The sequence below is a fragment of the Alosa alosa genome, chromosome 5, assembly GCF_017589495.1.
Source record: "Alosa alosa isolate M-15738 ecotype Scorff River chromosome 5, AALO_Geno_1.1, whole genome shotgun sequence".
Classification (NCBI taxonomy): Eukaryota; Metazoa; Chordata; class Actinopteri; order Clupeiformes; family Clupeidae; genus Alosa; species Alosa alosa.
In genome coordinates, this window is record NC_063193.1 from 13,423,379 (window position 1) to 13,563,099 (window position 139,721).

At 41.6% G+C, this 139,721-nt stretch overlaps 15 protein-coding genes across 20 annotated transcripts in view; 4 read left to right on the forward strand and 11 right to left on the reverse strand.

Annotated features, from left to right (window-relative positions):
• bcl2l16 (BCL2 like 16) overlaps nt 1–1,521 on the reverse strand; it is a 3,929-nt gene extending 2,408 nt beyond the window's left edge. The window contains exon 1 of the mRNA XM_048243215.1: nt 1,121–1,521. The gene's annotated coding sequence lies outside the window, so the exon portion shown is untranslated. The remainder of the gene's footprint in view (nt 1–1,120) is intronic.
• Nucleotides 1,522–28,931: 27,410 nt separating this feature from the next.
• si:dkey-90l8.3 (LIM domain transcription factor LMO4.1) lies at nt 28,932–33,418 on the reverse strand. Its single transcript, XM_048243712.1, has 5 exons — nt 32,990–33,418; nt 31,266–31,487; nt 30,284–30,380; nt 29,967–30,125; nt 28,932–29,555 (listed from the first exon to the last, which is right to left on the reverse strand). The coding sequence occupies exons 2-5, from the start codon at nt 31,478–31,480 to the stop codon at nt 29,547–29,549; spliced, it is 480 nt and encodes a 159-aa protein (XP_048099669.1). The 5' UTR covers nt 31,481–31,487; nt 32,990–33,418; the 3' UTR covers nt 28,932–29,546.
• Nucleotides 33,419–37,013: 3,595 nt separating this feature from the next.
• ccn1l2 (cellular communication network factor 1, like 2) lies at nt 37,014–40,923 on the reverse strand. The gene is made up of 5 exons (XM_048242621.1): nt 40,496–40,923; nt 39,772–39,988; nt 39,309–39,641; nt 38,908–39,107; nt 37,014–38,612 (listed from the first exon to the last, which is right to left on the reverse strand). The coding sequence occupies exons 1-5, from the start codon at nt 40,568–40,570 to the stop codon at nt 38,286–38,288; spliced, it is 1,152 nt and encodes a 383-aa protein (XP_048098578.1). The 5' UTR covers nt 40,571–40,923; the 3' UTR covers nt 37,014–38,285.
• Nucleotides 40,924–49,244: 8,321 nt separating this feature from the next.
• On the reverse strand, nt 49,245–53,937 carry LOC125294186 (uncharacterized protein C9orf43 homolog). 2 transcript variants are annotated; one of them, XM_048242622.1, is made up of 11 exons: nt 53,754–53,937; nt 53,242–53,407; nt 52,922–53,102; nt 52,726–52,789; nt 52,198–52,316; nt 51,953–52,061; nt 51,460–51,792; nt 51,131–51,335; nt 50,816–50,931; nt 50,636–50,738; nt 49,245–49,587 (listed from the first exon to the last, which is right to left on the reverse strand). In XM_048242622.1, exons 2-11 carry the CDS (start codon nt 53,393–53,395, stop codon nt 49,352–49,354), a joined length of 1,620 nt encoding a protein of 539 aa, XP_048098579.1. In that variant the 5' UTR covers nt 53,396–53,407; nt 53,754–53,937; the 3' UTR covers nt 49,245–49,351. The 2 variants fall into 2 exon arrangements, with proteins under 2 accessions (XP_048098579.1, XP_048098580.1); XM_048242623.1 differs by having other exon boundaries at nt 51,953–52,034; nt 53,754–53,936.
• A 375-nt stretch (nt 53,938–54,312) lies between these two features.
• fkbp15b (FKBP prolyl isomerase family member 15b) lies at nt 54,313–69,595 on the forward strand. The gene is given in 31 exon segments (XM_048242627.1): nt 54,313–54,549; nt 56,526–56,632; nt 56,734–56,812; nt 56,955–57,024; nt 57,358–57,432; nt 57,532–57,630; nt 57,870–58,019; nt 58,142–58,210; nt 58,319–58,462; nt 58,761–58,909; nt 59,086–59,134; nt 59,376–59,498; nt 59,618–59,708; nt 59,845–59,948; nt 60,211–60,247; nt 60,406–60,515; nt 60,815–60,913; nt 61,023–61,117; nt 62,338–62,440; nt 63,070–63,102; nt 63,619–63,790; nt 64,053–64,193; nt 64,390–64,544; nt 64,876–65,028; nt 65,241–65,333; nt 65,647–65,784; nt 66,020–66,127; nt 66,954–67,031; nt 67,033–67,760; nt 68,275–68,383; nt 68,699–69,595. Coding segments are annotated over 31 exon segments (3,792 nt in total). The 5' UTR covers nt 54,313–54,499; the 3' UTR covers nt 68,780–69,595.
• A 107-nt stretch (nt 69,596–69,702) lies between these two features.
• stambpb (STAM binding protein b) lies at nt 69,703–74,502 on the reverse strand. Of its 2 annotated transcripts, XM_048242624.1 has the most exons (10): nt 74,256–74,502; nt 73,092–73,330; nt 72,914–72,989; nt 72,643–72,738; nt 71,909–72,290; nt 71,621–71,745; nt 71,273–71,410; nt 70,684–70,796; nt 70,346–70,445; nt 69,703–70,179 (listed from the first exon to the last, which is right to left on the reverse strand). In XM_048242624.1, exons 2-10 carry the CDS (start codon nt 73,292–73,294, stop codon nt 70,123–70,125), a joined length of 1,290 nt encoding a protein of 429 aa, XP_048098581.1. In that variant the 5' UTR covers nt 73,295–73,330; nt 74,256–74,502; the 3' UTR covers nt 69,703–70,122. The 2 variants fall into 2 exon arrangements, with proteins under 2 accessions (XP_048098581.1, XP_048098582.1); XM_048242625.1 differs by lacking the exon at nt 74,256–74,502 and having other exon boundaries at nt 73,092–74,241.
• A 341-nt stretch (nt 74,503–74,843) lies between these two features.
• On the reverse strand, nt 74,844–80,617 carry LOC125295055 (deoxyribonuclease-2-alpha-like). Its single transcript, XM_048244191.1, has 7 exons — nt 80,317–80,617; nt 79,975–80,084; nt 79,743–79,896; nt 79,486–79,588; nt 77,381–77,545; nt 76,834–77,061; nt 74,844–76,009 (listed from the first exon to the last, which is right to left on the reverse strand). The coding sequence occupies exons 2-7, from the start codon at nt 80,076–80,078 to the stop codon at nt 75,624–75,626; spliced, it is 1,140 nt and encodes a 379-aa protein (XP_048100148.1). The 5' UTR covers nt 80,079–80,084; nt 80,317–80,617; the 3' UTR covers nt 74,844–75,623.
• Nucleotides 80,618–80,696: 79 nt separating this feature from the next.
• Nucleotides 80,697–83,775, reverse strand: nfu1 (NFU1 iron-sulfur cluster scaffold homolog (S. cerevisiae)). Its single transcript, XM_048244192.1, has 8 exons — nt 83,665–83,775; nt 83,175–83,272; nt 82,947–83,082; nt 82,743–82,809; nt 82,517–82,634; nt 82,326–82,389; nt 81,906–82,080; nt 80,697–81,496 (listed from the first exon to the last, which is right to left on the reverse strand). The coding sequence occupies exons 1-8, from the start codon at nt 83,724–83,726 to the stop codon at nt 81,452–81,454; spliced, it is 765 nt and encodes a 254-aa protein (XP_048100149.1). The 5' UTR covers nt 83,727–83,775; the 3' UTR covers nt 80,697–81,451.
• A 253-nt stretch (nt 83,776–84,028) lies between these two features.
• On the forward strand, nt 84,029–96,030 carry rabl6b (RAB, member RAS oncogene family-like 6b). 2 transcript variants are annotated; one of them, XM_048243564.1, is made up of 17 exons: nt 84,029–84,175; nt 84,704–85,097; nt 85,257–85,391; nt 87,036–87,083; nt 87,460–87,489; nt 88,308–88,360; nt 88,470–88,564; nt 88,652–88,792; nt 88,886–88,991; nt 89,474–89,577; nt 89,773–90,182; nt 91,448–91,595; nt 92,008–92,211; nt 92,325–92,637; nt 93,220–93,403; nt 93,522–93,580; nt 93,757–96,030. In XM_048243564.1, exons 2-17 carry the CDS (start codon nt 84,968–84,970, stop codon nt 93,952–93,954), a joined length of 2,358 nt encoding a protein of 785 aa, XP_048099521.1. In that variant the 5' UTR covers nt 84,029–84,175; nt 84,704–84,967; the 3' UTR covers nt 93,955–96,030. The 2 variants fall into 2 exon arrangements, with proteins under 2 accessions (XP_048099521.1, XP_048099522.1); XM_048243565.1 differs by lacking the exon at nt 87,460–87,489.
• Nucleotides 96,031–96,205: 175 nt separating this feature from the next.
• si:ch211-102c2.4 (uncharacterized protein LOC568178 homolog) lies at nt 96,206–97,644 on the reverse strand. Its single transcript, XM_048243567.1, is given in 4 exon segments — nt 96,206–96,399; nt 96,955–97,048; nt 97,050–97,252; nt 97,589–97,644. Coding segments are annotated over 4 exon segments (375 nt in total). The 5' UTR covers nt 97,644; the 3' UTR covers nt 96,206–96,376.
• A 6,386-nt stretch (nt 97,645–104,030) lies between these two features.
• Nucleotides 104,031–108,644, forward strand: imp4 (IMP U3 small nucleolar ribonucleoprotein 4). The gene is made up of 9 exons (XM_048243457.1): nt 104,031–104,265; nt 105,497–105,605; nt 105,828–105,911; nt 105,995–106,104; nt 106,187–106,319; nt 106,416–106,570; nt 107,657–107,751; nt 107,855–107,928; nt 108,044–108,644. Exons 1-9 carry the CDS (start codon nt 104,263–104,265, stop codon nt 108,154–108,156), a joined length of 876 nt encoding a protein of 291 aa, XP_048099414.1. The 5' UTR covers nt 104,031–104,262; the 3' UTR covers nt 108,157–108,644.
• Nucleotides 108,645–109,100: 456 nt separating this feature from the next.
• araf (A-Raf proto-oncogene, serine/threonine kinase) lies at nt 109,101–117,926 on the forward strand. 2 transcript variants are annotated; one of them, XM_048243318.1, is made up of 16 exons: nt 109,101–109,190; nt 110,755–110,958; nt 111,278–111,381; nt 111,723–111,825; nt 111,923–112,077; nt 112,207–112,329; nt 112,420–112,564; nt 112,788–112,812; nt 113,227–113,354; nt 113,484–113,686; nt 114,170–114,346; nt 115,298–115,344; nt 115,644–115,762; nt 115,946–116,077; nt 117,111–117,245; nt 117,642–117,926. In XM_048243318.1, exons 2-16 carry the CDS (start codon nt 110,851–110,853, stop codon nt 117,780–117,782), a joined length of 1,845 nt encoding a protein of 614 aa, XP_048099275.1. In that variant the 5' UTR covers nt 109,101–109,190; nt 110,755–110,850; the 3' UTR covers nt 117,783–117,926. The 2 variants fall into 2 exon arrangements, with proteins under 2 accessions (XP_048099275.1, XP_048099274.1); XM_048243317.1 differs by lacking the exon at nt 109,101–109,190 and adding an exon at nt 109,256–109,571.
• A 5,145-nt stretch (nt 117,927–123,071) lies between these two features.
• On the reverse strand, nt 123,072–126,243 carry LOC125294697 (leukocyte surface antigen CD53-like). The gene is made up of 7 exons (XM_048243640.1): nt 126,175–126,243; nt 125,686–125,874; nt 125,333–125,413; nt 124,988–125,110; nt 124,585–124,692; nt 124,242–124,325; nt 123,072–123,934 (listed from the first exon to the last, which is right to left on the reverse strand). Exons 1-7 carry the CDS (start codon nt 126,229–126,231, stop codon nt 123,863–123,865), a joined length of 714 nt encoding a protein of 237 aa, XP_048099597.1. The 5' UTR covers nt 126,232–126,243; the 3' UTR covers nt 123,072–123,862.
• A 753-nt stretch (nt 126,244–126,996) lies between these two features.
• On the reverse strand, nt 126,997–131,462 carry LOC125294696 (leukocyte surface antigen CD53-like). 2 transcript variants are annotated; one of them, XM_048243637.1, is made up of 8 exons: nt 131,354–131,462; nt 130,437–130,526; nt 129,904–130,092; nt 129,070–129,144; nt 128,828–128,938; nt 128,563–128,670; nt 127,974–128,057; nt 126,997–127,881 (listed from the first exon to the last, which is right to left on the reverse strand). In XM_048243637.1, the coding sequence occupies exons 2-8, from the start codon at nt 130,497–130,499 to the stop codon at nt 127,813–127,815; spliced, it is 699 nt and encodes a 232-aa protein (XP_048099594.1). In that variant the 5' UTR covers nt 130,500–130,526; nt 131,354–131,462; the 3' UTR covers nt 126,997–127,812. The 2 variants fall into 2 exon arrangements, with proteins under 2 accessions (XP_048099594.1, XP_048099595.1); XM_048243638.1 differs by lacking the exon at nt 131,354–131,462 and having other exon boundaries at nt 130,437–130,666.
• A 329-nt stretch (nt 131,463–131,791) lies between these two features.
• lman2lb (lectin, mannose-binding 2-like b) overlaps nt 131,792–139,721 on the reverse strand; it is a 9,038-nt gene continuing 1,108 nt past the window's right edge. Inside the window, exons 3-8 of the mRNA XM_048243636.1 lie at nt 138,765–138,882; nt 138,426–138,508; nt 135,616–135,777; nt 135,181–135,295; nt 133,891–134,013; nt 131,792–133,718 (exon numbers count right to left, since the gene is read on the reverse strand). Of these exons, the coding sequence (XP_048099593.1) occupies nt 133,573–133,718; nt 133,891–134,013; nt 135,181–135,295; nt 135,616–135,777; nt 138,426–138,508; nt 138,765–138,882 (747 nt within the window). The 3' untranslated portion in view covers nt 131,792–133,572. The remainder of the gene's footprint in view (nt 133,719–133,890; nt 134,014–135,180; nt 135,296–135,615; nt 135,778–138,425; nt 138,509–138,764; nt 138,883–139,721) is intronic.

Here is a 139,721-nt window from a genome sequence, read left to right on the forward strand (position 1 = left end):
GTAACAGGGGTGGCCAGATGAGGCCACTGTAAAATATCACATATAAGCCCTTTGAAGCCTAGGCTATTTTCAGTGTAATTTTACAATTAAGCTCTTATCTTGAAGTGCACTGAAAGACCGGGGTGCACGAAACTTGTTGGGCACGTAGCCCCACAAGGATGACACAGAACCATTGTTTTTGTTTTGATCCGTCGCCCTCCCGACGGACTGGAGCCCCAGAAAGGAGGGTAGGGTGGGCACAGTTTTCTGTGAGTATCTTGAGAACCGTAGGGCCTAGGAGGACCACATTTTTAGTATGTTGGTCTCAAGGGGCCATGTCAACCAATCCCATAACTACTCATTTGATGTATACCCCCACCTAGTTAAAAATGAAAAAGCAAAAATGAGGTGTTGTAATTGCAGGTATCTCTGGATGACAGGGTCAAAACTGCACAAAATTGGAGGAGTAGGATCATTCTGACACCTCTAAATGCATGCCACGTTTCGTGGAATTCTGTTCATGGGGGGCTTTACAATAAATTAACTTATGTGTAAATTTAGTAACTGTACACCAACTGGCCTGTAGATGGCCGGATCCAGTTTTCTGTGAGTATCTCAAGCACCGTAGGGCCTAGGATGATGACTTGTTTTGTATGTTGGCCTCCAGGGGCCATGTCAACCCATCCCATAACTACTCATTTGATGTATAGCCCCACCTAGTTAAAAATGAAAAAGCAAAAATTAGGTGTTGTAATTGCAGGTATCTCTGGATGACAGGGTCAAAACTGCACAAAATTGGAGGTATAGGATCATTATGACACCCTTTGAATGCATGCCAAGTTTCGTAGAATTCTGTTCATGGGGGACCATACAATAAATGAATATGCACACACATACACACTCATGAACACATGCAAACACACACAAAGATACATGCACACAATTGCAGGCACACACACACACACACAGAGCACGGCCCCCCACCAAAAAAAATCCTGGGTGAACACATTTGTTTAACTTAGTTCAGGTACTGTCACTACAAGCAGCAAGCGAAAGTAAATACTAGGTCATACTACGTTTTGCAGGAAACTACATGTCACCACGACCGCCATCTAAAAGCTTATCAAACTAGCCGACTCACCATAGTCCAAGGCCAGTGCCTTCATGCCAAAAAGGAAACAAAGAGGATTAGAGAGCAGGTGACAAAGCTTCAGTCGTTTTCCTCCCAAAAGGAGCCGTGGTCGCCGGCTGATCTGTGGGTCACCGCGCGTGTGTGTTCATGAGAACTCGTTCGCACAAACATGCTAAATTTAGCGCGGGAGTTGCAAACTGACACTAACCCCCTAACTCTTAGGCTTGTAGTGGTTACTGCTACCACTCACATATTCTCTGTTAGCTCGGTCAAGCTAAATATAAACGCCAATAAATCATATGCCTGACGACCTGTGCGTCCTGTTAATTAACAACCAGCTTATAATGCTTTTGACAGAGCAAAGGTAATGCGCAAAGATCAACAACAGAGCTCTACACACAATAGCTGTCATCACTAGGCTAATGTTTCTTTCACTTTCACTTTCCTTCCCATTTTTACCCCAACTGAGAATTTGAAGACAGGCTCTGCTGGTCCTACTAAGCAATTGCTTCCTGAAACCTGAAACTTTTATTTAGCCTCTTCTAAAAAATAAATCCTTCTAAAAGGGTCTGTAATTTATTATCAGATAATAACCGACTGTAATGACAGCAGGATAAGGGCTAAGGATGCCATGTCAACTTGTATGATGTGTGTATGGTTTGTTTGCTGTACACACATAGTCTATTATCAGAGATCTATATAAGTAGACAAAAGTGTGATTGACATTCAACTCTAATACTGTAGTTCATTTTAGAAAAGTTGTAAAATACCAAGGCACTCATCTTCTTTGTAGTTAAAATGCCTTTATTTTAAAGGGCACAACATAATTAAAACACTTCGACGCGTTTCGGCATGAAGCCTTCATCAGGAAGTGAGCAGTCTCTTGTGTGGCATACTGAAATAAAGGACATCAATTCCATGAGTGTTCTCAGGTGTGTGGGTGGGACCAATTAGCTAATGGCAAACCCCTCATTTACAAAGGTAAACCCACAGAGAAACAGAAAAACAAACAGGTATTGATGGTGGTCAGCAGGGGGCGTCATTCCATAGTCTCTACAGACATAAAAGAGTATTTAGAGAACAAAAAAGAACATACATGCAATACATTTATACAACAATAGAGCATTTGTGTTTACAGGAAATGGAAATATTCCAACTCATCATTTAAACCTGGATATAAAGTAGCTCTTAATTTAAAAATCCAGTAGCTCTCTCGTTGGTTTAATTGTTTCAATCTATCACCCCCTCTCATTGTTTGTGGTATATGATCTATACCTATAGCTCTTAAAATAGCAGGGTCACTATTGTGCTTGTCTTTGAAATGACGGGCCATTGGATAGTTCTCATTTTTTGTTCTTATCGCATATTTGTGCTCTGAGACTCTATCTTGTAACCTTCGTTTGGTTCTGCCGATGTAAAAAACATTACAGAGGGGACATTCCAGTTTGTAAATCACAAATGTGGTTTTACAATTAATAAAATGCTGTATCTCATGTGTTCTTTGACTATGTATATCTTCAAATGTTTTACCTTGAACTACAGTAGGGCAGTGATTACAATGACTACATTTGAAGCTACCTTGTGGTTTCTTTGACAACCAAGTGTTTTTAGAGGGTGGTGGTAGATAGCTGTGGACAAGTTTGTCATTTAAGGTAGGAGCTCTTTTAAAACTGAAAACTGGAGGCTCTTGAAAAACATTTCTCAGAGAAGCATCACACTGTAATAAATTCCAGTTTTTTCTGATTATGTTTTTAATGTGATTTGCTTCAGTGCTGAACCTTGTGGAAAATAAAATTCTCCCAGAACTTTGTCTGGACTTCCCACTTCTTAACAGGGATTTTCGGTCTAGGTTCTCAGATCTGTGCTTAGCACTCTCGATGGTTTTCTTTTTGTAACCTCTTTGAATAAATCTATTTATAGATAGAATATTGTATAATAAAACAAGATCAAGCGACATTCACACACACAAGAGTCTTCTTTGTCCCCACAAAATGTATTAGTATAAAATATGAGCTTACAGTTTGGCTGTAAACGAAACGAAACGAAAACGTAATTTCGATCTCTTTGTATGTCTGGAACATGTGAAGAAATTGACAATAAAGCTGACTTTGACTCTTGGGTATAAATCCAAGCAGATTCATTCCATTATCTGCAGTAATAAGTCTACACCACAAGGTGGCAGCCACACACTACTGAAATGGGCAAAAGTCATTCAACTCACACCTACCCGCCCACCCACACACACACCCACACACACATCACACACACACACACACACACACACACACACACACACAAGCATGGGATGCTCTGACACTGCTCCAGAACATGAAATGTGATGGCAATTATGATACATATTAAGGAAATGAAGAATACAATACTTCAGATGTGGGCAACATCAGTGATGGCAATGAGTTCATCTTTAATATTCTGAATTAGTTAATCAAATGCCAGATTTATTAGATCTCTCCATGCAAATGTAATCAGAGTTGATAAATGATTGGCTTCAGGAGATGAGAGAACTTGTAACAAAGGGGGAGATTTTTCAGAGAAAGCAGTTGTTTGTCCATGATTCTTCACACAGTAATTCTTTGGTTAGTCTTATGAGCAGAAATTGAAAGCACCGAGAGGCAAGTATGTGTCTGTTTTGACTGCTTAAGGGATGAATGATTTTAATTTTCTCTCTTATTGGGTTTGTGAATCTGTTTGAAATCCACACCCTGACTCACAAATGGGAACCTATGTTTAACATGTTATTCCATTTTTTTATGGCCCACTGAAGACCAGGTATAATTAAGATCTTTCCTTTATGACTTGAAGTGTTTACTCAGTATCATGATACTCAGTTCGCTCTGAGGAGGCCCAGACACAACTAATGCAGTCAAAAAATCAGCAGGGATGATATTGGCCGCTCAAGCCTACTTTTGCCAATTTCGCTGAGATTCTCTAGAGACGGGCGATATTTAACAAAACAAAGATAACACACAAAGTGTTTTCAGGAGAGCAGGAGAGTGTGAGGAGGAGAAGGAGGAGGAGACCGAGTGAGAGCATGAGCTAAATTCTTCCATGGTCCCCTTTAAACCCTGTGAATAATCACTGATTATTTTCTCATTTTGAAGCCCCTGTGGTTTATGGATAATTTTAAAGGGTTTTTAATTTCCTGTCCTAAGCAGAAACTCTTCAGATGCCGTGAGTGTGCATATGGCTGTGTGTGTGTGTGTGTGTGTGTGTGTGTGTGTGTGTGTGTGTGTGTGTATCTGTGCATGGTCATGTCTACGTATGGCTGCATGTGTGTGTGTGTGTGTGTGTGTGTGTGTGTGTGTGTGTGTGTGTGTGTGTGTGTGTGTGTGTGTGTGTGTGAGGGAAAAGAGGGATTTGTGTTTTTGTTTTTTCAGCAGAGTGTTCTCAGTTTATGGGGTCGTGTGTCATGCGGGATTTTAATACGCAGCTCATTTCCGGCCTGCACACAGATAGGGATCAAAGCCACTGCGCCGGTGTCTGCCCCGCCACCCTCCCGCTTGCTCTTCCCTCCTCCAGGTGTAGAGCCACACCAGGGCCCGTGGGCCTCCAGCCACCGCCGGCCGCGCTCATTTCATATCAATTTTCCACTCGGCTCTCGAGCTCTGCGCGCTTCCTAATTCTATTCAGGGCTTTGTGATTTAACTGTGTTGGCATGTCTGCCCCCCCCCTCTCTCTTTTGTATTGCATTTGGTCTGGTCCAGCTTCATCCTGGTTTGCATTAAAAGGCAGAGGTGAGCTTTTGGAGGTGTCCTCTGTAGCCCACCTTCAGCAGTCCCAGCCCCCAGTTTCAAAACAGGAAAAATAAGGGGGAAGCTTTTATCTCTATGTGAGAGTGTGAAAGGGTCAGAGAGAGAGAGAGAGAGAGAGAGGGAGAAAGTGAGAGAGAGAGAGAGAGAGAGAGAGAGAGAGAGAGAGAGAGAGAGAGGTAGGTAGGTAGGGGGAGAGAATGGCCAAAAAAAGTTGTGTTGTAATTCCAAACACCCCCCCAAAAAAGATGCCGTTGCCAGCATACAACAGTGTGAGTGGAAGAATTAACACAGCGTATCCTTCTGTTAAGGATTGTGAAATGGGATACTGTGTTTGGGTCAGAGTTGGATGATTTATTTGTTTAATCTTTCTAGGCTCTCGTCTATAACTTGAGGAAGAAACAGACAGCATTCTCTGGTCTCCCCGCAGAGAGGAGCAGGACGAGAGAAAAGAGAGAAAGAAAGTGAGGAAAAAATAAAAGCGCAGCTTTCACAAAACACCGCTGACAAGAGCACCGAGCAATTTGATAACGGGAGAAGCAGGGGGGAGTGTGCGCAAATTACAGGATGTTTTTATTGTATTTCTCCTGAAGGGCGTTCAATTTCCCCTTCTCTTATCCAGCCACCACTTATCCCAGCCTCCTGGTGCCACAGCTACAATTCCCCCTCTCCTTTTGTCCCTCTCCAAGCACTCCACACTCCTCCTTCAGGTGCCCACGCACCAGAGGCTGGTATTGAGGGTAAAGGGAGGAAAATTGCTCTGGTGTTATTATCATGAGAATGGGATGGAGGGAGGGGGTGGGGTGTTACTCAGGGGGGGTGTCTATAGAATGTGGGTGGGTAGGAGGTCTCACTGGACTGTAATTTGGGAGCTTGACCATGTGCGGCCCATCTAATGGCTTCAGCATGTTGAGCATGTCCTCTTTTGCGGTGAGGAATCTGAAGGTTCTGACATTTTGTGGGGACAAAGAAGACTCTTGTGTGTGTGAATGTCGCTTGATCTTGTTTTATTATACAATATTCTATCTATAAAGAATCTGACTGAGTTGAGGTGAAGGGAGGATGGGCTTTTGAGTGTTGAGGGTACAGGAGGACAGGGCTACAGAGTTTTCCAGAAGAGTAATACAAATATGGAGGAGACCAGAGGAAGCTTAGGGAGCAGTTTCTTGCCTGTCAAATTTGTGTACATTGATATTGGATATATCTTTCCTTCCGGTTCCGGCGCAGACAAGAGTGGCAGCATGTCGAGGTAGCTCAATGTCTTTGTGTTTTTTTCTACGTCTTTTGTTTACTTTTTACTTCGCAACTTTTTGGATTCTTGAATTTCCCCTTGGGGATCAATAAAGTATCTATCTTTCTATCTATCTGGATATCAATGACTGAATCTGGTAATAAACATAAAAAAACTATCTAGTGTCACTGAAAGGCCTGCACCAGAGATGGTTCATTACCAGTGTTCTAAAACACCAAAAGACCGTGTTGAAGTAAAGATACTTTACTTGATGCTTAGTGATGCTTAATGTTGCCATACGATAGAGAGCCATACACATGCCCAAACAGCTCACCACTCCTCCACCCCCCCCCCCCCCCCCACCTCAGACAATTGGACAATTGATGCTGGTTGGCTTGGCTCTTTCTCCAGAGCTCCCATTACTCTCACAGTGTGGGGCCAGGCCAGTGAGTGGACAAAATTGCTCAAAATTCGCCAGTAATTGAAAATACCTATCCCACCCTTTGGTGAGATCTCCACCCAGCATGATACACACTCATAAACACACACACACACACACACACACACACACACACACACACACACACACACACACACACACACACACACACACACACATGCAGAGAGAGAGAAAATGCAGAGAAATATAGTTACTACACATTGAACAGTAAGACAGACACACTTGACATACATATATAATATATATATACAACCCCAAAACAGAAAAAGTTAGGATGTTGTGTAAAATGCGAATGAAACCAGAATGTACTGTAATAATCTGCAAATCTCGTAAACTCATATTTAGTTGCAGAAAGGACACAGACAACATATCAAATGATGAAAATGACAAATTTGACTATTTCATGGAAAATATATGTTCATTTTAAATTTGATACCAGCAACACGTTAAAAAAAAGGGAGCAATAAAATGCTGGAAAAGTTGTGTAATGATAAAGAAAACAAAAGGAGGAATGTTTCACAACTAATTAGGGTAACTGGCAACACTTCTTGGGTATGAAGTAAAGATGTAGAGGTATGCATCACTCTGTGCAAACCTGGCTGTGTGGACAAATGATGAAACAATGCCATTTTAATGCATGAAATTGTGAAGTATTTGGGGAGTTCATTATGTACAGCACATTATATCATTAAAATTCAGAGGAGAAATCTTTGAAAACAAGGGATAGCACTGAAAAACAATATAGGATGGTCGTAGTCTTCTGGACCTCAGATGGCACTGCATTAAAACCAGACCTGTTTCCGTAAAGAAAATCATTGTATGGACTCCTATGAAAACCTCTGATAACCATTGTCTATGAGCACAGTTTAATACTCAATTCAGAAATGCTAGTCTAAACTTTACCATGCAACAGCCAAAATTGTATTTAGACATGATACAGATATGCCACCATCTTATCTGGACCTGAGCTTGACTGGACTGGACTGGTTAGACCAATCAAAATTAATTAATATTAATTAATGGCAATTAATTTTGGAAATCATGGACTCATCATATGGGCTAAAGAGGAGTGGGGCTATCTAATCTATCCAATTTGTTTCAGTGCTCAGTTCGAAACCCATCTATGATGGTGTGGTGGTGCATTAGTACCTACAGCATGGCCATCTTGCACATCTGACAAGGCACAATCCATTGTATACAGGTTTTTTAGCAACTGTCACGCAGGCAATGTGTTTCCTAGGGAAGACCTTGAATATTTCAAGAAAACAATGCCAAAATGAATTCTGCACATATTTAAACAGTATTCCTCCATAGAGGAAGAGTCCAGGTCCTAAAATGGCCTGCCTGCAGTCCAGACTTGTCAAATTAGGTGCATCATGGAATGAAAAATATGACTAAGAATACCCCATACTGTTGAGCAACTGAAATCCTATATCGGGCAGGAATGGGACAACATTTCATTTTCAAAACTCTAGCAACTGGTCTCCTCAGTTCCTGAACATTTACAGAAATTTGTTAAATGAAGAGGTGAGGCAGCACAGTGGTAAATACTCCCTGTCCCAACTTTTTTCTAAAATTTGAAAACGATAGGCCTACAGATAAGATGCTGAGGGAGAACATTAGGACATGGACCCCAATGACCATGACCTTTGACCCCATGACCTTGAGTACCTAATAGCTGATTTTTATTCTAACTACAGAACAGTAAAACCACTTAATGAGGCAAAGACCCCCCCAATGCGAAACAGAGTGGAGTTTTCTCCACCAAGTTAATTAATTCTGTATATCGAGACACCTTACAGGTTTGCCCCCCATGTTGCATGTCAGTATGTAGGCAATAGGCATGCATTTATAACACAAAAAGGGAAATGCAGTTCAGTGCATGATGGTGGGTAGGTTGCTTTGTTATACAGTTGATTCCACTGTTGCGAAGCCTGCTTGTTGTCAGTTCAATCATCGTTTACATTGATATGGGACGGTGATTATTTATTTTTTTTACCAGATACTTCATAGGAGCCCCAATGTACAGAATGAATAGCCCCCTGTCAGCCAATCGGAAAATAGTATTTCTTGTCTCTTGTGGATACGTTTTCAATAATATGCCTTGTAGTTTCTTCTAAAAAAATTGGTTATTGTGTGGGTATTTTAGTGTTTTCAAATGACTAATTACTTATATTTTATTGAAATACATTTTTACATCAATATTTTGTATTTTATTTTGTTACATTTCATCAGCCAGTATTTGTAGTTAAATAGTTTTTGATATATTTGTGCCCACCTCAGATAGAGGCCAATTATGAGCAACCATCCATCTTATGTTCCAATGGCACATTCTGTTTGTTAGTCTGAGTTTATCATTTTGAAAGGCTAACTGATCATTAGGAACATCTTTTGTAATTGTGTACAGATAAAAGAAGCAATGCAAATGGCCCTGGAGCCATTGCTATTGTGGGTTTGAATAAAAGGCGCTTGATAGAAGCCAGCTTCCTCTAAAAAAGAGGACAGTGACCCGGAGCACAGATCCAAGGAATGCAAAAAACATGCAGAAGGGAAGCAGTCAGGTATTCTAACTGGAAATATCTATGTGGTCCCAAAGTTTTTAACGGCAGTATACATTATAGACTTACACACAGTTCACCAGAGTAAACACGAACACAGTCATACTGACATTCTCTACAGCACAAAGAAAATGGAGGCATCTTCGCATCACACTCATACAAACACCCTCACACACACCCTCTCACACACACACACACACACACACACACACACACACACACAACACACACACACACACACACATTCAATAATCCACCCACCGACCCATACATACACACACACACACACACACACACCGCCTTTTTAAACAAAGAGCTAACCACTCAGTCAAGGATGCTCCTAATGGTACCAATTTTTCCTCCCTTCTCCCCCCATTCTCGCCCTCCCACCAGAGTGAATTGATGCAAACTGATGGCGTTCCGATTACCACTAAGAGCCAGGCTGCTCATGGGCCGGGTGTGACCAGACCCTCCTTCACCCTATACCTCCGGCTGCCCTGATAGCAGGTATTGATGCCTGGCCATTGTGTCTGTGGACCACAGGAGTGGTAGTTTTTTTGGGGGGAAAGAGGAGCACGCCCCGGGGGACAACAGCTTTTATCGATTTATTCTCTTCTTTGGTTTGTCACGCTAGCATGACTGCCAGACCCCTGGAAGCAGCAGCAGCTCTTCCTCTCTGCCCTGGCTGCCACACACAGATATGAAAAGCCTGAGTACAAAACAATGGGGCGATGATGAGTAGGAGATGCCTGAAAAGGAAAGAAGAAGCTTGCGTGCCAAACCAGAGGTGGTTACTTTTGCACACTTGACTTTACAGAGATATGTGGTCGAACGGGGACATTATGGAGGACTTTGGAAAACTGTATGTCAGATATTCAGTACAATGTTAGTCAGTACAATGTTATAAGTCCACAAATGTCAAACATTTAGGATGGTTGGGATAACAGGATTGTAAGTCTGAACTGATGGAGAGGTTTCAGCAGTATGCTTTTACAACAGTTTCATAATTTGTGTTTAGATCTGGAGAGAAATGTTTAGCCATATTCAGCCTCATGGATTCTAGAATATTCTGAAGCTATTTCCAACAAATGCGTTTTATCACTCACTGACTAATTACCCGTCGTGACTGACAAGCAGTCTTTTTTAATTTCCCTGTTCTGATCCAACAGTGGGTGTAAGTGTGGACTGTAGATGCTGTCTTGGTAAGCCAATCATCCTTGTCTTCTTGCTTTGAACATGTACTCACACTTTTCAATGCCATATGCAATTTAACTTTCACTTGATTAAACACCAACACCACTTGAAACTGTGGATTGTTAAAATCTTAATTAGACTGACACATCATTGTTTTCTGTGGTGTTTTTCATAATGTATTCATACATCTACATAGTGTTCTGCCGTATGTCTTTCTTTACACTGGCACATGCAATCTTCATACATTTCTGATGCTCCAGCACATCCCTTCCTGATTGCCTATAAAAAAAGCATATTCCACATACCTTTATAATATAATGGCATTTTCCCTCATCGGTGGTTTACTGTGTAGGAGGGGGAGGTTAATTCTCTTGTGTAATGGAACTGCCTCTTATGACTTTTCCCATCACTCCCTCACACTCTCATATCATTCTGACACACTCAAACAGTGAGTGCTCTGTCCTTCATAATATTTAATTTTCAATAGAAAATGTGGCAGTTATTTATATAACAAGAGGCCCTTCTCAATTAGCCCAAGTAAATGCGTGTGCACAGGCACACATGCACACATGCACACACGCACACGCGCGCACACACACACACACACAGACACAGACACACACACACACACAGGCACCACACACCCAAGGGCATCTGATATCTCAGAATACACAGCCTTGGAACATGAGGTACAAATTGAATTGTGTAGCACTGAGATCTGAAGTGCGGTATCTGTAATGAAAGCAGGCAACACACTAATTAACGAATTAATTACTATGGAAAAATTGCTGTGCAGTTAGCACCCCTCCCACCCATTTTCTAAGACACTCCACATCCCACTCCACAGCTTGCGCCCCTCTATGCATCTAGAAAATGCATCTACAGAATATGTCTGCAATGTCCTTTGCATTTGTTTTGTCTGTCATCCTTATCTTCAGTGATGATATTTCAGACCCTGTCTAAAACGTCACATTTACATTCTGTCTGATGATATTTCAGACACTGCATTAAACATGTTATGTTGAGTTTCTTACATTTATACATTTACATTCTGTCTGATGATATTTTAGACAGTGTAAAACAAGTTATGTTGAGAATCTTACATTTGCATTGTTGATGATGAGCACATATTTAACTCAGGAAGGATTGATTTCTTTTGTTTGGCCATTTGATTGAAATTGAAATAGAAAAGTCTTTGTTTTTACTGTCCAGGTGACACAATACCCAGAACTTCGGTCCCATTCATCCTGATAGTAAGTGATCCGCAGAGTAGGCCCATTGCTGCCCAGGAATGCAAATGATGATAATGGCCAAAAGCATCCCTTTCAATTAATATTGTGTTACACGTTATAAGCTCAAATTATTTATGTGAAGACGTTTATCCACAGAGATATATGTCAATTTTTAAAAACAATCATTTTGTTATTAATGTTCATGGCAACAGAGACCGCACTTCTACACAGACAAGGACGATGTGAATGCTGCACATTCAGTCTGTTGTGCATGTGAAACATATAATATGTATGTGTGTGTATATATATATATATATATATGAAACATATGCATGTAACACAGTTTTAGTCTTTAATAATCCAAGACGGAGCAAGAGGAATGCCCGTTGAGCCTTGCATTCCTCTATAGTTTGAGGCACCATTGGTGTCAAGTGACAGGCACTTATGACCTATCAGCAGTATTACCTCTGAACTTGGCACTGTTGACCGTGCTGCCCCCTACGTGCCAAGAGGCCACCGGGCAGGCCAGCTCTCTGTCCTTACTGTGGCTTCACCTCACTGCTTTTGACAACAAGCTGCTCAAACACACCAAACCTGATAGCGCACACACTGTTATAGAACCACAGAATGGAAACATAGAGCCACCACAAGGTTAAAAACAACACTGACTAAAAGGCACGCAAATCTGAGTTCCGTCCGGTGGGGAAATATGTGGACATGCTGGCAAATACAAAATTCCTTGTGTGTTGGGAGTTCATTTTAATCATGTAGCAAATCATTCTGCTGGGGAATTGCTGACATGGTTCCAGTATGGAAAGCATTTGCACATTTACAGCTCAACATGTTCTGATGAATGGTTTCAGCTCAATAAATGAGGGTAGTTCAATTTCATTCACAGCTGTGTTTCATTTTGAAGGTCACCCCTTTGAGTCAATCTTTGGGGACAGATACTGACTTGATTGCTTTCATATTCTTTTACAGATAGTCACAAGAATGGACTACATATTAGATTGTCATATGGTCATTTTGTTATTCTCTGATCGGGTATTACAATTAGGAACAACTGTACCGTGTAGATGTTTTTTGCCTGTCCTGCTCCTTGCAGCATTCTGAGGAGACGTTATGACCCTGTTGTGATGGAACAGGCCCCCTACGGTCCCCCTGGGTCCTCCATGAGACGTGGCAGAGAAGCAGTTAAGGCAGAGCTGTTGTTCCTCCTTCCCCTCTCCTCAGCTCCAAATGAATCCAGATGGACTCGTTTACAGCCAATTAGCCGCGGCACTTTAAGTGCAGTCTCACCTATGCAATTAAAGCTTTTTATAAAAAACCTCCCAGCAGCTTCAAAACTGGGCAAGATAAAGCAGCTGCCCAGATTTGCTTGGCTCCCCCACACACCCACCCACCCACATATGCTCCCATTTGCCCCCAGATGGGAGTGAAGTAAAGAAGTGGTTGGGGGTACACCAACGATAAGAATGCAGGGCATGCAAAACAACACGAGCTCCCTTTAATGATGTGAATGAGCATCAACAACAACTGTGAATCTGTGACCTTATCAATGGACAGGAACCTCTGCAGTGAAACCACAAGCCTCTTTAATTTTTGTGCAGATTGTATCAACGCTATCCTCATGTCCTTTCTGTCTGAAATTGATTCAGTGAATTCTCTTCCAAAAAAGGAGGGGGGGGGGGTACCAACCTGGCATGGAGTGGATGATGATGCAGAAGTTCCTGTGCCCAACATGGTCAACACAGGGCATCACTTTACATGGCTCATTGGCACAGAGCTTAGTGGGCAGTCACTGATCGTTGTTATCTTGTCCTGTCAGGAGCCAACCTTCTCACTCTGGTAAACTAGGTGCTACAGATGTGCAATCATAGTAGCACCAAGTGATTGTTTGTCATTATGCTAAAGTGCTGTTTTGAGGGATTTATTCATTCTTTTGATACTGAGTACCTCCTTTTCTTAGAATTATAAGTTAACATTGGCCTGACCACACCTGAGTCCTTATGTAGTGCATACATTAGTCTCAATTTTAATAATCTGTACTCCCTCATTTTCTCTATATTGAGGGAGCATAACTCTAAAGTTCGTAAAGTAAAGGTGATCCGATGTGCATCCTAATTTTCAGGTTCTGTGGTGATGGTAATTTTGATACCATAGATTTAATAGAGACCCAGTCAGACCAATAGTATGAAAAATCAGGAATAGAGTTTATTTACAATGATGCGCATCAAGGGAGAGACAGCATGACTTCACCTAAAGATCCATCAGCTGCTCTACCTAGACAATAGGGTTTAAGTATCCTTCCAGGCTGACGGGAGATGGCGTTGGTCATCCCATCTCACGTGGACTACACTTAATCAGACTCTGATTAGTGGCAACCTGGCAATCCGGAGCAGATTGCTACTGACGCAGCCATGCAGAACAGTGAAACACTGCAAAGTCATAATATTCCCGCTTATCTCTAAATACAGTCACACACAGATATACACAGGGACAATACAGATATCATACAGTCATTACATAGAATCATACTTTTAGTATGACTCACTAATGAGAAATGCAGAAAATTAAACCACATATTGGACATAATGCAGAACATTAAACCATATATTGAAATATTGGACATAATGTTCTATTCCACTTTCTCTCAGTGGCTATAGCATCCCATAAGCAAGCAGAATTCAAAATGAGATCTCATCTATTTCTCCTAAATACCCTCGGAAGAAATAGACTGAGAAGAAAAACAGACTATTTCAAGGTGTTTTCCTTTGGGAAATTTCCACTGAATACTATCCATGTAGTTGTAGTATGGGAAACTGTGACTGCTAGCATTAACTCATGTTAGTTCGTAAAGAAGCTGATGTATGACAGTAACATATGCAGTATAAAGTATGGAATGTGAACTCACAGTAGAGTCTCTTGGTGGACCTGACTTCTACATTATCATGACATGTTTCAAGATAAGTGCATTAAGACCACATACTTTCGGTATTGTTTATTTTGTTGCATTGATATTGACTACAAATGCATGTTTCAGTGTATCCATTCTGACAATCATAACACCTTCATCTGACTTTGACAGGTGTGCTAGAATAATTAACAGCATGTGCAGTCCTTTCACACCTGATACCTAGTCTCAGTTGTTTACCTCACAATGATTACCACTTGATGGATTGAAAATCCCTGATGCCTACACTTAATTGGCTGAAAGCACTGATGTCACAAAACACATCTTTAGGCTTAAACAATCACTACATATTGGGTATTGGGTTTATGTGACCATTATCAAATATACAAAGTTTGCAAATGCTGCTTATTTCCAGACTCACAGTCACTTCCTGATTGATGCAAATTATTTGTGTTTGCTAGATAGCTAACTGATATGTATATATGATATATTTCTCATCAACTTCACCACATCCTCTGAAACAAACAACATTTTGATTTTGGAAATCGTATAAGTAGCCTATAATCTTGCCTTGCATTGTTTAATATATGTAAAGTGGAAAATATTAATCTAATATGTTCTGGCTGTGTTTAGGCTAGACTTCAAAGTTGTCTTTGAGTTTTTTAACATAGGCCTACTGCATAGAGTGCTCCTTCCAAATAGTTTTTGTCATTTAGCCTAAAGGTTAAAGGTGCTCTAAGCGATGTCATAGTTTTTTTGGGGGCTAAAACATTTTTGTCACTTACAGCAAACATCACCTCACCAGCCGCTAGCTGCCTGTGTCCTGAATACACTGTACAAAAAACGCAATCTCTGTGTACAACCCAGGCCACAAAACAACTTGGGCAAACCTTGCCCATAACAAACTGTTCCAGCAAATCACAGGCGAGATGCAAGTTTACGAGAGTTTCAATTGCACAGGAGGGAGGGGGAGGAAGTAGCGAGCTAGCTTTCTGTTTTGTTTGAAGAGAGTGGCCTACTGGTTAGCACTTCGGACTTGTAACCGCAGGGTTCAAACCCCGACCAGTAGGAACGGCTGAAGTGCCCTTGAGCGAGGCACCTAACCCCGAGCGCCGCTGTTGTAGCAGGCAGCTCACTGCGCCGGGATTAGTGTGTGCTTCACTTCACTGTGTTCACTGTGTGCTGAGTGTGTTTCACTAATTCACGGATTGGGATAAATGCAGAGACCAAATTTCCCTCACGGGATCAAAAGAGTATATATACTTATACTTACACTTATACTAATTGCACGGGAGGGAGGGGTAGTGAGTAGCTTGTTTTGTTTGAACATCAACAGAAGTGACCTATCCCACAACCTTTAATGCACTATTTTATACTAAGCGCTTTCAGATATAACCTCCGGAGTATATACGGAGGTTTGTCAAACGGAGGTCCTACCCTTCGGATGATTCAGATATGATGCTAACCTGCTGACCATATACTGACCTTATACGGACGTATGTGTGAACGACATGCACGCACATTACAGAATCTCCGTGTGGTTGTGGAGTGAGGGGTGGGGGCTTGTAGAGTTCACAAGATACGAGACATGACGCAGAATATATGCGACCGCTGCCTGTCACAGCTGCTTTTTGTTTACAAAGTGTAGCCTATGCATTATGTAGGCTAAAGAGAAATCTATTGTGCGTAGGCTAATACTTGGAGTAGGCTAGTCACGTAAGTGCGCACTTGAAATTGACCTACAGTATTTGTATGTGTGCTTCGAATAAACACATGTATCTGTTTTCAACGTTATGTAACAGAATTACTTGGCTATAGAACCCCAAATCTGGTTTGCGTTGGAGAGAGAGCATGCACAAACTTTATGGTAGGCTACCAGCCAATTCAGCAGGCTATCTCAAGACTTCAAGGCCATCATACAACGTTTTTAAGCAACAAACAAAATACTAACATAACTGTGAAGTTGTTTGTTTTTTCATGGTTTATTTTTCCCAAAAGCATCCTCTCCCCATGTGTCTATTGCATTTACGTAAGGAGCTTGGAACAAAGTTGGGTTTTCTTCGTTTTCATTTTCTCTAGGCATATATGCTCAACAAATATCTGCGAGCTCAGCAGGTCATGAGAAGGAAGTCTATCAATGAACAGAAAACCGTGTTGGCTAACAATTTATTAAATACTCCTATTATTGTCGTCAACGGCGTCGCTGTAGGCTACTGCCTTTTCAGCCCCTTCTGCTTATCTCGCACAGTCTTTTGAATTTGTTTGGCCTTGCCATGCATTTGTAGGCTACAACGTGCCGTTCCCTTCATGTGTTCTATCAAAATGTTGTATGCCCTCATGGACAGTAGCTCCGTGATGTCTGCATCTTTCCAGGTCGGAGATTTTCTGGATGCCACTCCATCATAACACTGGCATTTAAGTCAGATCTAACCACATGGACGCACGAAAGAAACATCACCAACACGCCCTCTCACTAGGTGTGAATTTTAACCGCATGTTCTACGCCTTGTTCAGACACAGCACATTTACATAATGTCCGGAGGAAATACTAGGGCGGGAGTAGTAGAAACACCGGCTAAATTCGGACTTCCATATGACCGGTTATGTCGTTCAGATATACGGCCCCACCGTTTAACATCGGCAGAACCTCCGGTCTTACACGTATGTCTGAAAGCGCTTACTGTCACTTGAGTATAACTTCTATTTTAGCCACATCTTGAGGAATGCTGGATAAGCAACATGCTACTGCAATAAAACTCTTTTAAATCTCAGATACACAGATACACATTTTGTTTGCTGCACATAGGTAAAGACACACATCAGAGAAAGAAATCACTTAATTTTAGATGATGAACTGAACCACGTGTGTGCGGACAGTCAAAAGGGAGAGAGTTAGTGAGTTATAAAGGCCAGATATCCCACCCTCAAGCGAGCAGAAACTGGGAAATGGGTAACCTCAGTCTGGAATGTTCCAGGAAATTAGGAGATTAGAGAGTCAAGTGAATATTGGGGTGGGCAGTTCAGTGTGTTTGGGTGGCCTCGTTTCATTTCTAGGTCTGAGTCTGACACATTTTTGCATAGCAGGATATGCTTGGTATTTCTATAGACTATAAGAGTGTATTATTTAGTAAGCATTATCTTTATTATCTTGAAGTTCGATAGAAAAAAGAGTTTTGTACTAAACACATATCTGTTATATGAGTTTGATGGAACACATACAAGCATGTTGCTAACACTGATGACATTTTTTTGAATTGAAAAAAGAATCTGCTAATGATGTGGCTAATTTTCGGCTTCACACTTGTCTACTGGTGGCATGTAAGGTGTGAATGTTTCATTGCCCATAGCGATTATGTGTGAACTGAAGAGCAAAATCATGTATGTCTTTCAGACATTTTGTTCTGTCTTTACAGATCATTTATTTAGTTCTATACCTCCCCCTTCTTTACACTCATACAGGTGAGATTGTTGCTATAGGATGTAGAAAAAAATCTCAGTATAAAGCTGTCTATGCTGTTCAGATTACATAATATTAGCTAAGAAGAGCTAAGAAGAGCTAAGAAATAACCCTATAGGACCACACCAGCTCATTCTCCTAGGCCTGCCTTCAACCAGAGGGGGAAAGCTAATTAACCAAACCAGCTGGTGTTTGGCTAAAATGAGAACCTGCACTTCTGAAGCCTTCAATGGCACATGGTTTGACACCAGAGTGTTAAGTTTTGATTGGCTGTCACAGAGCCTCCCTGTGTGCACAATTAAAGAAAAGTTACGAGGGATATGATCATGTCGTGTACTGTTGCCTGCTAAAATTCAGCACTATTTCGCATGGCACTCTAATGGCCCCCTTCTAAAAAAAAACTCATAGACACCCTCTGTAGCCACAATAGTCAAATAGAATTTGGTTTGTTGGTACATTTAGAATGCCCTGTCCTGTTTAGTTTCGTTTAAGTCTTTACACAGCATGAGGCTCTGAGGGTCTTCAAGGTGAACTCCAGTAACAGTGAATCACTGAGTGTGCGCGTGTTGTGAAAGGAGAAGCTGTGGGCCGTGTAGAGGAATGTAGTCATGGCGCCGCCTCCTCCATGCCCCCTCTCCCTCTCTCCTCTAATCACTCTCGCCATCACTCCGTCGGCCTCTGCTTGACTCCTTTTGTGATGGTCCACTTCACCTTTGTCGTAAACAATGCCCCTCAGCTCTCCTCTGCACACCTCCGCACCTCCTCTGCCTTTTTCTTTTACTCTCTCTCTTTCTCTCTCTCTCGCTCTCTCTCTTTCTCTCTCTCACTTTCTCTCTCTCGCTCTCTCTCTTTCTCTCTCTCGCTCTCTCTCTCCAGTTCAGCAACTCACTCCATCTCAGCAACAAATACATATATCATAAAATTAGAGACTCACTTATTTTATATCTGGTAGCACGATTAAAGAATGTAGGAATGCAAAAATGAGATAAAAGTTATAAGCCCCAAGGAATACTTTGAGATGGATTTTTGTTTTTTTGATACATTGATTGTTTTCATATTATGTAGGACTTACAGAATGTGTAAAAAATGTATGAAATACACACAAATGGGTCTACTTGATTTCAAGGCCTTTCATGGTTGTGAATGTCACACATGGAGTACACCTGTTAGACATAAAAAAACAGACCATATAATTCAGGGGGGAGGAGGGGTCAAAAAGAGTGGCTGACAGTAGTGCAAGAGTGCAAACCACCTTTGCATATTCAAGAATTCTTTTAGCTTAGGAGGCCCACCCAAGCTATACTGAGCTGTGTGCCATAAGCTGCGCTGCGAGTTCTCAGCCAAACTACCTCTAATTGTCCCTACCATGCTAATCAGCTCAGCCGGTCTGAAGCCGAGCGGAAAGATGGGGCAATTTTCACATTAGAACAGCGGCAGAAATAGAGAGGGAAGTCAAAGGGGACCGCAGATCTGAGTTCTCCCGAGGCAACTGCAGATGGCTTCATCTCTGAGCTCACAGAGAGAAACACACACACACACCCACCCACCCCACACACACACACACAAACACATACACTCACACACACACACACACATACACACATACACTCACACACACACACACAACAGAGAGGGAAGGATGGGCTGAGGAGGTGCGTGCACACAGGAAATGGCACACACACGCACTTACAAAATAATGCACTAATAGACACTAATATAGTCTTTACTTTTGCATTTATTTAGTTCATTTAAGCATGTATGCAGTGTGCTGCATATGTATGACAGTGGGCTGTCAATCGATTAAAAAAATTAATCTAATTAATGACATACTCTGTGATTAATTAATCTAAATTAATCGCATATATAATTTTTGCTGTGAAAGTATTTTAAATATTTAAATTCGAATGAATCATTGAATAATCAGCATTAGTGACATGAAAGTTCAAAAACTCTTTTATTATTATTTTCACTGTTCAAATAATGGCCATAATAATCTATGATATGACCTAATATGCTGAGGAAATAAATTCAAAAGTGCTTCGGGAATAAGTTTTTTTTTCACATACAAGGCATTTCAGGCCACAGATATAACCTAGGGGACACAATGAAAATAAATTAACACTCCCCTCAATGGCAACAATTATTTCTTTGCATTGATGTGACTATAGAGTTGATGAACTCCGGTGATATGCAAATTCCTTGCTGCAGACATTGCAGAGGACTTTATTTTCAACACTTTATTTTTATCAACACCATCAGGCTGTTTTTTAAAAGTAAATGTTCCAATCAATGATCTAGGCAGCACATTTTCTTCTCTCTCCTTCATTTTACAGTCTAATGGTTACAGACTAGAACGGCTCGGGGGTCAAAGGTCATATGGAATCGATTAATCAAAATTAATCAGTTATTTTGACAGCCCTAGTTGCACGTAAATGTTGATTCAACTTATGATGATAGGATCATAAATAAATATGGAGGGAGAGAGAGAGAAAGAGAGAAAAAAAGAGAGAGAAAGATGACAAGGGTAGTTCAAATCTTGAGGTTGGCTACCACCTTTTTTCAAGTGCTGTTTCCACTCCTGGCAATTCACTGTTTACATAAGGGACACTTTTGCAGCTACACATCCTGCAGTGATGTCCTGATTTGAATCTTTTCTATGACAATTTACAGTGTCATTGTCAAAAGACTTCATCTTCAAACAACTTCAGCAACACAGCAACGCTGTATCATCATATCAAGGAATGTAATATTGCCCATTGAGACAGGCTAGACTCAGTTCTTCTGCACACATATTTGTGTTTGATTCTGTAACATGAATACCAGAGCGTCAGCCTTGACTTGATAGCATGAAAATTAGTGAATGGTTATGGGAACAGGAAACCCCCTGCCTCCATATCCCCAACATGTGTGCAAGAGTGTGCGCATCCACACACACACACACACACACACACACACACACACACACACCCACACACACACACACACACACACACACACACACACACACACTATCAGTTCAGTCATCTGTAAGCGTACTGCATGGAGTCTGCCGTCTGGCTCCATAAGGCTTATCAGTGTTCCTCAATGACTAAAGCAGTTATACACAAGCACACACACACACACACACACACACACACACACACACACACACACACACACACACACACACGTGCACACACATGCATACTCAAACTATCAAACAAACAAAGCCATTAATTCTAGAGGGAAAACACAGACATTAACTGAGAGAGAGGAACACATAAAAGTGAAAATGACCACATACTTTCTGGTGGAAAACAGCATTGTGTATTTGTGAAAAATGTTTTGCACACAACACATTTGTGTATGTTATGTAAACTTCATAGCATGCTTATCCACGTGTCATGCCACTAAGTAGATTTATTTTACAGTAGTGTTGGATTAGATACAAAACCTCATGCATGTTACTTCCCTGTCAACTTTCTCCTGTGCTGTTCTAGAAGTTTCTCTTAAACGTCTGAAGTGTTTTCTGCTGTCTGTTTTGGCCTCCTAGATCATCACTGCTGTGAAATTCTGAACTAGTTCCTGCTGATCAGTATCACCCACAAACGGATGTGAAGGTAGCACATGTCCCCCAACAGTGACAGAGTGAGACAGAGATAGACAGGAATGTCTGCGTCAACTTAACCATGAAGAGATTTTATATTTCTTTGACTTAATGCCCCTAATTATGAGAACAAAACTGGCTGTGGCACAGCTTTTAAATCAGCTTTTCATTAGGAATAAAAATAGAATAAACTGAATAAGCTGCGGCGCTTTTGTATGAACACAAGTGTTGTAATTTTCTTATTAAAGTCAGTCATCTGATTGAACATGGGAATTTGGTTAATTGCTTCAAGACAAAGACACTGTTGTGAAAATTATTTACAGCAATTGAATTGCATTTCCATAATTTGGGTTTAATTGAGTCTAACTGAAATGTTTTGCCAAACAGAGCATGATATACTATTGTATTTCCTTTCTCCTTATGCACATATAAACGTCTAATTTGCATGCATACACACATGTGCTTATGGATTCTCTCTTCCATATGCACGCACTCACAAACACACACACACCCATGCATACACCCAACACACACACACACACACACACACACACACACACACACACACACATTTATACAAATATTTAATCATCAAATCATGATGTTTGTCTCAGCATCAGCACCTGATCTGTAATAGCAGTGCTATGGTCAAATCATTTGCTCCTCTGGATTACATTAGAGGCAGTTGTTCACTAGTGACAAGCGGGATTAACGGATTTAGTTTTTTTGTTTGTCTGCTTTTGCTGAAAATCTGACAAACAAGAGAATGGTGTGACCACTCCTCATCTGCTTGTTAACTTTGTTTATTTGCCTGTAGTGGTGATTTCTGCTCGATGACAGCTGTGTTGGAAAATCGTTTGACTTTATTTTCTGTGCAAGGCAGAGAGGGTCTCAGAGAGCCACACACCAGAACCACAAACCTAATGCCCAAACTGCTAATAAATAAATAAATAAATAAATAAATAAATGGAGTTCCTGTGCACTGTGCTCTATCTTTTATTCTCTCTTTCAATCTCTTTTCTTTCTTTCCTTTTCATCATTTTTCTTTTGTCTCATTCTTTGTCTAGCTACCTTAACACACACACACACACACACACACACACACACACACACACACACACACATACACACACACACACACACACACACACACACACACACACACACACACACACACACACACTGACTTTTACCCTCTTCATTGTGTGGCCGTGCAGGTGTGTGGGGGATGATAACAGAGAGAGGTGCTCTGTGGTTCACTGAGGTGGAGCGCTGAGAGAGAGAGAGAGAACGAGGGAGAGAGAGAGCACGTTCTGTCCTCACTGAGGCTCTGGCATTTTTTCCGAGGGCAGCTCTTCCACTCTTTATCACTCCGCCCGAGCGCCAAAGCTCACCCACAGACAGCCCCCTCCAGTCAGCTCCACCATCCAGGAGTGCGGTGGGGTGGGGTGGGTGCAGAGGTGGCAGTGGCATCTGTCTGAGAGAGATCCGGTCTGCGCTCCCCTTTGCCATCTCCCCTCGTCCCTCGCCCACTGAACCCAGCTCAACCTCGGGCTTTGGGCAGAGAGAGGGGATCCGAGCACCCCTCACCCTCCTCGCCCTTTCCCTTTGAAGTGATATCTGCATCTGAAATGCCGCACCACAAACTGACATTTCTGCAGTCAGTCAGATTCCATCAGCCATCTGAAACTCAGCCACCAATTTCAGCGGAAATGAGGGGGACAAAGCAAAAAAACACAGCTCGATTTAGTTGCGCAACTTCGCTGAAAGAAGTGGGCTTCTCTGATAAAGCCATATGCTGTGTGTATGCCCACAACAGTCCTGTGTTTTTAAGGTAACCAGCTATGCGTGGCTAAGCACGAGTGCAGGTCTGTGCCTCGGAGAGGTAAAATTAGGAACAGCTCAGCCTTAAAGGCACACATTTCCCTCCCAGTCAGTTCACACTAAACACAAGAGTCGCTTTGCACTTGTTGTTTTCATTCCTAAACACTTCACATGTGAACACTGAGTGTGTTTTTTTTTTTTTCATTTTGTTTTGTTTAGCAAAAAGCCTTGATGTCAGTACAGGCCTATGCCATTCTTGAACCAATCTGATTTACTTTTTGATTTGAAATTGAGATTTTAAAATGGTATTGAGACAGAGAAAAAATTAAGGATAAAAAACATGTATGTGTGTGTGTGTGTGTGTGTGTGTGTGTGTGTGTGTGTATGAGTATTAGAAATGTGAGACAGTCAGTAGTGGCTGGGTGGTAAGGGTGTTTCTTCTACATCTGGTCCTAACTATAAAGGGTGCTAATGAATGCACAAGGCCCACCTGGACTGTGAGAGAGAGAGACAGACACAGAGAGAGAGAGAGACAGAGACAGAGAGAGAGAGAGGCCAGACTGAGTGGCTTGTTGCAGCTCGGACAGGGAAAGCTGGTCCACCATTGTAGAAGAGAGTGACTAATTGAATGGATTTTCATGAAGAAAAGTACATGCTCATATAACTCAGGGAGAGGAGACATTAAAGATGGCTAAGATTTAGTTGCACTATGGATTTATGTTTTAAATTTAAATCGGTGTGATTTTATCTTCTTTCATTTCCCTTTCTTCTGACATGTACCACTATATAATGCACAGCTCTGTTGTGCTGATTATGTGCAATGCCATATGGCCTTCTTCTATGCCATGTGGTATATCAGGTTAGTGTCCTCTGAAACAGACTGCAACACCCTTTTCTTGTGCAAATGAACAGGATCGACACACATTTTTATTTGAGCAATTTCTATTTCCCCCATTTGTTCCCTGTTTTTCTCCAAGGATAGATGTGCAATGCCCTTTGAATCTAAATCTAAATAGATCTCCATAGAAGTCCATGCAAAACACCAGGTAGTGCAGGAATCTGGTAGAGCTGGATTGAAATATCTCTTACAATGTATTGTGTTTAATGACAAAATATAATAGGCATTAAGTTAACTAAATCCTGTAAAGTTTACAGTTTAGTTTAGAAAGTATTATCATGCTGAGAGAATCCAGGAAGCTTCACCGGCTTGTCATGTTGGAAAGTCATGCTGATGTTGGGCGGATTTCAATTAATTTTGCACTGGGGTGTACCTGCATGATGTCATGGCAGCAGCTTCAGTCGCTGGAAGGCAGGAGAGGATACAGAAACACATGTCTGTCTGTGGTTTCTCATCCATCTCCCTCTCCTTCCCTCCCTCTCTCTCTCTCCCTCCTCCTCTTTCTCTCTCCCTCCCCTCCCCGGGGCACGGCAGGGGCATCTGTGGAGCCTGAAAGGCCCTCAGGTCCCCCGGCAGAGGAACAGAGGAGCATCTGGCATCCCTCTGGGGTGTTATGGACGCAGCTCCTCGGAGGCCTCGGCCTCACTCTTGTTTTGCGGTGATACACGCCCGTCACGGACCCACCTTCACATGGGTCATAACTGCTGTGGCTGCAACAGCTCCAATGCCTATATATGAAGCATGTCAAATGTCTATATAGCCCCTGTTAGCCAACAGACAATATGGCCCACAGTATAAATCACCAAGCACCAGGAGCACTGGCAACAAACATATTGGAGATGTATGCGACATCAATGATCTGCCCAACTTATCCTGTGCAGTTTCTCTATATGAACCAGTGGTGTCACTTTGGATGATCTCTGCTTACGCTGCATTGAGCTGCTTGTGTTGCTGTGCTCGGAAACTTAAGGGGCTGCTAATTTAATATGCAAATGACTCAATTGTCAGTCTGAATGCATATTTTAATTAAAGCCATGCTACCAAAGTGGGAGAGAGATGGGAGACGGGGGAGGGGGGGGGGGCAGAAAGAGAGACAAGGGTCCATTGGGGGAAGGAAGGCTGTATTACAAGGTTGGAGGTGGGGGGTAGCATTAGCTCAGGGTAGAAAATCAAGCAAAGGTGAGAGTGAAAGGTTGACCATATAAATGCTCATTAGAGCCCAGTGAGAGACTGTGCTACCCACAATAGAGATAAATGTCAGTGGCGCAAGTACATATTATGGGGTTTTTTTGAGAGCGCCTTTACTGAGATTCCCTTTTACTGTAATCTGAGATTTGCTAAAAACAGGCTTAGGTCATTTTAAGGTCACAACCAAGGACTGACCGATGGATCAGTGTTTAAATGTCCATGTAAAAATTACTGATTCTATTTATGCATGAATATAAAGAAACACAAACATGGGTTTGGGGTAAGACAACAGGTCACAACAAAACAGCTCTGTTTACCTACACAAGTGAATGAGAGGGAGAGAGACAAGAGACAGAGCAAGAGCTTTCTCTCATTCCATATTTTTAAAGTGCTGGATAGCAAAACTTGAGAGTGTGTATGTGAGTGTGTGTGTGTGTGTGTCTCTGTGTGTGTGTGGTGAACACAGTTAGTAGAGGCAGAGCATGCTGAAGAGGTGAGCATGTCTGTTGAAGGGGGTGTTAAGTCAAGAAGGAGCCCTCCATGTAGCTAATTTATTTACAGATTTAATTAGATGGATCTCTCCTCACAGTTCTAAGAAAGAGAGGAGAAATGTTGCCAGCGTTACAGTACTTTAATTACGCTTCCCAGCTCCACATCCCTGCTCGCTGACGTCTGGGGAACCAGTTAATTAAAATGCTCATTATTTTACTTTTAATTAGATCCCCCCTCTTTTGTTTCCTTTTACCATATGGCCATGTTCCGTGGTCAAATTAACGTAATTGAGCTAATTAAGCCGATCAGTTTAATTATTCAAAGAATTCTGATTGGGCAGGGAACTTATTTCTCGCTCCCTTTTCTTGTCTCTGTCTCCTTCATCCCTCCCTGTTAAGTTTGCAGTTGTCAAGTTCTCTCTCTTTGTCATGGAGCTTCGAGCCTCGTTTCCAAAGCAGCACTTGATTATTGAGGGAGAGAGAGAGAGAGAGAGAGAGAGAGAGAGAGAGAGAGAGAGAGAGAGAGAGAGAGAGAGAGTAAAAGAAAAAGGCAGAGGAGGTGAGAGGAGAGAGAGAGAGAAAAAATAATGTTCCATTAAATTCATGTTTCATTTAACTCGGGCAAAAAAAAATCATGTGTTGGAGAAATTCCTTTTAATGCATACCTAAAGGCTGAGACATTTATTTGAATTTCAGTGATGAGGCGTGAACAGCAGGGCAAACGTGAGATAGGCGATGCTCAGGATGGAATTACAATGCAATCCTGTTCAGCAGCATCGCTGGAGTTCAATCATGCCAAAGGACGACCATGGTTCAGGGTCCTTATTAACATTCTTCTTCCTCGTATGAGGAAATATTTTTCGGTGTGCTGGTAACCTAAACCCATTTGCGGTTTCACAGTGAGCATCTTACCTTCCTGTGTATTGCAAGGGAGGGAAGCTACAGTTAGAATGTGCTTTGCTCACAATTAGGCCATTTGAATCCATTAGAGTGGTTATTGATGTTATTTGTCATGATGTGGACCAGGATGGCTAAACATGTGCCGGTAAGGACTAGAATCCTGGAAGTCACATGGGATGTAATGCAGAGAGCAGAGCTGCATTCTAAAGGTCTTTGCGTATTTTTCTCAATCATGTGACAAGTGATTGGGATCCAAGAGAATTAACATAAATCTTCTCAGAAGACATGAAGAAAGCACCGTCGAAGACTAGGCTACTTTTCAATACAACATGGTATTGAAGTCCATGAGAAAATATGAACCATATTGCATGCAATGTCAGTAATTACATTTATTCATTTTAGCAGGCAAGTAAGACGCTTTTCTCCAAAGCAACTTACAAAATGAGGAATAACTTCCAAGCTACATTGCAAAGGAGACCATCAGTAACAATAACATGTTCTTCCTCCCTCTACACATATGCAAATATAAACACATATGTAATACATACATATGGTCACATAACAACAGGCCCTCAGTCAGTGTCCGTAGCATAGCTCTCACCTACTTACTAACTACTCCCTAAACTTCCCAATACATGTCTTCATGTCTTCTTTCCTCTTCGCTTGCTCTTTTGGATACAAATCACGAGTATAGCAAAAAACATATTTCAGCTTTATCTTTCTTCCTCTGCAAGTGAAAAGATCTTTTCAGGACTTTCTCTTCTCTCCTACCCAGCAGGAGGCGTGAAAGCTGAACTAATTAGACTCATTTGCATGTGTTAATATGATTAATTAGAGAATATAAACACTTTTCCATGACAGACGCTGCATAGCAATCCATACACCTGCAAACTTTTGCGATAAAAGATAAAGCCTCCTGGCAAAGAGGCTTTCTCTCCGAGACCTGCTAATTGGCATTTGAATATGCTCGACTAATTAGTAATATGCAGATGAGGCTTGATTGGTTTGAATGCAAAGTGCAACTTGTGGCACAGTGGGATTCAAATTGTGCTGAGGTTTTTATTTCCTTACTTATCAAGATTTGAAGATAATTGTAATTGTGATCATTTGCATACGTTAATGAATTTGCCTGATGCTTTTCAATCAGACGTGCAATAAATAATTGATGCCGTATCAGCATCTAGGCTGACACTTGGGACTTTTTTAATAGCTAAGCACATTATGGTGCCATTTTGATAGCTGCAACGCTAAGGAAGAGCACACGTCAAGTTGCTTGATCAGAAACATTCAAAAGATAGTTCATCTTATTTTTAAAAAATGCTAACTGCTAAACATTGTCCACAACATGGTATTCCAGTGTCATATTTTTCTTCAAGATGTCAAGATCATGACAAATGCCTTTTGTTTAAAACATTAACAGACCCAGGTGACATTATGTTTAGGTTCAAAAAGGACAAAAAAGGCCCAGTAAGACCAAAAGAAGAAAAGTATTATTCAGTCAAATGTTACGTGTGACTGAGAGAATGTGAATAATCTTTTCATTCAATTTCAGACCCATAAAAACACAGAAGAGCAACAAAGCAAAATCCTAAAGACAAGCATCAAACTTGAAAGGCATGACAAAAAAATTCAAGGTCACTAAGTGTGTGTGTGTGTGTGTGTGTGTGTGAGTGAGAGAGAGAGAGAAAGAACATTTAGGTGGGGAGAATGTGAGGGACAGGGCTAGAGCTGGGTGGCATTTTTTAATTGCAACATGGTAAACAGTTAATGCATCTGATTGTTTTGAAGCACTGAATGGAAAAAAGAGCTGCTCCCCTTAATTAGCCAGGCTCCAGATTAGGCCTTATTAAATTCAGACATGGGATCAGACCAAAGTTCAGCATCCCATGTGCAAATGCAGAAGAGATACCGTGCTCACAATTAATTGCTTCAGTAATGGTCAGAGCTCGAGCCCTTTAATTCCATTCCTATGGGTAATCAGCCCTGCACCACTGAGGGCGAAACTAAGTAACCAAACGAGAAAGCTAGAACACCAACACCCGGTCACTATTTTTTTTTTTTAAATATCTAGTATGCTTTTATCCAGTGTGCTGTCAACATTTAGTACAAAACAGAGGGGCTATGGTTTCAAGTATTTATTTACCATTTGATAATTTCACATCATAAATAGACATCCATTTAAGAAAAGAGGATGTTACATTTTAGACAATAGAATTAGAATGTAGCACACAATACCATTATAAAAAAATATTTACAGGTCACCTCCAAAATCTGAAGATGTATGAAGTCAACTGACTTGATATATATAAAAAAATACCCTGAAAACAAAGAATGACTGAATGGCGGCTGAAAATGTTCAGATCTGCCTTGTATAAATTAAACTGACAGTTCTGACAGATAGATTACTGACAGTTCACCGACAGGGATGACTTACAGAAAACATGGCATTTGCAGTCCTGACAATGTATTTTAAGTGAAGCAATGTCGAAGAGAAAAAAAACCTTATATACTTGATGCACATCTGGTTAGTTGAGTCTGTAGTTTTGCTGGTCTGCCCATATCACATGTGTACCTTATCAAAATAAGTGCTCCAATCTGATGGTTAAGTGATCCACGGACACAGAAAGGATCCAGGAATTGCAGAAGCCAAAAACACCAGAAGCTGAGAAGAAGTTGCTCCAGAGAGAAGTGCGGTTTGGAGAGGAACATGTCGACCAGTCAGCAACTTCTACCCTTCAGCAAACCTGAGACGAGAAGGAGAAAACTTGATGTATATATCATTTGCAAAAGCCAGTGTATAGGACAGCAGATCACAGTGACATTGACCTACATGACTGTTTGAGACTGTTGAGAACTAGATCATTGCTATGAAATGGTACAGCAAAATAACAAAGCACAGTTCTGAAAAAAAGTCATGGTGAAGTCCGGACTATACTGTGCATAAACAACTCCCAAACACTTACTGACAAAGGAACAAAGCTGGAAAAAATAGTACTCTGGACATTCTCACAAACATGTCGTAGAGTCCTAATTTTCCCATGTTGTAGAGAACCTTAGGACTGCACACTTAGGACTCTCACAAACATGTTGTGGTCTGAGCTATTGCCGGATCTATGCATTGCTTCAGTCAGTGGGAGCTGGTCTCAAGGACACACCTTCTGATCGGGCAGCACAGGGTTGCTCTGGAGGGGCTGCAGGTGACTGCTCAGTAGGGACCCGCCAGGACGGTCGTGCTCACAGAAGATGGTGCCGTTCACGTAGTGGAAGCGATCGCCAGGCATCAGTCGATTTCGGCAAGTGGCACAGGTGAAACACTGGAACAGACAACAATTCTGTTGATCTCCTATTCATGCAAAGTCAGGCCAATATTAGTAAGCACAGGTATACTCTATAGCCTAGTAATTTTACTGTGACTTATGATAATAATGATGATGATGGTCATGAAGATAATGGTAAGTTCTAAAATCTTCACCTTGAGGTGGTAGACATTGCCCTGTGCCCTCATCACCATCTCACTGGCAGGAATGGATTGTCCACAAGCACCGCATGCCCCTGAGTGACCAAACAGTCTGTGTAGGACACACACACACACACACACACACACACACACACACAACAAAAGGGTTACTGCAGTGCATGGCAAAGACATGACAACTTTCTGACGATCACATGTAATGAACACTACACCCCTTGTAGCACTTTTCACCTGTGAGATGGTTGGCAACGCTAACAGCACAGACAAAAACCTGCTCTGACTAATGCACTCTGAAGAGCACAATCTCCTACTTATTCAAAAGGGGTTTTCATACAAGGCAGAGATATTTGCAATGACAAAACAGTTCATAACCCTTTGCTAACTAACTTGATCAGTTGGATTTCTCTCCATCTATAACTTCCTGCATGCTGCATCATCTGTAGCCCCTTTATCCTTTGAGCACTCTAAACAGCAGTATTCCATTATCTTCCAGTATCTGTATCTAATAACAAGCGGCAGTACAAAGATGAGTCAATTATACTAATACACCACAACCACACGGTGGGTTCGGGAATCAAACCCAGGACAACTGATTGTCAGGCCGTGGCTTTACCGCTGTGCCACCACGCCTACAGTGTGGCACGTTAGCATGCGTTAGCATGTATGGGCACCACGCCTGCAGTGTGGCACGTTAGCATGCGTTAGCATGTATGGGCACCACAGCCTGTTAGGTACGGTTACCACAGTTTCAAACACTACATGTTGCAAGGTAGACTCTGAAGGACTCTGAAGGAACAGTTCTAGACTCTCTAAGATGTTAGCCTCCACTAGAACCTTCAAGTCAGTGCTCAGGTACTTAAATGGTTACTTCTGAGTGGTGTCCTATAAGTAAGGAAAGGGGTTAATATTCACCCTCTACTTGGGGCTTACATAAAGTCGGAATAGAATCCCCATCATCACTGTGGAGCCGGATTCTCACCTGATGTAGTCGCTTCTGCATAGGATCATGCCGCCCTTGCTGTAGCAGGTGGTCCCGATCTCGCCCAGCTGGGCCTGACAGCAGGTGCACTTGAGGCAGCGCGTGTGCCAGTACCTCTCCATGGAGAAGAGCAGGAAGCGGTCGGCTATCCGGCCCCCGCAGCCCGCGCACGACCTGGGGGGAGACCCACTGCCAGGCACCTGACTGTTCACCATGGCAGAGCTGTGGAATCAATCACAGGGCTATTACAGCAAACACGGCAGTCCAACTCACACTGCTTTTCTATTTATAACCTCCAAGTAGCTTCTCTGCTGTGAGATCTGCTTCCATCCAGTCAGTCTGTTTTACTACAAAGGCACCGCTAGTTAATTAATGTAGCAAGCACACAGGCACATTTTGACAGAAAAAGCATGTAGTATATGCATAAACTATACACGTGGTAAATCACAGTGATCCAAAGAAACAGATATGTTTGGACAATTAACAAATCTAGGAAAGCTACAAATTCGTCCATCATAACTTTGACACACTGTCGAGATCATGATGGACAATGGTCTGTGCTAACAAACACATGTTACCTTGTGCATAATCAACACATGATGAGACCAAGTGAAAACAGAACCACCAGAGGTTACCCAGCCGTGCCTCTTTTGCCATTTTACATCCTGTTCTCACTTGAAAGCCACAGAACCTAGACAGAATCATCTGAATCTCTTCTGTAACTCTTTTACTAAAGACTGCAAATGTAGGCTGCCGTGGTTGTTAATGAAATGACACACAAACATGTACACTAGTGCCACATTAATCAAATCCAATCAAGCCTTTTCTACTGTGGTTGCAGATAATTTCATTCTAGTTCATTTACACATAAATAGACTGGAATTATTTCCTTTAAAACAAAAAACACAAATATGGCTACCAGCTAGACCAATAAATGCCACCTGCAATTAATTCATAAAACAGATCAAACTGGATATTTTTAAGAACTTGAAAACTTCACAGATTATAATTGCCATTATTTTCAGTGGTTCACCTTAGCTGATACTATTAACACAGTCAATACAATTTAAGATTGATCAGGACAAGAATGCCTCTTTGCATCACTTCTGTGAACGCCTGGGTAAAGTGGGTAGTGTAAACCATAAGGATCAATGCTAAACCTTACATCTCCAGATCAAACCCTGTGAAGCAGATGGACATTATCTAAAGCTGATCTCTAAGCTGACAGGGAGTTTATTACTAAGATTCTTAGATTTGTGTCAATTAGGAAAGACTTAAATGAATCCTTAACTGCATAAAGACCTGTCAAAAGAAAGACGGGACCATGCGTAATGAACGTGAACGTTTCCAGATAGGATGGAACACCTGAACAATTGAAACTTGCCTTAGAAAACTTGACCCATGATGAGTCATCAGTGACTGTATCAACCATATTATCAGTAGCTGTAACTGCATTAGCATTTATGAAACGTGATTTCTCCTACTTGAACTTGAGTTAACGTTGGCGCAATCACATTCTACGAGTCCACACGTATTCCTCCCTTGGTATGCGTAAACATAATAGCCACTTCCAACTTTGCATTTCTTTTAAACACAATTGTAGCATGCTGAATAGGCTTGGGTTTCAACATCGACATTCTATTTAACTGAGAACCTGAATAGAGTGTTCCGTTAAAACGAGCAACATTCAACAACAATCAACCAGGTAAGGAAATTCATCTCACCCTAAAGTTCCTTGTTTGGACACCGTGATGAACTTTTCGACGGGTTGTTGTCCGTAATCCGAGAGGTACCGCTCAAATATGAAGACAGGAGAACGTTGTAAAAACTTCTGTGTGTAAAACGAAAAGTCCGCGCTCCCTCGAACAAATTGAAAACAAACGAAAAGCCTCTAATTTAATTAGCCGCTCGGTAGCTACAGACTCCGCTTGAGATGCGCAAAGCAAACTAAGGATAATATGCGTAGAGGTAAACGCTCAAAGTAACCATTGTTCAAGCGCAAAATGGGTAGAGACATCAGAGCAACATGACATGGATTTACTGCACGGCTCACTCTCGGTGGCGGTGAAAGCGTAAATTATTTCAAAAAGGGTGTAGGAAGGATTTTAAATGGCTTCTCAGTGACGTTGTCGAGATTCATCCATTTCAGCCATTGAACGTTCAGGAGGAGGAGTGGCACTTGACAGGATGATCGATGTGCAAGGTTGGAATTATTGACTAGTCGCGCCCCCCTAATAATTTAGAAGGTATTACTTGCCGAAAGTCATCCACCGTCATGCCACTATTTTATAGTTAATTCTGCTGTTTGTGTCAGAATATTCTGCTGTTAAAGTCATCCACCGTCATGCCACTATTTTATAGTTAATTCTGCTGTTTGTGTCAGAATATTCTGCTGTAAAAAATTCTGCTGTTTGTGGTTAGCACTCTGGACTTGTAACCGGAGGGTTGCCGGTTCGAGCCCCGACCAGTGGGCCGCGGCTGAAGTGCCCTTGAGCAAGGCACCTAACCCCTCACTGCTCCCCGAGCGCCGCCATTGTAACAGGCAGCTCACTGCGCCAGGATTGGTGTGTGCTTCACCTCACTGTGTGTTCACTGTGTGCTGTATGTGTTTCACTAATTCACCGATTGGGTTAAATGCAGAGACCAAATTTCCCTCACGGGATCAAAAAAGGATATATACTTATACTTATACTTATACTGAATACTATAATCTCAGTTGGGCTGTAAAATAAATTTCATTTTCCAAATACAAATACACATTTGTGAGTGACATCCGGCTCAGAATGTTATCGTCTCCATATTAGCAAAGGCAGCAATAACAGTCCCATACTTTAGGCGAAATAAAATACTAGTTCTTCTTCTGAGGTCTTTGTGAAAGCTGCTGTGTATATGATTAAGCAAAGTGAGATTATTATTTCTCCCTATTATTTCACACTGTTAAATCACAGTAGCCCTACATCACTTTTCTAAATCTAGATAAGACTATGCCCCGTTTCATGATTATGCAAAAAGAAACGGTAAATATGTTGCAGAAGTACTAAAAACAAATGCCATTTGTATGAGGCGATGAGTAGCTGTTCATCTCCAAAAGTCATTTTGCAGTGAGTTGTGTGTGACCTCTGTCATCGTTGAGCTTCATTAACGTATATTCCAAAATAAATTCAATTCAATTACGACCAAACATTTTTCTATGGCATATATTCCATTCATTAAATGTTACTCCAAAATTCTAAGGACAGAATACAACATGACAGAGTCAATTACAAATCAGTAAACTCATCACTCATCATTGTTGTATCCTTTTCTCATATCTGTAGTAGGGTATACGGGTGCACTACAATATTTCACAATTCACACAAAGCTGTTCTGATTCTCTTCATGCCTGCATTGTTACTTTGCTACACTGATCAATGTAGGCCGGTACTTAATTTTACCAGCAGGGGGAAGCCAACTCTTGCTCTTTGTTTGGTGTCTCGTTTAAATGACCCTACTGTGTTTCACAGCCTTTCTCATCGTTGATTTTAAAAGAATCACTTTTTTTGCTAATTAATTTAGATTCATCTCTACCTCTATGCCCCAATATTGACAGTTTACATCTTAGATGTCTGCCTATTGTTTTTTGTAAAATGAAGATGCCTAAATATTTTTAAAAAAATCAGGAGTTTTAGAGCAACTGAAGAGTGGAACTGAAAACCAGTGAGTGATGGCCTGCGTTTTTATCATATATTCCCTTTCTCTACTTTTATGTTACGTGCATCCAGAGAGTTCGTTTTAATCGGTTACCATTTTGGTAATCAGTTATTCAGTATATGTAGGCCTATATTTTTTCAGGAAAATACCTCAACATTGTTTGATTTCAGTTCCTTTTAACATTGATTTAGCTTTGACAGCAAAATATCTTCACAGGTGCAAAACAAAGCACTCGAGAACATAATCTTGGACTTTGGGAAATACTGATAGACATTTATTTACCATTTCCTGATATTTTAACGCTCAAATAACTCATTGATTAATCAAGAAAATGACCAATAGCTGCAGCCATACATGGTACTCCCACTGAACTAGTACTAATGTGTTGAGAATAATCAGAATCTGTGTGTCAGTCTGTTTATACTGGATGATGTGTGTATCAAATTGGCTATGTATTCATGTTATGCTATTTATTGTGTTGTGATGCCATTACATTTTTTTCACCAACAGATTTGTCTGTGTTAGCTCTGTCACCTGTCATCTTGAATTATGGACATTTGTGTTTTGACTTGTGTTATGGGTGTTGGTGGACATAGTGGTCGTTTGTGTGAAACCTGAGTTCCTGTGGCCCCTTTATTCTATTCTCTTAGGCCTCGGTCAGTCTCTGACATATATCCTGTTTCTCTGTCAAGTTAATGCTGAAAGTCGCACTTTCATGTGAGATCAGGCAACACCTGGAGCTTCCTGTCTAGTTCACCAGGCACTGCACGCTCTAGCAACACATCTTGGAGATGAAAATGTCTCAAAACACAGGGCTGTATTCACACGGCCATAACCTGCCATATATCTTCATCAGGTCAGGCCGGTTGCTGTGATAGAGGGGAGTTTCACCTATTTTTTATCAAAGGGGGAAAGTAAAGGGAGCTTATTATATGATGGTCATGTATGTATCTTGACCACTTCAAAATTGGAAATACTAACACCACTGCAATAATATACAGCAGTATATAATTTTTGGCAAATTCATTCACAGTTATTATAACTATTGCCATGACTGTCCTCAGAAATGCAATGTGTACCTCTTTGTCAAAGACTTGTTGTCAAGGGACACCAGACAATGTGTACAATAACTCCGGGAAAGGCACCGACTGTCAGATTCAACCATTTAAATCCCTCTTTGCAAATACAGGAGGCCTCACATTTCAGGGAAATGAGGCACACTTTGAATACAACAGGAAGACCAGTTTATACCAGTGACGATGATGGCGCCCTTGGTGTAGGTGTAACCATGGGGATAGTGGAATGCCTGTGATTTATGGAAATAGAAGACAACAGTGTACATATCATTTTCGCTATTGTCAGTTTTTAAAAAATGAAATCAATGCACACATGAGAGGTTGTATATTTTAAAATTTAATACCCACTATGTGTGCTCATTTCAACTATGTTCCTCATTGTTGTTTTTAATAACTCTTGTGGTTGCTTTAGGAGACAGATGATTATGGATGTGATGTTCTGAAGTGTCATTGTACTGTGAGCATAGAATCACACTGTTTTGCATAGTGCCAATTTTAGGCCGTTGTCGTTGAGGATGCTCACTGTACTACCTGACCACAGAAGGTGATGGCACAGCACCGACACTGCCGCGCCCGGCTCTTGGGCAGGCATGGGTTTGGGGTGGGGAAGTGTGGGGGGTTGACCAAGACCAGGAGAGCAGGGCAGCGTGTGGAATTTGGGAGGTGTTTGCTATGTTTGTGCTGGAGAGCCCGGCTGTGTGTTCACAGGCTGAACTCTGGTCCACTGGTGTGTGACTGGGGCCAGGCCAGTGACTTAGCCTCCTCCTCATACCACTCTACATCCCCAGCCAGGAGACGAGTAACTGACGTGCTAGGACTTGTTGCCCTCTGTTACGCAAATGGCCATTGTAGATTGTGGCCTTTATAGCCCCATGAAGAGCCGAGTATGATATCTAGTATTAACACATATAAAGTTTTCTTTTGTGAATCATAATACATTATAGCAATATGATGGCCAAACAAATTGAAACGCAAAATCAAACTTTTGTATATGTTTTAATGTGATGTGCTTGTCACACATCAAAGACACAATTTATTACAAAACTAAATAGAAGTCATAAATACACAAATAAAATCCTCACTCCAGGATGAGAGCCTGTAAAGCATCAGAATTTAGAGTCAGATCCCAAGCACGCCCCGAAAAATGAAGCGATTTCCAAATATCGTCACTCCACTGAATGAAGTTTGTATATGTACATTGAAAGTTCTAATAAAACACACAGACTCTTTCTGTTATTTTTTTTACTTCTCTCATTCAACTTGTCTATCATCCCTTTTCATTGTCTTGACTTCACTCTGTCACCGACACAAAAAACACATACACATACACAAACACGCACGTATATGCCGGATTCACACACTCACATCAGAAGGCAGTGCAGTGCCAACAATGGTCGATAATTAGAGAACTGTATGCACTGAACAGACAGAAACAATTAACAAATGAGTCAGTATACTTATGGATCTCCAAATCTGTTGTGTATTCAAAGCAATCATCAGCCTTCCATTCAAATGCACATTCAAGACCAAAATCACCTGTCAACACCACAGTGGAGATCAACTAAGAAAGGGATGTTAGTGCACTTCAATATTTACCCATCCAAGCTGATGGGAAGTCTACAAATACCTAAGTATTCTGCTTTTCCTCCAGTGTTGGAGGTACTCAAAAATTAAGACCAATAAATTAGAAGAGAGTCGGACCAAAAGAAACAACAGTAATATGTAACAGACACATCTCATCTGATGTCGAGTTTGCCATTCATTGGTTCAACAGCAATGTGTTGCAACTCAGAACTGTCTCCATAGATAGCAGGTTATGTCTGTGAAGTGTCAGCACTTAGTTGTGCAGTGCAGAGTCCAGCTACAGATGGTAGAACTCCACATGGCAAACATTCCACAAAAGGCGAGGGAGGGAAGGGAAGAAGGGAGGGAGGGAGGGGGAAGAACGTCCAAATGGTAGGAAACGTAAAGTGCAAGCAGATCATCTAAACATATTATCGAAGGTTAGCTTAGTTGGGGGAGGAGGGGAGAGGGAGGGGAAGAGGGCTGATCCTGACACTTGATGAAGGCCAGTGCTCTCTCTTAAGTCTGTGGAGAAGTGATCGACCACACAAGAGGCAGCACCTCCACTGCGGGTGGTCTGGTGCGCAATGGTGGACCTTCTGGTCATACATCAGTCACAGAGGGAGGCAAGCCAGGCTCCCATCCTAATGCAGGGTTGGGTTGAGGGTTGGGTGGCTGGACGGATTGGCTTTCACTCCAGTGATGGCGATCCCTGGAAGGTGTGGATGTCGTTGTGGAGGCTGACCGAGGGCCCGGCCCCGTCATCGCCATCGTTGGAGGACGGGCAGCTCCGGCTGCAGCGGCAACGCTGGACCCACATGACGTTGCGGTTAACATTCTCGCCGTCGGGGCACTGGAAGCGCAGGCGCACTGTGCGACTCTGCGTGGGACGGCAGCAGCGGCCATCGACGCAGGAGCCGCAGGTGCGCGGCCGGTAGCGCCGGATTGTGGTGCAGCCGGCGAACGTGATGCTCACTGGTTCCCGAGGCCGCACGGTCCGCCGGCACTTCTTCCCTTTCTAGAACAACACCAATCGAAACCATGAAATATTGACATATATATATATATATATATATATATATATATATATATATATATATATATATATATATATATATATATATATATATATATATATATATATATATATATATTGATAAATATTGCATATTCTTAACAATCACCATTCTTTGTAAAACAATGTAGTTTTAAATGTAGTTTAACTGGTGCCTGAATTCCTAATGTGGGACGACAGGGAGAAAACAGGGAAACGTCTTAGTAAGCAGTTCACAGGGAGTTCACCATGTTATTACCTTGACACTAGCAGTCACACCACACTCCCGAATCTGGCAAAACCGTGTCTCTTTGACCAGGCGGCACTCTGGGTTCTCATTGGTGACTCGGCTGGAGACGCCAAAGCCACATGTGGCCGAGCACTCCGACCAATCAGTGGTCTGTGGGAAACAGGAGGTCTGGGACACTATCAGACGAGATGTGGGCAGAGACAGCCACTCTGTGTGAGAGGAAAGAAATATAAAGTGCATCAATAAAAGCAACATGCTGAATTATGTGAAATATACAACTATGAATTCAAAGCATTGGTTTCATATTCAGACTAAGGTCAGGCTAAAAAGCAATATGGTGACAATCCCCATGTTGTCTCATCCTTGCTACACCCAAGACATACGGGATGACGTATGTGTGTTTTCTCTACCCTGGAAGGAGAGGCTGGTGCTTGAGCGCTGCTGTGTCGGGAGGTGCTTGCTGATGTGGTTTGTAGGGAGAGACGTGTGCTCAGGCTCCCGCGGCTCCTCGCTGATGTGGTTGCTGTCGTTGCACACCCACTCCTGGCAGCAGCGACCGGCCGGCGTGGCCAGTCGAGGGCTGGCGCAGCGCCAGTCGGGCAGAGGCACCTGGTGCAGGCACAAGGGCATGCAGCCCACCACGCCGTCCATGCAGCTGCACTGGTGCTGGCAGCTGGGCTGGAAGTCCTCGCCGTGCTGGTAAACGCGTCCAGTGAACTCGCACGGCCGACCCTGGGCCTGGGCTAACGGGAAAAGGTCAGAGGTCAAAGGGGAAGGGTCAGGTAAATCCCCCCCACCACCTCCTCTAACACCTGGCACAAAGAGGCCATTCTAAACCCCCTCCCCCACCCCCCTGCCCTTTCCCTCTCTCACCTCGGCACAGGCCTCGCTCAGGGTCACCCCCGGCCCCCAGGTGGCAGTGCAGGCCCTTGATGTGGTCGCAGGGCAGGTCGGGGCCGCAGTCCTGGTTGAACTGCTGCGCGCACACCCGGCAGCCGCAGCCGCAAGCGTCCGTCACCCAGCTAACGCCCAGCGGGCAGGCCGGCGGGGAGGTGGAGCAGGAGCACTGGGCCGGGCAGGCGCCCTCCACCTACAAGAAGGACCACGCAGCACGTTATTTAACGGTCAGGACAGCCAACACAAAGCTACACTGTGCCTGGACCGGGGGTGACTGACTCATTCACTGATATCATTCCATCAGCAGCACTTCTGAGTGAGGTGACATCTGTATGAAAGCACTGAAACCCTCTGACCTGTATACAAATATGAATAGATTAACATTATTTTCTTTTACTATTTTATGTTCCGGGCTGGTACTTGGAATTAACACAATAATTGTGATTATGAACTATTCAGCCTGGTGTCTGGTTTTCAGTGTGAGTGGCAGTAAAAAGATTAAACTTCATAATAATAACTAAAAACACTCATCCATGAGATTGTATATTTGTGTCTTTATATGATGAGATAATTTAATTGACAGTAAGGTCCTAATGACTTTGTCATCCTTCCTCACTCACTGTGCTAAAACACATCCAGCTGCAACAAACTATCTTCATGGGAAAAAAACTGGTAGCCAAGCAGTTATTGCTAAACTCACCAGCAATGCTGAGCCACAATACATCAAGAAAGCAATGTTGAGCATCTTCCTTGTCAAATTCTCCATGAAAAACATCCCTCTGGTTGATTTTGTCAAAAATATACTAATTTTCCAGAAGTGATGTAGAGATCCAAACGATAGCTTTTAGTGATCCGGTGCTAAAGCATGAAAAATCCGTAGCAATTCTCAACAGCTTCACTGAAGATCTTATGTCCAAAAATGTATCAGAAAAAGTTAGTCTAGCTAAACAATAAGCTAACAGTGTCTCTTCACTGTGTGTCTGCACTCTCTCTGTCTGTCTCTCAGTATGTGTCTGAAGCCAGTCAGGGGTCTTAAGTGCGTGCACTGAGATGTGCACCAGTCAGCTTCTCTCTGTCTCTCTCTGGCTTCTCCCCTCTCCAAAGCTAAGCTCCCAGTGCCACCCAGCTCCTGTGAGATTGGCTGAGAGAATCTCCCAGCCAGCACCTCACCTTATAGAGGCTCTCAGACAGCCCCCCCCCCTACGCACACACACCTCTCCACCACACACACTCACGCACACACACACAGACACACACACGCCCCCCTCCGTGACATCACCACACCTCTCTGGAGGGAGGAGGGAAGGCAGAGTGCAGCTCTGGAGGAAATGGCTGATGAATTACAACCTGTCTGTGGACCATAGTGACAACAACATGAGCAAAGATTGCTTTTGGGTTTTGCTATTAGTTGCTATATTTGTGTGTATAAATATAGGGTGGCTAATGTAGTAGAATAGGCAGACAAGCATTTAGGCTGACACAGATTTATTATTGATAATAAGTATAAACAATTCTGATGGTAAAAAATGGTTGTAATACAAGGTGATGTGCCACATAACAATCAAAGGTTTCAGTTATGTAGCAAAGCTATGAGGGAAACCCCAGTCTGAGTAAAGAATATTTTTATGCTAGGAAATGGTGATGCAGACAATGAACTGAGGAAATCCCTGAAAACAACACATAAGCACAAATACAAGTACACACGAACGCACACACAAATACACACACACACACACACACACACACACTACCTCCTATCCTGAAACACCTTCTGCTTCAGACACTTCCTGGTGAGTACCAGCGTTGCCTGAAATCTTTCCTAACAGCGACATTCCAGGAAACCCAGGCTGTTCACACAGGTTCCCATGTTTTCATAGGAAAAACCAAACATTCTCTTTGTCATCCCATAAGAACATGAAAAGTGTTTTTGTTCCTGGTCAGGAAGCCCTCGCATTAGGCCTTGGGTAGCAGTTATGAAACACATAACAGGAAAAGGAATTTAGCACTTTTCATGAGGCCGGTGTTAACCTACACCCAGACCTAATATGTCTAGTTTTGCCTTTACTGTGTACTGTATCTGGACCACAGGTATTTTCCACAGCAAACCAAAACATGCTTGTTGAAAAGCACTATTATATTGTGTGTAAAAAATGTGTAAGGCAAAATAAAAGATATTTAATGAAATAAGGATTCGTTTTACTCCAAAACAGAAGAATGCAATTGATATTACAACCCATTGCATTGCTATGCTAAGTGTAGAACTACTGTTAATAAACTCCTACGTTTAAAGCACCATTTAATCAAAATGCCCTTTAAATGGGAACAACCAACAAAGATATCTCAAGACCATAAAAGTGTAATAATTATGAAGTGGAATAGTACATTAGAACCTTAGAAGGTTCTGCACACACACGTGCATACATACAGAAACACACACACACACACACACACAAATCGCTTTACATAAGCATACAGACAGAAAGCAGGATAAGATCGGGTGCAGTCTTGGAGATGTTTGGAAGCAGTCGGAGCACCTAGTCTTGGAAGGGGCGGAGGTAAAGAGAAGGAGGGCACACAGTCGGGATTCTTGGGATTCCTGGCCCACAAAGGCAGGATGTGTGCGCTGGCCATCTCACATCGAGCCCTGATGAGGAGGTGGGGGGCTGAGGGGGGGCTGCTATTGGCAAATGTCCGTCTGGCTCATTCCCAGCCATTGTTTGTCAGTCAGGCAAACATTTCCAAGAGAGAGTGTGTGTGTGTGTGTGTGTGGGGGTGGAGGTATCTATGAAGTAAGGCTGTAGCCTACGGTTTCCCACTCCAACCTGGACCTCTGTTGGAGACTAAAATTACCTTTATGAGATTCCCCGTCAGCTGAACCACACACAACACGACAGCTTTGCTTTAAAGACTCTTATTTCCCTACATCCCTACTGGATCTCCTATATGGACTACACTCCTATATGACTATGATCTGTGTAATCCTGACATCATTTTGGGGTGTGTGTAGTAAACAGTATATTACACTGGGTGTGATTTCCTTTAGACCTCAAACTATTTAAAGTGAGCTACCACTGCAGAGCTAAGTACGTCCTCACCTTGAGATTGTATGTGTGTGTGTGTGTGCGTGTGGAGAGAGAGAGATAGAGAGACAGAGAGAGAGAGAATGTGCATTGCTTGTAGTCCTCATGATTCATTAAATGCATTAAATTAATTCTCCAGACTTTCTCACAGTATGCATGACATTAATTCTCCAGACTTTCTCAAAGTATGCATGACATGCAGGTGCATGTCTGTTTAATGATTTGCTTGTGGAGATTGAGACAGTGCTGGGCTTTGACAGGAATGTTGTTTGTATTTTTGGCATGACAACTCTTAGGACAGCAACATGTTTTGCATCAAATAAAGAATTAGTTCAATGTCTGTGTTGAGGCATGAGTAGGGTAAGAGGTTTGACTGTTCACCAGGGCAAGAAAATAAACAGAGTAGGCCTATCCCTCAACTGATTTATAATGGCATATACAAAGAAAGTTTACATTCATTTCCTGTCAGGCTATCATTTTGTTGCCTGTTGCAGCTGTTGTCTCACACATGAATTAGTTCATTCTACAGCTGTATATCACCTTGTGCAGACCCAAGTTAGACTGTGTACAGTGCAAAACCGTACAAGTGTATCGTATATCATTCCAAGGCACGTCACCAACCCACAATCTAGGATACAATACGTCTGCGAACCATTGAAGATGCTTCCGTCATGACCACAATGACGACATTGCTCAGGTAAATATTTATGCTTTGTTCTTGTATCTTCAATCTTCAATCTCTTGTTTTGCATAGCAACGCATTTTAGTATAGTATACAGAAAGTGTGACATCTGCCTCGTATGCTCGTCCATGTAAACAGTGTTTGAGTGACATTGAGATCATTTGGCATAGACCTCTCCGGAATAAGTCCCGCCTCCGAAACATCCGGATCCACCCAACTTCCGGGTGTCGAATGTCTATGGGAAATAACATGGCGTTTCGAAATATCATACATGTCAAACATCTGTAGGTGGCGAAGTAGAAAAAAATGGTGGGCCGATTGGCCTTCACACTTCTGCCATCTAGTTTCCACTGGATTTTTTGATTGTCGATTGACCGTTGTACCGGAAATGCGACTGAACGAACGAACAAACGATTCAGAACGAATCATCTTGGCGAACTGAACGACACGAACTGTGTCATGAGAACGAACGATCAAATCCACCTCTACCCAGAATTGGTGCGTCATGTAGCCTAGGCCTACTTATTCTGTTGGAACATGATGGATGTAGGCTTGTGTTAGTTAGAACATGAATACATGTAGGAAAACTGTAGCCTACAATGTTGAAACTTCATTAAATGAACATTCATTAGCCTATTTTGTGTCATTATTAGTGACAAGCTATTGCTATTGTTGCTTAAAACTATTATGCATAATAACCATCTGCAAAACAGCCCTATAACCAATTATCTGCTAGATATCAGAAATGCCATAGGCTGGCCTTACCACATTTTCTCTTTTTTACATCAATATGTTATGGAAGCATATGAGCCCACTTCAAATCATCTCCAAATATGTGATTATGTATCCTAGCCTATAGACTATGTCTAACAACGTTTTCTGGACAAATGTATCCCTCAGACTGCAATTCGACTTTGCTGTGCTGTAGCTTACTGTGAAAGTAGGCCTACAGCCATTTCTTAGAGTGGCTTGAGATTAACATAGCCTAAATACTGTAATGTTGCCACTAATAAAGATACGTTTATTAAGTAGGCTGACGAATGAAAAGTGTTTTGAGCTGAAATGGCATGAGGGCTAGACCGCCTGGACCTTTGAGCAAAATATCAGCAGACAGAGAAGCCCTCAGTGTCTAGCAATGCAGACTGCTCTGGGGAACCTGCTTATCCAACTGTGGGTCGCCAGTCGAACTGACAGTCATTTGGCTATGATTAAAGTTCTATGGTTCAAAAACTACGCAATATGCTATTGACACTAATTAACCACAATTTGTAGCCCTATTGGTCATGTTAAGTGCTTATGAAACTAAAATAAATTAGAAAATTATTTATTTCAATTTGGCTATGATTAAAGTTCTATGGTTCAAAACTACTAGTGTGATGGCATGGAGACTGCGCACCATTGACTGAATCCATAAGAACTCGGCAATGAGCCAGCGCAGGTTGACGTGTGCGTAGGGATGTAACAATAATGGTAAACCGCGATGTTGACGATAACAATTAGCGTTTTCATTTCAAATATCATGATTATAACGGTTGATTACCGCGGTGTGGAAACCGTGTGTTTAATCCTTCCCAGATTCTGTTATCTACTTGATGGATTTAACTGTGACACAAAGCCAATTAAACAGGACCAAGGAAAAAGTGACAAAGGAATAAAGGAATCACATCTACTCAGTAAAAAAAAAAAAAATACCCTCCCTCAGCACCCCCTCTATGAACACCCCCAGGTGAAAATGAGTTCCAGCGTCCCTGGTTAAATGTTGCACTTTTGATAAGGTTTTGCCTATATTTTGTAATATAGTAAATGCTGTCATACTTTTTGAAACTATTTCAGCTTGTGTAGGCCTATTAGTGCTTTCTGGACATATTGAACACACTTTTAAAAATGCCACGATAATATCGAAAACCGTGATAATTTTGGTTAACTGTAAGGTTAAATTTTCATACCGTTACATCCCTACGTGTGCGATTAATTCATCTCCTTTGTGATATGGCACTGTGGTTTTAAAAGAGATCCCGCACACTGTCCATTCCGCATTACATTTTTTTTTGAATATGTATTCAATTTTAGTCATATTTATCACCGTTATGCATGGTCACCCACACACATTAATGATCCCTCCATTGTGACTGGACATGAGTCAATCTCCAATTATTTTGGTGGAGATGTCCGTGGTAGCTCAACCCAAGTCGCACTGGCGTGATGGGGCAGCCAGTGTGTGTGTGTATGTGAGGTGAGTGTGGAATCAGCTGCATCTCTCTCACGCAGGTCAGAGAGCAGACGCATTCCTCATACGGATGTCTCAGAGCACCTCCTCAGAACGTCAACATCAACAGAAACCCTGCGAAACGTGTGGGTCTCATGTACTATGTAAGTACACAGCCAGTTGTTTGAGGTGGTGGTGGTGGTGGTGGTGTATGTATGTGTATGTGTGTGTGTGTGTGTGTGTGTGTAAGGGGGAGGGGGGTGGGGGTCAGCCCACGTGTGCATGTGGCAGGCTGACAGACACCTCAGTGAAAGCAGCTTTCAGAGACCTCTGGTTTTGGTGGAATTCAAGTGAAGCACAGCTGGATCTTATTCATTCCTTCATTAAATATGCTTAAGTCATTTGATGCGTCAGCATGTTGAGTAGGTCTTCATGCTAATAAATGAATGTGGGTGTGTATATACTTTTCCCTTTTTTGTTTTACGTTGGACACCAACAGTCCAGCATAGGCCTCAGGCCTTTCAAAAAATCTTTCACCAGTCCTTAGCGATCCGCGATCAGCCACGTACTGATGCAGTACTGCAGGTGTATCTGTGACTCATGCGTAGCCACAACAGGGCTCATTTAAACAGCTCCGGCTCTCTGGTAACGGAGTGCAGCAGTGAGAAAGCGTGGCGGCTACATTCCAGCACTCGCCTTAATAGAAGTGATGAAAGCAACAAGAGAGACCCCCTCCACCGCGAGGCCAATAACCTGCCTATTGTGCGCGAGCTGTGGGCAGGTGTGCCGGCCGGGGGAGTTACAGTGTACATCGCACACCCTCTAATATGTCACGCTCCACATTCCCGGGGCTCATATTAAAACTGGTGCAGAGGGACAGGCATGTCGGTGAATACCTCAGCCATGATAGTGTGTGTGTGTGTGTGTGTGTGTGTGTGACGCATACACATGTTCATGACCATGGAACATCTGTCTCTCTGCTGGGTTATCTAAAACAATGCTGAGCCCAAAGAATGATGCCAAGAGAGGCAGCCATGAGAACAGCTTGATTGTACACACAAAACCAAGTAAAATGAAAACCTTAATCACCTAATATTTCGCAGCTATACTTTTGTGGTACAATGTCCACAGCAACAGTGCCAGTCGTCTACAACGAGAAATAAGCAATTTTACAGCGAGTCGACAAGAAGGAAAAAATACTGAGAACCTTGATTAGCTTGCTTATCAAAAGCCACACTGTGAAGCGTATGACTTAAAGAAAAAACATGAACGAGAGTGAAGAAAAATGGTCCTGTAAACAGACCATTGGCACCCTATCCACAGGTGAATTTGAGGTTGCTCCTCATCCAGCACACAGCAGCCCAGCAACATACACAAATAAGAGAAATAACATTTCTCTCAGAAAAAAAAAAGTGTTGGGGCTGCCTCTACAGAAGGTTTCACTCACACAGGCCGTTCTGTTAGCGGAGGAGCAAGGAGGCGGGTGTCTGTGTGGCTCCACTACAGAGCCCTGCCTGTGATTTCACAGGGAAAATGTTATCTCAGAAAGTTCCAGAATTATCCCATGGGGGAAAGTGACACAAACAAAATACAGTCCAACACACACTGGCGTGACTGTATGGGGGCAAACGCTGAAAAGCCTGCCTGTGAAGGCTACACTGGCTTGGGCATGGCCTCTATCAGAAATGTGGTGATTCAGAGATTTGTGGTACTGTGCTAAAAGTGATGGAGAATGAAATTACAGCATCCTAAAAAAGAAGAAGAAAAAAAGAATTGCAGGACCCATGTGAAACGGGAACTCCTGGCCAGGGAGATTCTTGTCGCAGCACTTTTTGAGATTCCTGGCACAAAGTGTTTGTTTAATCTATCTAATTACACTTGCATTGCCCGATCTTGCAGTCAGTTTCATTTGTTTGCTTTTGGGGGGGACTCAAAGCCCCTAACCTCCCACCCAAACCTCATGCCGCCTCAAATTAAGCAAGTCGGTCTGCACCGATGCTCACTTTTTCCCTGAGTCATTCCTGATCAAAAGGCCGCTTTATACTTGAGTGAGGTCTTACACTTGGGAAATCATACCTGTAATTAGGTCAAACCAGTTAAAAGGGTGCACTTCATCACACAGCAGCGTTTGAAGCATCGCGATCCGACTGTGAGTGCCATGGTCTTCAGTTGAGGGGTAGAGTAGACAACATGTCAAAGCTGTCACTCAACATTGTGCAACCCGGTTAACTGTCTGTAAATGTCACTGACGCTTTTTAACGTGCATCTTGACGTACAACTCCCAACAGATGACGAGGGCCTCTAACGCTGGTCAAACAAACAGGTCTCAGCTGTTTGGGGTTTATAGGGCCCGCGTTAATGTGAGGCCATCTGTTGCTATGGCAGAGCACATCCTTTGGGAGGCCACTATGGAAATCTGTACTCGTTGCGGAAGCTCCCTGCGCTTTTCCTACGACGATGACAGTTTACTCTCTGTTTAGGAAAAAGGGTGGGATGTTTTTTTCTTTTTCTTTTTTCCATTCGTGTTGCACACTGTGTGGGTCGCTTGGATGTCCTCTGGCATTCAGACAGGACCTGGGTGTGAGAACTGACTTTCCTCAGCTAACACAGCTGGCGGAGCAAAAAACTCCGGGCCAGAAAGGAAATAGCCGGCAACGGGAGGGAATCCTGCAAGCCAGAGGGCAGTCTCTCACAATGCCATCAGTGCTGGGCGAGGGTGAAGGCTGGGCGACCACTGTGTCATTTCAGATTAGGATGAGAAACACAGCCAGATCCATGTAATATGGGAGATTTCTACATCCTTGCCTTAAACATTGGATTAGGGGTTAACTAAAGTTGGTTATTGATCTGTCTTCAACATACATGGTGTGCTCAGTAAGCACATCTAACTTGCATATTACACAATTACTCAGTACGGCATTGTGTAATATGGTCCCTCGTACATGCAGGTAACATACATATTTAACATTGTAAGCTGCTATTTAATGGGTCTTACATTTAATAAACAAAAACCCCTTCACTACTACTAATAATATTAATAGATATATTGTTCTAATACATTTAGAAGTTTTCATTTAATATTTCTATTTAACTATAAAGTTGAGCTAACTCTGAGAATCTCATTATTGATATGACTGTCTGATTGCAAATAGGGAAAGTATTCTGATATTGTCTGGTACTTATTGGCAATCCCCACTCAGGACCCACTGAGAGTCAGAAATGCTTTTGAGTGTGAGGGTTCTGATTAATTAGAGCTCTTCTTTGCAATGTTCTTGCATGGAGCTAGCCCTCACCTCATGTTAAAAATTAAGTTCTGTTTCTAATAGTTTAGAATCTATGAATGTATGTATTTGATGTTGCAATGTCCTTACCAACATCATATTGCACTGCCTACTACCTAATTTACAGTTGTGCAAGTAATGTGACAACATACATACAAACATACATTTTGGATAAAGTCCAGACTGGAATGACTTAGAAGCATTTGAGATGTGCTTTTATGGACCTGTGTTAACATTTGTATTGCTGTTTGTCTAAAAACTTAAAATATCTGCGCGGAATGACCACCACCATATGACTGGCAGGTCCTCACTTGATCATTTTTACTGCTCGTTGCTCGTTGGGGACTTTCTGCTTCGGGCTGGGTGGTGGCGCGGTAAGCTCAGGGCAAGAGACCTCAGGCTCAGGTTCCAAACTCTCAAAGTCTGCCCACTGTAGCCTCTTCTTACTGGCGGGACTGTGGAAAGCCGGTGGCATTACCTGGCTATGCTGAGGCACCTCTGCTTCCGCACTCATCGTGGCTACAGAGGTGTTCAGAGTTGGCTCTAAGATGACAGCAGAGAGAAATTACATATAATATCTATGAAAACCACATTCACGACATGTAATGACATGGAATTTACATGAAAACCAATCTGTACAATCTTTGTACTCTTTGGAAGGAAATTGGATAGTTATAATCAGGATTGTAGACTGTGTAAGTGAAAAAACTAGAAGATCTACAAGATTTAGAATTTCAAAAGTCCTCAAAACTCATCTAAAACATGAGCCATACAACACTATGCCAGTTTGGTTGCAATGGCAATACACAGTAAGTCAATGGCAAAGTGATGCACCAATGTATTCACATCCGTCTTAATAAACATTTACTAGTCTGACTCTTTGGTTATTAGGCTGTTAGAACTAACACATGCAATTTATTGGATGATTGAATTTGTAGGGTGCTGTAATATAAATCATAGCAACACAGTTCTACTACATAGCAACACAGTTCTCAATATCCTTGCAAACAAATCGGTAAACCCAATATTCATCTCACATATCAGCACATAGGGAATGCACTGTAAATGAAAAGCCTTGTAAAAGGCTCAAATTAAGGCACAGTCAGGGATTGCGCAGGAAGTAGCATTTATTTGTGTTTATGTTTAAATGTATTAGCAGATGCTTTCATGCAAAAAAACAGTACATTATATTTTAACCAAACATCAAACAAAACATGCCGGAGAGGCAGCTCACCCCTACCTTATGATGTACAAACTGGACTACGAGGTATGGGGGGCATTTATTCAGGTGCCGGGGGTCCTCCTTAATCAGTTTTTGGTTTCTACCTTCTGCCTTCAGTATTCCCAGAGAAATTACTCAGGGTTTTGTTTTTGTTTGAAGGATAGGCTGCCCCCACCCCAGTTTTCAGAGCCTGGGCTGCCTTTCTTTTTTTTTTTTTTAAAGTGTACTCACGGAATAGCAGCTAGCGATCGTGAGGAGGTGATTGCTGAATGTGACAATAAGTTTTATGGGCTTTGAATCGCGTAAAATCCCTCACTGCACCTTTAAGCATTACTTCTTTTAAGAACAGCTGACTGATGGTAAGCTCACCTGTCTCATCTTCAGGGTGTTCCTCTGGCTGGAGTGGACCAGGTGTGAAGTGAACATCACTGCCTTGCATTATAGGTACTTTACCTGCATCTCCATCAAAGAGCTATTAGTGACACATATGTTAAGAATGCAGTACCCCAAAAGGAATCATATACATCATGTGTTGGACAGCACACTTACATGGAGTGGGATTTGAACACCTGGACTCGAACTGTGCTTGGATGGCTCCTTAAGAATACTCTTGCTCTGGGAGACTAACAGGCTGCTTTGCTGAGGGGAGGTCTTTCCTGTAGCACCTTTCATGCATTGACATATTGCAGGTCCCATACACACACATACACACATGCACACATGCACACACACACAGACACAGACACACACACACACACACATACACACACAGCTAATTTATTACTTTGTAATGCAGAATATATTTTAAAACATCTAATTTCATGACATCCTGGCTGTAGGCATTTACCTAGAGACTAAACCAACCTTTTAAGACTGGATTCCTTAGGTGGGGCACTGTAGCCTGAGGAATGACATTGAGACGGGGATGTGTATGCTGTGGTGACAGGGGTGCAGTAGCGCCCTCTGGAGGAACTGCTTTGTCCTTCATCCGGTTGTTTGAGAGGTTATATTTTTTCCACAAATAAGCCTGTGCTCTGAGACTTTTCCAGTCAATGCCCTCCTCGCTATTCTACATCAAATTAAAAATCATAAAATAATAATGAACAACAAAATCATTGAAAAACAATACAAAATGAAGAAACCAAAAACTGATTAAGGAGGACCCCCGGAACCTGAATAAATGCCCCCCATACCTTGTAGTCCAGTTTGTACATTATCTGGACATCACCGGGCACCTTCCTCTGCTTCTTCTCTCTGATGTCGTGGAAGACCACAGGCTTGTTCCTGAGCAAAAACGGGTCTTTGTTTGCAGAAGGTGCTGACTCGGGCCTCCACTTGGTTGTGTTTGGGGCCCGCGCGTCAGAGAGAGGGAAGGTTCCTGTGTCCTCTGTGGCCTTCCAGGAGCCAGCTGTGTGCCCAAGGACACTGCATTGCTCTGATAAATCCGAGGCCATCAGTGGTGAGATGGATGGAGAGAAAGACAGCTGGAACCGCACCCTTTTTTTCACACCTGTTTTCTTCCTGATCTATATTGACATGATACATTACAAGTGCATGTCCTTTTATGATGATCTATTATCTATTTTTTTATTGTTAAAAAAAGTGACCATGAAGGCCACACCTCTAATTGAGGTGGCTTTCAAACCTACTGGATATAAGTAATTTTGTAATAACATGTCTACTTACATTAGATTTGATCAAAGTTTCTGAGGATGGCAAACAGAAAATCTCTTTCACAGCCACATGAGGGGATTTAGCCCTTTCTTCACTAATGGGAGACAAAGCATGGATACAACTGACTTCTCTGTGTTACACAGTTTATATGCACTGCAGTCCCATTGTAATAAACTGCTATACATTATTATATTATAATATGATTAGTTGGATTTCCTCTATTCCTGGATCTCATCTAATGAGCTACCTGTATTTACCTGTTCTGGGAGAGAGCAACAGGGGCTTGGTCTGAATTAGGAACCCACACAACAAGCATGTTTGAACCTCGAGTTGGACTAGGACAACTGGCCAGTGGCTCAATCCAAGCTGTGTTAAGCTACAAAAATATTACAATGAGAAATAGACAAATTGGTTAGATAAAATAGGCCAAGGAGCATCTCTTTTACTAAAAAATGCCTGGTAGTCAGGCCTAGATATTAGAATAATGGAAAAAGGCCTTGTATATAATTGTCATGGTTTTTTTTACTGCCCTTCATTCTATTCTTACTGTTCTGTTTTTATTATTTTACTCTTTTTATGTTTTTTATTTTTATTCCTATTATGTTAAGTGTGTTATACTTTGAGAGCAAAGATTAACAGGAGTCAAATTCCTTGTTCGTTTATGCAAACCTGGCAAATAAAGCTGATTCTGATTCTGGTTTTGTCATGTCTGTTCTTAGCTATCTAGAATTGTAAACTTTTGTACAGCTTTAACCGCGTAAAGCATTGCATAAACAATTACACACCTTAACCTGCTGCTTGCTCTGATTAGAAGAATCCACACAGGTCACCGGTGGAAGTTGAAGTCGTCTGTGCAAAGCAGAGGTCAAAACTCTCAGACCCAAACAATGAGTTTGTAGGCTACTTCTACACTAAATCTGCACTGCTTCTTGTCAAGTGTCAGATATATGGAATCTATTATGAAAATCTTGTGACACTCACTTCTCTGACCTCCTGTTCTGTTCCATGAGAGGGCTCAAAGATGGGAAAAACTGGTTCTGATGAGAGGCCTCACACATCAAGCTATCTGTGCTGTTACTCACATACATGGGGTTAGACCTAGATTTGTCTTTGCCCCAGGTCCATTGTGAAACATCCACAACTGTCAATGTTGGGAACTCATCTATGAGAGAGACATGAAGAAAAAGAGTGGTCTATAGGCCAGTATGCTATTTGACCATAGGCTAGTAGGCTATACTGATATTGCAGCTATTGGGCACAACACACAGTTGATCTTTCGTTGTAATTTAAGCATAGAATACCGTTTGTACGGGCACATTCCTGAGAAGACAACTTCCCTTTTTGCGGTGAGATGCCTTTAGAAAGCCTGCGCTCAGCCTCCCAGCAGCAAGGATGCTGACATACAGCCCAATAACAGTGAGGTCCATGAGAGTTCCTCTCTGCGACGCTGCCCATATTTGGACACACCTGAGAGAAAAGACAATGAATGAGCTATTTTCAGCTGATTAGCATCTATACCTTTTCAGCTAGGCTTGTCATAGGCTGTGTAGTGATTCAACAGTAAAATAATGTTAAGATGATAATTGGGGAATGAAGCGACATCTTAAATGTTTCAATGAAGTTGACATACACATGACCATAGTTTAGCCAGTTAACTTAAGCTACATGTGGTTTCTTTCTAACATTTAACGTTAGCGCATTTCTAAAGACAAATTTCAATAACCTGACTCATGTCGCTAACGTTATGCTTTGGCAATGGATGTTAGATGTAAAGTGACACACTGTCAGTAAGCAGTGCACGCAACAACGTTACCTCAGAGTGTTACATCGACTCTCTCTCTCTCGGAAATAAGACGATAATTAATCTCGGCCTAACGTTAATTCATATAGGGAAGGAAAGGTCCATTTTCCAAACATGTAAGCTAGTTCTCTGGACAAACTCCCCCGATCTTTTTGGACTTTTCTGCTACAACACTGGAATAAACGGAGTGCTGCTTAGCAACGCAGTCGAAGTTCTATGTGGATTTTTGTCGCCACCATGTGGAGAAACTTCATTTAGGCGTGGAACAACTTAGTATATTCTAAACTGATTAAAGCTATTTTTAACACGTCTGGCAACTACCTTAGCGTGAAAGGCTCATGTTTCAAATAATAATATGCTAACGACAACACCCTCACCTAGGCTATATCCATCCACTTATATTAAAAATAACTTTAGGCCTATTTGATATTGTTCTGCTGATTAACAAATCTGACATATCGAGTATGAGCATGAGTCATGCTTAAATCATAGTAAGAAGTAGCAGATTAAAAAAAAAACTGCTATGTGCTTTCTTGTCTCTGTCAGTCCCAAACATCAGGTGGTGGGTCAGCTGATTCCAAGGGAAACAGGAAGCGATGTGGTTGTTAGCTAGCCTAGCTCTCTGGCTACATTAGCTATGACCTGTGCATATTCGAGTACGTTTTGTCCGAAGAGTAAACCACGACATTAGTCGTTTGGAGAGTGCAATAATCCGTATCTGTTTCGTCTGCACTGGAACAGGACATCTAAAAAGAATTATGTTCTCCACAGATGATGAGGATGGAGATTTTTTGTCTCCCACAGGAGGGTGAGTGTCTAGTTCCAGAGGCAAGCTATCAGCAGCTAGGTAGATTCAGTGTTTAGGTAGCTGTAGTCATAGCAGTATACAATAGACCCCACACAGTCCTAGTTTTGTTTCTGTCTTTTATTTTGATTACTTTAACATTAACATATTTGAGTACCATTCAACCACGCCAGTATTAACGTTAATCTAGTTTGACATTTTAGTGTTAGCATATTGTATTGGTGATTAATGATTTTAACTTCATCAAAAGATTGTTACTGTACAACAGAAAGTAACTTAAATAGTTGGGTTAGCGGTCTCGTCTTTTTCTGATCAAATATGTTGTTGGCAAATCATTAGAGAAGCATCGTCAACGTTCAATCCCCTTATACGATCAGATGATTGCACAAAAGTGTGAAAAATGACAGTACACAGACAGCACACAGGTCTCGAACTAGTTAATTAGCAGTCTGTCTGGATGGCTCAGGAGGAGGCAAGAAAACGGCCAGCTTGGTGAGACGAAAGCTTATGGCTACTTCAATTTACACGGATTTGTGGGTGAATGGCGTTGCTAACACCATGTTTTCCGATTTTCACAAGTTGACATTTATATACTCACATGATGATAAGTTTTAGTGGCTCAGTGGGTCATGTGAGTCAGAGGTTTTGATGTCCTGGCAGGAACAGTTCTTGCTCAAGGAAGGAAGTTGAAGTTTAAGATTAGCCCAAGTTAGTTGGACTAATGTGTCTTAAAATGTCAGGGCTGGTGCATGTTTAAGGTGATTCAAGATTAAATTTAGGCTGAAAGAAAACGGCAGAAAAGTTTCACAGGTTTAACTAAATTTGGGCTTTTTGTAAACACGTACACACACACACACATGCACACACACACACACACACACTACACCTGACCACTGCAGATTGTCTTTGTTTGCCTGTAGCTGCTACAGTCCTCATTGATATCAGGTGGATAATCTACTGCACAATAGATCTGTTTTGCTTTCTAATATTTTCTGGGCAGGGGTAGCTGGTGTGGCATGAAATGCAATTTGGAGCCAAATAAACTCTTTCTAGTTTGGCAGAAACATGGCCAAAAAAATCGGTATAGATGGGAGGGTGGAGTGGGGGCTGATATAATTCCTCTCACATGCTAGTGGTTATGGGAGGAGGTTAAAGGCAAGGAAAGGCAAGGCTGGCAGGCCAGCCCCTTCTCAACTGGCTGAAGCTGCTGATTTGAGAGCTGCACTGTGGCTGCCTCATGGAGGCTCATCAGGGCACTTGCCTGCGATTCCCTTCTAAATCTGCCACCAACGTGTGACTGCCACCGATGGATACCAACCGGGAGAGGAGAGACAGGGAGAGGGAAAGGGCTCGCATGATGAAGATCGTCCGTGCGGAAGCACGTTCAAGTAATGTTTTGTCTGGAGTAGTGTCCATCAACAGGTCTTGGGGACCAAGTCCTCAGACCGTCGGCCCTGACCTCACCAGCTTGTACTTACTACGGGACAATGACTACCAGTGGAGGGAGATCCATGGGTCAGCATGAGTTCATAGACATGTGATAGTCAGATATAGGCCAGTCAGTGTTGGCATGTCTCTTTCATTTGTTTGTTGCTTGGTTTATTAGTTTTGCATGATTAGCTTGCATTAATCTGCATTGATATAGTTTCTTGTAGCCTACATGATAATGTCACTACAGAAATGACTAACTAGTGCTGTGCGTCTTGATATGCTATGTCGCCTGACCTAGTATGGTGTAGGATGTTAAAGAAATGCATGAGTTTTAATACACTTATTTTTTGGCAGATATTTTACTTGGCTTGTCGAAGGAAAACTAGTTGTTTTATGAACTACTGGGTAGTAATTCCTTCTGAGAAGTCAATGTCAGTCTTTGCTGTGCAAGGAGAACAATGCATTGTGATTGTACTGTAAATTCTTTGGGCAGTGAAGGATTTGCGTGTGTGCGCGCATTTGTGTGTGTCTGCGTGTGTGATTTTTAGGGCAAAGTTGGCGTCTCTCTTTGGACTTGATCAGGCAACAAGTCAAGGCAATGAATCATTCCAGTACACGGCCCCAAAGCAACCAAGGAAGAGTTCTATGAACTCAGGTATGATTGCAGATATCTGAGAATATGTTACCAAAGGATTGGCATTTGCCATCCCTTACCTGGCCATCAACATATTCCTGGATTTTTTTGTTTTTTTGAAGGTCCACCTACTCAGAAGCCACCTCCACCAGCTGGAACGCCTGCAGTGCTTTTAGCAACAGCAGTTCATGCCTACAGATAGTAAGTTGTAATAACTGTTGAAAAAATATTAATATACAAGTAGTTACCAGAGAAATAATCAAGTTGTACAGAATGCCCTATTTCCCTGTGACTTGACTGTATATGTAGCCTAATATGTCGTAACTGTTCGTCCCTGCATCAGCGTTAATGGACAGTACATGAAGCAAGGCAAACTGGGAGCTGCTGTGCTGGGAAGTCACACTAGTAAAGAGGTGGGTATCAATGTATGGAGAAAGATAATCAAACAATATGTTATGATTTTGTGTGAATGACAGAATGACTGTTTAGTGAATGTCATAGTGAATGTAGGAAAGGAGTGCATCTTGTGTTTTTAACTTAGATTCAAGTTTGATCGGCACATTGATCAGTACTAGTTCTATTGTAGAGTCATCTGCCTGTTTGCAGTCTGAGTCAGTAAGAATGGTATTCGGCGGAATGGTGGAGCATTCAGTGCTCGAGTTATGGTCCAGCTAAATGGAGTGGTGTGTCACTGGGCGCGAGAGTCCTGCGTTGACAACATGTCGTCTGTCTGTGTTTTCTCATAGTACAAGCTGCTGCTGTATGCCAGTCAACAGAAGCCAGTCACGTCAGCCAAGATTCACACGGGCTTCATCTTCACTGTGAGTCTTGGGCAAACTTGAAATGGCTGGACAATGCATTGTCCCTGGTTTTTGTCTTATGCAGAGTTGAACATGCCATACACTGTCTTGCTTCCTCAGGTTCAGCCTAGCAATTACTGCACATTCTACGATGACCAGCGGCAGAACTGGTCAGTGATGTTTGAGTCTGAGAAAGCAGCGCTGGACTTCTGTAAGGAGGTAGGGAGACCACTCTACAGTGTGTTAGCGATTTCAGGTAACATTACTTGTCACTGCACACTGAGATTTCTGATTGTATTGAAAGCTCTTGCTGGTACCTATAACCATCTGAACTGATTGGTTATGTGGACACAATCAAATCCTGAATGTGCTTAATTGGTGGTAATAAAACCATCATGCTGCACCCTATGCATATGAGGAGAGCCTCTAATGAACCAACACTTCCTCTTGTATTGCAGGTGTGTTTGTCAAAGGTCAACAGTGCGGCTCAGCTGGATGCTGTGATCGTGCAGGACCTGACGCTCGGAGAGGGACAGGCAGTGGAGAATGGCGACTCTCTGGAGGTGGCCTACACGGGCTGGCTACTGCAGAACCACACCACTGGAGCGGTATGCACATTATATGAGAGTGAAGTGTAGCGGTAAAGCCCTTCAGTACAAGCAGCTTTACTGTTGAGGCACATCACAGTATTTCCTATATATATATATATATATACCTGTGCTCCTTGCAGGTGTTTGACTCCAATCTCAATAAAGACAAGCTCCTGCGGCTGAAGCTAGGCGCTGGGAAAGTCATTAAGGTAAGAGTACTCTTTCTTTGGCATCTCTCTACACTTTTTTTAATGTAATTGATCCAACCTTTGGGTTACCTCTCTCTCTCTTCTCTCTCTCTCTCTCTCCACCCTCAGGGCTGGGAAGAGGGGATGGCAGGCATGAAGAAGGGTGGACGGCGACTTCTTGTGGTTCCCCCCAACCAGGCGTACGGCGCGCAGGGCGTGCCTAACCGCGTGCCAGCGAACAGCACGCTGATCTTTGAAACAGAGATCAGAAGGGTGGGTGACTCATTCACTGAAATAACATATTTAACATATAACATATTATAACATATACATTTGGTTTAAATGTGTACTTGGATAAAACTAGATCCATTCAGTTTTTTTAATGGTTAGACAATCTTTTTTTCTGAGCTGATCCTTCTCACTGACTCCTGTGTCCATCTCACACCCTGACCTGGCATCTTAGCATGTTATTTGCCCATGACCTTCCTCACTTTTACCACTAAGCATGAATAATATGAGAGTGCAGTGTACTTTTTTTAAAGCTCTTAATTTGTGCCCCTGCTCTTCTCAGGTGAAGTTTGCCAAGGATGGAGGCTCTGAGCGGGTCAGTATCGGCTCTCGGGACTCGGCCGCACCCTCGCCTGCCCCCAGTGTGGAGAGTCTGGGCCCTGAGGTGACCGCACAGCCTCCACCTGCTGCCTCAGCTCCGGCTAAACAAGGGTAGGAGTCCCCCTTTTACACACACAGAGACACAGACAGACACACACAAACCTCCAGCAGTGTTATTGGATTACTTCTGCACATAAACATTTTTAATTTGTGTAGTTTAGACATACTGAACATGCTATGAGGAAACACTTACAGTTTGTCATTTTTTCCCCCATTGCTTTACCCAGAGATGCACCCCTGCGTGTGAAATCCAACTCTATCAGTGAACAGTTAACGGTGTGTAGCCGTTCATGGTACACTTTTATCATGAAGCACCATGCTTTCAGAAGATATTCTTGTTGTGGATGCATTTTAAAACTATTATATGTCAATAGTGCATGATGAGGTATTCCTGGACCTACGTGGATTGATATTTTGAAAAGTATTTCTAATTTGTATGTAGTATTTCAGTAATGCTGATCTGTTTTGTCACCACAGCACAGTCTTACCTGCCTCATTCTATTCCATTGTACCCCAGAATCCTGACGTGACCAAAGCCAAGCTCATCTCCCGCATGGCTAAGATGGGTCAGCCCATGCTGCCCTTCCTGGCCGGTCCAGCGACGTCCCCACATGCAGATTCCAGCGACTCTGAAATGGAGGTGAGACACTCTTCAGCTGGGGTGGGAAACTGGGGCACTTACGACACAGACACCAGGCCTGAGTTTGTTGCATGTCTTCTAGGATGACGGATTTAGTTTGTCCTGTCTGGTCTCTCTAGGACCCCAGTGTGTCACGTGCGAAGGAGCGTCCTGTGGCTCCCTCTCCTCAGCCTGTGCAGATCACAGCAGCCCCTCCAACCTCCGTGCATGGTAAAGCTCCTAACCCACATCACCTCATAGTCGTTCACTGTCATAACCCCCACTTACCTTACTAAGCCAGTGGAGACTAATGACTGCACTGATGTCTTCCACTGACCCCCATGTGTTTCCATATGCTCTCCTGTAGTGACCTCACATCCTCATGCGAACCCTGCTGCAGCACTGATGCCGGTCACCATGGCGACTGCCACCCCACAGCCCATGATGCCAGGTTCCCTCCATGCTTTTCAGGTAGAGCGACATTTTCTGTGTTCTGTGCTTGTTTGCGTCCTTGCTTGCTAGTGTGTTTGTTCACTTCAGACGATCAATTGCAAGTTTCATTTGTGTTTTGGTCTGTTTGATATCTTTTTTGTTGAATGGTTTTTGTTTTGTTTTGTTTCATTCTTGTATGCTTTTTGTTTGCTTTTGCCTTGCTTCTCTAAAAGCAAATCACTGCTTTTATTTTTCTCAGCCGTACACTTACACACAGTCTGTGGCTCCCTCTCACTTGCAGCCTGAGATGTATGCCGGTCAGACAGTAGCATACCAGGGTAAGTCCTCTCCAGCATCACTCCCATAGAGTTTCTCTGAGGTTCCCACCCTTACACTTTCCGCTGCTCTACATCATTGCCCATCGGCAACAATGCAGCTTGTCATCTCCTCAATATCTAGTAACCTCCGCATGTCTTTCTCATTGGGTTTCTTTAAGGACCTAGAGATGTCACGTCCTTCCTGATGACCGAGGCTCGTCAGCACAACACCGAGATCCGACTGGCCGTGGGCAAAGTTGGAGATAAAGTTGACCAGCTGGCTGCTAAGGTTTGTGTGTAAATTTGTGAAGATTTCACATCATTCATGCAGATGGCATGGAGTGGAGAGAGTTTACAGCCCACTGTAAATCTTTATCTCCCTCTCCTTCAATTATACTGTTAGTTGTTACAGTTTAGCAGATAGGTTGCTCCTGTAATCTGGTTAAAGAGATTTATAGATGGAGCCCACAAGGCAACGTCCACTGCAAACCTTCAGTCAATAGAGAGTTTGAGTTGGCCTCTCTGTTCACATTGATATTATGGCAGCTCTGCTGCTCGCTTTGGTGATGGCCATATGTCTCTGTCCAGGTGGATGACCTCCAGAGGCAGGGTGGACACTCACTGGGGTTCTCCAATGTCTCCATGGAAACATCAATGATCATGCACAACATTCAGAGAATAATACAGGTTAAACAAAACGCCACATTAAAAGCTTTTTATGTTGTGTTGGTGTGTTTCAATGATTCAGTATCCAGTATATCGTCACAATAAATGGTCTTGTCATGGTTTCACACAGGAAAATGAGTGCTTGAAGAAGGAGGTCTTTGACAAGAGCACACGCATTGAAGAGCAAAACCGCAAGATTGGAGAACTCATCAACCAAAACCAGAGGTCAGACTCACACAGAGCAGTAGGATTTGAGAACAGCATGTTGTGAAAAGCTTGCCTGTGTCCATGTTACACATCCTACTCCAGTCAAGAGTCTGTGGTAGAGATGCACCGATATGGAATTTTAGGGCCGATAACAATAACCGATATTTATTGGTTTGTTGTGGCCGATACCGATACGATAACCGATAATATTACTCTTGAAAAAAAAATGTGAAAAGTGATTTTGGGGAAAGCATTTAATAAGCATAATTTTATTGTAGTAATTTTACCTACCACCAAATGATGGACAGAACTCATAATAGTCCTCAATAGTACGGCAGTCAACAACATAACAGTAGCCTAGCCCTACAGTATGTGTGGCTCTTTTAAGTGAACCTGACGTCAGTAAATTGCGAGTGAATGGCTAGAGAGTTTGAATCGTTTTCATTTAGGACTAAACGCTCATAAACGGCTCAGCTTGGAATAAGCTTCAGTATAGCGACCAAATCAGTGTTTGTGAGGGAAACTTAGGTTTAGTTTCAACTGCGGGTAACTGAATAAAGCTGCAACTCCTCAGACTGTCTCTTATATCCGTCTACTCTGTTGCGCACAACCTGCTGCAGCAGAAATGAAAGGCGTTAGCCCCGAAGGTTTTAATAACTTATTATGATGACCTGTCTGGAACTGAAGCACGAATGGTTAGCATATTTCTAGGTAATAATACAAAACCCAAGCTAAAGTAATGCAAATATAATACTAAAAAACAACTTAGAACTAGGCCTACTTATGTACTCGTCCCATAACGAGTTTGTTTATTTGTTTCCCCGACCAGCGCGGTAAAGTGCAAACACACCAGCACAAGACGGCTCTAGATAGGGCTGAGCTCCGCTCTGGTAAGGTTAAATGGCGGATCATTCACGAGAGGATTTTGAGATGCACAGATTCCCAAATGAACGCATATCCACAGATTTTGTTAGAGTGGTGAAATACATTCACATCGCTGACATTATATTGAGGAAAAAGTATAGCCAACCAAGCTCAAGTAACTCAGTGTAGCCAGATGGACCTTACGTAGGCCTAAATTAGGACTTCAAAAAATATCGGCGCAAATTATCGGCCAGAATTCTGTTATCGGACCGATAACAATATTTTCATTTTTTCACTTATCGGCTAATAATATATCGGCCGCCGATATATCGTGCATCCCTAGTCTGTGGTGTCTTACCTGTCGCTCCCTGCAGGTACATGGAACAAAGTAACCTCCTGATGGAGCAGAGGAATGACTCTCTGAAGAGCACCAGTGAGCAGAGCCAGGCACGACTTCTTCAAGCAGAGCAAGATAAGGTAAGAGCATGGTGTCCACTGAGATATTCTTAGGTGCTCCAGAAGGTGCTTTACCAGTTCTATAATGTTATAGCAGCACTGTGTCCTAGCTTATCCACTCCTGACTAACCTTGGGTTACAATTAGCTTTTATGAGCAACATATCTTATGAACAGTAGAATTATGTGCAGCATGCTTTAATTCAGCATTGTTCAATATGTTGAGTTCTGTGAAAAAGAATACTTGTAATAATGTGTATCAACCCTTTAGTTCCCTTTAGTTCCCTGTTAAATGTCAGTAATGTGCTAATGCACATCTAATACATAATCATTAGAAACTGTGTGAAATGCAAAATGTCTCTAATAAACTATACAAAGTGTTTTGTGGGTCTTCTGATGCCGTGTTAAGCCATTGCCATCCTTGTGTTTCTGATGTGTACAGGAAACCCTCTCAATGTAATACATCCTCCCCTCTCCTCAAGGCTTCTTACTTACTGTTAGTCCTCTGGCTATTTGAAAAATGCCTAACACCCCTTTGTTGATCACAATGAACTCCTCTGTCTGATAACATGTGGGCCTTTTCTGCACAGCTGGTCTGTTCTCCTAGCTGTCTGACTTAGGGCCATTAGTAGTGACTGCTTTCTCTTCCCAGCATGCATTTCCACCAGACATGGGTTTGGATCAGGTGAGGTTCAGAGTGTTCTTTCTCAGTCTCTCCGTCTCACCATCATAATCTTCACTAGTCACCTCACTGTCTCTCTCCTTCCATGAGCAACATCTTTGTAAATTGCAACGGCCTCTTAACACTTTTACGTTTTTATTGTTTCTTTTCTTCACACCCCGTGCCATCATCTTCAGGCTGATTCCATTACAAGGAGTTACATTGCTGCCATGTAACAGTCCAGCATCCTAGCTCAGTTACAATTAGTGTAGTGATTTTCTTTTCAGTGTTTGCTTGTTTTATTCCTGCACCTTTTGTACACTGCATTTTCTGTTTTCATTTATCACCTATATAAATTCAGAGATCACTGAACTCTGTCTGTCTGTCTGTCTGTCTGTCTCTCTCTCTTTCTCTCTCTCTCTCTCTCTGTCTGTTTTTCTCTCTCTGTCTCTCTCTTTCTCTGTCTGTTTCTCTCTCTCTCTGTCTCTCTCTCTCCCTCCCTTTCTCTCGCTGTATCTGTCCCCCTCCACTGTGGCTTAGGCTCATTTGACGGAGGAGTTGGCGGGCTCCACTGCCCGTGTGTCGGAGCTGCAGCTGGAGGTGAGCTCCCAGCAGCAGAAGGCTGCCGCCCTGCAGGCCAAACTGAACACTGCGCTCCAGGAGCGAGACCAACACGCCAGCCAGCTCACCACCCTGCAGACCCAGCTGGAAGGTGTGTGTGTGGGTGTGGGGTGTGTGTGTGGGTGGTATCATCTGCCTGTCGTGTTATGAAAAAAAAAAAAAATCATAATAGTGGAAATCATGCAAATCCTTTTGGTGTTTGCCCTGCAGGGAAGGGAAGTAATTAGTTACTTACTACCAGGTTCCCATGGCCACCAACATTACAAATAGCTCCTTGTTACAACATTTGTGTACAAATGCGCTGACCAACTTCATGATCGGATGAATAATTTGTGTGTGTGTGTGATACACAGAGGTGAAGGAGACAGGGGAAAGAGTACACACACTGTACAAGGCCGAGAAACAGAAGCGCAAAGAGGTGGACCTGAAGCTGAGCAGTGTGGAGGAGGAGCTGCAGGACCTGACCACAGAGAAGGACAGCCTGGAGCGAGTGAGTAGCCCCACACTAGGGCTGCAACGATTAGTCAAATGACTGATTACTTATCAACTATTAGATTAATTGTCAACTATTCTGGTTATCGGTTAGTTATGTCAGACACGAGGAGGAGGTAGCAGGTGTTTGATGATCAGTGATGATGGTGATCTGATTGATTGAGTGTGTGTGTGTGTGTGTGTGTGTGTGTGTGTCAGACTGTTTGGACAGGAAGAGGAAGTGGCAAGCTGAGCGTGAGCGCTGTGACGAGGAGCTGGAGGAGGTGCGCAGGAGCAGCCAGCAGGAGCTGGACAACCTGAGGAGCCAACTGCGCAAGGCCAGGACGAGCACTGACCACGCTGCCCAAGAACAGGTGCGTGTGAGAATCTTATGTATGAGTCCCTGTGGAGGTTGGTGGCTGATGCGCCCTGTACTTCTGAATGCTTTTGTCACTCCAGAGATTGTCTGCTTTCTTTGGCCATTTATCACATGCACTGGTATAGATATTCAAGGCTGTCTTGTCTTAAGCTTGTGTGTGTGTGTGTGTGTGTGTGTGTGTGTGTGTGTGTGTGTGTGTGTGTGTGTGTGTGTGTGTGTGTGTGTGATCTTGCATGGATTGTCAGTAAAACATTGATGATCTCTCTATAATGGTCAGTCTATCAGTGTAAGTATTGGGGGAGTTGACCTGTGTGTGTGTTTTGCAGATGACCCAGCTGCAGGCTGAGCTGGAACAGGAGTGGCAGGCCAAGTGTGACCAAGCTCTGGCTTCAGCCAAGGAGCAGCAGACTCGAGCAATTGTAGAGCTCACCGAGCACAGAGACGGCCTGGAGGTCAAACTCACACAACTACAGGAGAAGGTACTGTTTACATATCCACACATAAACAAATAGCTCCTCAAGTAATATAACACCATGTGCAAACCAAAATCACCATTTGTAAACATAGCCCAAATGAAGCTATAAACATTGACCTCAGCTCTTATGAGTCCTGTCTAAACACCACCAGGCACCCTCCCAGCAGTTCAAGTCCAGTGCTGAACTGACCTGTGAGTCCTGTCTGCCTCCCACAGTTCTCAGTGCTGAAGCAATCCCGGGAATCAGAGGAGCAGAGACTCCTCCAGCAGCAGGATCAGAATGAGGAGCTGCAGGCTCTCAAAGACAAGGTGCTGCTGACACTTATTACCCACATTTATTAAACATTATTAGACATTTATTAAAAACCTGCACTATGATTTTAAAAAACAAAAAATACCCTGGAATTGATAAACAACCTACTGTAATTTTTGCACATTTGCGAATGTGGACTTAACTGTTTGCATCTGATGCTGACTATCTCTCTTTTGTTCCTTTACAAGACCTGATCAATTGTCAACAGTTATATGTCACCACACAAAGAGATTCTGTATTTTACTCATCCATGTTTCTCATTCTTTTTCCCCCATCCCTCTTTCTCTCCATTTCCCTTCTATCGGTCAGTACTCTGCTCTGGAGGGCCGGGCGGTGTCCATGAGGCAGCAGTATGAGACTCGCGTGGCGGAGCTGGAAAGGCGTCTGGAGGAGGAGCAGCAGCCGCAGGAGGAGGAGAAGCTGGAGCAGGCAGACACCGCAGTAGAGGTGGGGAGAGCAGGTCCTCCCTTATGTCCACAACAGCATACCTGTACACAGTAGAGATCGGAATTGAGAACTCAGGGAGAAATTGTCAAGGGAGTCCAGGGAAATTTACTTTAGGTTCCCCATCATAAGACCTCAAGAGAATATCTTATCCATATTGTTACCCATGTCTCTGTCTCTGTCTCTCCGTGGGGGTTGTTGTCTGATACAATCTCCTGGCCTTGTGTTGTGATTGCAGGTGAAGCGTGTGATGAATGGAGTGTTCCACTCACTACGGGGGGAGTTTGACCTCCATGAGTCCTACAAAGGCAGTGCCATTCTTGGAGTTCTGGTCAGCACCATTAAGGTATGTAACCCCCTCTATCCCTCACAGGACTACAACCTAATGATCTTCCAGCATTCACTTGTGAGGGAGTCAGAAATATATTCAGCCAGGGACGTCACTAGGATTGAAAGACAGGGAGGGGCTTAGCCCCCAGGTTTGTGGGTAATGAATAATCACACCTTCTTTAATTCAATTATTATTAGTTATAAGGCATCTTTCAGGACTTGTTTTCTGGCTGACTCTCTTTTGTTTCCCTGCCTTCTTTGGAAGACTGATATTGTATCTTGCTGGTTTTGTCGCTAGCAAGCGTTTTCTATAGCCTACCTATGTTGAACTTAGTCTAAATTACAGCAGTGTTAAAATTGGCAACTACAATATATCCCTTTCTTTCCCTTAAGTAGACGTAAAGGAATTACAAGTCACAACACCTACTTACAATTTCACTCTGTGTGTTCACTGCTAATCCTCCTTCTGCTTGCAACTCTGCCGACCGTTTAGGAAAATTAACGTTACAATGAACCCTAACTCACCCCTAGTGATAGCCCACCTAGCAACCAGAGCGATACTTTTAATTAAATAATGGCAACTTGTACTATTATTTATTTCAACTCATAGTCCTGCTTTTTACGTTAAGTGCATGCCTGCAACTATTTCCTTAAAAAAAAAAACATTTTTTTAATTACTATAATTGTTTAGGGGGGCTTTTGATCATCTTAGGGTGGCTTCATGTAAATGTGTCAAGTGCAGTAGTTTGTGGTAGATTCAATCACCTAATGAGGATTGCATGTCATTTCTTATGTATGACGTATTTTCTTACATTATGTACCATTCTGATATCCTCCTCTAGAATGTAACTCTACAACTCCTTGCAAAGAGTGAGAAGACTTCTGTAGAACAGAGTCAACAAGAGGAGGAAGAGGAAAGAGGAAGATGAGGAAGAGACTGAAGTGTCACCAACCACACAGATGAATGGGAAGAAAGAGGAGGTGGATGACAAAGAAAAAGAGATTGATGAGAAGGACGTGGAGAAGAATGTGCAGAAAGTGGTGGAGGAGAAGAGTGCACCTCCAGAGAGAGTGGAGGAGAAGAGTGCACCTCCAGAAAGAGAGGAGGAGAAGAGTGCACCTCCAGAAAGAGAGGAGGAGAAGAGTGCACCTCCAGAAAGAGAGGAGGAGAAGAGTGCACCTCCAGAAAGAGAGGAGGAGAAAGTGCCTGAAGCCATCAGAGATGAAGTGGCCACGGACAAGCATGCGGAACAGCCAGGGAAAGCGGAGGAGGAAGTCGTCCCAGAGAACAATGAAGTTCCCACTCGCACTGACCAGGAAGCACAGCACACAGAAGTCGTGACCAATCAGGTGACTGTTATGGACACTACTGTACAAGCTGTCTGCCAGGCAGACAGCCAGAGTGCCAAAGAGACTGTAGACCCAAGCAAGGCCAAACCCCAAGAGCACTTAGTTTCTGAGGAAGAGGTAAAGCCACACCCTCCTACCGACACCAGCCCTGACAAAGACACAGGGAAGCACAACGAGAACGTGGCCAACCCTCTAGGGGAAGCTGTTGTCACGGACACCAGATCTGGACCACCCACTCAGCCCCCACCACCACCACCAAACGTCACACACGAAAACACAAAGGCCACCACATCCAACAGGTACAGGAAGATTATCCAACTCCGATATCAATCTGCTAATTCGCAATTTCCAAAAGGCAGATAATAAGACAGGAAGAGCTTTGTAAATGAGCTTTTATCAGTTCTGACATACCATGGAGTATGGAGGTTGATGATCCCACATTGTATTTGCATGGTTATAGTAAGTCTTATTAAATGGGCACCACCTGGCTCATTATTTCATCAGACTGATCATACTCTAATCATCAATTTCATTGTGGCGTCTTTAAAATAATAATAATAATAATAATAATAGCTTTGAAATCAGCAAAACTAACCCATCCCAGTCTGGACTGCATGCTGTCTGTATTTCTTAACAATGTCAAAGTCCCACCCCACTTCTCTATACTCTGATACCCCCAGATTCTCTGTGTACTTACTGTGGACTTGTGTCCTCCATGTCCATCTATTTCTCTCCCTGTGTCTGTCTGTCTGTCTGTCTGTCTGTGTGTGTGTGTCCCTCCTGTGTCCTGTGCTCTCTGTGCTACTCTCTCAGTCTGACTGGGGGAGTAGAGGAGGAAAATGGAGAGGAGCCATTTTTCAAGAAGGCCGCCCCCCCGGTCAAACCCCCACCCACCCCGACAGAGGATGACGATGATGAGTTGGTGAGGAAGAGTCTGCCATGGCCCCCGACAGGCTCTCAGATTCCACACTAACATTCCACACTCCCTCTAACAACTATGTACTTACTCATTGGTAGTGGTAGTAGCAAAATCAATGCCAATCATCCCAAAGACTGATTGACCTGGTAGAGTTCTAAAACACTGTTGTGAATTGTCTTGTGACCTCACTATACAGAAATACCACAAAGAACTCCTCAGGACTTACACTTTCCTATCTGGGAGGTAAAATGCCAACTTATTGCATTGCTTGTGTGCATTTCCCCATTCACTAATGCATTTCTATCTGCCACGTTTCAGAGTATGAAGGGAAGACCTCCCCCTGCCCCACTGTTTGGAGATGACGACGATGACGACGATGATTTGGACTGGCTGAGCTGAGCAGTTACCAAAAGCTGCCTTTAAGGAGGCCAGGACAGTTCCATGGCAGAGCAGCCTGCTGGCAAACGAGATGAATTTCCATCTGATTGGTTGGATGGATGAAGGACTGGGTTGGACTGGAGCTGAACTGCCGCTGCTGAATGTCACCATGGATGTATACCAGAGCACCAGCCACAGGGGATGTCCTATGATTCTCTAGTACTCAGATCAGAGGGAAAGCAAACAATCTGTGGCTTAAAGGTCCTGACGGTTGAACTGAAGGTCATACAGAAACAGAAGAGACTGTGATTGACTGGTTTGCTGCTTCTTAAAAAAAAAAAAAAAAAAAATCATGATCTTTCACTTGGGGTAGCTTGTCTTAATTCTCAAACAGCTACCACTGTTAATGTTTCTTTCTTTCACAGGCACTTCATAAAACGGCTTTTTACTTGGAAGATCATGGTTCCTTTACAAGCTGCATTATTTGTGACCGCAAAGCCTTTTGATATAACAGACTACATATTGTAGGACGAACAATGACATTTCACAAGACCTGTATAAGAATGAGAAAGAAAAGAAAACGTTTTAAGTATGAAGCCTATGAAGTGTGGCTAAGCTGATTACTGGCCTCGCTTTTATTTGAAAGTCCAGATGTTCATTTAATGTGTTGATTCATGCATCGTTTCCTTACTTTTTGTAAAGAGGATTCTTGAGATTCAACAAATATTTTCAGCATTGTGCTATCTGTGCTAGCTGGCAAATGGTAGAATTTTACATCCTGTTTCTTTTTTGCTAACAGTAATTAATGTTGATTAATAAATAGAGTACTACCTTTCAGAAGCTAGTATTTCTCCCTTTCTCATTAATCTGCAGACTGCAGTGAACAATGGCAGTAAGGTGTGTTTGTGTCTGATCAGAATTAAAGAGGCACTTTGTGAGAATCATTCCTTGAAAAATATCACTCATCTCCTTTAATAGTTTAGCAACAATTAGTGTGGAACCATTATGGGATTATAAATAAAAGATAAACACAGGAGGGTCAAGAACAGAGTATACAGTGATACAATCCCTAATGAGAATGAGTATTCTGAGGTTAAGTGTCCATCCCTGAGCTCCCCGTAGACAACATTTAAAGGATTTTTATTCACTCTTGCCCCTTATACAAGTGCATCAGATAGGCTGATATGCCAAACGAAGTCCCGTCCCGTCCCCTAAAGACACTCCATAGCCCTCTGGTCTCGGCTTCAAATAATCTCCCATCCAGGTTCTTGGAGTGCTAGTTGCCATAGAATGTAAATTAATATAAAGTCAAAGAGGGGTTGTTCTCTACTTCATCGCACCGATACTCGGTATGTGATCAGACTTCATCGCAGGTCCAACATTGTGATCGTGGCGTCTGTGATAATGATATGGCTTCCTTCCTGTCATAGCAAAGACAAAAGGTGGAAGAAAGTACTTTTTAACTTCAACTCAATTGCACCATTTTAAATCACAAATACACCAATTTAACCTATTCTGTATTTAACACTGAAATGCATAGGGTTGTGGTTCATATTTTGAAGAGTATTTGAAAAGAGTGAAACTCACAGCAAAGAGAGGAGGGTGTTTGGAGTGTGGATGGAAGCCCTTTTGTTTACAGGTAGATATCTCCTCCATTCCATGGTCTGTCAGCCTGAAGTATCCCGTCCTGCCAGAAAAGCAAGTCATGCAGTGTCTTGGCCAAGAGGAATACGGTGACACTATTTTTTTTTTTTTTAAATTTGTTTTTAACTGTCAATCTAGAAAAAAACTCGCACATCATTATTTGCCATTGAAAAATAGACTAAGTGTTTAATCCATTTATTTTTTAACCTTATTTTTTAACCACAATGGCTTAGCTTGCTTTGGACTGTTCATAAATGCCCAGGGACTGTGTTAAGACTCACTCGTTGAACTTTGGGGAGCACACAATAGCGATGGCCTCTGGTAGCATTATTTGGTAGGAGCAGTGTGTGTGAAGATCAACGCTGGATAAGAACGCTGTCTGTGTAGGGTGTGTCTACAACACATGAAATTCAAAGTCATATTCAAAGCACAGTTCAATCTCAAACATAATCAGGTTCTCTCTTCACTGATATAGTAAATAGGTTAGTCACATAAGACATAATTATCTAGATGGCTCTATGGAGGTGTTGATTCTAGAACGTAAGAATGAAAAGAGAACTACATTGGTTAAAAAATGAACATCTGTATAATGCAAACCGGGAACTTACTGTACAGGCTGGCCCCATCAGGCACGTAATACTCTGCTGCAACAATTAGCTTCCACTATATAATCCATGGAACTGGCTACACCTGACGTGACAGCAGTACGTACATTCGAAAAAATTAAACCAGTCTTCTAAACCTATCTTTAAGCTTTGAGAACAGGATGCTTCAATTGACCCCGTGTAGCCCGGCTGTTAGTCTTTGGCCAATGCTGAAATATGTACCATTTTTGGTCGTGCGTGCACACATCCATATAACGGTACTCACATGAATCCAGCCCAGGGTAATGAGGTCATACTGGCCCTGGACCAGGAAGAGCTCCTCTTCATTCTCCGTGTCACAGTAGTCTGGGCCCCCACACTGCTTTGGCACTATCACATGGGTTATTGTGAAAGCATTCCTGGTCTGGGGAAAACGGTCACAGTGTTTGTATACATGTCGGTGTATTATTATGTCTCGATGAAGACCGTCACTATGGAGGGATGTAAAACTGGAGTTGAACTGGTAGAACAACTGGTGACAGAAATGGCATCTGATAAAAAGTAAGATGATAAATGCATGTTAAAAGCCAGAGGGGGCACATGACAGAAGGCAGAGAAGGTTTCTGTGGCGTACCAGTTTGCCACAGAGAATTCCACAGGTTTCCACTGATCTGATAGTGTTGGCATTGGCTATTCTCAGGAACTGGCTACAAAGCTCAGCTGGCACAGTCAGTTGCCTCAGCCCATCGACCATGATATCTGTGCCACAGAAAAGAAACAGGATGAAATTCGCAGGCAAGAGAGATCAACAAAAATTCAGAACTTCATTGCTTCATAACTACTGTATATTATGTATATTAATCAACTCCAACTAGACAAAGAAACCTAGGAAGGCACTTTAGAAAAACAAAATATGTTTTACTGTTGCTAGTTGAGATGAGGGTTCCTGGCTTGAGTGATCGGTCAAAAGCGGGAGGCGATACAGGTGTCTGCGCAGGTTCACCGGAGTGGTTGGCGCTGGGGTACACAGGACTCTGTGCCGTCGCCTGAACCGGGAGCGGAGGACCCTGTATCCCAGGGAGGAGTGGGGTGTCAGTGGTGAGGGCACCAGCAGTCGGGGCGTTGAACTCCTGGAGGATTCGCTTGCGCTCCTTCTCCAGCTCCTGGCGGCGGATCATCTCCTCGAAGGCGCTGAACTGCTCCTGCTCGCGCTGCCGCCGCTGCATCTCGGCCACGCGCTGCCTCTCCGTGTCCAGCTCTCGCTGCCGCGACAGCTGCTGAGCCATGGCGGCCTCTTCCGCCTGCTGTAAATGACCACACACACCTCTACATATAAGCTTCAGAACAGACCACAGCAACAAGACCCAACATTCCAAATCCACTTGCACAACACCATCACACAGGGTCTTTTTGTTTGCTGTCTGTAATAGCTATATTTCTCTCCACATGTTATAATGCAATAACGCAGTTACACACTAAAATGTAAAAAGTATGGCTAGCAACTTATCATCCACTTTTTTCTGTAACACCCACATCTAATAACAAGAGGAAAGCACAAAAAACAATTAAGAATTGGTGTTAAGCCAATTGCTGTTATGCTGTTAAGCCAATTGCTGTTATGTTGTTTTCGAGGATAGAGGCAGGAAAGGAGCTTACCTTTCTGACTATATAGTCAGCATACTCCCGTTCATATCGCCTGAAGATATGTTTCTTAAGCTCTTCTGCTTGAGGAAAGGCAATTTCCTTGAGTTTCTGTTTTGGTGGCAAAATGGATAAGAAAACACACACATCAAAATAACATAAAACATGCTGTTTTCATCAGACATGAAATATACATCAAACACACACACATATGGAAAAATTGGTGTCATTACATTCAGGGTAAATCAGTTGGGAGTGGTTGTGTGAATCAATAACATACACTCACCTTTAAAGTGTCCTTCTTTTCGGGAATAGCTGAATTCTTATACTCTGGATGTTTTGGCAGCTTTTCGATGAAAAGCCTGATGGAATAAAAATGAAGTTTCGATAAGTTCATATGGCACCTATTACATGTCTTGTAACTTGTGTCTCACTCAAACACACCAACAGCCCCCAGCTCTTACGTGATGTATTTGTTATAAAGGATGAAAGCATGCTCTGTGTTCCCCTCCTCAGCGTAGGTGTGGGCCATCCGAATCATCTCCATGCCGGAGCGGAAGTATCGGCGAGCGGGCACGTTCTCATTGACGTCCACAGCGCTCCCCTTCTTGACTAAGGCACGCACCCGCTCCTCAGGCGGGAGACTTGGATCTGTGTGGTCTAACATGATCCCCTTCAATCAGAGGATCTCCTACTTGAACACCTGAAATGCACAGCCCAATCAATGGAGTGTCGGCCTAAATAAAGATCTAGTTACATTTTGAACACGTTGGAATGAGTACATCAAAGAATTACTTGGTGGTGTACAGATTGTCATCACCAAGGCAAACTGGAAAATAGGCACATTGCTGTGAGTAACTTTTGACTTTCAAACTTTAGTGTAAGCAGTTGTCTCTTTTTGCATTCCAAGTAGTACTATGTAGTTACACTATTGTCAGAGAACTGAAGTTTCTAGTTATCTGTCTAATCTGTAGTGCCAGTTATGCAATGAGTTCAGTTGTAAAACCTTGTCAGTGAGCTTTCAGTCATAGAGGATTGCCTTTGGAAGTGCTACAGTCATTTAATGTTGTTGCTCAATCCAACTCGAGGGGCAAGTGTGTTCTCTGTGCATTCCACGACATGAACATGTAACACCAGCAGAGTTAGACAAGATTCAGGGTACTGTGTTAACACGATTAGCGTTGTAGTGCATTCTCCCTTGTCATCTGGGAAATCCAGTTCTGTGCTTGAAACATAAAACAATTTAACGATATAAAGCCTGTTGTAGCACGGCCTCTAACGTTAGTCCATGTGCTGGAGGCTGAGTTTAGTCAGAGCCCGTCTAGTGTAATTCCATTTGTAGGCAGAAACTTACGTTATTCTGTCAAATACAGCATGTCAACCAATTTAGCCAGCGGTACGACTAGATTAGCTAACTTGTCACCATGTTGGGTGACCAAATCTCAGCTCTCTCAACACATCTTATCTACAATTGAGATTCTAGAGTGATTTTTCTCTGTCCTTCCGCGTGTTAACTAACATTAACTTCAAACTGTTTGATTTTAAACAATTTCCAGACAACCATGCTACCATCATGCTACTGATGTCGATTGCACAGAAAACAAACAACACTCTTAGCAGCTACTTACCTGGTTGTTGGTAGATCACTATAGCCTATAGCGCACTATATCTGGTAACGTTAAGTGAGTTCATTTCACAGAGTTGCTACAATTGTTTTATCAATTAAAATAAATCGTGATAATTTAATATTCAGTCCCCAGAGAATAGTATAATATGCGTAACGTTGTATGGACAGACCAATATTGAATGTGGTCGATTTTGGGCTGAACGCGGATGGTCAACACCAGTTTACGCGGAAGAACCTCGAACCGGAAATACGCAAGCGCACCCACGCTCGCCCATTCAAAATCTAGCACCTCTCCAGTCCAGACTCCAACACTCCACTCACAATCTAGTCCTCATAGTCGAACATCTTCAGCAATATCGCAAACAGCTGTTTTTTGATATTACACATATAATAATCTAAGCACACGTTTAAATAAAATACCACAGAGTAGTCACAATTATGTGGAGGCACTCCTCTGTAAAAGTAGGATTACTACTGTAAAATAGGATTAACAGTTCGTTTCAGTGACTTCTATTTTACAGTACATCATGAATAGCTACCCTCTCATGTCTACAATCCAAATAATAATAACAAATGAGAAATACATATATACGAACAGAATTGTTTATTTTAAACCAGTACATCCAAGATTATTTAAAGCCTCCTTTAGGTTTAAATAATGATGTAGGCCTATCCTGCACAAGAGTTAACTTTTTGGCACAATTAATTTGCTCTGTAAGCATGAGCATTGCTGTAGGTAATTTCTGTAGGCGCTCATTTTCATTTCACTGAAATACTCTGGCTTCTCAATGCGTTTAGGTTTCCCTCAACCACCAGGATGGCGGACCAATCAGTGACGAGAGTGTGGATGACATTCGTTTCTAAATTAAAAGTGGCTGTGGTAAAGCAACAGTAGTAGCAACACCTTCTAACATAAAAAAAAATGTAGATGGAAGATTGTGTAAATTAATACAGCAAAGGTAAATACATTGTTTCCTGACTGCCAATGCGGTTTATTATCAGTTCGTAAAGGTTAGGCGAAGTAGGATGATGAAATGAAAATCCCAGATCAATGTGATTGGTTAGGCTGGACTAATGATTTCAAAAGTAAAGCAAAGTCTACACCCATTACGATGCCAGGGTTGGAAACATTTCCCAATGGAGAGTAACCAGACTACACTTCACGAAGTGAAACTAAGTAAGTGAGTCTGGTGAAACCAGGCAGGCCTACCGATAATTGTACTAAAATTCCAAAATAGTGCTTGATTGATCTCTTAAAAAATTCTTAATCATATTTTACAGTAAAAAGCAACAAATACCTGAACAAAGTGCATACCATGAGACATAGGACTGTAGAAATATTTCCCCCTTGAAAAACAATATTGCCGCTCTATCTCCCTGTTGCTGTATCACAGTCACATTGACCTCCTTTGCAGGACAGACATTTCAGGGCTGTGCTTCGGTAGGCTTTCCACACAGTGGGGTCTTGGAGGCACACAGTTCCTCCACCTCTCTTCTCCTCCGCCTCATTGCGGTTGATGTCGCCCACGCAGACCCAGCCACCGGCGCTTCCAGACGCAGCCATAGTGCTGACCGCCCACTTGGAGTGGTCATCTGTGGCATCGAAGGTGAACCTCTGCCCAGGGGCAAGCTGCTGGACGTTCAGCACCTTCCAGCTACCGGAGCAGTTTGAGGGCTGAATCCCAGTGGACCGCTGCCAGAACTGAACCAGCAGGTCGGACTGAAGAGTAGGGGCCACCCAGGAGTGATAGAGATCTTCATACATGACAGGAAAACATGAATTAGACCCTGTTCAACAGTATAGTATCAAAGAGCATCAAAATGTGAATGTGTTTTTTTCTGTCTGTCCCACTGATCTTCAACTAATTAATACATTCACATTAATGGCTAAATGAACATTTCTACATCTCTGGGGGTAGCCATATAACCTGACTCTCGCCAGAGGAATTTCGTTCCGCCTAGCTCCACTTATCCATCTGGGATCAATCCATTGAACTGTTGCTTCAGAAGGCTGGGCCTAATAAAAAATGCTTGCATATGATTGGATAAGCCACTAGTCCGTCATCTATTGACGTGCTACTTCAACCACTCACATCGAAGCCAACCCGTGACGCTGATAACAGTCTCACAGTCGCTTCTACGCTATGTCACATCTATGAAACTCCCGCCCTGCGTCCTAATTGGCTCTACCATAAAATCTGGTGCAGAAATCACTCTCAACGGAAGAGGTCCCAGATGGATGTGAGTGAAGCTAGGCGGAGCTAAGCGGAACGAAATTCATCTGGCGAGAGTCAGGTTAGTAGCCATAAGCATAAGCAAGCTATCGGAGTTTGGTTCCAAAATGCTATATCCACCATTTTAATGAATTTTCATAAATCATTTCGAACTGTAATTGGGTATTGTTATTTGATATATCTTTACTCAATCAAAACAACACAACTGCAATTTGATTGATATTACCTGAAATACACAATTAAATAGCATGACTGTTTAATGCTTTTAAAAACAGAGATATAGCATTTTGGAACCAAACTCTTCATATGTTAGTAGCCTACATTGCAGTCACTGGTAATATTTACCGTTTGCAAAGGATGCTCCTTTAGCAAAGTCGATGAATGTAGTCCCACCCAATGACGTGAGGGACACACTGCGATTGGATATTTTGGGGACATCATGTAGAAGACTGACATTCCCTCTCTCTCCTTGGCTGTCCTTACACAGCTGGACCATGGATTGCACAGAAGAGGCAAGGGAATCGGGAATATGGCAGTCAAAGATGTGTGGCTGATTAATCTGTAGCTGTTCCCCTAAGAAACAAAGCACATACCTTACTTCACATTGACATGATCTGTGGGTCACAAACAGTTATGTGCATGCGTAGAAAAAAAATCTTTTTTATCCAATCTCATGTACCACATACTCTGCAATATGGATGACATATTTTTTACTTTATTTTCTAATTTCATTATATTCTGTCCAATTAACATTCTCAAGATTATTTTCAGAGTTTTTATCTTAAAGTTTTCTGTCAGAACACTGAACACATACAGTGTTGACAATGTTTTAGATCAACATTTCTACAGAGGGCACAATCATACTTTTCTTGATACACATTATGCACCTCACCTATTGTCTGGAAGTGATCCAGGGGGTAGGTGACACAGATGAAGTTTTGACCATTCAAAACACCACTGTCTGGGTATGAAAACTGTCCGACTTTCTTGGGTGGTGGAAAATGTGGTGTGCTGTGGACCAACCAATAACCTTGCTTTTTGTCAAATAAGACAACACCTGAAGAAGGGAAATAAAACAGAATTATCTTATAAAATATGGCAGTGAAACCTGGAGGTGTAAGTCAAGTAAGATTATGAGAGAACAGGAAGCAGAGTGGTTATTGTCTGATGTACTGAAACAGGTTTATAATTTTGAACTGGTTAATGTGCACATGGAAGTGAATTTAAAGGTGTGTAGTGTGACTGTATCTGAGGCTGATACATTAGAGAAGAAATGACAAAAACATTTTATCCAAACCTGAAACAAAATGAATTTCGTAATATTTCAAAATGGAGGGATTTGTTACGAAATATATTGCAAAGCATTCTTTGACCGGAATGTTTTATGGGAATGAAAAGGCTGCAGATGATAAGTGGGCCGCATCCTGCTTCAAAATCAATCTAAAAATCATGAAAGATACAAAAGGAATACTCGCAAATGTCGCAAACTTTTTACTTCAAGATTGAACAAGGTAGAGGAAGAGAGGTTTCAACTCTTATCACATCTTGATGACGAAGCTCTATGTCAGTATCAGCTCGATGAAACGATTTAAAAAAAAGGACAAACTCCTATTGCAGGAATACACGATAACTCTAAAGGCAGGCATCGATCTACTGACGAAAGAGAATCAGCAATTGCAGGAAGACATGGTGACTCATAACAACCTGTGGGAGTTAAACCCCATACTTAGAGTTAGTAATAAAGAATGTCAGAAAGTTTGGACCTGATAAACATAGCCCTCAGATTTTCTCACCAGTCTGTAGGACTGGGTTGATGCATAGACAGATTTTGATGCTTGTGTTATGCATACCTCTACGTTATCTAGCAGTGGTTCTCAAATGGGGGTACGCCTATCCCTGGGGGTACGTGAATGCACTCCAGGGGGTTCGTGAGATTTTAAAATATACATATATTTAAAAAGTAGAATCCATACAAAAATACTTTCAAAACAATTATTTAATAAATATTTCAGGAAAAAGATCATAAAATTAATTTTATATTTCAGGCTATTCAATTTCATTATCCTAACCCCCCCTCCCATGTTGATAATTATTTTATGTGCACAAATCTTTATTTATAATTAAGTTAACTATTTCTTTCTTTTTTTAAAATATTTTTATAGTTCAAAAGAGAACACTACAAATAAGTGTTTTGCATATTTATGGAGTTTTAAATGGTTCATTTAATAGTTTAAAATGGTTATATGGTCACTGTTTTCACTACATTAGTTTGAATCATTTGCAATACATTTAGTCATGGATTATTACAATTTAAAATGTTCAAAATAGTTTTTCAAATGTTTGAATTTTGTATGTGTTTATCAGTTCCAAAGTTTAATAAATTAGACACTGATGGCACAGTGCTCTGTTTTAAGTCTTTTTTTTCTCAACTAAAAATGCTTTGCGCTGGTTAGGGGGTACTTGGTTGAAAAAATATTTCACAGGGGGTACATCACTGAAAAAAGGCTGAAAACCACTGATCTAGTCTTGTCAGATAAAAAGTACAGTAGAAATTTGGAAATAAGCAGGAAAAGGGTGTCACTAGAATCTGTCAATTTGGACAAGCTAGCAGAAGTGATGATGAGGAAAGGGGAACATCCTGCTGCAACTGCTACAGACAGGTTACTAGAAGTGTTTCAGACATATGGTGGGTCCCTTGCAACTGAGCTATGAATCCACTTTGATTAACAAGAGTGATCCCGTGAGCTCAAACCCATAGGTTCTAGCATCCCTTGCTAGCTCCGCTATGTTCCGTAAGGCGTCAGGAGCGAGGTTTCAGGGAAAACTGAATGCTGCGTCAACCTAAATAAACTTCCTTTTTTTTTTTTTACAAGGATTTGAAAACAAGAACCAAAACCAAAGTATGGCCAATGAAAAAATAAATTTTATATAATAAATAAATTATAATCATATAACTGTCCTTTATGCCTTTTGCTTTTGGTAATAAATCAACCTTACCTTTGGTATGACCTCCACTTCTACCAACATTTTCAGATGTTCCAATCCCAGGCACTGGTGCAGGAGGCTGATCATTGTACAGTATGTAGCCCTGCTCAGTGCTCTAAAAAAGGTTGTGTATTGTTATTGTTACAATGAGCAACAAGTAGGCTACCAAACATGGAAAACATTGTTGTAGCCTATTAACTGCTTATTTTCTAATCATAAACTAAGGTGGCCCGTTGCCATAAGTATGAATATGCAGAGGCATTGCTGACCGTGTATAGTTGTCCAACAGTCCTTCCCAAGGCTCCTGCACTGTCATTCACCAGTCCTTTTCCATCTGCCCACCCCTCACTCCCTTGGTTCATGAAAAGATACTTCAGCCCTTCAAAACGGGACTTATGGTGAGGGAGTTTGTAGAGATAAAACCTGCATTGGAGTATATTATATGTTATTTGCACCATTTGACTTATTTTCTTACCCTTTGTTTTTCGTCCTCATACTGACCAATCCACAGCTTTTCCCAAGTCATCATAGCACGAAATAGGGTCTGCACTCCCCTCTAGCGTCTGGTAATGTAGCAGCAACAGGGCAAAAGCAACAGCGACCATGACCCACTAAGGAAGCGAAAGCACGCAAGTAAAATAATTAATCTTATGAAGAGTGCTAATATAACAGTGTAAATTGTATTGCTACTGTGTGACACTTTTTCGAGTAGTTAAATGTGATTTGCACGAATTTCATCTGAACCAAATCCGAAGCAATCGGAACAAATTCGTGTCAGGCTAATTTGCATCTAGACGAACGAAATCACTGCCACACGAAGTTGTTCAATAATGCATGGCTCACCTTTTTAAGTTGAACCGGATAGGAAATTCGAAAAGTAGGATAAAAAGTCTTCAGAAGTTAGTTTGGAAGCCTGGCCATATAACGCCCTGTTCATTCGTACAGTCCATCCGACACATTGAAACTACTCACATCATTATTTTGAAGCTGTGTGACGTCTTTCTTGGTCGAGGTCATGTGATCACGTTGCTCAAATGCATGTTGTTGCCCGATTTTTGCAAGCTGCATATTTTTTTCAGAGATGCTTGAAGATTCTTGAATCACTCTCTATGGTGTTTGATGACAGTTATATATATATAATCCCCCCTTATACAAAGGGTTTTGTATTTATAGCATCAGAATGTTGAACACTGGCATATGATTTATCAAACAACCAGTGAGGCTACAGTAAGAAGACGGTTTAATGAAACCCATACAATGTGGTGAGTATCCATGGTTATTTCAGGGACCAATATGGATTCATTGCTGTTGGTAAACAATATGCACACTGATGGTAAATATGCTCATTGCATAAATGTGATATTGTATGTTCAGAAAGAGAATGTCTTTATAAACCACATATCACACTTTAGTAGATTGCCTCTGGCTCAGTGATACTGTAAATCTGTTCTACTGATAATAAGCCACCTGTTCATGGGCACTGAACTTCTATCCAGAGCTAGTGTCTGGCACTATGCATACAATGCATACAGTCAATATTATACAACTGCATTTTGAGTACATTTGTGCATTGTGACGTGTGCTTTTGTTACTCTCACTTCCAAGAGTCGTATTTAATTGTTACACAATAAATAATAAATAATTTGAAGCAAAGAGTAACTGCCAACATTTAGATCCTCTGTTGGGGTAAAAAACTGTAGAGTGGACTGCAGAAATGTAGCATGGAAGACAATACATGTCTGCTACATCTCGAGGCCAGCCATATCTTTCTAATCCAAGGCCTTACAAAATAATCCAGGTAAAGAGCAATGACATAAATACAATGGGTGCAGGTCACTGCTGTTGAAGAGACCAGCCTCTGAGGCCCTCATTGAACTATGTAGCATGTCGAGGCAAGGATGAGGAGGGGGGAGGGGGGGACATGGCTGCCAAGGTGTGAGCGACAGGAATGTCTTTTATCATCATGGACCGACAAAGTTCAGCCTTTGGCACCCTGCTCCACTTCTACATCCTCGTCCTTCACCTGAGAGGGGAACAGAAAAAGACACTTTGGGTGAGGTGCAACAACCCTGTAATAAAGTGTATGGAAGATGATGCAGACATCACAGAAGCATTGATACAGATTTTTACATTATGTGATGCATTCAGCCCTCTTCACTCTCACATATGCATTTTCAAACTCTTGAATTTATGAACCAAAATAGCATATAACTGAATCAGTGATTTTACTACTCCTAGAGTCACAAAGGAAACATAATAAAACCGATTACATCTCTAATCCGTATAGCACAAGGGTCATTGCAATAGTAACACAATATTTTACATCATCCAATGAATGGCCCAGTGTCAATTTCAAAACCTAAGATCAAAATCATCACCGTAACAAATCAACTTTGGGAGGAGAACGTGAACAATATATGACCAAAATGTACCTGCTCTACTCCCTCCACCTCTGGGACATAGAACTGAAGCATATTCTGGATCCCACTCTTGAGAGTGACAATGGAACTAGGACAGCTGGTGCAGGATCCCTGTAGTTTCAGCTTCACAATGCCATCATCAAACCCTCTATACAACACATCACCACCATCCTCCTGCACTGTCGGCCTGTGGGACATAGGTCAGCAAGTTAGCATCATATCGGAATCATCCGAAGGGTAGAACCTCCGTTTGACAAACCTCCACATATACTCCGGAGGTTATATCTGAAAGCCCTTATAGATAGGCAGACTTAGTTTGGCCATCTTATCTAAACAAACACCGAGCATGGGTGGTTTAAAGCAGTTGCCTTTAGATCTTTAGATTCACACTCATGTTAGTGCATTGCGATGATGTGACTATTTTCAACCTACCTAATGCGAGTGTCTAGAAGTTCTTTTATCATTGCAACCACCTCATCGTCATCATCTGATGGAGCTGTTTGAGAAGGAACAGTGTATCTCCAACAGTGACATTTGTGCAAGACCTGTTTATTCAAGGTGTCTTCAGTCAATCTACTAGCTTTATTTATTTGAAATCTAATGGGAGGAAAAAAGCCCCAAACCTGTATCTGCTTGTGGTGAAGCATCCTCATTCAGCACTGGAAGTCCAGTGGTAAAGAAGTCCATGATTGTTGCAAAGACATCAGGCTTGATTACTTTCCACTCCATGGTCTCATCAGCCTGATGTATGGAAATGGTCATTCAGTCATTCCAGTAGATCTAGGCTAATGCTACTTATGCTGTATTGCATTCAAGTATTTTACACTGTAACTGCATACAAGTTCATACCCTAGTAATTGTTATGAAATCAGGACCCAGGAAAACGCTTTTTACACCATCAATTCTAAACAAATGCCTGTAAAATACAAATGTTATAGTCAATCACAATCAGTGCTGAGTGAATTTCAATCAAGACTATACTGTATGTCTATATGGCAATGCAATAAGCGACATAAACTAGCCTGTAAAAAAAAATAAAGAAGAGCTGAGCACCTGGCCAGTGGAGAACAATATGCATCACGAGGCCCAGCAAAATCAATCGTTCCCGACTCCAGCACCACGCGACCAGGCAGGAACTTCAGACTATTTGGGTTTGGAGTGTCTTGGGTCTGTATGAACATGTTTCTCACTGGATAAAAAGCAAACAAAGATACGTTAAGTTTTAATCGGGTAATGCTTCTTGATCTGATAGGACTGTGACAGAAGGGGAAAACCGCTCACCAAATACATGATTAGTAACTGATGGCAATGGTAGTCCTCTCGTAATTGCCTTTTGGCCGGAAGGTCTCTCCAGTACAGCAACATAATTACGAACGTGCCTGTAAAAATATTCATGATTCTGTTATGTTGAAACTTTTGCCTTGAACGGGGAGAATGTCATCGACAACACAATACATAAAGGGAAATTAAACTAGCCAGTTAGCTAATTATAACATATAATCTTAACACAGTACGCATAATACGCATCGCACCATACATATGACGAAACTGGCATTACCCACTTTCTAGCTATGGCATTAACACAAGCTGCTTTTAAGAAAGTCAAAGTTGAGGACAAATCTGCGTCAGACCTAGCTCACACACTGGATTATGAAACGCGCACCCACGACCGAAGCAGTTAGATGATCATAAACAAACTGATTACACGAATGACATTGCAAAGACTTATTAAATAAACCCCCTGATAATACTCCATTCAAATTCAACTCACGGTCTTGCTATTAACGCAGAAATATTCCACAATCTCCCGACACGACTGTAGTAGGATGCCATGTTTACAAGGATTCTTCTTCGTCTAAATTGAATTCGAGTTTCGCGAAGACGTATCATGTCGGGCCTATGACCTGCACTGCCACCTTTCAGTCTGGATGTGAAAAGCATGCTCAATTTGTTTCCCTTTTTTGAACATTACATTTATATTATATCATCATTCTTAACAAATATTATTGTAACCTATTACATAAATAATCAGATAAGATAATATACACAAAAAATAAATAAATAATAAATAAATAAAAACTTTGTCGACTTCTAGCAAACACTAGAGGCAGCAGTCTTCCGGGTTGCATGCGCTCTGCAGTAAACGGAGCACGAACCCAGGAAGAGAGAAAAATGGTTGCTGATGTTGAGGAATGATGAAAAATCAGTCTCGAGGTCAAGATTAAATTTATTGGAATGGACTCACGTTTTCTCACGCTAATGCTTTGCTGTGGTGCATTGCTGTAAGTAATGATCAGGGTAGATACCTGAATCTTAATCTGTTAATTTGGTTTTGCTGTGAAATAACTAGCTAGCTAACGTTACAGCTGATTATAGAGTTCCTCTATATAATTAGCGTGCAAGGTAGTTGCTATAGTGTTTCTCCTTATAACATCACATGTCGACGGAAGCAGGAATGTTGCAAACCAAGTAGCTCTGCATGTGTTCATTCTGTTCATTGTGCCATTGGGTAGATAAGGAACGTTGTGCCATATGATTGCAGGCTACACTAGCTAGCTGACAACCCATTCATATTCAGCCTGGTCAACTCTGCCTGTTAATTAGTCAGGTGCTCTTGGACGTTATCTCAATACTACACCAGAACGGTATCTATATTTTTTCGAAAGAATACATGTTCGAACATTGCTTCTGTACTTCTCTGTGAAAAGTAGTATTGAAAACATTGCACCGTTGAGAAGTATTGTTAAAAACATTGCACCGTTATGGCAGTCATTGAATTGACTGGACAATCTTTTGTGGTCTTTCTGCAGGGCATTACTAATGAAAGCAGATAGACAAACATGATTTGGAACGCAGAAGACAGTTGACTTCAAGTTCAATGATATGACCATCTACATGCCTAACATCCAAAACAAACATTACACTATGGAGCACTACGTTTTGTCACTCCAATTTTGCTGTGGGGAAATGTACTGATTCACAATGTTTTACACAGTGACAGTCATTTGTTGATAACCAAACAAACCCTATTCTCACAATACCAAAGTGTGTGCTTCAGTTAGTCCTCCATCAAAATGTTTTCTGCACTGAAGAAGTTGGTTGGCTCCGAGCCTGTGCCACCAAAAGACAAGAACATCCCTGCAGGTCTTCAGTCAATGAACCAAAGCTTACAAAGGCGCTTTGCAAAGGGTGTTCAGTACAACAGTGAGTACCTCCGCTCTCCAGCTCCATTGTTGAAGTGTGCTGTTTGATTTCGTTATTAGTGCAGATTATCATGAATCTGCATAGTTAAGTATGCAGGAGGAAAATTCATATGGTCATTCCGTGTATTTCATACCACATTTTTCTGTCCTCCCTTTCAAGTGAAAATTGTTATTCGTGGAGACAGAAACACTGGGAAGAGCACCTTGTGGCAACGACTTCAGGGACAGAAGTTTGTGGAGGAGTACATCCCTACTCAGGAGATCCAGGTCACTAGCATCCACTGGAGTTACAAAAGTAAGTGGGCCTGGTGGCTGGCATGATAATGAAGTAGGCTGGTTAGGTTTTCATTCTGTTTGAATGCATTTAAATATGAAAATTATTTTTTTAATGCATTTTGAATAGTATTTTCAGATATGCACAGGAGACGTGTTTAATTCCTTTTGCTATAGGTAGAGGATTTCCCAGTTACCCCATATCCCAATCGACTGCCAAGCCTACACAACTTGATGCAGGATACAATAACAATGCACAATTGGTTGGCAGCAGTCTCAAAAGTACCACATGTTGTACTGGGATCCTTCTTCACTGTACAACATGAGCTGCCAGTAGCCTGCATACCCAACCAAAGAAAGAAAACCACAAAATCAGCATTAAAGCAACCTTAGTGTACAGAAAACAATATTGAACAGAGCAGCCTTAATGCACATTTTACTTGGGTCATCAAGCAGGCACCTGCCTTCGTTGGTGTTACGTTAAATTAGACCTACGACACCTCTAGAAGGCTGAGCAGTGGTGTCTGGCATCTCAGACCCACACCCCTCCGTACTCGTGATCAGTTCTCTACCAGCAAATACCAACAAATACAAACAATTACTTTGGTCATTCTTCTTCATTGCTGTGGCCATATATGATCCGATCCGCAACATTAACCAGACAAAAAGCAAACCCTTGATGCGGCCACTGACATACTACTCCAGAAACAAGTTAGTAACTTAGTCAATTCAGGTTACAGCATGACCCCAAGTAGTCTGTGTGGTCCTCAGCCATAGCCACTGGCTTTAGATAACTCTTTTGCAGCTCCTTTCAGTGACTGTCCTAGAAAACAACAAAATCCAACAAGATTGTTGTGGCTGACTTTGCTACAAAGCCTCTAAGACCTATCTCTACTGGTATCTCTACTGGTATTGTGTGTGCTTGCCAGCCACATTCGCTTACTTCTGCTACCGGTTCTGCATACTTCTTCCTTTCAAAGGTTTCAAAGGAAAGGCATATATAGTGTCATTTGTCTGTGGTCTGTGTTTGTAATGTTTGTCATGTTTATTGTTTGTTGTTGTTTTGAATTTGTTTTGATTCATTTTTTAATTTGAACCATGCCTTTTCATTCATTTATCAAATTATATCCAATTTAGGTGCCAACCAAGGTAAATTCATTTCAACAAAATGATCACTAGTATGTTGGTGTCCTCGATAGAAAATAGGACTGATTCTAGATCTGTAATGGTACAAATGTAGGCTTTTTTGAGTTTGCTTAAAATATTGCTGACCTCCTATAGATATGACAAATATCTATAAGGAATATATCTGCATTAATAGAAAAGCTACACACACCCCTCTTTCACAGTTAAGCAGTTTAGATCAAGTAGTCTAGTTGATTATTATCAGTATTTCAGTTGGTTTAGTCAATTGTGAGTCCCTTTTCATTAGAATTATACTGTTTCATTAGAAAAGCAAGTAGGCTGTTCTTTTGTTTGTTTTGTTTTTTTTCTAAGCCAATGTCATCCCCTAGTCTAGTGCATGTGACTGTAGAATTAGTAGTCAAAGGAATCCATGGAATTACAACTCCTTCGGGGGGAAACTAATACTGACAAATTCAATGCAACACAATAACTTGTATAATAGTTTAATTTCTTTGATTGTCCCCAATTCTCTTATCCGTAGCAACTGATGACGTGGTCAAGGTGGAAGTGTGGGATGTGGTGGATAAAGGTGAGTTTGTAAGGGAGAAATCCCCTTAGAGAGAAGGAAAGACCGAAGGAAAGACAGTGAGCCCCAATTTAAATGACTAGAAAAGTGCACAGTCTTATCAATGAGCAAAGTGTCTCTTGCATGAGCTAAAGCTGTTGTGAGGTGTTTGGGAGCATTGAGCTGACCCACTGATCTTGCATAGGATATTGAATTAGCAAATAGATTTAGCCTTGTTATTGAAGTAGCTTTGGTTAGACTTTAGACTTTGCCCACCATTTAAATCATGTTATTTACCTCTGAATCTGATCTGAAGCTGCTGTATAGATGTGTAAGAATAATCTGTACTATTAACAATGGAGTTTTTCTCTTCCTTTGCCCAAACGCTTAACTCATCAAGGCCAAAAATATCCTCTTCCTGAAGGTGTAGGTGAGAGTGATCGTAGCCTGTAGAGGTTTGAGTGTGAGCTAACTGTGTTCAGTGTGGTGCGTCTTAATGCTAAGTGCTGCCTGTGCTATCTCACTGCTACTATACCCTGGCCTGTTCACAGACGTGGCACAGCTAAAGTACAGACAGATTTTCTGTTTGAACACAACATAATTTAAAATAGCCTCCACACAGTGCTCATCTGTTGTGTTTGGCATCTGTCTTTGCTTTTAGCCTAATGTGCTGTCCTCAGATGCTCAAATTGGATTCACCCTCACACTATTGAAATTCTTGTTGAGTCTTTCATATTTTAGGACTTTTCACTGTGTCAGTGATATCCCTCGTGGATGTTCCACTTCCAAAGCCACAGAGCATACGCTTTTCTAATACATATTAATGGTCGTGGTTATAATATGCAGTGTAATCTGATGCTGCATTGAAGCAGTAAACATGAATGGCTAAGCACCTGTCTAATTGCACCTTATAATGTCATGAGTTTTACCACTGCCAAATGAAAGGCATAACTATTTTGCTGTCCATTGTGTGAACAGAAAAATAGTTATATGTATTAAGTTAAATTGCTCTCAGTGCAATTTGGTGGCACTAACAGGTTTTATGTCAATATGCATTATTCCTGTATTTCTCCGATACTCTTTTAACCTATTTAAAAGTAATAAGTGAAATATTCTTGAAGTTATGCTAAGGTTTTATAAAAGATTTGCCCCATATGTGTGTATTAACATGCTTGAGATTTGGAATGGCTTTTGCCATTTTGACCTGAGATGCATACTTGCCTTTTTATTTTGTTTTAAATATCACAGGAAAAGGAAAAAAGAAAGGTGATAACCTGAAATTAGAGAATGAACCACAAGAGGCAAGTATTCTTAAAGCCTGTGTATTGTCAACTGAAGTATACCTGCACCAATAACATTCTTAGTTATTAATTTTTGTTTGTTGCTCTATTGATTGTTCTATCACTGTAGCAATCAGACAAAGAAGTGGCTTTGGACGCAGAATTTCTGGATGTTTACAAGAACTGCAATGGAGTGATCATGATGTTTGACATCACCAAACAATGGTAATAACACGTCTGTATGTGAACACACACAAGTCCTGCCAGTTGAGTAAATTGTAATAAGAATCACACCACATCTACTCTTTGCAGGACGTACAACTACATTTTACGAGAGCTACCGAAAGTGCCCAACCACGTGCCGGTGTGTGTCCTCGGCAACCACCGTGACATGGGTGAACACCGCGTCGTTCTGCCGGACGACATCCGCAATTTCATAGCGGACCTTAACAGGTAAGGGTATGGATATTTCGGTGGCGAAGCTATAAGTTAACCAAAGCGTGGACCGTATGAGTACGTTTTGTGTGTGCTCTTGTCTTTTCACAGGCCACTGGGCTCATCTTACATTCACTACGCCGAGTCCTCCATGAAGAATGGATTTGGCCTCAAATATCTACACAGATTTTTCAACATTCCTTTCTTACAACTACAGGTAAACCCTCCCAGCATTCCATTCTGCATATGTGACAAGACTCATGCCCAAACCTAACTTGTTGTATTTTAGATTATATTTGTGAACGACATGTTTGTGGAACCTATACTCCATTACAGTCACTTGAGCTGTGTCAGGACCAGGGCTTTCCAAAGATGTCCTTCATTATTGATTTGGTTGGAGTGGAAAACAACACAGGTGATAGATTATCCTGCAGTAAGCCTAGAGCCAGTCAAGACATTGGCGTGTGTGTGTGTGTGTGTGTGTGTGTGTATAGAACCACGTGCTGAGAAGATGAAACCACTAGCAAGTCTATCAGTGGCCTCCTTATGTGTCGGCTGGTTATTTAATATGCTAGTCTAGAGCCGCTGGCTTTCTCGCGCTGGTAGCTGTTGACGGAGGCTGTGCAGGAGTGAGAGGCTGCTTCGGGGCACAGTCACTTGATTGTTCTTACCGCTGCTGCCGTGCTCTGGTCTTTGCAGAGGGAGACTTTGTTGCGGCAGCTCGAGACCAATCAGCTGGACATTGACGCTACGCTGGAGGAGCTGTGTGTGCAGCAGGAGACGGAGGACCAGAACTACGAGATGTAATAATCCACCTTTATGTGTTGTGCTGTTTTTTTTTCTCTTTCTCTCTGCTTCAGTTCGTTATAGATTAAAAGCTCTGAACTTTGGTAAAGACAATTATGTGAAATGTCTGCATTTTAATGTATAAAAGCTCAGTAGAGTGGTCTTTTTACGGATGGCAACTTGTTTATGGTGTCTGCGCTGTGGATTGGCAGCTTCCTGGAGATGATGGACTCTCGCGGTAAAGGGTACAGCTCCCCTGGCCGTGCCAATGGACAGAGCCCGTCCTCAGGGTCCCAGTCCCCCGTCGTCCCCCCCAGCAGGGACTCCACGGACAGCTCCAGCCCCGGCACTCCGCAGCCCCCCGTCCCGGCCCAGGCGCAGCAATCTCCCCCGACCTCCTCTCCGTCCTCCCCACCCGAGCCCTCCAGCGCAGCGGCGTCACCACCTCCTCCGGCCGACCTCCAGTCTCCTGAGCGGCCAGCGCCCGCCCCCTCCCCTTCCTCCTCCTCCTCCTCCTCCACAGCACCTGTTGCACCCGTGGCCGCCCCACCCCAGAAGCGTGGCATCATATCCCGGCTGTTTGGATCGTCCCCCGCCCCGGAACCCCCTGCTGCCAAGCCAGGTGAGCCATTTGACTGCCATTCCCAGAGGTGGACATCCAAGGTTCAGAAAATAAAAGTGATTTGCTCTGCCAGTGATTTGTTCCAACCATTTAGTAAACCAGCTAATCTTAGCACAACTCTTCAACCAGGTAGGTCAGCCAGTTAGTGTTAAGTGCACAGACAGTAGGAATGCATGGTAGGACTTTTTTTTTGAAGCCGGGGTGGTCCACCTCCGGCCATTCCTGATTAGTTCCCAAACTGCCAACAGTGTGAATGCACTTTGATATGTAAATCAAAAAGTCAAAACAGTCACTCACCACCACACACTGGAATACTTAACTGATTTATTTTCAGGGAACAACACGTTTCCCTTGTTTGCCTCTTTAATTCTTGTCCCCGTGAAGAAGTGTTGTTGGCTCTTAATAAAATAAGTATTCCAGTGTGCGGTGACTACTTTGACTTTTTGATTCCCATGCTCCTGCACCCACCATCACCTGGTAACCTGAAGTAACAGTGCACAGGGAGCAGTACATGCTGCACTTTGATGTAGCTTTGTTATACTTTGATATCACTTTTAATGGAAGCCAGCCAAGTAGTTTTAGATAGTTTTTTTTTTTTTTGTATTTGCAAGAAATGTGACGGGTCAAGTTTTGTGGATTGCAGAGTGTAAAATCTTGTTTGCTCTGCTAGGACGTGCAGAGGATTTGGTTCCCTTGCACAGACAGGCACAAAAACTTCAAAGTGCTGACAATAGTCTTCACGGTCCGCTTGGCAGCAATGTGGAACTTGCAGAGAGGGGGATAAGCTACTTGTAGTTTTGAGTCCGATGTTTTCACCCAGTGGAGGGTTGCCTTCTTTTTGCCTGAGAAGTACTGTCAGCAGACTCCTGATCAATGGAAGCCATTGTACCGGCAATACTTTAAAAGGAGAGGTTTGTGAAATGACTCTTGTTGAAATGATTAGCTACACAACTGGATGTGTCCTCTTTTCAGTCTTAAAATGTTGCCTACCCTTTTTAAAGCCTGATCCTATATTTCTACCCAAAAACCAACATCCATGTCAGATTTAGGACTGCTTGCCTGACTTTTCAACACGGGTGAACCATTTTAGCAGTATATTAAACTGCAGGAAAAGCAGGCTATTAAAGTGTATGCACTCCTGACACGTTTCTTTTGATTGTCTGTTATTTAACCTTTGTAAAAAAACGTATGAGATGGGAATATACAATAGAATCCAGAAGTGGGCGGTAATTTTACTGTAGATTTTGTATGATTCCTGTCTTCAGAGCCTCCTGCTCCAGTGTGTCCAGAGAAGGTTCATAATGTGGATGACTTTGTGCCAGATGAGGGGCTGGACCGGAGCTTTCTGGAGGAAAGCATCCCACCCAAAGCCAGTGTGGCTCCCCCACCCTCGGCTCCACTGGACAGTGACAGGTATGGAGCACTGTGGATTCACTATATGTCTGAAGAATGACACGTTGCTGAATTTGACTAACTAAAAGTACGAATTTAAATATATTCACCCTTGATATGGGTGTCTGTGTTTTTGTGTTTTTTTTATGCATGTTTTGCATGCATGTTTTGACCAAAGTTCTTGACTTTAAATGATGATAATGATAATGAGTTACTTTTAGGCTAATGTTTATGATTGATGATTTAGCAATCATTAGTGTCAATTCACTTTAGCAAATGGCAATTGCATTACACATAGTGGTGCACCACCATTTTACCAAATGTAGTTTTTTGCTTGTGCATAGCTAAGAGCTGTGGCATATATTCAATTAAAAATATGGGAACTTCAGGTTGACCATGTAAATGATGTTGTTTTTATTCATCCCTGCTAAAGTGATGGAGAAGGCCAAGGGGGAAACCCAATGGTGGCGGAGTTTCAGGACGACCTCGACCTTGATGACAAGGAGGCTTCACTCCCACTCCCAAGCGTTTCAATCCCTAGCAAAGACCTCACATTATCTAGTGACGAGGACGAATCGCAGCCCAAAGTCACCGTTGCTTTGGACGAGGATCTGGAACCAGAGCTCCAAAATCCCCTGTAAGTGCCATATTTAAAAGTCAGAACCGTTCAAATTAATGAATGTGATCAGCTTGTAGTTTGCTTATTTTTTTCCCTTTAAATCAACGATGCTTCCCTCTCCTTCCTAATAGAGAGGACTTGAGTTCGCTGATTCTGCACAGCCAGAGCACAGCTCCGGAGGCGATGCCTACCCTCGCCACCCACGCTGAGCAGATTGAGATGGATAGTCAGGCCCCCGAGCCGGCAATCCTTATGCCATCCTCCGCAGCAGTGTTGGCGCAGCCAGCCAATCAGAGCAAGAGGAGGGTGGAGAAAGAAGCGTACGCTCTGGCCGAGTCCTCAGACACAGACGGGGACGCTCCTGTGGCCAAACAGATGCTGTCCTATGTCATGGATGATCCGGACTTTGAAAGCGAGGAGTCTGACACACAGAAAGCAGCGAAGGTGAGTTGAGATCAGAAATGGAGACTTAAAACAGTTATGGCAATATGTTTGTGTTGGCAGTTCTGATCAAATTTTAGCATTTGCAGAGGTTCATGTGTAGATATGTAAACTTGCTAGCCTTATTGGTGGCTTATTTTGTTTTTATGAAAGACAATACTGAAATGTACAACCATTAGCTCTTTGTGCTGTTAATAATAACTCAGTAAGTAGTATAATAAGTAGTATACTATCAATGTCTGGATATTGTATCTGTATTGGGAAGAATTCAGCCTGGTTGGCATTTTAGATAGGTAATACAGTATAGAGGTTTGTTTACAAAATATCCATCATTTCTATATTTAATGTTATGCCCTCAATATGACCTCGGATCACAGGGAAGGTTGTGGTCATGTTTATTAACACATTGACATCCACATACCGGTAAATACTGCATGTGAACACAAGATGGAAGTGTGGCCACAAGGCAAAATTTCTTTACTTTTTGTGTGCCATAAATTGCGGGTCAAAATACTATGCTCAAAACAAATGTGTCCTACACTCTTTGTTTCTGTCCAACATTGTGGTTCTTTGGCTTCTTCACAGGAGTCATTTCCCGTCAGGAATGACCTCTCTGAACTTTCCGATGATGATTTCATTCCCTCTAAAATGCCTGAGCCCATGAAACCCACAGCGCTGTCTTTCAAAACCAAGAACGAGAATGACCTCTTTGGTTTAGGATTTGTGGAAAAAGCAACCAAAACCAAAGACAGCAGTGATGAGCAAGATGGCAAGTCCTCTTTTAACTTCTTACCCAATAATGACCATGTCTGGTATTTTTCTATACATGTTTCACTCGCCAATTTATATCTTCTCCTCATATCTGATGGTTGGATCATTTCTTTCAGTGAAAGAAAGAAAGCATTCCACCAAAGAGAAGAAGAAAAAGAAGAAGAAAAGCAAAGAGGTCAGTTACATTCACGTGACACAGGCATCATTATCATGACTTTTTGCATCACCTAGCAGTTATTAGAGTCAGATGTTGACATTGTCAGTGTGTGTGGGTGTGGGTGAACGTTGTCGGTGTGTGTGGGTTCACGTTGCCAGTCATATATTTCAGACCGTGTTCTGGTTTCATTTCAGGAGGAGGATAAATCCAGCAAGAAGAAGCAGAAGCACAAGAAGAAAGAGAAAGATGAAGCCGGAACAGGAGACGAGAAAGACAAGAAGAAGAAAAAGTCTCGGCCCAAGAAAAGCGGCAACTTGGACGACCTGGAGTCCTTCCTGGCAGGAGGCGAGGAGTCCACGAAGAGAGATGAGTGCGACTATGAGGAGCTGTAGAAGCCCATCCACTATGGTGAGATGATTAGGAGATTGCACCACGTTTGGGTCATCCAATCCACGACGAAGGGGGAGAGGGGACTGCCTCCCCCCTTCATCTTGAGATCTGTGGCACAGCACTGGTCTGTCTTGTACGGTGGCTCTACCAATGCCACTGAGCCACAACAAAGTGCAGATGAGACTCCCAGCTCCCTACTCGGGTACAGATTGCAATAAGTACAGATGCTACTGAAAGATACTATGTTTTATCCTGGCTAACTATCCTGGCTACTTTTTTTATACTAGAAACCGGAATTGCTGAGTTTTCTATGCTGGTACTCTTCCCACTTTAAGACACACCACTCCATCTTTAAGTTTGGTCTTGTTGTTGTAGGCTGTGCTGTAATGCATGCCTAATGCTAATTGCCTTATATATTTTTTCTTGTTTTGCTGTTAGTGTAGATATGCATTTTGTATGAATGTAAGAGTTGTCCATTTTTTCCTGGCTATGTGTATATTTGTTGTAAAGCGATGATATGACTCCATATTGATTTTTTTTTCTCTGACATTAGATGGTAAACAGTAGTATGCAGCCTGTTTGAATAATGCCTTTAAGAAAATCACAGCAAAAAATGCATGTTCAGGCTTTCTCCATTTTGAAGTGGTCTTATTGTAATATATATTATCATGTAAAGTTAATTAATTGTTATTGTGTTATAGCAGTATTTCACACGACACCTTGTGGTCTTAAGTCAGTCTGTTGAACAACTTCATGAAATTTGGCGGCTTACATTTTTCAGTGAATACAGGTCCGACTTGTTAGATGCCATTGTACTTACTGGCTAATGGGTATAGTAGGATAATTGGGCTACTGAATTTACATACAGACTTTTAAATTATAATTAGACAATAAAGCAAGAATACTGTACATTTGAAAGTTATTTTGTTTTTATTTTAAAGAGCCAATCAATTTGGCAGTCTACTGTAGCCTTCAGGTAAAGATTTGATAGAAGTCAGCTCTGGTTGTTGAAATACCACCACAGGGTATGTTGTGGATGGTTTCATTTTGTATACAAAGTTATCCTTCTATCTTATTCCATACAGTAGTTTGGGAATAGGGAAAAATATGTTCCTTAACTCTAGCTAACTTCAACTTGTAGTGTACCCTGACAAAAGCGCAAGTTAGATTTGTATCACATATTTTTGTCAGGTATTTCTGATATGTGCTTTTTCTTGCTGTGTTTATGCACCATTGTCTCTTGCCAAGAGATTGCATAAACCCAATCTATCACTACGGATCTCACTACTTGCAGGCAAGCTTTTGTGACTGACCTGTGTGGGCAGTGCAGGCTGTGTGTGTTTTGACTGCAAAGGAGCAGCAGGGGTTGTACCACTCAGACTCTTAAACTCAAGGATGGCCTCAAGGATCTCCATCTTGGTCAAACTGTTATACATATACTACATACCGAGTGAGTCTTTCGCCATGAAACCGCATCACCTGTGCCCACGGGGCTGTCTAATCATGAACTGTCTGCTTCATGTCTCTTTGTCTTTTGCTATTTTTTTTTTTTTTTACCTGTGTTCCGTTCTGTGTGTGACTGAAATGTAGAGATTATTGGTGTCCCAAGTTGTCCTCCAAAAAATGGTGACTCCGTTGCATGCCTAATTGTCATGTATGTCGTGTTGCCCCCAACAAATACAGTGACGAGAGACGCACTTGTTAACAGCAAGCACATGGCTGGCTTATGAAGACAACCATCTCAGCTCTTCACAATAGACCTCAACTCTTTTAGAACACCAACAGATGGCAATAGTCTCAAGTACTTTGACCTACTCTCGTTTCCTCTATTTTGAAGCTATGCATCAACCTAAATGACAGTAAGCATTTGTACTATTTCCTCTGAACGCCACTAAATGTCCATTTGGAAGAATTAATGCACTATCCTCCTCTGTGAGTCCTATATTCACAACAGAGACGGGGCAAATCCTTGGAATTTAAGCCTAAATTAATGTTTATTCAATATCAAGAAAATCGGTCATCAGTACATGTGTATGCACTTGTGAAATAAATGCCAGCACATTTTTTTACAGTCAAAACGGTGTTTGTTGTATATTGTGTTAAAGACTGATAAATATTCCACAAGCATTTTTATACCAGAGTCTGAAAAGGCCATTAAGAAAATATTGAACACAAGTTAATGAAAGTTATCCATTAACTTTAGAAATTAAGTACATTTTGTCATTTTCTTTATAATGTTTTACATTTCCTGATGTGTCTAAACACAGCTAACAGCACAGTTAACATAGTAGCACAAGTCTCTGAAACAGAGATGCAACATTATGACAAGACGGAGATATTGAACCACCACTCTGCCTCTGCCATCACTCCTCAATAACTGTGTTGTCAGCTTCACGATCTGCGCCTCTGGCACGCAAGGGGATTTCACTGTATGTGCCTTCCGCCACCTAAAAGAGAGGTTAAGTGCTGATAATCGAAATTAAATGTGGACAAATTGATTCTCTGTTCTTTGAAGAACATTCAACCAACATACCTTTTCAGTCTTGACTGTTCCTAAGTGGGGAAATGAGGGTAAACATGAAAATGTGTTTTCACTGTTCTCCTGATTTAGGTATAGATATTACATATATATTGCATGGTATACTTGGCGAATACATACTGCGTTTGAGCATACATATACTGAGGATTGACAGTGGCAGAAAGGGGAAGAGAATCCAGCGTATGAAGCTCCACGCATAAAATGAAGAGTCTGTCAGAGAGGCAATAGTAAAATTCCATGTTTGGCAACCAAGATTTTGGTCACAGTATTTGTTTATTTTGTTATATATTGAAAGGATACTGAAGCATATCAGATGATAACAAATGTAATGAAATGTTAAACGGCAGCTTGTCTATTCCTGGCACCATTAGGAAACCAAAACTTGTTAAGCACAAGCAGTTCCTGTCAGTTTTTTTCTCATGGAGTCTAAAAATAATAGACAAGACAACAAACAGGCTCTCACCATTTGGAAAGTATTTCTCTGCCAGCTTGATGATGGTTTGATTCTTAAACACCAGGCCACACCAGTACACCCCATCTCCTTGACTCAGTTTTTTGCACGGTGACTGTGAAAGCAGTCGCCATGTCGTCAGTTATTTCCACGCTTCCATTGTCAATGGACCTTATTTTCTTACTGAAAGCAAGGCCTGTACAGCACTTCTCAGACTCTTTCTTGCACCAGACCCTCTCCAAGCTTGCATACTCTTGACCATAACGACAGACTAAAGTCTGGTCCTCCCATGAGTTACATATGTCAGACTCTGAAGGATGTGAAAATTGAATGAATGTTAAACATTTTTATACTGTGATGATGAAATAACAAGCAATAGTGCAAGTATGTTATAAAGAGCAATAGTGCAAGTACATTCTCGTATGCCTTATCTTGTGTTAGTTCTTTTGATAACTCGATCTTTTCTATCTGTAGCTCATATAAAATCTTCTACAATTAATAACATCTATTGATACCTGTATCCACATGTAATCAATTACAGTTGGCTTTATAGTCATACAATTTGTATTACTCCCAATGTAGTACCTCTAAGCATTCTTTAAGAAATATGTATATAAGAAGAAAATGTGAAATGTAGAGAATTTACCTGTCAGAATAAGCACAAATATGAGTACAAAGTTATATGAGTGCATTTCATACATACTTTCGCTGACGAAAAGACAAAAAACATCCTCTCACAGCTTCTTTAAGTTGTAGGAAGTTGAAGTGAGAGGAAATGGCAAACCACTAATTTGAAAAAAAAAAGAATGATGGTCTCATGTCAGCCCTAATTACAATTTATTATCTTTCTCCAGAAATCTATAGGCCTTTCCCTTTTTACACTGGGGTTTTATTGCGGAATTATTAGAAGAATATCTATCCATTTTAGACTGACAATGTAAATATACAGGTCACACAAGCACAAGTTTAAACTTCATGTAACTGTTAAGACTATATAAATATACAACACAACTACCTCTATTTTTTTTTTATATATATGTCCTATATTTCTATTTTGATACATACATGTTCTATATTTCAGTCTTGCACTTTAATTTAATGTTTATTGTCTATGGCTATGTCTATAGTATGTCTATGTCTGTATTTAAAGCATGTCTATGTCTGCATGGGAAAGTAAGAAACGAAATTTCAATTCTTTGTATGACCAGTGCATGTAAAGAAATTGACAATAAAAGCCGACTTGACTTGACTTGACTGATGGAGACGGAATGGGGGGGTTGATGCTGGCCCCCATATTTGCCTGCAGCAAGCTAGGCCATAAAGGAAAAGACACGTAATATTAATAAATGGCCAGATAGTAAGCCTACCCAATTTGAGTTGCCAAATCAGTGTATCTTCTGCAGTACACCTTAGTCAGGGCTAATGGGCAAAAATAGGAATATTAAGATAGCCTGCAACATTCAAGTTGTAAAATAAAATATTAAATAGCTAGGCCTTCAACAACCATGGCTATAAAGAAGGTATTTTGCATTCGAAAAATAAATAAATAAATAAAATTCATGGCAACATCCATCACAAACCTCCACTCTAGACATACTAATATTGACAGCTTTTCACCGATTAACAATGTAACATATATATTTCAACACACATTATCATGCAAACTAAATCTAACCATGTCAACTAGGCAAAACAACTATAGGCCAATCATCCAGAGAAAGCAACAAAAGCTCTCTCTTTCAAACTTTTGCATCACATGCCGTCATGTAGCCTATACACATAGACGTCAACAAATAACATAATTTAAGGCCCATTATACAAAATGCCAAAAAAAATGTTTTTAATAGGATAGGCTATGTAGGCCTACTGGTAGGACGATATGGAATGGCGGCAACTGGAGGAAAGGAGCGTAGACGTTTGTCTGTTGAGCGTGAGCTACAGGCGGTTGGCAACAACTGGACTGTGAATGGTCAGAGGTCAGGAAATGACGGATCAGGAAGTGAGGATGGGGAGATGGATGTTGGACGCGGGAGTTTGGATGAGTGGAAAGTAATCAATAGGAAACGGAAAACTAAAGATAGAGACGAATCAGATTATAGTGACATTGATAAAGAAATAAAAACGGTGAAAAGGAGTGAAAATGAGTTCAAGGTGTTTATCAAATTGTTACAAGAGGGGACTACTTTTAACGAGTGGAGTCCAATCCAACTAACCAAAAGTCTGCATAAAGACATTGGGGAGGTAAGGAGCGCTAAACAATTGAGGAATGGTTCTTTACTGGTAATATGTAAAAAGTGATGAACAACAACAGAAAGCAATAAAGACAAATAAACTAAATGGACAGCGAGTGAAGTGTTCAATGGCATATGACAAAACTTTGTTAGGGGTGTGATCTCTGGGATTCCTCTAAGTGAGTCAGTGGATTCAGTGAAAGAAGGAATACAAAATGTTAAAGTAAGGGAAGCAAAGCGACTTAAAAACAAGAAGGAATGGAGTTATATGTGACAGTCTATCAGTACTGTTAACTTTGACGAAGCTAAACTCCCAGGAAAAAGTCTTGATTGGTTACATGAGCTATGATGTCAAGGTTTACATTCCTCCACCACTGCGGTGTTTTAAATGTCAAAGATATGGGCATGTAGCGGCGATATGCAAGGGCAAACAAAGATGTAGCAAATGTAGTGGTGAACATGAATATGGAAAGTGTGAAGAAGGGGCAAAACTAAAATGTTGCAACTGTGGAAGAGAACATAGTGCAGCATATGGAGGTTGTGAGGCTAACAAAAGAATGCAGGAGGTACAGCGAATTAAAGTAGTCCAAGGGGTTTCCTATGCAGAGGCAACTAAGAAAGTCCCAAGAGGTGTAGGTGTACCGGTAGAAACAATAAAGGATGGGACTAAAGATGTAAAGGAATGTGTAAAGTGTGATCAACTAAAAGAAGATACGTTGATTGTGAGTAAAGGTGATTTTGTGCTCTTCATGGCTGAGATAATCAATTGCTCAGCACAGACCACTAGTAGAACTGAAAGAATTAAAATAATTGTAAAGTCAGCTGAAAAATACCTGGATGCAAAGGGAATGCCTTGGGAAAGAGTAAGAGATATTCTTAATGATGAAACACAACAATCACAGTCATGGAGTGGGCCTGTATAATGGTTTTAATTATACTTCAGTGGAATGCTAGGAGTTTAATTGCAAACGGAAAAAAAAAAAAAAAATATGTTGAAAGTTAAAAGAGAAACCTAATATTATTTGTATACAAGAAACCTGGCTAGTGCCTAGGTTGGATTTTGTAATAAAGGGGGTATGACTCTATAAGAAGGGATAGGGAAATAGGTAAAGGAGGAGGAGTTGTAATTTTTTATACAAAGGGGACTTCAGTATAGAGAGGTAAAGAGGGGAATGACTTGGAATACATTGCTACAGAAGTATGGACAAATGAAGATAATGTGACAATTATAAACTTTATAACCCATGTAGACAAGTGGAGATAAGGCAACTGGAGGATATTTGGAAGGATTTGACAGGGAGAATTATCTGGTGTGGGGATTTTAATGCACATAGTACATTATGGGGGGGAGAGGGATGATGGGAATGGAAATGTAGTCAAGAATTTATGGAAGAGAAAGAGTTAGTATGTTTGAATGATGGATCTGGGACTAGAATAGATGTGGCAAGGGGTACAGAGTCAGCAATAGATCTAACTATTGTCACAAAACCATTGCAGATAGATGTGACTGGGAGGTAGTTAGGGAAAGCACAGTAGGAAGTGATCATTATCCTATTAGAATTCAGATAGGAGTGGGAATTAAGAAATGAACATGACATAAGAGAAGAGAGATGGATTTTAGGAAAAGCAGATTGGGGTAAGTATAGAGAAGTAAGTGATGAATTGTTACTATCTATTGATAAAAATCAGGATATTGAGAAATTGTGTAATGAAATTGGCAGTGGAATAATTGTTGCAGCAGGAGTATCAATCCCAAAAACTAAGCCTAAGACGTTAACTAAAATAGTGCCATGGTGGTCTACAGAATGTAAGGAAGCAATTAAAGGTAGAAATAGAGCGTTTAAAGAGTTAAAAAAAGAACACATAATTTTCAGAATTTAGTTAAATATAAAAAGATCTCAGGCAATAGTTAGGAAAACAATAAGACAAGCTAAAAACATCATTGGAAAAAGTTCTGTGACTCTATTGGTCGAACTACTCCAGTGGAGAGAGTTTGGAATATGATTAAAAAAAAATGAAAGGGAATGGAAGGGAATATGGATACCCAGTGTTGGTTGAGGGGCAAAGAACGATCACCAATAATAAGGAAAAGTAGAGGTTATGGCTAAAACATTAGCCAAGGTGCACAGCTCAGGGAATTTAAATCAAGAAGAAAAAAGAGGTAGAGAAGTTACAATTGAAAAAATATCGCGAATGTGTTTGACATTGAGGATAGCTTAAGAAGGGTATTGGATGTGTTATTTACTTAAATCTGAACTCAATAAGGCATTAAGTAAATTAGGTAAGTCATCTCCAGGGATGGATAAAATCTGCTATTCCATGTTGGAGAACTTAAGTGATAAGGGGAAGGAAGTTTTGTTAAGTCTATATAATAAAGTATGGATAGATGGCTGTATTCCTAGAACATGGAAGGAGTCTATAATTATTCCTATTAGGAAACCTGGGAAAGATCCTAAAATAGCAATTAACTATAGACCTATTGCATTAACATCCCAGATGGGAAAACTATGGAAAGGATGATTAATGACAGGCTTACATATTGGGTTGAAACCAAAGGATTAATGAGTCATTATCAAAGTGGATTCAGGAAAGGTAGAGGCACCATGGATCCCATTGTATGCCTTGAAGATACAATAAGGAAGGCTCAAGTGAACAAAGAAAATGTAGTGGCTGTGTTTTTGACATTGAGAAGGCATATGATATGTTGTGGAAAGAAGGTATACTGATAAAGGTTAAAATATTGGGAATAAAGGGACGGATGTTCCAATGGATTAAAGGGTTTTTGTCTAATAGAACAATTCAAATTAAAATAAATGGAGAATTAAGTGAGCAATACAGTGTGGAAAATGGTGTCCCACAAGGAAGTATTGTTAGTCCACTATTATTTTCAATAATGATTGATGATATTTTTAAAGACATACAAAATTCAGTTAGGTGGCATTGTTTGCAGATGATGGAGCAATGTGGAAAAAAGGAAGAAATATAGATTTTGTGGTGGGTAAGATGCAACAGGCAGTGAACAGAGTCCAAGAATGGGCCCTTCAATGGGGGTTTAGGATCTCAATAGATAAAACAAAGACTTTATTCTTCTCTAGGAAGAAAAATAAATGAAGATGTTAAAATCAAATTATCTGGGGCAGATTTAGAAAGAGTGGAATTCTTCAAATATTTAGGAATGTGGTTTGACAAGCGATTAACTTGGACAATGCATATACAAAAAATATTGAGAAATGCAAGAAAGTGTTGAATGTGATGAGGTGTCTATGTGGAGTTGAATGGGGAGCAAGTAGACCTGCTTTAAAAGCCATTTATACAGGGCTGATGAGATCTGTATTTGACTATGGGTGTGTAGTGTATGGGTCTGCTGCTAAAACATCACTTAAGAAACTAGATGTAATTCAGAACCAAGGTTTGAAGCTATGCTGTGGGGGCAATTAAGACCACGCCAGTGGCAGCAGTCCAGGTAGAGATGGAGAGATGCCTCTCTATCTTAGAAGAGACCAGCTGTCTCTTGTGTATTGGACAAATCTAAGGGGTCATAGTGAAAAACACATGAGTCAATCAGTCTTATGGCAGTGTCAAGAGAGAGAGAGTTACCTTATTAAAAGTTTTGGTTGGACAATAAAACAAAAGGTAATAAATATGGGAATCAGTGCTCTTGAAATAAGCCCTACAGTGGCATATCCTGTTGTTCCTCCTTGGCTGATGTCAGAGGTTCCAGTAGACTTGGGCTTATTAGAGGAAAAAGAAGGATGTTGAAGTGGATCATTACAGGGTCCAGAGTTACATTGCGAAAGCAAATATAAAGAAGCAGTCATTTTATATACTGATGCATCTAAGCAGACTGATAAGAAAATGGGAGTTGCTTATGTTATCCCTCAATTAAACATTGAATCTGGAAAGAGAATCAATGATGATTTAGCTGTATACACAGCAGAAATTATAGGAATATGGATGGCCTTATTGTGGGTAGAGAGCAATAGACCTAAGCAAGCTGTGATTAAGTCAGACTCTAGCTCAGCTTTAATAAGCCTTAAATGTTGTCACTCTGAGTCTAGACAGGACATAGTATATGAAGTAATGCAATTAGCCAACAATCTGCTTAAGTCTGGTATTAGTACTACATTTATATGGGTACCAGCTCATATAGGTGTAGGAGGTAATGAATTAGCAGATAAATGTGCAAAGAAAGCAGCAGGGAAGTCTGATATAGAGTTGAATATTAAATACAGCAAAGCTGAAGTCAAAAAGTATAATCAAAGCTAAAATAAATGAAAATGGCAATTTGTATGGGGATAACGAACAGTTCTGGAAGACATCTGCATAGTATTCAAGGAAAGGTGGGGGAGGAGCAGGAATACATGCAGAAACAAGCAAGAAGAAGATGTGGTGTCCAGAATGAGGCTAGGACATACAGGATTAAACAGAACATTAGTTACCATGAAAAAGCATGTTGATGGAATGTGTGAATATTGTAATAGTCAAGAGACCATAGAGCATGTAATTATGTCTTGTCCTGAGTACCATCAAGCCAGACAAAGATTTATCTCACAACTTGGTGAAATCCAGATGACATTAAATTTGAATGATATACTGCAAAGAGAATCAGGTGAAATTTGTTTTCCTTTTGTTTTTTTTTGAAGGTAACTGGGGTTATTTAAAAGAATTTAGGAAAGTGTAGGATGACCATTTGATCCACACTCCAGTCCAGATGGTGGCGGTAATGCACCAAAAAGCTGGTTGCCAACCGCCATATAAAAAAGAAGAAGAAGAAGAAGAAGAAGGCCTACTGGTATTTTAAATAACCGAGCCTGCTGTGTATCAGAAATACTGGCCATTATGCCTACAGTCCGCCGGCTCTTCAGAAACTTTTCAAATGCACGACACGAGACCCCTGGGGAACTTTGCGAATTGTGTGACTTTTAATTTGTTTAGAGACTCTTATTTTGAATGTTTGTAACCTGTGGCTGGTTTCGTATGCGTAATTTCATTGGCTGTTAATGTTATCCAATGACAATCGCTGTTATTCAGGTGACGCGTATGCTGCACATGTGAAGAAGAGTAGGTAGGCGACAGAGTCAACGCCAAAATGGTAAGTTTCTTCATAAACAATTTCTCATTATTTAGTAATCATGCCATAGAACGTACCATTGGAAATAAGGCAAGAAAACGGTGAAATGTGTTCACTTTTAATGTATGTGCTAATTTAACTAGAAACCGTACCTTGTAGGTTAGCATGCTATCGGAACTCCCCCTATTACCGTCGGTCCCGTATTTCCACCGTCTTGCGTGTATGCGTCACTTAATATCAATTTCTATACAAACCAAGACAGCAGACTCCTAAAGAAACGCAACCACCCACACCATAGGTGTATCTAAATTAGCTATGTACCAAAAATGACATTTTACCGTGACTCAAAGACAGTGTTGTAAGGCTGCGTGTACACAACCGCTTGGAGCTCCAGTGGAATTTTAATTTCACGACGAGAATTCTCGGTCTAACCGTTCATGTGCCGTTGAAACGGTGTAAATAGGCGACCCATCAGGCCAGCACTATAACTCCGAGTGTGCTAAACAAAATCGAATATTTCAGGCAGTAAATGCTCCCGTTAACAAACAAACCAGATTTTGTTCAAATCTACACACCTATGGCTACTGAAAAATGTCAGGTTAATTTAGCAAATGTTATTCTGAAGTGTTAATAAACATCGTTGTTTTAGAATTTCTGAACAAAAGTGGTGATAATTGGGGGTGTTACGATAGTTAGCTAACGTTACCCACTTAATCAAAATTTTCTCAGGTGATGTTTGAGCAAAATAAACACATGCCTTTATATGCGAGGTAATGTCGGTATGTTAACACTGATATGTTTTCTGATGTGGGAGACAATACCATGTGTTGCACTGGAAAGTTACACCATAGTTGTGAGCTAGCATAACTACAACAGCAACTATGTGTCTGTCTGGGGGGGGAGACACAATCAGCATGCACGGCTTCAATGTGTCTATGTTGGAGTGTCATATCGTTACTGCAAATGCAAATACAGAGTACTACAGAGGATAATAAACATGCTTTGCTAAGGTCTAGTCTACTGAGTACTTCTCATATCTCCTCACTTTTCTGTTGTGTTCTGTTGTGATGGATGTCCACATCAATAATTATAGAAATTGTAATGTAGAATCATGACATTCACGGACAAAAAGGATCAACAAAAAAAAGCATGAAACACTGAAACATTTATTTAAAATACAATTATATTGTAATGTTATCTGCTGCTGGATTATTGGAATAGTAACCTCGTGTATGTTGTTGCTCCATTCTAGTTGCGGAGAGAGGTAAGATTAAGACGGGAATATCTGTACAGGAAGGCGCAAGAGGACAGACTGCGCACCATTGAGGAGAAGAAACAGAAGCTTAAAACCTCTCTTGATGGTAAACACACCGATAAGATGTTCTATATTTTAGCTTGGTGTATCCATGACATGTAGTCAGTTCTGCTTTATGAATGTTTGCATATGATGACTATGAAGACAGATTTTGTTGTTATTGCTGCTATTGTTAAGTGATCAACAATATTTTCAGTACAGTGAAGGATTCATGCAAGATCTTGTAATCACTGAATTTGGGACCTGTTCTTGTCCTTTTTCTCAACAGAGAATAAACTAATTCCAACTGAAGTGCGCAAAGATGCCTTGCAGTTGCAGAAATTGTTGGAGTACGATGATGAGGGCGGCGAAGGTAAAGGAAATTGTAAACTCTATTTGTTTGCTATGTTTCCTTTAGGTCTGCTCCTTATTCTGTTGGTTCTGTGATGTTCACAGGTGTCAGTACTCATATGGATGATGAGTACAAGTGGGCTGGTGTGGAGGACCCTAAGGTCATGATTACAACATCTAGAGATCCTAGTTCCAGGCTGAAGATGTTTGCTAAAGTGAGTCTCTATCTAGCCTACATGCCCCCTGAATTGCCTTATGTCAGCTGCTGATTGTCCTGTAATGTGGTTTTGACTAAAGGAAGTGAAGCTGCTGTTTCCTGGTGCACAACGCATGAACAGAGGAAACCATGAAGTGAAGGCGCTAGTCCATGCCTGCAAGGCCAACAGTGTCACTGACCTCGTCATAGTTCACGAGACCAGAGGACAGCCAGGTGAGTTGGAGTGCCATTTTTAGGCCCTACCCCCTCAGAAGAAGGCGTTAATTTGAACAAATCTGAATAACGATCTCTCCATTATGTACTTTGTAGACGGACTGGTAGTATGCCACCTTCCATTCGGACCAACAGCATACTTCACTTTATACAATGTGGTGATGAGACATGACGTCCCAGACATCGGCACAATGTCAGAGGCCTACCCGCATCTCATCTTTCACAACTTTACCTCACGACTTGGCAGAAGGGTGAGATGTTGGATGTGCTCTGTCCATGGTCAAAAGAACATGCCTGTTTTGTTAACTTCAGCCAAGGAGATTGTTTTCGATCTGCTTAGTTTGTCTATTAGTCAGTACTATTAGACAAAAACTATGGCACAATTTTAATATAGCATGGGCCAACAAAGAACCCATTAGCCGCAAACCCACTATCGAGCCAGGAAGAGATAAGGCGATATACTACAAGCTTACAGGTGATAATGGCCAGGCTTGACGCTGCCCAAATCAAAAAACCTTTGCTTCCCATTATCAGGCTGATAGTCCCTTCTAAATCTCGCCCACAATGCCACCTCAATGTAAACGTCATACCCTGATCAAGCGAGGGAAGTTCAAGCATAGTATCCGAAGTCTTTTTGCCCAGTGGAATATTAAGCTAACATGAAAATAAAGCATCTTTCAGAAGGTAGACACTATTCCTTTGTACAATGTGGTGTTTAAGAAGTTAATTTAGCAGTACATTTCACAGACAGGCTGAGGGCCTGGATGTAATATAAAACTTCTCTAATATCTGACTTGTTTTGGCGCTGAATCGCCTTTGCCTGATTTGTTGCTTAATCCCACCTTCCAACTGCCTCAAGCACCAGTAAGCACAAGTTGGCCAGAGTGTAAAGGTGAGGCCAGAAACTCGGTGACTGTAGGCCTGAGGAAGCCCTGTGGAGGCACGATTAAGCACCAGACGTGATAATAGGAATGCATTTAGACTCCATACGCTTTCATTCGCCCCGCTTTAGCCTAACAAGGAGCAAGCGGCTATAACATTATGGAGTGGATCCAAATCATGGGGCGTGGCCACGAAATATTTTTGTAAGATGGCTTTTGGCTTTGGCAGAGGTCTGCAGTTTCTGAATGCCCCTGGTGAAGTGAGCTTGCAGTGAAACAGTATCCAGATAGAATATTTCTCAAACTACCTTTACCTTTAAATCTAAGGATCTGTGGGTCTTTTAAGTATAACATTCATGTTGTCACATAAACCATACAAAATTCCTTAAAGCTACAAATGAAGCCAGAGAAGGTAAAATGGGCATGATTATTGTCTTTTTTTTGACGTTTCATCAGGTATCAAATATCCTTAAGTACCTGTTCCCAGTACCAAAAGATGACAGCAGACGTGTGATTACCTTTGCCAATGGTGATGACTATATCTCATTCAGGTGAGACAGTAATGGCAAAACGACAATGTAATGTAGTATATTGGAATTTGATAAGGTGTATTAAAAATGTCATGTTTATTGAGCTTTATATTCTTATTTTCAGACACCATACATATAAGAAAACAGACCACAAGAATGTTGTGTTGTCCGAAGTGGGACCCAGATTTGAAATGAAGTGTAAGTTCTAGACATAGATCTCATTCTCTTTTCTGTATAGATTTTACTGGCGTAATTGTTACACTATGCAAACACTGTATACGCTGTGTTGTAATAATACATGTTCTCCCATCAGTGTACATGATCAAGCTTGGCACCCTGGAGAATGAGGCTACAGCAGATGTCGAATGGCGTCACCATGCATACGTACGCACTGCCAAGAAGAGGAAGTTTTTAAGCATGGAGTGATCGAGACTGTACATAAATAATGGACTTGTGATCTGTTTTAATGAGATGTACCCAAGATTCAAAAGGGAAATTCGGCAGAGTGCTCTGTTCAAAGACTCGCTCAGTTCCAAGAGGTGTCGAAAACCTTGAAGACAGTTTCCTCTTAAACCATGGAAAGGCAACTACTCCTAACTACAAAGAATTTCCCAATACAGCGATCACAGACTTGGACTTGTTGATTTTACAGAGTTTAATGGATGTCCCTATGTTGCGATACACTATCTACAGTACAGTTATTTTGGTTTGCCACAAAAAAAATGTAAATTGCATGTGAACTCTCCCTTTTAGCATTCGAGTCGGATTGGTCCTGCATATCTGAAAGCTACTTTGTTGTGTACGTCAACTGGACACATTACCCTTTCTGGAAAAATCATTTTTGTACAAATAATCATGTGTTTATTTGTACTGGAATGAGCTACCCTACTAAACAATAAAACATTATTCATTCAGTTAGCGCTGTCAGAAGTCATGTTCATGTCCTGTGAAATCAGTATGGATTTGTGTGAATCAGTGGGGTTTGTCATTGTTAAGTAACTAGGACTTCCACAAGCCTTATGGTCTGACCGTGTAAAACCAACCACACCTTGGCATTTAGGAATCCATCCAAGAGGCTTGCCAAGAAGTGATCTGCACCAGTCACTCCAAAGTTAACAACTTCTGCCAAAATGTAATACTTGAATATTTGTGTGAAGTGTTGTGTCCATCACCTTGTGTATCTGGCTAAAATGAAATGATTACAGAGGATTTGCATGGGCTGTCAGTGTTCACCATCCCGTTTCTAAAAGTAATATACTTTTACAGTGAGGATAAAATGGAGCATCCGTTCTGTGTATTGTGTGAATTTCTAATTGTAGTACCCGCCCTTCATAACTTGCTTGTGATGGACTAGGTTTGTGCAAAGGAATGGACCAATGAGGTTGCGTTCAGGAGGTGTTCCGCTTTCCCTGAAATTCTTTACTGATCCGACTTGTTAGAATTCAAGATGGCTGCTTCAGGTAAGTATTTATCTCTCAAATCATACTGTAAAGTGTCGTTTGGTCTTAAGAACAAGATTCGTTTTGTGTTACAGCCCCTGCGGGGGAAAGGCGTTTATGTTTATGGCCATTTTACGGAAGTTTGTGTTGGTTATCAATGTGAGAACTGTTGAGTAAATAGCTAGCTAACATTAGCACTGCTACTAGGGTTAGCTTCCTAACACTTGGCTAGCTGACCATCTAATCCCTTTCCGCCTCATGAAAATAGCATTCCCTCCTTCGAACGCACAAAAACACCTGACGGGAATTAAGAAACTATAAATAACTAGAGAAACCTTCAGCGGGTCTTGGATTTTATCGAAATAATATACTGCACAGTCGATTAAGCAACGGACTACAGAGGTATTTGACATCTACTGTAAATATTAATGAGCCCTCAAATCCCTTTAGCTGCACATCTTGCTAGCTAGCGTGCTAGGTTAACTACCTTACTACCTTGCCAACTCGCCGATACAACCCTATCCTTCGTGTTCATTATGGGCATTGGCGTTTAAGATGCAACCAGAGCTTGTATAGCATTGTCATCCTACTGTGTCAATGCTGTGGGTTACTGGCCAGAGTTTCATAATGATTATAACTTAGCTAGCTTGCTCACTACACTGTAAGTCATATATCTTAACCAGTAACGTTGGCTTGCAGGCTAACTGACATGAATAACAATAACGCTAGCTGTCAGTCATATCACCATTACTTAAATGGGTGCCCACATGTCACTCCTGCGCTGGCCGAACTTGTACTGTCACGGAAAATTACAGAAACGTCTTGAGACTTTTGAAGTTGAAGACAATGTAACAACAAAGCCTTTCTAACGCAACACCACTAATAGACTTGTAAGGACATTGGTTACTGGCCTGTTACACAAGAGTACGTTTTTGATGTTCATGATCACTGGAGAGAATGAAATGACAGTGGACAACATGCTGATGTCTGTTATGTCATGGTTATTCAAAAATCCTCTTTTTGTCATTCTACACCAGTATGCATTACTGCCTTGTACTTTAAATTTGACATAAATTGAAGCAAAATCTAAACAAAATACATGTGAATACCAACGAGGCAAGGCCTGACCTGAATGCTTGGAATTTTTATTGTGTCTTTTGTGATAGTTTTAAGATACTTTATGTACCACCCATTATAATTCAGCCTTTTAAGTGGCAATCGCTGGGAGTATTGGATAGTATTCTGCTGTTACCATATTAAAGCATTCACTCTTGCACAGAATGGCCCAGTTATTTAACAAATAGCCTAGGTCACTACCTCACATCACATTATGTTCTCAAAGAAATAGGTCTCTGCAAAAACTGTTAGTGGATAGCAGACAATAATCCCATAGAAATTAAATGAAATGTCCGCATCAGAAGGACAGTAGATGGACCCAACCTGTGTGTGTGTGTGTGTGTGTGTGTGTGTGTGAGAGAGAGAGATATGTTAGCCTCATGCTCATGCTGAAATATGGGCCATACTGTTAGTGCTGTGAGTGTGTGAGATGTGAGAGAATCTTAACACGAGACTGCATGTGTACCAGGTTGTAGGTGAGGGCTATTTCCTCCTGCACATGAAGCTCTCTTGCGGCTGAAGTCTTTCACTGCTGCCTCCTTCCGTCTGCGTCTGTCATTACAACATGTCCTCCTCATCCTCCTGCTCTTCCTCGGGGGAGACCAGCCCCGAAGATGTGCCCCGCGGAGGGGGCACCATCCGCGTCTACCTCCCCAACAAGCAGCGGACAGTGGTGAGGAATTCTTGCATCTGGACCCAGTTTATTCTGGTCGGTTTGCGTTTGTACATGCTGCCGGTTTTGGTACACATGTTTGTGATTTAAAAAAAAAAAAAAGAGGGAAAAAAACTCTCTTGGCAAGCATGTCAAAAATGTTCCACTTTTTGAGTTAAACTCACAGTACAGACAGACACAGTGATTTTTGTGGAACAGGGAAAGAATATGTCTGCCTTTGATGTGCGCCGTGTTTGGACAAGTATTCTATTGTATTGGCAGCTTCGCTGCCCCCCACTGTTTTGATTGTAATGAGTGCTGCTCTGTGATGTGTGACCAGGTGAACGTCCGGCCGGGGCAGACCGTTTATGACAGCTTAGATAAGGCCCTAAAAACGCGTGGCCTGAGCCAGGACTGCTGTGCTGTGTTTCGACTCCTGGAGGGGTAAGTGCACCCATCATACACTCAGACTGTGTCAGACAGTGTCAGACAGCGCAGGCCACAATGTAGAAAGATGTGTGGTTTGCATTGTTTAGCAACTGAAAGCAGGTGCATAGGTTTTTTTAGTAGGTCTTCGAATAGCTAGAGTAAGTGTTTTATTTGTTGTTTTGTCTACATGTAGACAGGTGTACATGTAGACTTGAAATCACTGTTCTACTGAAGTTAGGATATATGACACTGCTCATAGGGTGTGTGATCCTGTCATTATGAGAGACAGAGATAGTTAGTTAGTTAGTTAGTTAGTTTGACTTTAGTATTCTGATTGATTTTCTGTCATGCTCCAGTCGTAAGAGGCTGACTGAATGGAACACAGACATCACCCCACTGGTAGGGGAAGAACTGCTGGTGGAAGTGCTTGACGATGTCCCTCTCACCATGCACAACTATGTAAGTTAATCACACCACCTCTTTACCCATAACTCTTTTACATAACCGCCTCTGACTTACTTACTAGAGCCTCTGACTTGCTGTGTGTTCTTTGCAGGTCCGGAAAACATTCTTCAAGTTAGCATATTGTGACTTTTGTCACAAGTTTCTGTTCAATGGGTTCAGATGTCAGACATGTGGCTACAAGTTTCACCAACACTGCAGCAGCAAAGTCCCGACAGTCTGTGTGGACATGGATACGATGACAAAACGGTAAGACTCATCAGCAGTATGGACACCAGTTGGAACTCACTCCACACACTCTGGCTGTGCTATCAAACTTGACTTGCAGATAGTATTATCGTAGAGAATTCATGGTTCACATGTGGTTCATGTTAACAGATCAATCCCCAACAATTACCCGGACAGCAATTACCCAGACGACTGCCCCCAAATACCTATACTGATAATGCCAGACGGCTCCATACCAGGAAATGATTCAGCCTTAACACCTGACCCTGGCGGGTAAGTCCCTTTATGTGTGAATATTCATCCCTCTATACCAGCACAGTCCGTTTTCTCCACTGTGACACACCGATCCTTTCTAACACACAGGCTGAACCTCCTGTCCCCCACCTCCGCCTTCCGCTTCCCCCTACCCGGGGCCGACGGCCAGTCCCTGCAGCGGCACCGCTCCACCTCCACACCCAATGTCCACATGGTCAGCACGGTGGGGCCCGCTGGCACCAGCATCATAGAGGTGAGGGGTCACTGCAATCACGACTGTCCCACATTACAAGTCACTGTTCACTGTCTCCTCCTTCCCCCCCATTCATGTGACATGACCTCTATGTTCATGGTCTCAGTGTTTTTCCATTCCTGTGAAGGCAGACTTTTGTTTTTTGTGTTTACACTTGTCATGGGTTTTTGAGTCGTTGCCATTATTTTCATTTTTTATTTTCATTTTTGTGTTGTTCTCATAGGATGCAATAAAAAACAGCACAATGGGTGAGTGTTTGCTTTGATGTTGACATCCATCACACTCATTTTAGTTAGTCATCAGTCTTCATATTTGTCAAACACATTTGACACCAGAGTTGTCAAATATGTTTTCTCATAACTGTTTAACCACACGTGTAAGTCTTTGTCATTTGCTTTGTCCCACAATACAATCCTTAGAGGTTCAAAGCTAACTAGAACACTAAGCCTAAATGTACTAAATCTGCTTTGATTTCATATATTAGCAACTCAGTAGTTTTGCTTAATCATAATGCTAACCCCTTGAACTACCTTGAAGGACAGAAACTTGAAATAGGGATGTTCTCACAGTTCCCAACTGGTTTTCATTTTGAGCACGTAAGTATGTGGTTAGAATTTGTGTGGTCTGTATTCGTGTGAGACATGTTCCCATGTGTGTGTCAGGACCAGAGGCGTCCCCAAAGCCCTCCACCAGCCCCCCTTCCATGGGCTCTCCTGGCCGACGACCCCCCAAATCCCCCTCAGAGCACAAGGAGCGCAAACCCTCCTCATCTGACGACAAAAAGAAAGTGGTCAGTAGCTTGTGTCTTTCATGATCATGATCAGTATTTCACTCCACTAGTGCAACACGGCTAATTCATTTCCCAGAAGTTCCGCTGCGCTAGTCTGATGCTAATCTAATTTCACTTGAATGGCTGCAGCACCGCGGAGGCTACAGGGACTCCAGCTACTACTGGGAGGTGCAGTCGCGGGAGGTGAACATCCAGAAGAGGATCGGAGCGGGCTCCTTCGGGACGGTCTTCAAGGGCAAGTGGCACGGCGACGTGGCCATCAAGATCCTCAAGGTGACAGAACCCACCCCCGAGCAGCTACAGGCCTTCAAGAACGAGATGCAGGTCTTACGGTGAGAACCATACTTTACTTCAATCTATAGAACCAACCATCTGCCACCCTCACGGCCTGGTCAATATGAGTGGATGAGAGAAACAGCCTTAAGAGTGGACACTTCCATATATGACGAGGCTAACATATAGTATCAGACGAAGAGTAGGAAGTAGTCAAGCCACGGGAACTGACGACACCTAAATTATGCAATATATGCCTGCAGTGGTAACAGGATTGAATGGCATTTGTTATGATGAGCATCATTGGGGCAGTAGAGACCACAGTAGAGGATGAAAAACAGTTGTTTTGATAGTAGCATTAGCTCATCTGAGCACTTTGCATTACTGAAGGAAGCTTGACCTTTAGAAATATGGCCCTTGTTGAGTGAGTAATAGCATCTTTCTGTTTGTTTCCCTCTCTCTCTCACTCTCTCTCTCTATCTATCTATCTATCTATCTATCTCTCTCTCCCACTGTCTCTCCTTCTTGGCTGACCTTTACAGAAAGACGCGCCATGTCAACATCCTGCTGTTCATGGGCTTCATGACGAGGCCCCACTTCGCCATCATTACGCAGTGGTGCGAGGGCAGCAGCCTCTACCGCCACCTGCACGTCATCGAGACCAAGTTCGACACCATGCGCCGCATCGACGTGGCGCGCCAGACGGCACAGGGCATGGAGTAAGAGAGCTGGGCCTGTTTACTCCATCATACTGACTCATGCAGAGAGAGTGGGATAGACTAGAGGACGAGTCATGAGAGTCAAGTTTGTTAGACAGTGATGGTTACAAAAAGGGCATTTTTTTTTTTGGCTGTGGCGCAAGTGGCTCCAGCGTGCATACCACATTCAGGTCTAAGTGCCCGTGTGGTCCTGGGTTAGAATCTAATCGGTGATCATTTCCCGATCCCACCACATCTCTCTCGCTCATTTGTTTCCTATCACTCTTTACTGTCCTATCTGATTAAAGGAAACAAGCTGAAATATATATGTAAGATTATATATAAAAAGAAGTACAGTCCTCAAAGTTTGTAGGTCCAGTTTATGAAATCATATTACATGGCTCTTCATAATGCTGCAGAATGCTCCATTCACTTGAATGGGCCTTCCCAACGTTCGGTGGTCTGCTATTCCTCGATAACAGACCGTTGCTAAGTATAACAGACCACTGTCAAGGAAAATGGGTTTTCATATCTTTCATATCACTCTGCTAGTAGTCAGGTCACTTCTTGCATTGGAACTTCATTCAAAAGTGAAAGCAGACGGTTGATCAGCTGTGTTCTAAAGAATGTTTGATTCAAGTTCAGCGTGTGTTGCGAACTATTTGTTTCTGCAAAAGCCACGATGAAACAGTAACAAATAAATATATTTTTTTGTGGAGTTTATTTTTTTGTTTTGGCAAGTAGCCGTGTAATAGCAGGATAATGTATAGAACGCCTTCAGGACAAAACAAGACCCCTCCTGTTCGCCCTGTCGGGAATTATTTTTCGATAATGACTGGCGTTCTATACATTATCCCTTACATGTAGAGTGGAATAGCATTTATTTAAGTCTAGACAGACATATCGTTGTTTGAGCCATATAGCTGCTTGGATTTTAATGTTCTAACGTGACTCTTCCTTTTTTCCATCTAGTTATTTACATGCCAAGAATATAATTCATCGGGACCTGAAATCAAACAGTATCCTTTCTTTGGTTTAGATTCTTGTGTGATGTTACTTTTGTGTGAGGAAATACTTTAATTTTTGTTTAGTGCATTTGGACTGACTTATGACTTCAGTTTGAAGCAAGTAGGACAATGCTCTTGGCCGAATTGCTTTAATTGGGGAAGAATTAGGGAAGCCACTCTTGAGTAAGGAAAAGCACTGCCTTTCTGTGTGAAGTGTTGGTAGTGGACTTTGTTTAGTCATGTTCTACTACTTGGGTCTATAGTTTCCCCTTCCCCCTCTGCTGTGCTGTCCTGTTCCTGACCTGTACCAGACATCTTCCTGCACGAGGGCTGGACGGTGAAGATCGGCGACTTCGGCCTGGCCACAGTGAAGTCCCGCTGGAGCGGGTCGCAGCAGGTGGAGCAGCCCAGCGGCTCCATCCTGTGGATGGTGAGTCCTGCAGAACAACAGTGGCCAAGGCATGGCCCTAATTAGGAAGAGCTGTGTCAAATCAGCACTTGGATAGTCATAATAACTTCAGTCTTGTGATTTATACCAAACTATGTTCCTTTTAGCTTCAGAGTTGAAGTTGTTGCCCATTTATTTTCCTCGGGGATGTGTTTGTGTCCAAAGGCTCCTGAGGTGATCCGGATGCAGGACACCAACCCCTACACCTTCCAGTCAGATGTCTATGGCTACGGAGTGGTCCTGTTTGAGCTCATATCCAGCACGCTGCCTTATTCCAACATCAACAATCGGGATCAGGTGAGCCACAGCTCAGGTTACTGCAGATAGAGCCCTGGCTTGGAACTTGTACCAGAGACTTTCTAATGAGGAGACCAAGCACTCAAAAAATCCTCCATAGAAATGCATGGGGTTAGTTTGTAACGCCAATATGGCAGTTGTCTACATATATCACAACCTTTCCGCGGCAAAACCGTCGACATGTGAATACATTGAGCCAATCATGTGCTGTGTTCTGAATACATTGAGCCAATAATATGGTGTGTTGTGAAGACATCGTGCCAATTATGTGTTGTGATGTCGCCGCTGGAGCAAGATTGGTGTCGTGAAGCATTGCGCACGCGCATTTCTGCCTAAATAGATGCCCGATAAGTGCAATATGGCCGCCGAGTAAAGGGACTTGCCTAAAAGGACTTTGCTTGTACTGCTTAACTGGAGTGCATTAAGATTGATTTTTAAGATTGATGCTGATACAGATGTTGTTTATCTGATTTGCGTGAGTATGTTACATAGGGGAAAAGGTACATTTTTGAAGCAATGATTAGGTATATATTTCTCAAAGGATAATGCTTCCACTTTTCACTTTTTCACTGTGAAAATCTTAAACATTTTCGTTATTTTGGGAGAATGCTCATTCAGAATGCTATTTTGTCTCAGACTGGACTCAGTCCCCGTCTGGGAAGCTTGCCCTGGGAGTACTTGTGTTTATGTTTTCTTTTGCTGGCACCACACTGAGTATTCTTGAGCTCTTTCCAGTCCCATATCTGCTCCAAAACTCCCAAATTTATAATGATCCCCTCTTTCAACGATTTGAGCTCTTGGGGCATAGTTCCCAAAGGGACTGAAGATGGTCTCAATTTTTTTTAAACCCTCTAAAATACCACTGCTGATAACAACTGCTTGTTGTTTCATCTGTCAAAAGTGTGATTGTGGGACCTGCCTCTCTTGTGCGCCTGAGGACAGATGGCCTGTCTGATTTAAATGTGGGAAACACTAGTGCCTACTCGCCCTTTTTAATGAAGTCTGTTTTTTTTTTCCTTCCTCCTCCACCCAGATCATCTTCATGGTGGGCCGAGGATACCTGTCGCCAGATCTCAGTAAACTCTCAGCGAACTGCCCCAAGTCTATGAAGAGGCTCATCATCGACTGTCTCAAATTCAAGCGTGACGAGCGGCCCCTATTCCCACAGGTGAGTCACCTGCCCACATCACACGACTAGCACAGACCGAGTTCAGTGAAGATTTCAACGGGAGATAAAGCTATTATGTAGTGATGGTAGTGGGTGGGTGCTGTATTATGGGTAAACATACTCCTTATGTAAAGTGCTACTTAAAGAGATTAGATGCTTATCTGCATGGTTTAGCCCAAAACGGTTTACAGTTGTTCTCTGTCACCACTCTTCAGTTTCAAACATTGTGAAAGCGGTTTAACTTGTAGGATCCAGGATGGTTGACCCAAATTACTTTGAAGCATCTCAAACTCAATCAAAACGGTACATCTCTTGACTCGAGTGTGTGTGTGTGTGTGTGTCTGTGTGTCTGTGTGTGTCTGTGTGTCTGTGTGTGTCTGTGTGTGTGGCCTGTAGATCCTGGTGGCCATTGAGCAGGTCCAGGAGCTGTTGCCAAAAATCGAGAGGAGTGCCTCGGAGCCTTCCCTGCACCGGGCTGTGCACGCCGAGGACCTGAACCCGCTGCTGTTCCACACCACCAGGCTCATGCCCTTGTGAGGGCACTATGCCACACCATGGCCAGAGGGTGCCAGTGAGAGAGAGAGAGAGACGGAGAGAGAGAGAAAGAGAAACAGGGAGAAAGAGAACAAGCAACTTCCCAGCCCCTCTAGTTCCTTTTGGAGCCTGACTGCTGCTGCACATACCCCCTTTGAGCTGCACCAGGGTGTTGGCCTCAAGAAACACAAACACACATATACACACATGCACATACGTTTGGGAATACACATGCACACAGAGCCCTTTGCAGTTCTCAAAGACACATCTGGCCAAACTCCATATGTTTTAGCGGGGGATTCCTAGGTGCTGCAGTACTACAGCAGGCTTCTATGGCGTAATGCTCCAGATCAGAGAGCTGGGTTAGGTTGGCTAGAGGCAAGCGATCTTGTGGCGCTCCCTGGAATTTGATGGTGTTGTGCTGGCGTCATGCTGGCCAAGTTGTTTAAAGTCCCCCCCCCCTTTTTATCTGTTGTTTTGGAAAATACTTCTTGAGAGAAGACGGAAACATGTGTCCAGAAACCCCACTAAAAACTTCAGGGACAACTCGAGTGTTTTCGTAAGTGGTGTTCAGTGATTTAATTTCAGTTCCTGGCTGGCTTGCTGATTCGAGTTTGTTTGTTTGTTTTTGTCCTTATTTTGTTACTTTTATACAGCAGAATGTAAATATATCAGTCAAGAGTTTTAATTAGTCCTTTAACATCAGCTAGGTTTTTAACATCAATCAGTTTTTACATAATCATGTCATTCTGAGCTGCCGTGTTCTCTTCTTTGCTCAAGTGCACATGTGTACGAATCCCTCCCCACTTTTTTTCGACCAGATAGAACAACAGTGTTGTTCTTAACTTTTGTTTCTGTTTTCATTCCATTTCAAGACCAATTTTATCCCTATCATTATGAGCTGCTAATTTTGGAACAGCGCTGTGGCTACACTTCAAAAGTAATTGTGAGAGAGAGCTGGTCTGGTTAGAGACATTGTTAATTGCACCCCTGGGTCTTGGCGTGTTCGAGCAACCAAGCTAATGGTGATGGCTAATACTCCTTTGTCGCTAGACAACCAGAAACACATAAATTGTGGGCTTTGGGCCTGTGAAGTTGAAAAAGTCTCCATGCTCTCTTGATTTCAGAGCTGAACTGATGAACAGTTCAACATTGTGGGTTTTTGTGAGTGCCTCAATGAATTGAAAGTACCCATTGCACAGAATACATCTGATTTGCCCAGAATCAAGGCAGCTTTGCGGCACATAGCACAACTATATTTGGTCCGTGGAATGAATAAGAATATTTTGATGCATTATGCAAAGTAAACATTTTATTTTCTTTGTTGTCTCACTTCTCTGGCGTTTGCAATTTCAAGCTTTTGTCCTTCCTCTTTGTGCAATAAAAGTATTGCTTTCGGTCAGATACAATAAGGATAATCTATCCTTAGTTCTCTTTGCTCTTGGGTGCTCCTTGTTGGTGCCCCCCACCCAATCCCAATCCTCCCCCACCTTTTTTATGCAGCCCTTGCCACTTAATCTACTAAACCCCTCTTCTACTGCACTTTTTGCCCCCCCAACTTTGCACAAATAGGCTGACACCAGACATAATTTCACTGCATTTCTTACTTCCAGTAACTATATGCATGTGACAATAAACTTCCTTGTACCTTGTACCTTGTACCTTGTACCTTTGTCATAAAGGCAAAAAAAAATGCCTTTTTGATCTTGTTTAATCTCCCTGGAAACCAGTAATAACCTGAATGGAGTATTGGACCATGTCAGATCTTAGTGTGCTTCTTGTCAGTTGTGGTGGGTTTTCTGTTTCCATTTTATGCCTAGCATTTACTATTTGAGACTGCACATGATGCAGACAAGATAAGAACTTGCATCTGACCAGAGCAATAACATGTTCTCGAGTGAACATCGGTGCAGAGAAACAACAGAGGAGGGAGAAAAGACAACTGTTTGAAGTTGGACCTCACACAGTGAACAAGCCATCTCTTTTAAAAAAAAAAAAAAAGAGACAAAAGGCATTCCATAAACCACACTGACGTCCATGCATTTCTATCTCTTCCAAGTGCGCGTCTTGTCGAAGCTTAGTTCTGAGGTCCTCGCAGAGAGCTGTGGAGATGAGGTCGGGGAGACCCGCAATGAGACTCGGTGACCTAGAATGAGAGAAGAGTAGCAGCAGCAGGACACCACCTCACCCTCTGATGCTCCCTCCCACCCTTCTCCGCCAGCAGAAACAGCTGCAGTGGCTGCTGGGCCGTGCAGAGATGCTGCTAGCGGTGTAGGTTCCATGGCTGCTGATGCAGCTGAAAGCAAGCTGCATGGCTTGCAGTGATCACGGCTGATTTTGGTTCTGCATGTTGCAATATCTGATTGGCTGAATGTCTTTGGTTTTCTCTTTCATATTTTTTTTTTTAAGTTACACAGTGTACTGGCACCTTGCATCACACACAAAAAAAAGACCACTTATACTGTAAGCACATCGTTGGCATAAAGAATGCACCAGCACAAATAGCCGTTTTGGCACGTTCTCTCTAACAAAGTGGCATGGTGTTAATGATTGTTTTAAATTACTTCTCTTTAACTGTAAAATGGAAGTATGTCTCGTGGGTTTTGTGCTTGGTTTAAGACTATGTGGGGTCTAAAGTTATTTGTTTAAAGTGCTTTTGATTATTCCTTGTTTGGCTAATGGTTACAAGGTTGCGTCTGTTGACATTTCAGTGTCAGTATGTGATTGAGCAGTTTCTGTTCTCCTGTGTGCATAGGGCCTCTACTCCTTTGGCCTCCATCTTGTGCAGCAGCCTCAGTTTGGGCAAGCTGCTCAATGTTGACTCCTCAACCAACGTTTTTATCAAGACGGCCAAGTTGGTCAGTGCAGCGGTTTCAGAGACCAAAACATAGCACATCCGCAAAAAAAAACTGTTGTTGTTGTTGTTCAGGTAGTCATAGCAACAGACCTGTTGCACAGAACCCGTGATCAAACTAGGAAATATGTTTTGTCTTGTCGTTGAAGAGGGAAGAAAAACTGAATATGAATATGATGCACTCATCTACAGCTACTATTTTTATCTGCAGTCCTCACGTCATATGAGGGGCAGCTGAAAGCCACAAGGGGGCAATGTTCTGAGCAGGACTGTAAAGATATAGCGTTAGTTGGACCACATACGTGTGGATCACATATCTAATTCCTGTGTGGGTTTAACCACGCACTTGATGCAGATACAGAAGTTAGTAGAAGAGCTGAGGCTGTGGTTTGTGACCAGAGTGTATCAACATGGGCCTTGCACGAGGGGAAGACAACTGAAATGGGTTTCTCTGTGCATAATTTATTGGCTAAAATGTTACAGAACAAACAACTGACACTCATTTTATTGTTGAAATGTAGGTTGTAGTCTATAGCTTTTTGTATTTGAAATGGGGCTGGGTACCCCTCTATAAAATGCTTAATTTTAAGGAGATTGCTTCGGTCGACGATGAATAGCGCACACTTTTCCTGGGCATCAGAGCATGTCCGCTGAAAAAAAGTGAATCCATTACTATTTATTACCTGAAGTCTGCAATCAGGCGGTATATTATCTGTTGCATGATTTCTGTTGGCTGGGGACAAATAGGCACAAAGTAAATCTGAGCAGGCAGGATAAGGCTTTACTGACATGATGGTGTCTGGTGTGACACAAAAGATGTGTCAGTGCGTGTCACTTCATCCCCCCCCCCCTCCATACACACCACCACCATTTCTCCTCTACTCATCATGCTAGGTCCTTTCTAGTGTCCTTTCCTCCATTTGGTAGTGTAGAATCTCCAAAGAATCCAAAATGGAATGTAAGGGAGGGACAGTAATTTGCATGATGGTCCCAAATCAGGCTCTAGCTAAAAACAAATATGCACAATATTGAACCCCTAATATCATGAAAAGTCTTGCACATATGACTGTAGTGTACTGAATAGTGTTTTTCATATTTAATCCGGTATGAGGCAGTAATTTGCTGGCCTACAGAGCAGGTGGAAATGTGAGTCCCAGTGAAATTATGGTTAACAAACTTTTGTTTTAAAAAAAACACCAACTAAAATGAATGAAATTCCTCCCCAGTCATGTACAACCCCAGGGTCAAGTGTCAGACTGTTGTCTTCCTTTTTTTCTTTTTGAGCAGAGAAGAGAATGGTTGGTTAATTAATGTGTTGGCATAGTTCTGCGTTCTATTAGGCAAATTCCAGTAATTTTGTGTGTATAGTTTTAAAGGATTTTCTGGGGTGTTCCGTGTGGAATAAAAGTTGTACTCTGCTGTGTACAGTTACATTTTTTTTAATTATGAAATTGTACTTGTTTCTATTTTTTGTGTGATGGTTTAAAAAAGAACAAAATTATTTTAAAAAATGTAAAGGAAAATCTTAGTATTTTTCTTTTTTTTTTTTTTGGTCTTAAAATATGGAGGAGACAGGATTTTATTGTTGAAATAAAACCATGGACTGCTGATGTAAGCTTGTATTTTCACTTTGTGTGTGTGTGTGTGTGTGCGCTACATCAAACTAGTATTCAGATGCATGGATCAGGGTTCCCACAGTCATGGAAAACCTGGAAAAGTCATGGAGTTATAAAACCCCATTTTTCAGGCCTGGATAAATCATGGAATTCAGTCCATTTTTTGAAAGTTTTGGAAAAGTCATGACATTTCATTTTGCCATACAAAGGACGTTGATAGGAGTGTACATCATGTCACAATTTGATTGGTTCCTTCATAGATATAGAATGGTAGGGGAGAAAACACATTTTTATCCAAACTGTTCTTAATTAGCACCACACTGCAGTGTACAGTAAGCTATTTTGTACTTGTAGGCTGTGAAAAGTCATGGATATTTTATTCAAGATCATTTAAAAGTCATAAAAAAAGATTTTTGCAATTTTGTCAGTGAAAATGGGTGGGAACCCTGATGGATGTTCAAAACTAGTATGACAGCTGAACATGTAACAGCACACATACAATGATAAATAGTCAGTGCTGACCTTTACAGGTAGAGAGTTGAAATGAGAATGCTAGAGAACATGATCTCGTGTGAGCTCATCTTCACGACTTTCATAATTGTATAGTGTGACAAGATAAAGTTTACTTCGAGATCAAGTGTTCTATCAGTATCTATGGATATGGGTAGGGACTTTCAGACTTCCTGTTGAAACCACAGCCATTCTAAGAACCGAAACCATGCTGAGCAGTAACACTAAAGAAGTGAGCGCCCCACATGGGTGAAATGGTATGAAACAGTAAGTATTAAAGTGCCATGATATGTGCAGTAGAGTCTTAGGCTCTTTGTGTTTTGGAAGCAAAAGATGTTTATTGCAATACAACAAAGTAGTGAGGATGAAGGCATCATGGCCAATTATAACAGAAACACCAGTGTACAAGTAAATACAATGATTACGGCACGGGAGACGAGACGTTTAAAAAGATATCTGGTGGAGGGCCAAATTCTCAGACTCCTCTCATTTCTACTTTCTATAATGCACATATGAATTTGAAGAGGCCTACAAGAGATTGTGACTTGAATGAGCAAAGAATATATGCTCAATATTAAAGTGTTTTAAAGCCAACTATGGAACTAAGATTTATAGCAAAAATTGGGCTACATGTGTGCTGTTTATGTAAAGGCAAATTTTCAAACATGAACTTAATAAACAACATCTCTGAATAGGCCTACTTTCTGAATAAGGAACACAGAACAACAAACTATTATTATATATACTAACTGAAATCATTAGTATCAGGCCATTACACGACTTGCTGATGCTAAATTGATTAAATTGCCCTACAGATGAACTAGTAGAAAGCAGTGAATTACACAGGCTATTAAATCAGTTACTATCAATGTTGACAAACAGACAGGTAGCATACTGCTGACTGTATAGATCATAGAAGTGGGTATACTGCTTACTATATAATAAAAGTGGAAATCCATCAATCACAATGTGTTGACTTAAACTCCAGGTGTTTCAGAGTGATTGTTTTTCAACAGCATTTTGTCCTAAGAGCCCAAATTCATTCATAGTGTGCACAAACTCTAGACTGCAGACAGGTGATCTCATCCATTTTGACCAGTTCATCATATTTTATATCCCAGTCCGGAACGACTTATGTGGCAGAACAAAGTCATTGAGAAACACATACCCAGGACCTAAAAACAGAGATGTTGACGTGAGAAGCAAAACAACATCAGGCCAAAACAGAACACATTTGATTTCCGTTTTGGACTAAGTGGGTTACTCATCTATGTGGTCTCATTTTCAAATAAAAATAGTAATATTTTTGACATAGAGGAAATGTAAATAGGTTTTAATGAAAAGGCAAAGGAATGACTTCCTACCTATCTATAACCTTGTTTAAAGAGTGTTATTGTCAATCTATTAGATGGCTATTAAATACTGTATATTACTGCTATAAGGAAAAAGATGTCACCAACGCGTCATCTGACTATAGCCTACCTCAATACTGCAGATGACAATCACACCAATACCAGTGTTGAGCAGGTTGTCTTCAAACCAGGTCTCCATCATAGTGTGGCAACCCTGATATGAAACAAATGGAATACTATTAGGATCTCTGACAACACTGCAGTTATATTATCTAACCACAAAATCACACATCACAATTGATCCAGGTATATAGGTTGGTCGTTGGTCATAACTAGCTATAACTAGCAGGTCAATGTTTGGCTATAATCATGATCATGTGACAAAACACCTTGAAAAAAAACTCATGAGAATCTAAATAAGAAATAGAAGAAGAAAGGAGAAAATGCAGCTTATTCTAGCCAATCTATCATACCTTTTCCCAGTAGGGGCCAGTGGCATTGCAGGAGGAGGTCTGTTCACAGCATGACGATGGTGTTTCGCCCTTCCAGTCTTTCCAACTTTTCACTCCACAGCATTTAAACTGTAAGCAAAAAAGCACATATGACCACATCAGCTCTCATACTCTCTCTCACACATGCACACACGCACACACACATGTGCACGCACACACACACACACACACACACACACACGCATGTGCACACACACACACACACACACACACACACACACACACACACACACACACACACACACACACACACACACACACACACACACACACACACACACACACACACACACACACACACACACACACACACACACACACCATGCCTGACAGAGAAGAGGGACATGAAGGTTTAAAGCCTCACTGTTTTCTGGAAGAGGTCCCAGTCATCACGGACCACTCTGACAGTTCCATTAACGCTTGATTTATGAGATTGTCTGGCTTCCTCCAGGCTTTTGTTGAGGTCGTTTGTGATTTTTTCGCCAATCTGTGAAGCAAAGGGCATGGCTGAGTTCTCATCACTTTAACTTTTGGTTAAAGCACTGGGGTTTTCCTCTCCTAATCCTAAGAGGAAGTGTGCAGTAGCCAAGGTACTTTACGTCCAGTCAGTACCGGTACATACAATTACATAGAGGAACATGAAAACTGACCATTGCTGGCCATCTTTTCATATGAATAAATATTGTGTCCTCTTTGGCTGTAGGAATACGTACATCTTTTTTTCATAGACGAGGAGGATACAGGCTCCAGCCAGCTCTACCAGCATCACAACAAATAACAAGATGAAAAACTAGGAGAGGAAAACAGTCTGCAGTTAGTCCTGTCCCATCATCATGAACAACACGTATAATAATAATAATAATAATAATAATAATAATAATAACCAGATATTGGACAGTAAAAGTTTCATATAAGATCAAAATATTAAAGGTTATTGAAATGGCTCAATGCATTTCAAGGCACTCTACGATTATCTATCTGGTCACAGGTGTCAGGATGTGTGTGTGTTGTGTGAGTGTGTTTTTTTGGTGTGTATGTGTGTGTTGGGGGGTAGGTCCTCACCGTGATCAGTAGGCACCGGTTCTCCTTGTAGGCGCCCAGGAATCCCAGGAAGGACACGCAGGTGATGACGATCCCAGCGATGATGAGGATGTTGGTGATGCTCATGAACGGCAGGGAAGGGAGCAACGAGGAAAACTTGGTCTGCGTCATCATGAATATCCCAAAGCCAAGTATCACTGCCCCACAAACCTGACACAACAGGATGGTAGATAGGGATACATTACATACCAGACAGCCCCTCACAACATGTAACAACTCTAGTAACTTTAGAGTATTATCTGCACGAACACTTATAATATCAGTTAACAGATGTGCTACTATTATCATTTCCCTTGTCACATTTCTGTTAGAGGTAGAGTAGGGTGGAGCCATCATACCATGCAATTTTTTAGAATTGAATTGCCTTTGTAGAATTTAATTGACTGTTGCACAAGAAATTGTATATATAATCAGTATGGTTGTAATGAGAATAAGTTTGAGGATACATACAAAGAATAAGAAGTTGGCCACACACATCGTGTATTTCAAACACTTGAGGCAAGACATCTTGACTTGTTCAGTTCTGTAAAGTAAGGGGGAAAAGGCACATCAAATGTTGGCTAATAGTTCAGCACATCCTGCCATGACACGAGAATGATTTGTTAGTAGATACACACACACACACACTGCATGCACTGCATTGTTCAAAAATAAATGTACGATTTTAATGACTCAGACATTCAGTTTCCCCTTTCTCTTGAAAAATGGTCAAGCTTGTATAACTATTCTGTCTAGAGCCCTCGCCCTGATGTTTCCTGTGAATAACACCTTCAGTTCATGAAAATAGGTGCATATATTTAAAGATTTCCGTATACATCCAGATGAACTCTTAAGTATGTAATAAAAAGGCAAATCATTTGGTTAGTATTTATGACAACAGTGTCAGAACATGCTGAAATAAAATATTGAGTTTTTCTGTCCTCATTAATAGTGTTTACTGTACAGAAATATATGTGCTTTTTATGTTTGATCAGTCAAGATATGGCACTTTTTGATGATAACAAACATATCTGACCTGTGAGATATATATTTTTTTTAGTTAAACTACATTTCAAAACAGGCCAAAATAAAAATCTACTTTACAATCACTTTATTAGTAATCACATGTGAAACAATATACTGCCAGTTAGTTTTACGAAACTTAACGCCATATTAACGCACAATTGTTATAAACAACAAATACAAAGGTAGGATTATAAAATGAAAAAGAGGAACTCAACTATACACAAAAATAAAGTTAACTTGTAAAGTTTCACACATTCTTACCTCCTCAGCTAAAGTTCTTTGTAAACCACACAACCAGACAAGCAGAACTATTGTTAGGTGCACAGAAAATGTCTCCCTTCACTTTGCTGGTCACACTCAGTTTAGTCAATTTTCAGAGCGTCACCATGCATCATCAGTTGACATGACTTCCTCAACAAGTGTACCGGATGTCGGTTGAGTAGAAAAAGAAGCCAAAGTCTTAGAAAGGTAGCTGATAAGAATAGACCTGGTGCTTGGTGATGGAGCCAGAAAAATGTTTTGGCCAATGTTTTTCAACTGTGAAATAGTGTAAGTTCCTCTTCCATAAAAGGACTGGGATTGTATAGCTACAAAAAAGGGAAGAGAAAGAGTCTGAACACAGTTGTTTGTTTTTTTGTTTGTTTTTGTTTTATTTTTTCCACCTACAAACCCCAAGAGGGACGAAATTGATTAACATTTGACAAATACATCAATATAGCAAAATGGTTTGTACTTATTAATCAGAATAAGACATCAGGCACATCAGACATATAGGCACAAAGCAGCAGTTTGATTTAAGTTCATAGTTAAAGTGCATTTTACTTAAAATCTACTATAAATATGAATGTTTCCTATAGAGAATTTCATCCAAATACTTAATACCAAACAGTTAATCTGAACTGTTCTGTTTTAACATGAATTTAACAAAAACGACCATCTGTTGAGTTGGTAATTAAACAAAAATTACTTTTCTTGTACTAACACTTTCACATCAATCTGAAATGATGTGTTCAGAAAAATAGTATAAGCATCCATTTAACCCAACTTAGGTGGAGAAAACACAGGGCATCTTGAGGGATTCCATCACATATATCCCCGTCCAGTCATCCGGAAGTTGCACATGATTGGGCAAGAGCAGCACAAGCAAAGTGCCTGTAATGAGGGAAAAACGTCACATGTTACAGAGCACTTTTTTCCTTAACTGCTACTCTGCTCTTTATTTCATCAACTGTATTGGCACACACCTGTAGAATGGCCTGAGATACAACTCCTGCACCGATGCTCAGAAAGTTAATTTTAAACCAGGTCCTCAACTTCCCAAAACAGCCCTAGAATATAGGGTGGGGGAAGGGGGCGGGTAAAAGACGCAAGTCAAACATTCAATTCACATTGCGTCACTTGCTACACAAGTGCAACAGAAGAGTAGAGGGAATCCTGGGTAATTAAGCAAGACACTTGACCTTATACTTATTTATTTGGCTCATGGTCTTATCCAGAGTGACTTACACAGCTCTGCAAAAAATTAAGAGACCACTGCACATGTTTCTGATGTCATCCTACAGTTGCTGAGTGACACTCAAATGAGTTGACATTCATATTGAACCACTGCACAATAGAATATGACTGTCAACTCATTTGAATGTCACTCAGCAACCATAGGATGACATCAGAAAAAGATGCAGTGGTCTCTTTTTTCCAGAGCTGTGTATGTCAATTACTACAAGGGCCTGTCTCCCCAAGGCAACTCTTGAGTTAACAGTGGCATCCAGGAACTGAACCCATAACTTTCCTTGCTACTGCATGTGATGCGATCTGTACTACTAGGCAACCTACCTCTTTCCATGGGACAATGGGAAATATGTTACAGGGGTCTTCAATGCAGCATGATATCTGAGGATGGCCATCCCAGTCTGATGGCCCATGCACCCCACAACATTCAAACTAGACAAAAAGTAAACATTTTTGAAACTTATATCATTTTTTAACTTATGTAGGGAATCACAAACTCATAGGGAATGATCATGAATGACTCAGACATCTTAACAGAGCCTTTGACTGGTTGGGTAGTGGATACTAGTGACTGGCAATATACACTTACCATAGCCTGAATGGCGTGAAACTCATTTTTCAGGGTCTGATTTCCTGTGTCAGGTGACTGCTTGTAGGTGTCCAGAGCACGTAAGAAATCATCCTCAAAGTACCTGTCGATCTGGGAAAGCGCAGAAAACATTGACCCCATGCTAGTGTCAAAAAGCACAGGAACACACAAAGACTGGCTTCCTCTAAACATGGGATAATTTTGTCAAAAATGTGTGGTATAATGAAATATAGCAGTCTCACCTCTCTCTCAACTACCAGGAAGATACAGGCCATAGCCAACTCCACCAGCATCAAGAGGAACAGGAGAATATAAAACTGTCATGGAACCAAACGTGACATGAACACATAAACACAATCAAAATCCATGTCTTACATACACTACATATGCTTTTAAAAATGAATATCATCCACTCTACAGCACTAATAAAAAGCAAAAGAGCTTGATCAGCTGGAGACTTCGCTCACTGCCATGCACAACTGAAAGGCTGAGGAAGTCATTTGTCCCCAGGGCCATTGACTGTTCAATGCTTCACTAAAGGGAAGAGGAGAGATAGACTTCTCTGCTTAGTCTGTCTGCCTCTCCACCCTCTCCATGTTTGAGTACTGACTGCCCACTACTGCTTTACTACTTTTTTACTATTGTTTTACTAATGTCCACAGCCTAATGTTTTTACTACTGTTTAACTGCTACACTGTTTTTCATGCTCTATTAGCACACATGACCAATGGCTTCTGACAATGGAAGAGTTAGTGGGGTTTAGAATTCTAAAAGTGAAATAAATGTGATGAAATGTAATCATTTAGAGAGCGCGATAACATGTGTGGGTGTAAATTTGTCTGGTGAGAATGAGCAAAAAGTGACTAAGAAGGATTTCAGAATATGCAACACTTCAGACAAGCAGCAGACCGCAACAGACCAGGTTTGGGTTTCACTTAGCAGGCGTGTGTGAATACAAATGGAACCCTCTTTCACCCTAGACAACGTCAGTAACGTAATGACACGAATGACGCGACGGGTAATGACGTGGCGGCTCTGCTTGTGTGCGCCTGTGGGAGCAGATGGGTCAGACTCACGAAGATGAGCATGCAGTGGTTCTCCCTCAGGGAGCCCAGGATGCCCAGGTAGCACACGCAGCAGACGACGGCCCCGGTCACTATCAGGCAGTTGGAGGCGTAGTGCGGTTTAAAGGTGTTGATGATTGAGCCATACTGGGATTTAAACATCCCGAATATGCCAAAGGCCTGGACAAAAGCCCCACTGGTCTATCACATACAAACATATATATATATATATATACTGTAAGTCTTGTAAACAGATATGATCAAAGTGCACAAAATATATTAAAACACAGCAAAAAACAAAACAAAAAACTCAAAACAATAATTAAAAGTAGCAGATATTTGGTTGTCAACTTAATTCACAGGGGACCAATGAGGTCTGTGTTTCACTATGTTTAGGTCTTGCAAATCAACAACATCTCTACAACCAACTACACAACAAGCAAATGAATAAAATGTAGAAAATATTGTCAGAAACAGTTAAAAATGAGCATTTTCACAATAAACAGCTTTTTAGCCAACCGTTTGAAAGATTAGGAGTGACCTACCCAGCAGAGTAAGTGCAGAAAAACCATCCATCTCTTCAGAAAGTTAACACAGGAGCGATTCATATTTCCACAAAGAGTACTTGTTTATTCCTGAAATTATTATTTTTTTTTTTTTTCTTGTAAACTGGACAAAAATCACAATTCAATCACAAAGTTAAATCTCCTGCTCATTTATTCATCATATATTGGCTTTGTAGTGGTTAAGGAGCTGGGCTAGCATGCAATAGCCTGAAAGTTGAGGGTTCCATTCCTGGCTTCCACTGTTGTCCCCTTGAGCAACTCACTTAACCCCAAGTTGCTCCAGGGACAATGTAATCACTTGTAATATAGTTCACATATGTAAGTCACTTTGGACAACAGTGTCTATTAAATGAATACATATAAATATTAGGTGATAAAATATTATTAAGTCTGTCAGGTAGTTGTTCCACTTAAAATGCCATCAACTGATCCGACTTGTTTTATCTGAAAGGTCTGTTGACGCAGTGTCCTCTGTTGTGATGGAATGGCTAGTGTTTAGCATACAGAGGAGTTTGATATGGAAACACAGAGCCTATGGTGGTGAAATGTGCAGTTAAATGGGATTCAGAGATAAGTGTTTCAAAATAAATGGAATAATTTATTTCTGCTTGAATTATTTGTTTCACTGTAATTTTATATCTTACACAGCTACAACACACAATAAGAAAAAAACTATGAGTATAGCCTGCTTGATACTAAATTCTTAACCAAAATAAATGTGAACTATACTAAAATCAAAATATCTTTTCATCAATACAAGTTTTGTTTAATCTATTTATAGTTAAATAGCTAAAATATTTCATTCAAATAACACATTCAACAAATTTAGACTAAAACACTAGACACAATTTTACAAATTTAAACTGGTATGAACAGCAAACATGCAATTTACTTACTTTGTGTAGGCTTCTGCTTGTTTAGACTGTGCTGCCTTATGTCCTCATGTATTCCTCCTCAGAGTGCTCTCTCTTCTGCTTCTTCATTGACTGCAGACAGACTCAGTCTGAACACAAAGCACACACACACACACACACACACACTCCGCCTTCTTTTCCACCAGCAGAACAATCACAAACTTTCACTGAAAGAATAGCATAGCATACATAATAATTCAGGTGGGTATCAAAGGTGTGATGTATGTTCTGAGGGCTGCCTTTCAAACACGTAATTGTTTCTTCCAACATTTACATACAGATGGTTGTAAAGAACATCTCTTGACACCAATACCAGGGAGTCATTAAGTTCAAGGAATTGTTGATTACACTGATTCAGGAGTAACATGAGTCTTCTGTTACAAGAACAAGGGAGTATGTTAACAACAGGAGTCTGAGGTATTGAATTGTGGAAAATCATCTTTAAAATTTTATTTAGAAGATTTGACAAAGGAGAACGAGTGGATCCCAACCTCTCCTCATAGACAAAGAACATTTGACAGAACAACATTTATTCAAAGATTCTCAGACATGTTTTTTTGATGCTATGGCTCCAACAAACTGAAGTGACCAAGACACATTTATGCTTCTTCAATGACAACACTTGTACAAATCTCAGTTGTTTAAAAATCCTGACGCTGTCAACAAATGAAGATAAAAATATTGGATTCGACTGGTCATTTTTTTTTGACCACAAACATTATTTCAGCAGCAAAAGACATTGCTTGAGGAGGTAAAAGACCTGGTGATGTCAAGAATCCTAAATGTCTCCACACTGCTCTCTCTTGAGGTGACGGGATGTAGAGTAACAATGTAAGGCATGTGACACTAAGGGCCATAGTGGTTCAGTATCATACAAATCATTAAAAAAAATGCAAAAGAAAATACAATGAGATGTTCAGATGTAATCTGATTACCAGTCATTTTGAGCTACAGCAATTACCCAGTTTGAATACAAAATAACAAAACAGCGCAAGTCACAGATTTTGTTTTGGCCAAGATTACATTGAATTGTAGATCTGACTGAATATAATGTTCTCACACTTTTTATGATGAATTCATTCTTTGCTTGATTTGAATGTAAACAGCCAGCATGTTTTGTCAAGAAACTAGGCTTGGACAATTATGTAGGACTAGGACAAGGACTTCAAAATCAAGTACAAAGACAAAGATCAGCATTCACAGACAGTCTAGTGTATAGGCCACTTGTTCAGTACCTGAACTGCCTAGACGTCTAATTCATACACACACATGCACACAATTGTTGGGACACTAGAACACAATTGTACTACATTTGATTAATTGATAAATAAGACTTCAGCCCTCACCACGGGCGCACACATTATCTCTTCACATTACAGTTGATCTCGTACAGTGAGCATACTGATGACCATGATGATGATGTTGGCAACATGTCTTCATCACAACCACTTTCATTTAACACACACACACACACACACACACAGACACACACAGACACGCACAGACACACACAGACGGAAAACTCTGGAGGTGTAGAGCAACATGCAGCCATACACAGGCCAGGACTGGGTTGAGCTTTTTAGTAGAAAAAGGCGATTAAAAAAAAAAAAAATTTTTTTTGGTGAGCATCTTCTTCTTTTCACTCTTCTGATCTTCTACTGAATGTCAGTGCAGAAATCAATTCTGTGCCTCCCAAGGAACCACACACAGTCCAAGTCCAGTGCATTAATACAGCATTCACCAGGCCGCTCAAAGATCTATCTGCATTTAGTCACAGTTCAATACTCTTCACAAGCGGACTTGGGGCAGGCTCCGAACGGTGCGTTTGTTTGATCAGCGAAGTCCTTCATGACCAAATGGTGAGGCGCTCGCCCGGTGGCACGTTCAGCTGGCTGTGAGAATGAGGTACTGTGAAGGCTTCAGGGTGGAGCATAGTTTTAGATAGGATGGGCGGTGGATGGGGGTGGCATTGGTCTCACCAACTAGCTCACAGCAAACACACCACTGATGCTTATTGTCATCCTCCAACTCTCTCACACACACAGTCTCTCTCTCTCGCTGTCTCTCTCTCTCACTCACACCTTCTTTCTCCCTTTCTCCCACCCCTTTCTCTCCCTCCCACACCACACACACACACACACACACACACACACACACACACACACACACACACCCTCTAGATTTATGCCTGCGTCAGCGCATCAGTAGAAGCGTTTGCGGCTCCTGTCCTTCCAGCGGCCGTGCAGCACAACGCCCACTACAGCCAGCACACACAGGCCCAGCACGGAGATCAGGAAGGCAAAGAAGCGTCCGATGGGGCCCATGCCCTCCTCCTCCTCAACATCCACTACAGACAGGGAGACACAACCAAACATTAATACTGTGTGCTGCTCTTTACAAGCCCATTGATCCCTTATGAGTCCTCTGTATTCTGACATGTACCATAATAATGTTAAAATAGAGAGCTAACTGAGAAGGGATGATCTGATCTCGCCTTTGGGCAGACTTCTCTGTCTTACCCTTGGGAAGGTCCATGTGGTCGACACTGGGGATGGTCACTTCCTGCTGGGCCTCCTCCTCTTCCTGGGCGCTTCGCTCCACGGTCAACTGGTAGAGCTTCATGGAGATTAGGTCATGGTTATCTGCAGAGAATGGAGACTGGATTGGTATGGTAACAAACAAAAATAAATAAATAAAACATAGTTTGTGGGTGACAAGTCATGGGGACTATTTCTGGCAGTGTCAGTCTGTAGATGGTTCACCAATGACTGTCATTCACCAGCCTTTCGGAGAGGACTGTGGTTAAGCCGAGGAAAAGCTGAAAAAGTCAACTGTGGATGAGTGGTTAACCCAACGGATGTGCACTACTAACAGTCGCCTAGAAATGAGATCCGAGATAAATAATAATCCGAGGCACACTGATGTTGATGAAAAAAGTTAAAAATCCTTTATTTTAAGGGATAACGCCTACTATGTCTCAAGATTTTGCTTTACTTAGAATCACTGCACTAATATCTAGTTGCATTACCATTATTTCTGAGAATTGCTTCACATCTGTGTTGCATGGAGTCATGGAACTACATTCCACAAAATTTCTCTGCATTTCTGGGTTTTGCCTCAGAAACAGCATTTTTGATGTCACTCCACAAGTTTTCTATAGGATTGAGGTCTGGGGATCAGGCTGGCCACTCCATAATGTCAATCTTGTTAGTCTGGAACCAAGACTTTGCTCGCTTACCGGTGTGTTTTGGGTCATTGTCTTTGCCCATTTCAAAGGCATTTCCTCTTCAGCATAAGACAACATGACCTTTTCAAATATTTTGATGTATTGAAACTGATCCATGATCTCTGGTGTGCGATAAATGGGTCCAACACCACAGTATGAGAAACATCTCCATAACATAAATTGTGCACCACCATGCTTTACTGTCTTCAGTGTGGCTTGAATTCAGTGCATGTGGGTCATTGAACAAACTGTCTGCGGCCCCCATGGACTGAATTCAAGCCACAGTACACTGTGCAGGGTGGACTTCTTCAAATCATGAAGCTATGGGGAGCTCCAGCTACAGGCAGGGGGTGGAGTTGTTGGCAGGGATGGAGACGGGCAGAGGGTGTAGATACATACAAGCCGTTTTCAGGGCATATCAGCATCACTTTCATGAAAAAAAAACCAACAACATATGATATACTTTGACCCCTAAAAACTCCTAAAATTTCCTCAATCAAGGTCTGGAGTGGGTCTTTTGGAAGTAGTGAATCAGTACATCTGTTGAGCTCATTAAGGGTTGTGTTTCCACAGGCGAGAGTACCTGATAAATCTCCTGTTGCTGAAGAGGCCCCGAAGTAGTACCCCACCGGCATATGCACCCCTGGAACGTCCAGACACTCCCGCCACTCTCGTTTCCCATCAATATCCATCATCAACTGCAACAGATACAACAGTGTTGTTGGGTACAACTAGCGAACACACAGTCAGAGAAGTATACTAACTCTAGCACCACATTGTTGATTAAATTCTGAAAATGTTTCAGCAAGGGGCATTGCTGTGAAATTGATTATCCTACCAAACTATGTAACTATATAGGTAGGACTGTATGACTCAAGTATCAAAGCAAGGGGCCACATATACCAAGAATATATTTTTTGCCTGATTAGGAGTCTTTGGAAACACTTCTGACACATCTGTTAATGGAATGTGCGTAAATGGCATGAGTGAATATTGATTAGTCGTCCTGATGTCTTACAGTCAGTCTGTTCCTCATGTATCGGAGGAGGATGATTGTGTCGTGGTTGACGTTGCGCACAAGGGCTGTACATCCACCCAGTTCTGTGGGCCTGCCATCGCGGTCGTGATCATATGACAGAGTACCATTTCCCACCATCACTGAAATGTATGGATACACTCTCTGGGAGGAGTAGAGGAGAGAGAGAGAGCGAGAGTGTTAAGAAAGAGAGAGAAAGAAAGAGAAAGAAAGAAAGAAAGAAAGAAAGAAAGAAAGAAAGAGAGAAAGAAAGAGAAAGAGAAAGAAAGAAAGAAAAAAGAGAGAAAGAAAGAAAGAATGAAAAAGAGAGAGAAAGAGAGAGATGGAAAGGCAGAGAAGCAGGCAAATTACATCAGTAACTAACCAATGCATTTCAATATACTAAAGTGCTAAATGCTGTTACAAGCACATAGTTTGAGTTTGCTAATACTAAAAGCTTAATGAAGTTCAATGACAACAATTTATGTAAAAAACAAGGCATGTATAAAGACTACAATTTAACTGTTTGAATGATACAAGTAATCAAACACCTCACATACTGTACATGTGCTAATTAACTACCTAAGTGCCGAACACACAGACGACCTAGTGCAACTAGTGCAACTAGGATGGGAGGATAACTGTGGGAGGGTGGGAGCAGACTGACTCTGAGATGACCTTCCTGTGTCCCAGGTGAGGCTATCTGTGCCTGTCTCCAGAGAAGGCGTAGGAAAGAACAGCACAAGAAAAAATGAACAAGTGCGGCTCAGAGGGATTCTATGAAGGATTTGGAATTTTTTGTTCCAGAATAGCAACTGTTCTTCTCAGATCTTCCAGGTATTTTTCGGCAGGTTTAATGGAGCTAAAATAGCCCTCCACTCTTATCTATCTGATAAAAATATTGACATATCACACAATACCTATCTGACCCCCTTGTGCAAAAATGTTTTACACAAGGCAACTTTTTGAGCAATGTTGCAAGCAATTATCCTCTGTATTTTTGACCGGGCATGTTCTTCTTGATATTGGACAACAATTAATTTTCTGATTAACTTAAAAAGAGAATTCCGGTGTGATATTGACCTAAAGTGTGTTGAAACATGATACAGAGTGTGAACATATGTCTCATAGCTCATCTCGGCTTGTCCCCTGCACTCCGATGCTACCAACAGGTTTTCAAAGGGGGTGCCACGGGCATCGGCCTAGCCATGCAAATAAATCACTGTTTTACACCATTTGGATTCCAGTTGCTGCAACTGGAAGCAACCAGATGTGTGAAACACCCAAACAGTGATTTATTTGCATGGCTGGCCGATGCCCGAGGCACCCCCTTTGAAAATGCAGATTTCAGAGTGCAGGGGACAAGCCGAGATGAGCTATGAGACATACGTCGGTGTCATGTTTCAACATACTTTAGGTCAATATCACACCGGAATTCTCATTTAAATAATCAGTAGGCAAATTGTCCTTATCATCTAATCAGAGCACATGGAACTGGGCCCAGTTTCCCGAAAGCATCTTAAGCCTACGAACGTCTTAAGATTTGCCGACTGTTTCCCGAAACAATCGTAGCTTAAGAACGTCGTGAAAACACTCGTAGAACTACGAGTGCTCCAGAGTTCTCGTTACCGGCTAAGAGCGTCTTAACAGTTCTTCTCACTGAGGTCACCAACAGGACATTCAGAGGAATTACAACTTAGAATACATAATCCAATTTATGTTCCCATTCTTTATTGTGTTTACCTGATGAATCAGATTTTAGCGTGCAAAATAGTATAGCCTACATTTAATGGTCATAATAATGTGATGAAAAGCGGACAAAAATGCAATCCAGTTATGAAACGAGACGTTGCCAGAATAGTTTGCCATTATCTTTGCTAAGTGAGGGATATATTTTATTAGGCCTATGAGGTAAAAGCAGAGAAAGGAACATGTGGTTTAGTCTGTAGGCCTAGTACTGCATCAAAATCTAAGCCTGCACATTTCCTCACTTTCTTACTCGACTTCTTTCTTATCTTCAAACATGTTCTTAAGTGACACAGCGAAAAATTATTGCATGGTGCAACAATCTAATCTTAAATAATTACAATTATTTATGTCTGTGTATGGTATATAACCTACTTGGGATGCTTACATGCAGATGTCAAAGTGTTTCTATTTTCATATTGATGTGAATTAATGTGTAGGCCTAGATCCGAAGTTTAAACGGTAGGCCTATAGCTGTGACGTGCAGTCACCTGATATCACCATCAAATCAGAGGATATTTCAGAACTATTAACGTGGACAGCTCCCCTTAAGAGCATCTTAAGAGCAGTGCACGCGCTTTCACGCTATGAGCATGTTCGGGAAACAGTTGGAAAAACCAAACGAATGATCGTAAGATGAATCGTAGAAAACCCTCTTAAGAGCGTGTCTCCGTCGTTATCGGGAAACTGGAACCTGGTTATGTGGTTGCCCAGCAATATTGCTCAAAGTGCTGCCCCAGGTGTCATATCATATCAACAGAAAAAAAGAAAAACACACACAAAAAAAAAAAAAAAAAACAAAAAAAAAAACACCTTGCTTTAATATCTATATAATAACTTAATCTCAAAGTATTTATAAAAACATTTGCTGTTTGGCCCTTCTTTCCTGAATTCATTCACTTGGGGCTCTATACTTGGCTAAACAGCACACTCCAGTGGTCTTTTCTCACATGGAGTCTCAAATGACAATGTCTCAATTTCTTATCACTGTTCAAATCACTTTCTGTTCCTATTGGCGAGCGAGCGCCATCACCACCACAGGGCCAACAGACACAAGCTGGACATACCTCATGACTCTTGTCCTCGTTGGGATACGTGTCTATAAACACACCAAGCCCAGTGAAGTGGTTCATATTCCCAAACACTGGACCTACAATAACAAGCACTCTGTAAGTATTCGTAATCTGATAAATGTCCCTTGAGTAAATATAAAGGCAAAATTATACAAATGTAATTTGTAATCAGCAATGTTATCTGTAGTTTGTCAATCTGTTTTAAACAATCTTTCTATTTTAGAAAACCAACTGTGTCTTTATTTTCAGATTGATTAACACAACATTTCTCTATCATTGAAAAGAAGAATAACTTGAAAAGAGTAAGTAGTGGCTAGGGTGTAGGATCCTTACCATGCTGCATTCTCTCTTTGGTTAACCACAGAGCCATTCCATCACCATTCAGGTTCTTCTTACCTTGGCCAGAAATTTTAAAATGCACATGTAGCTCCCAGTCACGTAAGAAAAAGGGCTGTGGAATCAGACACACAGGAATAATATTCCATTAAATAAGTTCATTACATTAGTTTCATTTGTACCAGGACACAAGAGGAAAATCTGTTTGCCAATGCTTACAAATAAATACATTGAATCCATCACCTTAGCAATATTGTGCTATAAGAGTGGGCAAGAAAGCTTGGAGCACTTTGAAGTAAATCAAAGACTGAACATGAGGTGGTGGTAAGCACACTAGCAAGTGTAAAATAACCTAGGTTTTCCACATCATTCAAACTTTTGTCACAAAATCAAGTAAGTAAGCTTAAATCTGTTTTGTAAAATGTATTTAAGACCTTCCTCCAAACTGGCTAAACAAGTTCGGAGATGACTCAAAAGGCAGGCTATTTGAGGTGATGTTGCAATACAAAAATTGCAACATTTTGTGACACTGATGACTGCGAGCTATGACAGGCCACAGTCTTACACTCTGGACTTGTAACTGGAGGGTTGCCAGTTCGAGCCCCGACCAGTGGGCCGCGGCTGAAGTGCCCTTGAGCAAGGCACCTAACCCCTCACTGCTCCCCGAGCGCCGCCGTTGTAGCAGGCAGCTCACTGCGCCGGGATTAGTGTGTGCTTTACCTCACTGTGTGCTGTTTGTGTTTCACTAATTCACCGATTGGGTTAAATGCAGAGACCAAAATTTCCCTCACGGGATCAAAAAAGTATATATACTTATACATATTTATATATATATATATATACATATATATATATATATATATATATATATATATATATATATAGCTGATGTTCTGGTTGGACTTACATTCTTTTGTGAGATGCTAGTGTGATATGAAACGTGATATTATAAGG

What these genes read in the sequence shown, in the direction of transcription:
- si:dkey-90l8.3 (XM_048243712.1), bottom strand. Translation starts at nt 31,480, where the DNA reads ATGGTGAACAGTCAGGTGCCTGGCAGTGGGTCTCCCCCCAGGTCGTGC. An exon ending in TGCAGAAGCGACTACATCAG is followed by an intron (nt 30,381 to 31,265) that starts GTGAGAATCCGG and finishes TGTCCTACACAG; the next exon opens with ACTGTTTGGTCACTCAGGGG. An exon ending in GCAATGTCTACCACCTCAAG is followed by an intron (nt 30,126 to 30,283) that starts GTGAAGATTTTA and finishes TGTCTGTTCCAG; the next exon opens with TGTTTCACCTGTGCCACTTG.
- ccn1l2 (XM_048242621.1), bottom strand. Translation starts at nt 40,570, where the DNA reads ATGTTTTTCATGGAGAATTTGACAAGGAAGATGCTCAACATTGCTTTC. An exon ending in ATTGTGGCTCAGCATTGCTG is followed by an intron (nt 39,989 to 40,495) that starts GTGAGTTTAGCA and finishes TCCTTCTTGTAG; the next exon opens with GTGGAGGGCGCCTGCCCGGC. An exon ending in CACCAGCCTCTCCTTCCAGG is followed by an intron (nt 39,108 to 39,308) that starts GTAGAGAAAACA and finishes CCTCTCACACAG; the next exon opens with AGTGGCTGTCTCTGCCCACA.
- LOC125294186 (XM_048242622.1), bottom strand. Translation starts at nt 53,395, where the DNA reads ATGGGCAGCGTCGCAGAGAGGAACTCTCATGGACCTCACTGTTATTGG. An exon ending in GGAATGTGCCCGTACAAACG is followed by an intron (nt 53,103 to 53,241) that starts GTATTCTATGCT and finishes TCTCTCTCATAG; the next exon opens with ATGAGTTCCCAACATTGACA. An exon ending in AAGGAATCCAGTCTTAAAAG is followed by an intron (nt 50,932 to 51,130) that starts GTTGGTTTAGTC and finishes AATGCATGAAAG; the next exon opens with GTGCTACAGGAAAGACCTCC.
- stambpb (XM_048242624.1), bottom strand. Translation starts at nt 73,294, where the DNA reads ATGTTAGACCACACAGATCCAAGTCTCCCGCCTGAGGAGCGGGTGCGT. An exon ending in CCTCATCTCAACTAGCAACA is followed by an intron (nt 71,746 to 71,908) that starts GTAAAACATATT and finishes TCTGTGGCACAG; the next exon opens with ATATCATGGTCGATGGGCTG. An exon ending in GAATTCTCTGTGGCAAACTG is followed by an intron (nt 71,411 to 71,620) that starts GTACGCCACAGA and finishes CGTTTTCCCCAG; the next exon opens with ACCAGGAATGCTTTCACAAT.
- LOC125295055 (XM_048244191.1), bottom strand. Translation starts at nt 80,078, where the DNA reads ATGGTCGCTGTTGCTTTTGCCCTGTTGCTGCTACATTACCAGACGCTA. An exon ending in CTGTTGGACAACTATACACG is followed by an intron (nt 79,589 to 79,742) that starts GTCAGCAATGCC and finishes AACCTTTTTTAG; the next exon opens with AGCACTGAGCAGGGCTACAT. An exon ending in GGATCACTTCCAGACAATAG is followed by an intron (nt 77,062 to 77,380) that starts GTGAGGTGCATA and finishes TTTGTTTCTTAG; the next exon opens with GGGAACAGCTACAGATTAAT.
- nfu1 (XM_048244192.1), bottom strand. Translation starts at nt 83,726, where the DNA reads ATGGCATCCTACTACAGTCGTGTCGGGAGATTGTGGAATATTTCTGCG. An exon ending in TATTGTTCTCCACTGGCCAG is followed by an intron (nt 82,810 to 82,946) that starts GTGCTCAGCTCT and finishes TGTATTTTACAG; the next exon opens with GCATTTGTTTAGAATTGATG. An exon ending in TTCACCACAAGCAGATACAG is followed by an intron (nt 82,390 to 82,516) that starts GTTTGGGGCTTT and finishes CTTCTCAAACAG; the next exon opens with CTCCATCAGATGATGACGAT.
- rabl6b (XM_048243564.1), top strand. Translation starts at nt 84,968, where the DNA reads ATGTTTTCTGCACTGAAGAAGTTGGTTGGCTCCGAGCCTGTGCCACCA. An exon ending in TCCTCTTCCTGAAGGTGTAG is followed by an intron (nt 87,490 to 88,307) that starts GTGAGAGTGATC and finishes TAAATATCACAG; the next exon opens with GAAAAGGAAAAAAGAAAGGT. An exon ending in TAGAGAATGAACCACAAGAG is followed by an intron (nt 88,361 to 88,469) that starts GCAAGTATTCTT and finishes CTATCACTGTAG; the next exon opens with CAATCAGACAAAGAAGTGGC.
- imp4 (XM_048243457.1), top strand. An exon ending in GCTTAAAACCTCTCTTGATG is followed by an intron (nt 105,606 to 105,827) that starts GTAAACACACCG and finishes TTTTCTCAACAG; the next exon opens with AGAATAAACTAATTCCAACT. An exon ending in CGAGACCAGAGGACAGCCAG is followed by an intron (nt 106,320 to 106,415) that starts GTGAGTTGGAGT and finishes TGTACTTTGTAG; the next exon opens with ACGGACTGGTAGTATGCCAC.
- araf (XM_048243318.1), top strand. Translation starts at nt 110,851, where the DNA reads ATGTCCTCCTCATCCTCCTGCTCTTCCTCGGGGGAGACCAGCCCCGAA. An exon ending in ATGGATACGATGACAAAACG is followed by an intron (nt 112,078 to 112,206) that starts GTAAGACTCATC and finishes TCATGTTAACAG; the next exon opens with ATCAATCCCCAACAATTACC. An exon ending in AGCGGCCCCTATTCCCACAG is followed by an intron (nt 117,246 to 117,641) that starts GTGAGTCACCTG and finishes TGTGGCCTGTAG; the next exon opens with ATCCTGGTGGCCATTGAGCA.
- LOC125294697 (XM_048243640.1), bottom strand. Translation starts at nt 126,231, where the DNA reads ATGTCTTGCCTCAAGTGTTTGAAATACACGATGTGTGTGGCCAACTTC. An exon ending in TCTATGAAAAAAAGATGTAC is followed by an intron (nt 125,111 to 125,332) that starts GTATTCCTACAG and finishes TTTGCTTCACAG; the next exon opens with ATTGGCGAAAAAATCACAAA. An exon ending in CTGGCCCCTACTGGGAAAAG is followed by an intron (nt 124,326 to 124,584) that starts GTATGATAGATT and finishes GTTTCATATCAG; the next exon opens with GGTTGCCACACTATGATGGA.
- LOC125294696 (XM_048243637.1), bottom strand. Translation starts at nt 130,499, where the DNA reads ATGAATCGCTCCTGTGTTAACTTTCTGAAGAGATGGATGGTTTTTCTG. An exon ending in TTCACGCCATTCAGGCTATG is followed by an intron (nt 128,671 to 128,827) that starts GTAAGTGTATAT and finishes CTTTTTGTCTAG; the next exon opens with TTTGAATGTTGTGGGGTGCA. An exon ending in TATCTCAGGCCATTCTACAG is followed by an intron (nt 127,882 to 127,973) that starts GTGTGTGCCAAT and finishes CCCTCATTACAG; the next exon opens with GCACTTTGCTTGTGCTGCTC.